We start from the raw sequence: 121,896 nt of genomic DNA on the forward strand, positions 1-121,896 counted from the left end.
AAAGTGATTTTAAAGGCATTTTAGAGCACTGGGGGAGAAAGCCCTGAAGACCAGCAGTGCATGTGGGGGGGGGGGGGGGGGGGGGGAGTTCTTTGTGATAGAAAGTGGGTTGCAGTGGGAGAGGCAATGGTGGCGGGGTATTCACTGCACGGCATTTTTTATTAATTGCCAAATAATGCTGCTGAGATGCATCAAAGAGACAGCTATATCACAAGCTCTGTCCCTACATGCATTAATTGAGACATGCGATGTAGTCAATTATCACATTAAAAGTTGGGCTGATGTTATCACAGCACATCCGCATCCTCTGATGCAGATGATGAAAAATCGTTCTTTAAGAGTTGTATTTTCAAGGATCAATTACGTTTTTGAAAGTTAGAGCTCTCTAACAGAACATGAAAAAGTATTCCAGAATGTCAGTGTACCCAGAAGAAGTCTTGCAAGCAGGGCCGCCAATAGGGGGGGTGCTGTGAGTTCAGCTGTCCCGGGCCCTGGCCTCTGGAAGGGCCCGGGAAGCTCCTTTTGCCCACTGCAAACACCCCCCCAATTGCTTCCGCTGCGCTCAGTGCGCTGAAAAAAAACCGGTCCCTGAGCGCAGGCTTAGTCAACCCAAGACGCCGGAGGATAATTAAAATGCTGCAAGACTTTTGAGCCAATCAGAGCTCACGTACCGGCAGCCAATCAGAGCAGCTGCCGGAACGTGAGCTCTGATTGTCTCACCAGCTGGTGCTGCATTTTAATTGGCCGCCGGCATCCTGAGTTGAAGAAGCCTGCACTCTGGGACCCCCGGGCTGCGGGACCCCCGGGCTGCGGGTTTGTCAAGTTAGGAGGGGGGAGGCTCGGGGCCCAGAATTCCTGATGGCAGGCCTGCTTGCAAGCAGCAACGGGAAGTGCTGGTGAAGGATAATAGAGCTACAGTACACTTGCCAACTTTTAAAAACTCATTTCAGTGAGATTATCGTTGGAAGTGGAATTTTGTAAAGCGCACCATTGTGGGGGCGTGTCATTCTCCACCCAATGGACGTGTCTAGTTCCATATATGGAGAGATTGTGAAAAGAGATTGTGAAAGTGTCATATAGATGCGTGGGTGTGTAATTTAAATTAGACTTATATTCAACTGTAGATGAGCCCCATAGCAATTAGTAAGAGTTACTATACTGGAAGTGCTGGAAATTGGTGCTGATGATTCAATGTAAATGTACTGTATGTCTCTCATTCCTTTTTTCCCCAAAAAATGTAACAGTGTAATGTGAGCTAGGAGAAATGAGGGAGATTGCTGGACTAATGAGGGAGAGAGGGAGATTTCTGCTATTTCAGGGAGTCTCCTGCAGAATGCAGGAGAGTAGGTACTTATGCAGTACATGACAAAGGAAACAAAGGCGGAATAATTGGCAAGTACAGTACTTTCCATTTGTGAGCATTAGAACAGAAACCAGAATTTCCAGTCAGCTGTGTACACAAGCACACATAAACACAACTCATACTTATACGTAAACACACACTCTATTGAAAATCATTTGTATACAATATACTGCAATAACTGTAATTAGCTTTTCATGGTGCAAGAGAGGAAGTAGTAAATATACAAATAGTACATACCCATCGCTTGCCATTTGCAAGATGATTGACAGCAACAACGTTTTCTGGGATGCTGACAACAGCAGCGACCACGATCTCCCCATGGCCATCGCAGCACTGAGTCTTGGCTTATGTGGCCACTGCAAATGGGGTGGGGGGTAATCCATTCGATGGTGAGTGATTGCGAATGGATTTTCCACTCTATGTGTGGCTGCAATCGCATTCGCAGCTGTGCAATTGGACGGGAGTACACAGGTTGCATAGCGGCGGCTTACCGATCAGGTCTCAATCGGGCCCTTAGTCCATACTCTGAGGTGTGAAGGCAAATGTGATACCTCTTTTCCACCAATCAGACAACAGGTTATTGCCTAGGTATTCCGAGTTGTCCTTTGCTGTAAAAGGGTCTAAGAAAACTTACCTTGGTCAATTCACCCATGAATTCAACCCTGATAACTACCACGGTTAAACTCAAGAAGGACCCAAGTTATGGTCTACTGAATACTGTAACATTAACCCCTTCACGACATTTGACGTATATATACGTCATGGCCGGGAAGTACTTCCCGACCGTTGACGTATATATACGTCATGGCTTAAAACTGTCACTGCGTCTAGAGACGCAGTGACAGAGGGACGATGTCTGCTGTCCCTGACAGCAGACATGTCCGTGCATGCCCAGGGGGGGCGGCGATGCCGCCCCCCCGTCGGCGATCGCTGTGATTGGCTGTTCATTGTGAACAGCCATTCACAGCGTTTTCTGTGTCACCGGCGAATAACGTTCGCCGGTGACACGGGATCGGAGGTGATTGGTGCTGTAAAGTACAGCACCAATCACCGCGGGGTGTAAGGGTGACACTGGTGTCACCCCACCTCACCCCTCCCGCCCCCAAAGGCCGTGATTGGTTCGTCGGACCGACGGACCAATCACAGCCATGGAGGGGGGTTTAAACTAACGGTGACTGCACTGCAGACGCCATTCCGGTCTGGAATAGCGTGCAGTGCGGTCACCGTGCCCAGCTGCCGCCTATACTGACCAGAACCCATCCAAAATACTTACCTGATCATTGATATTGCTTATGCTTGTGACATCTTGTGACATCCTGTGACATCTTGTGCTGCTGCGATTTATTAGATAGAGAGAGAGTTAGAGAGAGAGAGATAGAGAGAGATAGAGAGAGATAGAGAGGCCTAGTGCTATATTTTGTGCTGCTGCAGTGTGATAGAGCTATAGATAGAGAGAGATAGAGAGAGATAGAGAGAGATAGAGAGAGAGAGATAGAGAGAGAGATAGTGACAGATTGTGCTATATATTTTTTATATAACTGAAAGAGATAGAGAGAGATAGAGAGAGATAGAGAGGCCTAGTGCTATATTTTGTGCTGCTGCAGTGTGATAGAGCTATAGATAGATAGAGAGAGATAGAGAGAGAGAGATAGAGAGATAGTGACAGATTGTGCTATATATTTTTATATAACTGACTGCTGCCCCCCCCTTTTGTGCTGATCAGTATAAATTAACTGATCAGCAACTTTTTGGGGGCGCAGGTTTTTTTAATATATAGATATACCTGTCAGTGCTGCTGCTGCAGTGTCATAGAGTGATAGATAGTGAGAGATAGAGAGATAGAGAGAGATAGTGACAGAGAGTGATAGAGAGTGCTAAATTTTGTGTCTGCTGCCCCCGCCTTTTGTGCTGATCACTATATCTGAGGTGATCAGCAACTTTTTGGGGGTACAGAGGTTTTTTTTTTTATATATACCTGTCAGTACCACCAAAGGTTGTGCACCTGCTGCCCCTCACTGGTAATCAGTGTCGCATCACTGATCACCTTTTTTTATTTTTTTGTGAGTGCTGTGGGGTCTTTTTTACATTTTTTTTTTTACACACACTGTGATTTTGTGTGTGTCCTGTGGCCACTGTGCGCTGATCAGTGACGTACATCACTGATCAGCTTTTTCGGCACAGGGTTGATCTATTTTTTTTTTTTTTTGGATCAAATTCCTGTTGCCTTTGAGCGCTGTTCAGTGACGGACGTTACTGACCAACATCTGTGCTCAATTTTTGGCGCAGGACCTTTTTTTTTTTTTAACCCCTTCCATTTTTTTTTTTTTTTAACCCCTTCCATTTTTTTTTTAACCCCTTCCATTTTTTTTTTAACCCCTTCCATTTTTTTTTTTTGAACCCTTCCATTTTTTTTTTTTGTATTTTTTTTTTTTGTATTTTTTTTTTTCTGCACTACACACTACATACCCCCCGGGTTGAAATAAAGTTTGTACCCCCCCCTACACTATACACGTGTTGAAACATTTCACTACCAGTAACACAAAAATATAAATGGCATCCCAAATGTCATCCCATATGTCGTCCCAGTCATCCAGGAGAATGTATTCGGTGGAGGAGGCATATGCCATGCTTGCCTCTGACTCTGACACAGCCAGTGAGGCAAGCGGGGAATTTGAAGGATTTGTCTTAAGCTCCTCTTCCTCCTCTGATGATGAGGGACCCCCTCAAAGACGCCCCCGTAGAGCAGCTGAGACCCCCCCCCCCCCAATAATTGATCTCGTATGGACCCCACCACCAGACAATTTTGAGCCCCAGGTTCCTGAGTTTTTGGCCATCCCAGGAATCCAATTTGATTCAACAGGTCTCAGAGAAATTGACTTTTTCAAATTATTTTTCTCTGATGATTTTATAAATTTAATGGTGGACCAAACTAATTTATATGCCCAGCAGTTTATTGCTCAAAACCCCACGTCATCATTTGCTAGGTGGACCCCTGTAGATGCAGTAGAGATGATGACGTTTTGGGGTCTGGTGTTACATATGGGCATAGTAAAAAAGCCACAAATTAGGCAATATTGGAGTACAGATGTTCTGTACAGCACCCCATTTCACCGTATGGCCATGCCCCGGGCTCGTTTTGAGGCAATCCATAAATTTATACATTACACCGATAATGCACAGTGCCCACCCAGAGATGATCCCACCTTTGACAGGCTATTCAAAGTCAGGCCGGTCATTGATCATTTCAGTGCCAAATTTGCAGAGCTATACATCCCTGATAAATGTATTAGTATCGACGAGTCCCTTATACATTTTAAAGGAAGGGTTAAATTCCGCCAGTACCTTCCCAGTAAGAGGGCAAGGTATGGCATAAAAATGTATAAGCTGTGTGAAAGCACCACAGGGTACACCCACAAGTTTAGGGTATATGAAGGGAAGGATTCAAGAATTGAACCACCAGAATGCCCCCCCTCCCTCGTAGGTGTTAGTGGAAAAATTGTCTGGGATTTAATGCACCCCTTCCTGGATAAGGGTTATCACCTCTATGTGGATAACTTTTACACCAGCATCCCCCTGTTTAAGGCCCTTGGTTCAAGAGGTACAGCAGCTTGCGGTACTGTGCGCAAGAACCAAAGAGGCCTCCCCAAAACGCACATTGCCCAAGTAATGAGAAGGGGTGAAAGCAGGGGAATATGCACCGAAAATATGTTGTTGGTCAAATATAAGGACAAGAGGGATGTCCTTATACTGACAACAATTCATGGAGACAGTACCACCTCCATCCCTGTACGAGGTACCAGTACCCACACCTCAAAACCAAATTGTATCCTAGATTACAATAAGTACATGGGCGGAGTGGATCTTTCAGATCAGGTACTGAAGCCGTACAGTGCCCTGCGGAAAACAAATATCTGGTACAAGAAGCTGGCCGTGTATATCATCCAGATGGCACTGTATAACGCTTACGTGCTATTCCGTTCTACCGGCCAGAGGGGGACATTTATGCACTTTCAAGAGGAAGTCATAAAGAGCCTAACATTTGGGAATCAGCAGGCAGAGGGCCCCAGTACTTCTAGTACTGGCCCCCGTATTGTACCAGGGCAGCATTTTCCCAACGAAATCCCCTCCACTGCAAGAAAGGGCAGGACACAAAAAAGGTGCAAAGTTTGCTATAAAAAGGGAATAAGAAAGGAAACTATTTTCCACTGTGAAACTTGCCCCGACAAACCCGGCCTATGTATAAAGGAGTGTTTCAAAATATACCACACATCTATGGATTATTAGGTTCATCATTTCACCGTGCTTCGGGGGTCTTGCTAATGCCACATAGCACCCACCATTCATTCCACCAGAATCTGAGCTGCAAAAACCAAAAATCACTCCTTCCCTTCTGAGTCCTGCCATGCACCCAACTGGTATTTTTTGGTCACATGTGAGGCATTGCCGTACTCTGGAGAAATTGGGGCACAGATTTTGGGGTGCTTTGTCTCCATCATTCCTTGTGAAAATGAAAAATTTTGAGCCAGAAGTACATTTTTGTGTAAAAAAATGTATTTTTTTCATTTTCACTGCCCAGTTGTACCAAAATTGATGAAACCCCTGGGGGTTTGAAATGTACACTATACCCCTAGATGAATTCCCTGAGGGGTGTAGTTTGCAAAATGGGGTCACTTGTGGGGGGGTTCCACTGTATTGGTAATGCAACATAGCACCCACCATTCATTCCACCAAAATCTGTGCTGCAAAATCCAAAAATCACTCCTTCCCTTCTGAGTCCTGCCATGCACCCAACTGGTATTTTTTGGTCACATGTGAGGCATTGCCGTACTCTGGAGAAATGGGGGCACAGATTTTGGGGTGCTTTGTCTCCTTCATTCCTTGTGAAAATGAAAAATTTTGAGCCAGAAGTACATTTTTGTGTAAAAAAATGTATTTTTTTCATTTTCACTGCCCAGTTGTACCAAAATTGATGAAACCCCTGGGGGTTTGAAATGTACACTATACCCCTAGATGAATTCCCTGAGGGGTGTAGTTTGCAAAATGGGGTCACTTGTGGGGGGGTTCCACTGTATTGGTAATGCAACATAGCACCCACCATTCATTCCACCAAAATCTGTGCTGCAAAATCCAAAAATCACTCCTTCCCTTCTGAGTCCTGCCATGCACCCAACTGGTATTTTTTGGTCACATGTGAGGCATTGCCGTACTCGGGAGAAATTGGGGCACAGATTTTGGGGTGCTTTGTCTCCTTCATTCCTTGTGAAAATGAAAAATTTTGAGCCAGAACTGCATGTTTGTGTAAAAAAATGTAATTTTCCATTTTCACATCCCAGTTGTACCAAAATTGGTGAAACCCCTGGGGGTTTGAAATGTACACTATACCCCTAGATGAATTCCCTGAGGGGTGTACTTTGCAAAATGGGGTGACTTGTGGGGGGGTTCCACTGTATTGGTGCTTTGGGAGTCTTGCTAATGCAACATAGCACCCACCATTCATTCCACCAAAATCTTTGCTGCAAAATCCAAAAATCACTCCTTCCCTTCTGAGTCCTGCCATGCACCCAACTGGTATTTTTTGGTCACATGTGAGGCATTGCCGTACTCGGGAGAAATTGGGGCACAGATTTTGGGGTGCTTTGTCTCCTTCATTCCTTGTGAAAATGAAAAATTTTGAGCCAGAACTGCATGTTTGTGTAAAAAAATGTAATTTTCCATTTTCACATCCCAGTTGTACCAAAATTGGTGAAACCCCTGGGGGTTTGAAATGTACACTATACCCCTAGATGAATTCCCTGAGGGGTGTACTTTGCAAAATGGGGTGACTTGTGGGGGGGTTCCACTGTATTGGTGCTTTGGGAGTCTTGCTAATGCAACATAGCACCCACCATTCATTCCACCAAAATCTTTGCTGCAAAATCCAAAAATCACTCCTTCCCTTCTGAGTCCTGCCATGCACCCAACTGGTATTTTTTGGTCACATGTGAGGCATTGCCGTACTCGGGAGAAATTGGGGCACAGATTTTGGGGTGCTTTGTCTCCTTCATTCCTTGTGAAAATGAAAAATTTTGAGCCAGAACTGCATGTTTGTGTAAAAAAATGTAATTTTCCATTTTCACATCCCAGTTGTACCAAAATTGGTGAAACCCCTGGGGGTTTGAAATGTACACTATACCCCTAGATGAATTCCCTGAGGGGTGTACTTTGCAAAATGGGGTGACTTGTGGGGGGGTTCCACTGTATTGGTGCTTTGGGAGTCTTGCTAATGCAACATAGCACCCACCATTCATTCCACCAAAATCTTTGCTGCAAAATCCAAAAATCACTCCTTCCCTTCTGAGTCCTGCCATGCACCCAACTGGTATTTTTTGGTCACATGTGAGGCATTGCCGTACTCGGGAGAAATTGGGGCACAGATTTTGGGGTGCTTTGTCTCCTTCATTCCTTGTGAAAATGAAAAAATTTGAGCCAGAACTGCATGTTTGTGTAAAAAAATGTAATTTTCCATTTTCACATCCCAGTTGTACCAAAATTGGTGAAACCCCTGGGGGTTTGAAATGTACACTATACCCCTAGATGAATTCCCTGAGGGGTGTACTTTGCAAAATGGGGTGACTTGTGGGGGGGTTCCACTGTATTGGTGCTTTGGGAGTCTTGCTAATGCAACATAGCACCCACCATTCATTCCACCAAAATCTTTGCTGCAAAATCCAAAAATCACTCCTTCCCTTCTGAGTCCTGCCATGCACCCAACTGGTATTTTTTGGTCACATGTGAGGCATTGCCGTACTCGGGAGAAATTGGGGCACAGATTTTGGGGTGCTTTGTCTCCTTCATTCCTTGTGAAAATGAAAAATTTTGAGCCAGAACTGCATGTTTGTGTAAAAAAATGTAATTTTCCATTTTCACATCCCAGTTGTACCAAAATTGGTGAAACCCCTGGGGGTTTGAAATGTACACTATACCCCTAGATGAATTCCCTGAGGGGTGTACTTTGCAAAATGGGGTGACTTGTGGGGGGGTTCCACTGTATTGGTGCAACATAGCACCCACCATTCATTCCACCAGAATCTGTGCTGCAAAATCCAAAAATCACTCCTTCCCTTCTGAGTCCTGCCATGCACCCAACTGGTATTTTTTGGTCACATGTGAGGCATTGCCGTACTCGGGAGAAATTGGGGCACAGATTTTGGGGTGCTTTGTCTCCTTCATTCCTTGTGAAAATGAAAAATTTTGAGCCAGAACTGCATGTTTGTGTAAAAAAATGTAATTTTCCATTTTCACATCCCAGTTGTACCAAAATTGGTGAAACCCCTGGGGGTTTGAAATGTACACTATACCCCTAGATGAATTCCCTGAGGGGTGTACTTTGCAAAATGGGGTGACTTGTGGGGGGGTTCCACTGTATTGGTGCTTTGGGAGTCTTGCTAATGCAACATAGCACCCACCATTCATTCCACCAAAATCTTTGCTGCAAAATCCAAAAATCACTCCTTCCCTTCTGAGTCCTGCCATGCACCCAACTGGTATTTTTTGGTCACATGTGAGGCATTGCCGTACTCGGGAGAAATTGGGGCACAGATTTTGGGGTGCTTTGTCTCCTTCATTCCTTGTGAAAATGAAAAATTTTGAGCCAGAACTGCATGTTTGTGTAAAAAAATGTAATTTTCCATTTTCACATCCCAGTTGTACCAAAATTGGTGAAACCCCTGGGGGTTTGAAATGTACACTATACCCCTAGATGAATTCCCTGAGGGGTGTAGATTGCAAAATGGGGTGACTTGTGGGGGAGGTTCCTAACTTTTAGCACTTATGGTGCCTAGAAACCTACATGGTGCCTAAAAAAAAATCTCATAAAAAGGAGGCTCCAAAATCAAGTAGGTGCTCCTTCTATTATGAAGCCTGTGGTTTGGTCAACGTGCACACTAGGGCCACATATAGGATATTTTTGAAAACAAAAGAATTGGGGGAATCAATTTTTAGTCACATTTCTCTAGTAAAATCTACTGTATTCGTTAAAAAAATGTATTAAAATTGAAACTCTGCAAAAAAAAAGAAATTTTGAAATTTCACCTACACTTTGTTTTAATTCCTGTGAAACACCTAAAGGGTTAACAAACTTCCAAAATGCTGTTTTGAATACTGTGAGGGGTGCAGTTTTTGAAATGGCATCATTTATGGGGGTGTCTCACATACAAGTCCCTCAAAGTCACATCAGAACTGAACTGGTCCCTAAAAAAATCAGTGTTTGAAATTTTCATGAAAATTTGAGAATTTGCTATTCATATTGTAAGCCTCCTAGTGTCCAAAAAAATTAAAAGGAAGTTGAAATAATGATGGAAACATAAAGTAGACATATGGTCTATGTTAGTTATTAACTATTTTGAGTGGTATGATTATTTGTCTCACAAGCAGAAAATTTAACATTTTGCAAATTGCTAAATTTTCCATTTTTTCACGATATTTTGGTATTTTTCACAAAAAAACACAGACTGTATCGACGAAAATTTACCACTAACTTGAAGTACAATGTGTCACTAGAAAACAATCTCAAAATCACTGGGATAAGTAAAAGCAAAAAAAAGTTATCCCCACTTAAGTGAGACATGTCAGATTTGAAAAAAAGGGCTCTGTCATGAAGGCACAAACTGGCTCTGTCATGAAGGGGTTAAACGTTTAGAGAAAGCCAGGTTACTGGCACTTGGAGATTCCAGTATGCAATCTCCAAGCATATGGCCACTGGGGAAGGAAGTGGAGCAGGTGAAGGGGAGGGACAAGGTAACGCATGGTGCTCAATTAGTATCCTAGGGAGGGCTGTCACTAAAGTCTTTAACCAGTGGCATAGCCAGTAGTAGTTCCTGATTTGGCAGTCTGACTATGGCTGGTGATTGTAATTTGAATCACCTAGACTGTGTTATGGGCCCTACACACGGAGAGATTTGTGCCAGAGATTCATAATGGGAGATTCGGCATGAGAGATTTCAAATCTCTCACCTAGGGCTGTGTGCGAGCCTCCCGCTGCTGCTCGGATCTGGTTAATATGCAGGAGGCTGGTGGGCGGGCACACCCCCCCTAGCCTGCGAATGGATTTTACTGTGTAACAAAAATTTGCATGACCTGCGGCGAATCACACTTGTGAACAGGTCCCCTATGGATTACTTCGGACCCCGGACCCGGTAAGTATCAGTATGTATGGGCTTTGGATGTAATAAAGCTTTATTTTTCTTGTGTGTCAGTGTGTGTTTATTTGACTATTTTTACTACTGTGGAACTACAAGTACCAGCAGGGCCTTTGATGCTACTGTGGAACTACAAGTCCCAGCATGCGGGGGAGGCTTGCTGGGACTCATAGTTCCACAGTATTAGACAATAGTATCTTCTATTTATTTTACACTGAATCAGCCCAGTGACCACCGCTCCTGGGTCACCGGGGACAGCACCAGGCTTCAGCCTGGTCAGGTAAGTCCTGGAGGGGGCCTTTATTGGGGGGGTCCCCACTCCTCCAGGGCCCCTGGCCAGGCTGACTGGTCAGTAGAGTGAATGTTTTGGCCGCGGGAACTTATATAATAAGTGACCCCAGCTGTGACATAACCCTGCTGGCTGGTTGGGCCTGGTTCTTAAAATACGGGGGACCCCTAGTCATTTTGTCCCCCCGTATTTTGGGAACCAACCCCGGCCCTGGAGCCTGGGGCTGGTTTTTAAAAATCGGGGAACCCCGATTTGGTTGGTTTCCTGATTTTTTAATACCAGCCCGACTCTTTCAGCCTGGTGCTGGTTACGGCTGTGGGGGGACCCCACGCCATTTCTTTCATTTATTTAACCATTTTTTTTACACTCTGCAGCCTGCACGGATCTGACTGATCTGTGCAGACTACCTATAGGAATTCGTTTTAGTGGCTGTAGTATATACAGCCGCTAATACGAATAGTTACGCCATTGGAGGGTTACAAAGCAGTCGTATTTGACTGCTTTGTAAATTCCCTCCGGAACATGACTTTGCATACGGCTGAAACAGCTGTATGCAGTCATGTTTATTCGTATTAAGAATACAAATACGATTTTTTGTATTCATATTCTTAGTAAATTTCCCCCAAAGAGTCTGGGATTTATCACCGGCCAATCAGCTCCTACCTGTCATTTTTCAAACCAAGTCTGTAACTTCAGGGGGTTAGGAGCTGATTGGCCGGTGATAAAAACCTTTATCACTTCACCGAGCTTTATAAATATGCCCCTCAGTGATCAAAAATAGGTATCATGGCAACAGACTGTGCTGAAATCAGATTGCGAAGGGTGCAAGAACGCATCCTTTCCAAGCAATTAAATTGATAACTATCTTGACATTATATATGCATATCTCCCAACTTTTCCATGGCAAGAATGCGCCCAAAAAGGGGGCATGGCTTATGCAAATTAGGACGCAGCATATGCACATTACTTGACGTGTATTCCGCATCCCCTCCCGGGGCTCGCCACGTTTCAAGCTCGGTGACTCGCTGCGCTTGCCACATTTTATAAAAGCAGCTCCACGCCGACGTGGATAGTGGGAGCAGTGCCGAATTTCCCATTAGCCACGTGAGGCACATGCCTAGGGGCGGCACATGTTTGGGGGCGGCACCTGGATACATGTGATAGTTCCTGTCAGCCTGAAATGTACTAGTAAATGCAAAATATCCACTGTACGGTACCATAATCCATCCAGAATAGAGTGTAAATGAATAGGACATGCAGATACTGCCCCTGTAAGTTGTACTATTTAGTAAATATGTATACATAATACATTTTTTTTTACAGTTGTTGGCTTTTTTATTATTATATTAAATGGGCAATCATTAAATGAGGGCTTATTACTAATCAATAAAAATAATACAATTAGGCAGGGGGGTGGCCATTATTGTTGTGCCTACGGGCGCCCTCACCCCTAAATCCACCCTTGCACAGTGGGAGTATGAACAGGTCGGGAGGGCTGACGTGGATAGTGGTGGTGTGCTAAATCGCATTGCAGATCTAATCTTATGCAAATCGTATGCAAATCTTATGCGATATTACATGCGATTTGCATACGATTTGGGCTGCGATCATGGGCACCGTGATAATACACAAGTACCATATATATATATATATACGTCAATTTTTCTTCCAGTACCCAGCCGGGTGTTCTGTCAGAAAGAAGAGGCGGCACTCGTCGGGCTTTAAATACGGTGTTATATTGGTACAAGTAAAAAATTCATTACACCAGATTAAGACGACGTTTCAAGACCCATATTGGTCTTTTCATCAGGTCTCAGTGCAAGTGGTACAGTGCAGAATCACTGTAGTGAGTACTGGAAGAAAAATTGACGTTTGTATATCTTTTTATTTGGAAGGCACCCCGGCATTTGCTTTGTATATACACTTTGTATATGTGTATATATATATATATATATATATATATATATATATATATATATATATATATATATGGTACTTGTGTATTATCACGGCGCCCATGATCGCAGATCGAATCGTAGGCAAATCGCATGTAATATCGCATACGATTTGCATACAATTCGATCTGCAATCATGGGCGCCGTGATAATACACAAGTACCATATATATATATATATATATATATATATATATATATATATATATATATACAGTATATATATATATACACATATACAAAGTAATACCCGCACTCGCACTTACCGGTAGTCAGCCTAAGGGGTGCCCAATGGTCACACCGCAGTGTGCCAATTATGGTCCAAGTATCCACCGAGGGAAATGAGCACTCGCCTCAAAGATTTGTCTAAAAAACTTTTACATTTATTGCAAACAAAAACATTTTTAGATTTTTTTTTTAAACATACCAAGTGAAGCTGTCAGTTTTACAAACTGTCCCGTCGTTTCGATCCCAATCCGGGATCTTTTTCAAGAGGCAATATCAGCTAGAAAGTGAAAAAAAGCCAGCAATCCTGAGGTCCTTCTGCCACAGCACACAGAGACCTACTGGGAAGTAGGGATGTGCACCGGCCACTTTTCGGGTTTTGGGTTCTGATTACCTTGAGGTTTTGGGTTCTATTGGGTTTTGGCAAAACACCTCCTAAATGTTTTGTGTTTGGATTTTTGGGGTTTTGGGTTCTGATTTTTTTGTTAAAAAAGCATAAAAATTGCTAAAATCGCAGAATTTGGGAAAATTGCAGAATACAGGTTGTTCGGCTTTTTTGGTTTTGGAGTTGCGATCGAAACCAAAAAAGCCAAACAACCTGTACCAAGGCATTTCTTACAAGCAGGTCATCAAACCACCACACTACGCTGTCACCTCATAGATTGGACCCCGCCACCGCCCAGAGGTGGAGATCGAGCACTTCTCCTAAAAAGGGCAGAGAGCAGATCGATTTACGAACTGGACACCCTCTCCCCTAAGGGAATGAATGAAAAAAACCCGCTCTCAAACTTCTTGAGATGAGATCTAGAATGTGACCAATACTGAACAAACTACCAGAAAACTAAGAATACCGGAGAACAGGGGAATAAGCTAATAATAGTTACCTATTTATATCCCCACTGACTGGCACTTTTTTGCATCATATTCTCAACCAGTTCCATCCTCTCGAAGGCAATCAGGACAAATATGTGTAGACAGCACACTTGGGCGATGAATTAGACCATTACTTGGACTATACATAAGTCCAGAAGGTCTGAGCCAAGAGTATGCTTTTTCATATCTATAGACCGCCTTACCGTCTACCTGGAGGTCAGACCTGTATTGGACAGATGTCTTAATAGCATGAGGGCTATCAGGGCTATCAGGACTAATATGTGCAGACAGCACACTTGAGCCATGAATTAGACCATATCCTAGACTGTACATAAGTCCAGAGGGTCTGAGCCAAGAGTATGCTTATGTATATAAAACCGTGATATCGTCTACCGGGAGGTCATACTTCGAATGAACTCTTAATTCCACAGTTAGATCTAATTAAAAAAGGATTTACCTTTGACATATAGATTGGGAGTATATATTTACATACCAATCTGTAGAAACATTTTTGCGATTTGTTCAATTTGTCTAGATTTAAAATAGTTTGCACATGTAGATAGTATGGTACACTTTTTATGAAAATGTTGTTGTAAAAAATGTTTCATATGTACACACATACATCTTTTTGTGTAGATAATGTCTATGCAGCATATCCGTAGATAACACACCAATCTCGTGGTTAGATGGTGTGTGAAATCTCTTGTCCCGGTCTTGCACACACAAGAAGTATAGTATAACCTGTTCTAAAGTAACATTGAATATCACTCGCACGATGCCACATGCTAATTGGGGTATAATGATACAGTGTAATCGTGGGAACACCCCTCACACACTAATTTACGATAGACTCCACACGCTTAGATACACACATCTAGAAGCATTAGCTCCGATCCCATTTCACATAATTTTCATAGATTTTTTACATATTCTCACATCTCTCTCACTCTAGCACACGCAAATCCCGCACAATTGACATTAGAAACATCTAGCGGCACACTGTATCTCCCCAATCTCTCACACACTATTAAGCGCGGGTAAACATAAATAATGTGACATTGAGAGCGAGTAGGTATATTAATGAATGGAGCACGCACTGCAAACATGAACCCCGGCCAGTGCTCTAAGAGACGGCATTGACTTGAAGCACTGAGCACAGCAGTAAGCGTCATGCGTTCCTCTAGCCGTCTTGCTGGGCGGCGCATGCGTTCCACGGCCAGGAAGTAACTCAGGCTCTGACGGCTATGTGATAGACGGATCCGGGGACATGTGACCTAGCAGTGGGAGGCTCCTGAGTCTAATTGGCAATCATTGTGTGCATATAAACCCGGGACAGGGCGGCTTACCAGTAGGTCTCTGTGCGCTGTGGCAGAAGGACCTCAGGATTGCTGGCTTTTTTTCACTTTCTAGCTGATATTGCCCCTAGTGACATTCCCTTGAAAAAGATCCAGGATTGGGATCGAAACATCGGGACAGTTTGTAAAACTGATAGCTTCATTTGGTATGTTTAAAACTTTTTTTCTAAAAAAAATTTTGTTTGCAATAAATGTAAAAGTTTTTTAGACAAAACTTTGAGACGAGTGCTCATTTCCCTCAGTGGATACTTGGACTATATATACAGTATATATATATATATATATCAATCACACAGACACAAGGTCTAGGGGTGAGTTTTCGGTCTTTAATGACCGTTTTCAAGCATTATATATAATAAAGTGGTAGGTGGGGGGCACCAGCTTTCATATTGCCTCCGGGCGCCTGGGACGAACTTACGCCACTGATGTATTGTCAAGCGCTGCGGAACCCTTGTGGCACCAAATAAATAAGAGATTATAAAAAAATGTCACTGGACGATATCAGCGGGCATTATCATTCAGTATATACGCACAATATCAGCCGCGGCTAGGTCGGCTAGTGTCATACTTGCCTAACTGACCCTCTCCATGCGGGAGAAAATGCTCTGCTCCTGGACTTCCCTGGTAATGTATGATTGCCATCACCTGTGGTGAATCATATATTACCAGGGAAGTCCAGAAACAGAGCATTTTCTATCGTATGGAGAGGGTCAGTATGGCTAGTGTGTATGGCAGTGGTAGCCAACCCTAGCCCTCGAGAGCTACCAACAGTTCACTTTTTCCAGACAACCTAGCTGCTGCACAGCTGCACTCATTAATCACTGACACACAGATGGAGCTAATTAGCCATACTTACTTACTTACTTACTTCTCCGGCAGATGGGCTAGGCGGCCAATAGAATCATTCTGAGGAGAGGCGCAGAAGATGAAACATCTCTGCGCCTCTCCAATCCGTGAGCGGGTACCAGCCGGGAGCAGCGCGTCTGCCGGAGAAGATGCCGAGGTCGTCGCCGGGGACCAGGTGAGTAGGATTTCCTTCCTTAGGTACCCCTTTTGGACTACTTCGGATCCTGGACCCCGGAGACATCAGCCCTGGAGGCCAGGACCCCGGACCAGCCCCGGAGCCAGGACCAAGGCCCCGGAACCGGACTCTTCTGCCCTGGAGCCCAGGACCCCGGACCAGCCCCGGAACCAGGACCAAGGCCACGGAACCGGACTCTTCTGGCCTGGAGCCCAGGACCCCGGACCAGCCCCGGAACCAGGACCAAGGCCCCGGAACCGGACTCTTCTGCCCTGGAGCCCAGGACCCCGGACCCAGGATCCAGGGACCGACCTACGGGCTCAAGGTAGGTAAGTATCAGTATGTGTGTGTTATGTATGTATTAAACTTTTATTTTTCAGGGTGTCAGTGTGTTTTATTTAACTATTTTTTGTACTGTAGAACTACATGTGCCAGCAGGCCCTTTAATGCCCCGCATGCTGGGACTTGTGGTTCTCCAAGTCCCAGCATGCTGGGTAGGCTTGCTGGGACTCATAGTTCTACAGTAGAAGACAATAGTTTTTATTCTTTTTTTACACTTTGCATCAGCCCGATGCCCACCGCCCAGGGGCATCGGGGACAGCCCCGGACTTTCAGCATGGGCAGGTAAGTCCTGGAGGGGGGGGGGACCCCTTCATTGTGGGGGTCCCCACTTCCCCAGGACCCCTGCCCATGCTGACCAGCCACGGGGATAATGCTTTGGCCACGGGACCTTATATAATAAGTGTCCCCCGGCTGTGGCATTACCCTGCTGGCTGGTTGGGTCTGGTGCTGGTTCTTAAAATACGGGGGACCCCTAGTCATTTTGTCCCCTGTATTTTGGGAACCAGCGCTGGACCTTGAGCCTGGTGCTGGTTTCATTAAATCAAGGGAACCCCTATTTGTTTGTCCCTCTGATTTTATGATACCAGCATCGTCTTTTTGAGCCCGGGGCTGGTTATGCTTAGGAGGGGGACCGCACGCCGGTTTTTTTTTTCAACACAGCGCACAGTACTGAAAATGTGCCGATTTTCATGACTGAAAATCGCACATTTTCAGGACTTAAAAATCGCCCGAAATCGCACTTTTTTGCCGCAAATTCGCATCTCATTAAATATGCGAATTCGCGGAAAAAAATTCGATTTGTAAAGGTGCGATTTGGTGCGATTTTTTTTTTGTCTAAAAAATCGCACCCTATTACATTTCGCCCCAGGTGTATATAAGTGCAGTGATTACTGCCCCTCCCCCCCCCCCAAAAAAAAAAAAAAAACAGGGAGGACCATGCACATATACCCCCCATACCCACAGTCACCGCCCAGCATTACACCTCATATATACACACCTGGGTACACCTTCTACATTCTCATGCCTGACACATATACCCCCATACCCACAGTCACCACCCAGCATTACACCTCATACATACACACCTGGGCACACCTTATACAGCCTCATGTCCGGCACATATACCCCCCATACCCACAGTCACCGCCCAGCATTACACCTCATATATACACAACTGGGCACACCTTATACATCGTCATGTCCGGCACATATACCCTCCATACCCACAGTCACCGACCAGCATTACACCTCATACATACACACCTGGGCACACCTTATACATCCTCATGCCCGGCACATATGCCCCAATACCCACAGTCACCTGCCAGCATTACACCTCATGCATACACACCTGGGCACACCTTATACATCCTCATACCTGGCACATATACCCCCATTCCCACAGTCACCTCCCAGCATTACACCTCATGCATACACACCTGGGCACACCTTATACAGCCTCATGTCTGGCACATATACCCCCCATACCCACAGTCACCGCCCAGCATTACACCTCATGCATACACACCTGGGCACACCTTCTACATTCTCATGCCCGGCACATATACCCCAATACCCACAGTCACCGACCAGCATTAAACCTCATGCATACACACCTGGGCACACCTTATACATCCTCATGCCCGGCACATATACCCCCATACCCACAGTCACCGCCCAGCATTACACCTCATATATACACACCTGGGCACACCTTCTACATTCTCATGCCTGGCACATATACCCCCATACCCACAGTCACCGACCAGCATTACACCTCATGCATACACACCTGGGCACACCTTATACATCCTCATGCCCGGCACATATACCCCCCATACCCACAGTCACCGACCAGCATTACACCACATACATACACACCTGGGCACACCTTATACATCCTCATACCCGGCACATATGCCCCCATACCCACGGTCACCTCCCAGCATTACACCTCATACATACACACCTGGGCACACCTTATACATCCTCATGCCCGGCACATATGCCCCCATACCCACGGTCACCTTCCAGTATACACCTCATACATACACACCTGGGCACAAGTTATACATCCTCATGCCCGGCACATATACCCCCATACCCACAGTCACCGACCAGCATTACACCTCATGCATACACACCTGGGCACACCTTATACATCCTCATGCCCGGCACATATACCCCCATACCCACAGTCACCTCCCAGCATTACACCTCATGCATACACACCTGGGCACACCTTATACATCCTCATTCCCGGCACATACAGTATACCCCCATACCCACAGTCACCGACCAGCATTACACCTCATGTATACACACCTGGGCACACCTTATACATCCTCATGCCCGGCACATATACCCCCAAACCCACAGTCACCACCCAGCATTACACCTCATACATACACACCTGGGCACACCTTATACATCCTCATACCTGGCACACATACCCCCATACCCACAGTCACCTCCCAGCATTACACCACATACATACACACCTGGGCACACCTTATACATCCTCATACCTGGCACATATACCCCCCCATACCCACAGTCACCACCCAGCATTACACCTCATACATACACACCTGGGCACACCTTATACATCCTCATACCTGGCACATATACCCCCCATACCCACAGTCACCTCCCAGCATTACACCACATACATACACACCTGGGCACACCTTATACATCCTCATACCTGGCACATATACCCCCCATACCCACAGTCACCACCCAGCATTACACCTTATACATCCTCATACCTGGCACATATACCCCCCATACCCAGTCACCACCCAGCATTACACCTCATACATACACACCTGGGCGCACCTTATACATCCTCATACCTGGCACATATACCCCCCATACCCACAGTCACCACCCAGCATTAAACCTCATATATACACACCAGGGCACACCTTATACACCCTCATGCCTGGCATATATACCCCCATACTCACAGTCACCTCCCACCAAAAATAAAAACCAGGCTTAGTGGGTGGGAGAGAGAGGTTGTAGACTGTTATACTTACCGCTGGTCGCTGCTCCCGGCTCCCGCTGTCACTCACAGTCCCGCTGCCACGCACAGTTGCTGCTCCTCTCTGTCCACGCTGCCATCCTACTCCGTGCGCTTCCCGGCTTCCGCTCACTCTGCTGCTGCTGCCGGATACCCACACAGCCCCGCGCGGTACCCGGCATGCTCAATGACACTAGGGCCCCGCCCCCGAGACATGACGCTCGCGCATGCGCAGTGCATTTTGGGGGGGGGGAATGGAACAAAAACCAGGAGGAACGGATGGACTTGTGGGAGAGCGGGAGGTGGAGTGAAAAATCGGGAGGCTCCCGCTAAATGCGGGAGGGTAGGCAAGTATGCATAATATATCACATGCAGCTTCAACCCATATTACACCCATTACATATACACAGCACCCCCCTCCCCCATATTACACCCTGTACAGTACACACAGCACATTGCACAAAACACTATAGTATACTGTACATCAGGGTTGCCTACTTTTGAAAAATCATTTCAGGGAGAAAAGTAAAAGGTAGGGGGCGGGCCTTGCGTCGCCAGGGGGCGAGCCTTGCGTCGCCAGGGGGCGGGCCTTGCGTCGCCAGGGGGCGGGCCTTGCGTCGCCAGGGGACGGGCCTTGCAATATTTTGTTAAGCATGCAGCCAAATTTTTTTGTAGCACAGTGGATGGGCAGAAACCTGGCAGATTGGACAGGGCTGGGGCAGCGAGAAGCTGTACAGCACTTGCAGAATATGCCATCAATCTGCATGAATGAAATCAAGTGCTGTACAGCTTCTCGCTGCCCCAGCCCTGTCCAATCTGCCAGTTTTATGCCCATCCACTAAAATGATTTTAGTGGATGGGTAGAAGCCTGGCAGATTGGACAGGGCTGGGGCAGCGTGCTGTACAGCACTTGATTACATTTTTCTGTAGCACAGTATCAGATGGGTGGTAGCCTGGCAGATTGATGGCCGGGGCAGCAAGAGGCTGGACGGGTCATCACATGTTGCACTTGCACTGTGCACTTGGAAGGTGATGACCACTGAGGCAATGAATGAGGTAGGACAGGTGTAGGGGGAGGAGGGGGCCTTAGCAGTAAAATATGGAGAGAGAACAGGTCACAGATCATACTTATTGCTCGGACCAGTAACCTGTCTCCCGCAGCAGACGTTTTCTCCTGCAGCCATCGCTCCCCTGTCCTCTCTGCGGCTCTGTGTGGCTCAGCCGCATCTCTCCCTGGATGGCTACTGCGCATGTGCAAGATAACAGCGATGACGGCGCCAACGTGATGATGCTGCGTCATTGCGTTGGCGGCGTCATTGTGGTTATCTCGCGCATGCGCAGTAGACATTGTGGCAGGGGGACGCGATGCTCCGGGAGAAAGGGGGCTCTACCCGGGAGTCCGTGAGATTACCCACAATTCCGGGAGTCTCACGGACATTCCGGGAGAGTCGGCAACACTGCTGTACATGCAGATTCCCCCATATTACACATATTTACATATACACAGCACCCCCTCCCTCATATTACACCCTGCACAGAACACACGGCACATTGTACAAAACACCATAGTATATCACATGCAGCTTCCCCCCATATTACACCCATTTACATATACACAGCAGCACCCCCCCCCCCCCCATATTACACCCTGTGCACAAAGCATAATGTACACAACACCATAATACATTGCACACAGCTAATACATGCAGCACATTGCACACAACATATTAAATTATACATAGCAGCCCCATATTACACCCAGTACACATACATAATACATACCCTCCAACATCTGTAGGGCAAAAATCGTTACAAATCCGAAAAGGGGGCGTGGTCCATGACCTTTCCGAATGTGTACCGGGCATTTTTACATTTATATAAATACTATATCTATGAGAAATATGTGCAGGTTTTTGTAATTTATTTAACACAACTATTGCAGTGGAGTAAAAAGTAAATAAATATGGGCAGTGAGTGGGAAGGTAGATGGGATAAATATGGGGAATAATAGTGCAGCCGATAGTCTCAGTCTCTTGGAGCTGTTTAAGGGTACACTGGCGTCCCAGGCCCTTATGCTCAAGCTCCAAATTGATTGCATTGATTGCATACTTCCTCCCCCCAACACTTAAATTTTTGCCGGTACAGACCGCTAAAAAGCGGTACTGTACCGGCAGAATCGGTACAGTTGGAGGGTATGATAATACACCAGCCCCCATTTCCTCAGTGCACACAGCACTCTCCTGGCTGTGTTGTTGCTCATGTCAGGGACTTGCAGGGAACCAGCCATGTGGTGAGGGAGGGAGGCGGAGAGGCAGGAAGAGCTGGTCTGTGTAACACGGAGCTGAGTGTGGGGGCGGGCCCAGCCTCAGGGAAGCCCCGACTGCAGTGCCAGATGACCTGATGCACAGACTTCCGGTCTGTATGCACAGGAGCTGGTCACCGCTACCCATAACACTGCGGTGGCCGGCTGTGACTCCCCCCCACAGGCCCCACCCCCCGCCAGTACGGACGCGCGCATGCGCAGTCCGAATTTCCAGAAAATAATCCCAGAAACCGGGAGGTATGAGGGGCTTTGCGGGGCAGCGGGAGGGTCAAGCAAAAAGCGGGACCCTCCCGCTGAATGCGGGAGGGTTGGCAAGTATGTAATTAGCTCACTTGTGATTCTGTGAGGAGACCTGCAAAACATGCACTGTTGGTAGCTCTCGAGGACTAGGGTTGGCTACCCCAGGTGTATGGGGTATTAACACAAGCACCGTCACCAATGGCCACACTTTCCTTATTTGGTTGTGTAATGAAATAGTAAATGTGCTTCACCTACAATAAAAAAAATGTAATGACTGTATTATTATTTTAATAATATTGCTAGATATTTGCACAAAGAAATCAGTCTTATTTAAATATTTTTATTTTGCAATTGACGAATTATACAATTATACGAAGTCAAGAAGTACTGGAGCATTACGAAGAAAAATTGCATTGTATAATATATAGTATATATAAAGAATAGTATAGTATAAAGAAATCAGTCTTATGCACAGTATGCCCAGTCTTAATGACTACTATGAGTAATGGCCTGTAGAAGGAGAACAGCAACACACAGATAAGGAAAACTAGCTCTTCCACTTTAATAGCAGCAGCAGACCTGCAGCCACTTCCTATTTGCACATTCTTGTAACGAGTGATCACAAGGTTTGGTGGGTGTTGTACAGTAACTGCTTTGCCTTGTGCAGCAGCTCTCAGACAGTAACTAAGTTCAAGCAGAGGGAAGTTACAGCTGGAGATCGCCTACATTCCCCCAATTCCCAACATACAACATTCTGGTAAGTCTGAATATCAGCTGCTATGTGTGGGGGAGTCTCCTTTCTATCTGGAGTGAACATGTTATGTGTAGTAGTACATTGGGGAAGCAGACTTCAGTGTGTCTGGCAGGAAGTGTGCGATTGTGTCGTCTGTAGATAAAGCAAAGGAGCATTACACGTGTATCTGTAGTGCACCTATTTGTTAGTAGTTTTACCAGTATGCCGTATTATGGGCAGAAAGAAAACAAAACTAAAAACAACTATTCTAACTTCGTTTCCATGAGAATGATTTGATAAGCCCCACCCTTCTCTGTTTCATCACAACACTGGTGTTCAGTGACAGCAATTCATGACTAAACTTCCGATATACTTGTCCCATATGACTATGGCAATATCAATAGATCAAAAAAAAAAATGTGTGTCATAAGCAGGTCTATTTATCAGTCATGCAGTATATAATAATGGGAGGGAGGATCCTTTGGAGTTGTCTTTTTTTTTTAAGTGTTAAGCCCTATACACTTTTAATGAACTCTTAAGGCCCCATACAATTGTCCGAATTGGGCCCGATTTCACCCGATTCCGACGGATCAGGCTCAAATTGGATGTGTCTGGCATCTAATCCAATGCGCTGTTCCGTGTGTATCAGATCGGTCCCGGAGATCATATGTGCTGCTTGTATGATCTCTGGGTCGGAACCTTTCCTCGGCGGCAGGGCTCAGGGATCGCATTCCATACATCGCTTGCAGAAGTGCCACATGCAATCCAGATGATCGGGAGGGTCCCGTGCGGCTGGAGGGGGATTGTATGCGACATCTCCAAGGGGAGAAGTTGCATATTGTATGGACACCCTAAGGTATGGCCCCAGCTTGCATATTTCCCATAGCTGGTTCTACCACTTGCCTATATACAATGAATTAATTAAATAATGTTCTTCATTTAGAGAGGTTTTTATAAAAATCTCAGAGCGAGATAATATTGTGAGAGATAAAGTATCAGCCAATCAGGTCTTATATTGGCTGACTGATTTTTACTTTGTCTCTCAAAATTCTATCTTTTCTCAAAGCTTTTACAAATACCCCTCTTAATGCCCTTAAATACCACATGATACTCCCAACCAGATGCTTGCATAGAGAGGCAGGTGTCAGCAACATCTTACTGTGGCTTTGAATCCACCATGATGTCACAGTGCCGCACCACACTTCCAGCCTGACACAGAGGAGCAGATACAGCCCCAACCTTCTTATTTATCTGGGTGTGGTATAGGGTTCCAACAGTCAGGAGCCCGACAGTCATTAGCCTGATGTCGGGATCCCGACAGTCTTTAGGCCGACGTTGGAATCCCGACTGGCCGAACTCAGACAGCATGGTGAGTGCAACAAAGCCCCCTGCGGGCTCGCTGCGCTTGCCGCGCTGCGGGCGCGGTGGCTTGCTACGCTCGCCACCTATTCTATTCTCCCTCTATGGAGGTCATGGACCCCCATGAGGGAGAATAGTGGTCGTCGTGAACCAGTCTGTGTTTTAACAGTCGGGATCCCGACGTCGGGTAAATGACTGTCGGGAACCCGTCCGGCACCCATTTATCTATGTACAGTTTTTTATATAGCACAGCAGATTCCATTGCGCTTTAGAATTGTAGACCGTGATAATTAGAACACACTGCGTAACAACAGACAGACTTGGAGGTAAGTGGGCCCTGCTGCAAGCTTACAGTCTATAGCAGGGGTGCATGTTTTCCAGGCAACCTGTGGATCTATAGTAGGAATGAATGCAGCAGGTTTGAAAATGTGACCTTTAGTATTGACTACAGCTGTGCACCAGCTAGGTGATCTGGAAAACATGGACCGTTGGTAGATCTCGAGGACCGATTTGGCCACCCCTGGTCTATAGGGACATAGGAGGGAAACACAAGGACAGGCACCAGTAATAGCATAGCAGTCCCACCAAGTTGCAATTCAGAATGGAAACTATATAATACATAAGTGCCTCTGAGGGTTATTTTGGCGGTACCTAAACTGCTGTGCTTAATGATATGTAAAATACAGATAGAACCAGGTAGGACAGGCACTGTGGTCAGTGCAGGCCGGAGCGGGCAGGCACTGCAGTCAGTGCAGGCCGGGGCCGACGCACAGCACATGCACTCCTGTACATAAAATGGTTGCTGCAATACAGACACACACACACTCACACACAAATCTCTGCTGGGGTTGCTGGGCCTGATGATCTGCTTCTTCCCTCCCTGCCTGATCCAATTACCAGGAAGCAAAATCTAGAGGCCAGTAAGTAATACATGTGGTAAGAGTGGGTGTGGTATATTTCACCGATAGTCGGGATTCCGACAGTCATTACTCAGACGTCGGAATCCCGACTGAGCGGTATGGAGAGCACAATGAAGCCCCTTGCCTCGCTGTGGGCACGGTGGCGAGCTGTGCTCACCACCTAGTTTGTTCTCCCTCTATGGGGGTCGTGGACCCCCACGAGGGAGCAGTCGGGATTCCGACGTCGGAGTAATGACTGTCGGAATCCCGACTGTCGGGGAGCTGTCCGGCACCTGTAAGAGTATGGCAAATCAATACAATGGAATTATCTCATTGTCCACTTTCAGATGATGATCTATCCACATTGTGGTATAGTGAAATGCGGTTGTATTCCTGTACCACTGATTACATGTCTTACTTCCCCATAAGATGTGCTTGAGTAATAAATAACAATTTGTGCAGCAATCAGTTTTACACTTTGCATCATTGTATAAAACACATTGGGTTCCAAGGACTATACTTCCTTACACTTCTTTTGACATATTCTAGGTTTCCGCCATGGCACAGTCTGGTCCAGGGGGAGAATTTCGTCCAGTGGAGCTGGGTGCAAACGATTCTTCACATTCAGAAGCTGAGCAGGGCGTAGGGGAGAAAGGAGGACGGCAGGAAAAGGGGCAGCCGCAGAATTCCGAATCTTCTTCTAAGCAACAATATCTCCAGCGGAAGTTCTTTGTTGCCAGGGTAAAACTGATCTGTCAAATATATCACACTCGCTGAGGCATTCGCATGGGCAGGGGAGGAAGGGGGGCAGCATCAGGGTTTTATGAAAACGCTGGGCGCTCCCCTGGCGTTGGCAATGTGACATTGCCTGCTCAGGGGGGTGGCTGATGACATCAGTGCACGCCCTGTATTTAGCAATCAGCGTCGGAAATAAAGTCAGAATGATTTATCTTCCCTTCGTCATGCTACAGAGGGGATGCATGGGGGGGGGGGGGGGTTCAGCAGGGTGGCGGGGTGGTGCTGGCCTGTTTGCTAGGCTGTTAGAATATGCGGCCTAGCGAACGGGTCTGAATCAGGCCCTATGTGCGCTGCAGGTGAGGCAGATGTAATGTGTGCTGAGATAATTAGATTTGGGTGAGATATGTTCCAACTCAAATTTAATTTGCAGTGTAAAAATAAAGCAGCCAGTATTTACTCTGCACAGAAACAATGTACTGAACAACCCACCCAGGTCTAATGGGACCTACAAACATAGCGATTAAGGAGTATTTTCTAAGCGATCTCATTAGATCATCGCTCAGTGTGTATGGGCATAGTGATGGTCCTGACAGATCGCTCAGCGCACATCGCTGTGCAGCGATATGTGCTGAGCACACTGAGCGATCTAGCATCACTCTCATCGCTACACGTGTAGGCCCCTTTACTCTCTCTGCACATGTTACATCTGCCCCACCTGCAGTGCACATGGTGTTGTCCATTTGCGAACAAAGTGTGTAGTTCAGGTCTGAATTATGCCCATAGTGTGTGTAAGCTAGGCCTATTTTTGTTTTTCATTCACTAATCAAACTTATTTGTGCAATACTGTATGTGTCAGCTTTTGTACATTTCTAAATATATCTGGGTTATCTTTTGCTACACAGCTAGTATTAGAACAATAGATAGCTGAATCAAGAACAGTGATATCCTGGTTAAAGGTATCGTCAAGATTCTTCACATGATAAGGCTGTGTGTCCTGCTGTGCTACAAGTTTGTGCAGCAGGGTGGGTATACTAATTACGCTTATACAGTACATGTGTGTCCTTTTATGACACTGCTGGAGGATTGATGCTTTACTGCTTAGCATGAAAGAAACAGTACTCTGCTTGTATAGCAGAGTGAACTCCAAGTGTCAGTCACAAGACCTTTCCCTGCATCCAGTTTACATCTTTCATGCCTTTTCCAGAGACGTTTGTCAGGACAACATTAGCTACAGAGTGACATTGGCGGGTTTGAAGAAATCAGCAATGAAAGGTTATATTTGCACAAGAGGCTACAAAATGATGCTACCCATAGCTGCTATTCAGGAGTATGTTAGACACCTTCTAAATCAAATATAGATACGGGGGAAAAAAAGGGAAAACAGCATAGGGGAATATAGACCACATCAGGGGGCTTAAACATATAATAAAAATGGAGTTTAATTATTAAAGCAATGTAATATTTTATAGAATAATCAATGATACTCAAGTATAATTACATGTAATAAATAGACCTGATCGTAGTACAAATTTCTTCTCAAAATGGGCAAAACCATGTGCACTGCAGGTGGGGCAGAGATAACCTGTATAGAGAGAGTTAGATATGGGTGAGTTATTTTGTTTCTGTGCAGGGTAAATACTGGCTGCATTTTTTTTACACTGTAATTTAGATTTCAGTTTCAACACACCCCACCCAAATCTAACTCTCTCTGCACATGTTACATCTGCCCCACCTGCAGCGTGCATGGTTTTGCCCATTTTGAGAACAAATTTGTACTGCAATCAGATCTGAATAAGGGCCAATGTCTAAATCTCATAGTTAGCTATATAGAGCCCATAGCCTCGTCTACTAGAGGGGATTAGGTAGACACATTGGGCATGATTCAGAGATGGGCAAAATGATATAACACAGAGCGCATGATCGTGGGTACACACGATAGATGGTATGCCGATACATTAATAATGTGAACCAGCCTCAGTGTTTGTCTACATCTTTGCATTTTCATTTGCATTGTGTTCCAGACAGAATGTACTTTGAGGGAAATGTCAACTAAAATACTGCAGGCATAGGTTTTTGCCTGTGCTCCATTGATTATTGCTTTATGATTAATTGATGATTAGACCTGCAGCATTGCTACTGTATGTGGTTTTCCTCTACTTCTTGTTTAGAATGTACGGCTGGGAATGTTCTGAAAGCACTTAAAAGAGCCATTAATGTTTACATTATTATTATTTATCTTTATTCACATAGTGGCAACCTTTTCCAAAGCACTGTAAAGGATGTGTGTTCATGCTTCTCAGTCAGTTCCTGCCTCAGTGTTGCCTGCAATTCAAGTACTGCACACAAATGCATAGTCACAATGATCAATTTGGTTAGAAGCCATTAACCTAATCATGGTTTTGATTGTGCTTCTATATATCATACCTCCCAACTTTCATTGGTGGTTTAGCGATACCAGCTGCGCACCCAAAATGTTGGGGGTGTGGCCGTTTTTCTGCTAATGCCCCTTTTTATTTAATGAGAAATAACTTAAATATATTAATATAGTTGATGAGGTTGAAAATAGACATTGTATTTGATCTCCTATGGTGTAAATGACCCGGATGAGGTTACTACCTATCTGAAATATAAACCAAAATCCCTGATGTCCCAAAAGGGTTGACCAATTCATTTCTGAGTCCACTATAGTACATAGTAATTAATGATTATAATGTGGATACTTTTTTTTTTGCAAAAAACTTGAACGTAATAATTGAGTCCACATCACAACCTTCTCTGGCAGAGTATTCCATATCTTAACTGCCCTTATTGTAAAGAAACCCTTCCCTAGGTGAAAAACTTCCTGTCCTCTAACCTTAGAGGGTGACTGTGTGTCCTGTGTACAGTCCTGTTAGTAAACAGATCACCTGATAGTTCTCTGTATTGACCCTTTTATGTATTTGTATATATTAATCATATCTCCTCTTAGATGCTCATTTTTAAACATACCAAACCAGGCTAGCCTTTCATCATAACCCAATGACTCTAAACCCTTAATCAATTTTGTTGTTCTTCTCTGAACCTTTTTAAATTCCAAGATGTCTTTTTTTTATGGACTGGTGCCCAGAACTGTACACTGTATTCCATATGAGGCTGTACCAATTATTTTTACAGTTCAGTGATTACACTGTCATACCTAGCCTCTATGCCCCTTTTTATGCATGCTAATACAGTACCTTATTGGCCTTGGCTGCTACTCCTTAACATAGAGCACTGCAGCTAAGTCTACTGTCGATGAGTACCTAGAAATGCTTTTCCATTAACAATTTCCCTATATTTTCCTCATTTAAATTACAGATTGCCTACTTGTTTCAAGACCAAAATGCATAACCTTACATTTATGAATAAACATCATCTTGCATTTTGCTGCCCATTCCTCCAGTTTATTTAAGTCACTCTGTAGAGAGGCCACATCCTGATCTGATTTTATTACCTTACATAGTTCAAACATACAGATAATAAATCATAATATGTCCCTTAAGGTGGGGTAGAGGAGGTATTTGTGCTATTTTTCATGCATATGAATGATCAGTAGATGGCAGTATTCAATTAGACATCCAGTATCATGCAGAAAAAGAGTAAGATGTTTTCTATTGGACGATTAATAAAACAATAGAGCGTACCCCACTCACATAAAGTAGCAAGAGGGATGTGCTTATAAAGGTGTCTTTAGTGGTCAGTGTACCAAAACTCACACTGCACTACAGGGATAAATGCATATAAAGGTATCTTTAAATATACAGCCTGATGCGTACTCCACACTCACACGTTAAGGGTGATGTCATTTCCCATTAAGGTATCTTTACGTAATATGGTTCTGCGTACAAATCACTCACTTCTTTACAGGTGCAGGCACTCGCATCAAGATATCTTTACTTTTCTGGATCTTAAGTGATCGTAGGAACCAAACAGGGTGAAGAGATACTTCTATTTATTTATCTATTAAAAAGGCAACAGTAATAGTCCACAGAACATCAATAATCCAAATAAAAAACCAGCATACAAAAATATCCACAAGAAAACACACAAAAATAAACCAAAAAGCTTGAAAGAGTTTAAAAAAACATAAAAAGCAGAGCTTAAATATGTGAAGGCTACTTATACCTCTCAAGATGTCTTGATAAAGGTCCTTGTGACCGAAACATGTTCTTTAGGACTATTGCTATTGCCTTTTTGATAGATAAATAGAAGTATCTATTCACACTATTTGGTTCCTACGATCACTTAAGATCCAGAAAAGTAAAGATACATTGATGCGAGTGCCTGCACCTGTAGTGAGTGATTGATCATTCATATGCATGAAAAATATCAAGAGGATTGAAACTACCTCCTCTACCCCACCTTAAGGGACGTGTTATTATTTATTGTCTGTATGTTTAAACGGTACTTGTTTCCTAGCAGGGCGCCCACTAAGCTATTTGCTTAGTGGGCTATTCTGCGTAGTGAAATCGCATCGCACATCACATCGCATGGCTTTTTGTGCCTTGCGATGTGTGCGATGCGATCTCAGTAGTTAATTTAGTTAATTTATTCCCTGCACCCTGAGTGAAATCGCATCGCACATCGCTTGAGATGTGAGATGAGATGATGTGAGATGAGATGTGAGATGCGATCTCAGTAGTTCATATGGTAAAACACCTAAAACAGCACCACTCTCCCCGTCACCCCAAAGCGTGGCGAGCGGCGGCGGAACGCGTCCTCCGACCTTTTCATACCCCCACTATCCACGTCGGTGTGGAGTAGATTTTCTATAGTGTGGCGAGCGCAGCGATCCACTGAACCCGAAGCGTGGCGAGCGTACGCGGATTACTTTACATGTATTCAGTGTCCGCTCGCCACACTATATTTATTTATTTATTTACAGCTTCTTATATAGCGCAGCAGATTCCGTTGCACTTTACAATAGTAGACAGTGATAAGACAAACTGGGCAACAACAGACAGACTTGGAGGTAGGAGGGCCTTGCTGTAAGCTTACAATCTATCTATATAAATCTATATAAATTCAACTCCACGCCGGCGTGGATAGTGGGGGTATGAAAAGGTCGGAGGACGCGTTCTGCTGCGCTCGCCACGCTTCGGGGTGAAGTGAAGAGTGGTGGTGTTTTAGGTGTTTTACCAAATGAACTTACTGAGATCGCATATCTCACATCTCATCTCACATCTCATCTCACATCTCACACCACAAAAAAGGGCCATGCGATGCGATTTCACTCAGGGTGCAGTAAATAAATTAACTAAATTAACTATTGAGCGTACGTAGGAAATCTAGGTGCCCTGCTAGGAAACAAGTACTGTTTAAACATCTACTGTGTTGACCTGGTTTAAATTCCCACTTGCTTTTTCATAGAAGCGAATTACATTAGTGTAACATGACCTATGGCTCACAAATCCATGCTGGTTCCCACTAATAATCTTATTGCACACCAAGTACTCTTGAATGCTATCCTTTAATATACCCTAAAGAAATCTGTAATTTCCTGGGTTTGTTTTACTTCCATTTTTAAATAATGGCACTACATCTGCAATTCGCCAGACCCTTGGTACCAAGGCTGATGAAATTGAATCTCCGAAAATTACGTATAAAAGCCTGGCTATTTGTAAGCTCAACGTCATTATTGTAACATAGTTGATGAGGTTGAAAAAAAGACATTAGTCCATGTTCAACTTCTAAAATAATTATTTTACAATTTTCTATCGTTCGTGGTCAAGGTTCACAGTTCAAAATGTCAAAATGTTTGTTTTAGTTCAAATGTGCGTTGTATTAATTTTTACTGTGATTTATAGGAAAACAAGGGATGCACTTAGTTATACCTCAGTGTTGTCACATCACTGGTGTTTTTTAGAATCAGGTATGGACCCCCTAGGGCTAGCTATAAGTGCTGGTTAGTAAACAAAGCTAGATGGCCTTATTATGCTTGTCCTCATGTAGACCAGGCTGACAGGATTATGCAGCAGGTTAAACAGGAGAGATCAGGATAATAGGAGATAGCAATAGTTTGGAGGGGAATCTGGAACAGACTGTAAAGATAAACTCATGTCAGGTGCAGGTAGCACAGCTATGTTAGTAAAGAGTGGCAGTCTGCAGGTTATGTTGGAATTGAGTGCTGTATACAATAGAAGTCGGCTGCAGGTGATGTTGGAACTGAGGGTCTGATTCGGATTTGGGAATAAAGTAACAAAGAGCAAGTAGCTGTTCCCCCTGGGTAACAACATGCCTACTCTGCATGTGGGGCACATTTATTATGTACAGAGCATTTAAGATTTGAGAAGATTGTGTCCAAACTGTTATCAGAATTGCTGTGTAAACATAAGCATTTGTGAACTACATGCAAAAGCAGACAGTACTTACTCTGCATCATACTTGCCTACCCTCCGGGAAGCTGCAGGAGGCTCCAGATTTTGGGTAGTCCCCCATGGGATACGGTCATTGGGTCTACAGCAAGTTGGTCGACATGGTTCCAGGTCGACATGGTTCTAGGTCAACAGGTCATTAGGTCGACACAAGCATTGGGTTGACAGTTTCTAGGTCGACAGTCAAAAGGTCGACATGGGGTTTTTCACAGTTTTTTTAGCCGACATGTGCCAACAGGCGGTATTTCATTCCCTTCCATCCACTAGGGCATGGGTCTTCAAACTGATGGCCCTCCAGATGTTGTAAAACTACAAATCCCAGCATGCCTTGCCACAGTTTTAACACTCCCTTATAGCAAAACTGTGGCAAGGCATGCTGGGATTTGTAGTTTCACAACATCTGAAGGGCCGCAGTTTGAAGACCCATGCACTAGGGCATTGTGAGCGAAGCTGTGCACTGTAAACTGTGTCCATGTCGACACTGTTGACATTCGGGTAAAAAACCAGTGGAAAACCTCATGTTGACTTTTTGACTGTCGACCTAGACACTGTCGACCTAATGCTTGTTTCGACCTATTGACCTGTCAAACTTGTACCATGTCGACCTTTCCCCATGTCAACCCAATGGTGTCGACCTAATGACTGTCGACCAATTTGCTGTAGACCAAATGATCCCAACCCTCCCCCGCAGCCCAGGAAGAGTAGGTGGCTCTCCCTTGTATGTCACTCACTGGAAATCACAGGAGCCACTGGAAGATGGCAGGGCTAAATGGCCAAATCACATTTAGCTCCACCCCCTCACAGCAGACCTGCAAATAGCGGATTTTCATTATTTTGGGACGGGGCCTAATGAAAACCCCTTTTGGTGCTGTCAACTGATGTACCCTGCAGTTTCTCTTCTCCTGGCTTTTTTTCTGTAATAGGCATGTGGACCCCATTGTGTGACAACTGTGTATGAGTAGTGACCAGTAATGGTAAACTGGAAAAAGATATTTGATGTTGGTTTGTGGATAGGCGGCAGAATCAAGGTCGACCCCAAAAGGTTGATATGTGAAAACGGTCAACATGAAGTTGTCACTTTTTTGGTGTCAATTTCTACATCTGAACATATGGACTCCTAAGTAGTGCAGTGTTCCCACTTTGATTCCCTTCAGTTTGTTCCTCTGGCTGCTTTGAATCCGGTAGATAGAGTTGGTCCTGTATCTTTTGCTGATACAGCATTGTCAAGTCTGTCTCTAAAGGCCTCCATACACAATACAATTCACCAGCAATTTTGTCTCTTTTCTTGCGATTGCAGCGATCAATCGCAGGGAAAGAGTCCAAATTGCAGGTGAATGACAGCAGATCCAATGGGATGTGTGGTTCCGTGCTCATCGCATCGGAGCCTGCAAATCGCACTGGCTGCAACTTGATTTGTGAGAGTAACAAGCTTACAGTTGGCCTGTTATAAGTAAATGCTAAAGTCACTGCTCATTTTTACTCTATAATACTGTAATAAACATACCGTACCTCCCAACTGTCCTCCTTTCTGCAGGACAGTCTCCATTGGTTCTTTTCAGCTGTCCCACCACGGACCGCTTTGTCCCATGGTGGTGGGGAATTTGGGGTGCACCCTGTCAATATATGCTGTGCAGATGTGCACAGTGTCTATTCACAGGAGTGAGGGGGCAGGGGGCATGGGTAAAAACTGGGCATGTCTCCACAATGATGGAAACGGGAGTCTGTAACTTGCTCCTAGTGAAGTCATGACACTTTTGCTTAGGCCAAGCCCCCATTTGGGCACCCACACTGGAGTCCCTACTTCGGTGCTCACAATCCTTGTGGGCCATAAATAAAATGTTCTATACATACAATAGAATAGTGTCTACTCCAGGGGTTCCCAAACTTTTTAGAATCATGGCACCCCAGAGTATCAGAAAGTTTTTCACAGCACCCCAGTTATGTTGTAATGGTCAGGATTCACACAACTTGCCTATAAATAACTTAAATTTTATCATGGACCACCAATTTAGGGCACCCCTGCAAGTCTCCCAAGGCACCCCAGGGTGCCACGGCACACAGTTTGGGAACCACTGGTCTACTCTGTGTTGTTACCAAATGCTACATTCACATTTAATATTTAAATACAGGCACTGATACAAAAATAATGTATCAGTTAACTCCAAATAAACATAAGCAACATTGTTTTTCCCTTTTAAAATGAAAAGAGAATTTCTGAATATATTACAATTAAGTAAAGCAAATAGATGTCTGTCACTTATAGTCTGTCCAAAATAAATACAATCAACCATTTAGAGCAGATTCTGTTTGTTGTCATCATCAGTATGTATGTTACAGACTTCCTCCTGACATATGTGTTTGAATTTTTTGTCTAAATCTACCTAGGTAGCATTCACAGAACATAATTGCCTATCGCTATTCTGCCTATCTACATCTATGGAGACCTAGGGGGAGATGTGCTAGGCCTTAAAGAGTGATTAATGTGTAAGGATACAGGGGGGATGCTCTAACATTCAGGCCCCCTTACCGCCGCACATCACCGTCTACCGCTAACATAATTATTGCATATGCTCTAAAATATGCGATAATTATGGCAATGGACAGCTCTTGCGTTAAGAGCTGTCTTTTGTGGTGAGCCGGCAGGTCCTGGCGGCTCCCCCCTCCCTCCCTTAACCGGCTAATTTTGCTGCTGCTGCAGGGGGGTTGGGCTCTCCTCCTCCCTGCACCCGGAAGATGATTTTCAGTGCAGGGAGGAGGAGGTCACAGGTCCGGGCAGCACAGCACGGTGCTGCCCAGACACAGGTGAGGGGGGGGTCAGTGCGAGTGGTTGGTGCGGGTCGGCGTGGGTCCTGTTAAGAAGCCCATAGGCTTCTATGTGGTATCGCCAGCTTTTGCCCGCCGTGCAGGTTTTGCTGCATATCAAAATGCGGTAAAAACCCTGATAACAGGGTTTTTACTGCATTTCTGTTTTACAGAATCTCCCCCAAAGTATCAGGCAATCATCTCTTGTTGTATTACAGGCTGTGTTTTGAAAAATTAGTTTAGGAGCTGATTGGTTGATACTTTGAGGCCCATTTATCAATGAGTTTTAGGTATTTAAAACTTGTTGCGGTACTTGTGTATTATCACGGCACCCACTAAGCAAATAGCTTAGTGGGCTATTCTGCGTAGGAAAAGCGCATTGCATCGCATCATGTATCGTCTATAGTGCTGTGCGATGCATTGCGATATCCATGTTAACTTCACAGGAGTGGTTATACAAGGAAATATCGCATAGGATCGTATGGCACCAAATGCGATGTGATGCAATATTTCATTGTACAAACACCCATGCCATGAGATGTGATGGGTGCTTAGTATGACATGTGATGCAAGCACCTCTGCTATTGTTTTGCGTCACCCCCAGTATCCAAGTGAGCCCGAAGTGTGGCGAGCGGACGCCTAACACGTCCTCCCGACCTTTTCATACCCCCACTATCCACGTCGGCGTGGAGTTGATTTTATATAGTGTGGTGAGCGGACGCAGAATACATGTAAAGTAATCCGTGTCCACTCGCTGCGCTCAACACGCTTTGGGCTCGCCACACTATATAATATCAACTCCACGCCGACGTGGATAGTCGGGGTATGAAAAGGCCGGGAGGGCACGTTACACATAAAACACTACAGAAACCCTATTAAGTACTGAAATGCATCGATGCGATTTCACTACGGTGCCGTACGTATGTTAAGTGGGCGCCGTGATAATACACAAGTACCCCTGTTGCATATTATTATTATTATTATTGTTGTTAACAGTTTCTTATATAGCGCATACATATTTTGCAGGGCTTTACAGAGAATATTTTGAACATTCACATCAGTCCCTGCCCCAGTGGAGCTTACAATCTATATTCCCTACCACATGTACACAGACATTCTAGGGTTAATTTTGTTAGGAGCCAATTAACCTACCAGTATATTTCTGGAATGTGGGAGGAAACCGGAGTACCCGGAGGAAACCCACTCAAGTACGGGGAGAATATACAAACTCAACACAGTTAGGGCCATGGTGGGAATCGAACCCATGACCTCAGTGCTGTGAGGCAGTAATGCTAACCATTACCCCATCCGTACTGCCCTTAACTGTAATTAACTGTAATTAACTGTAATTTTTTAAATTATATTTAGGAGAAGATCGACTGGAGCACCATTTATCATATGCAACAAGTTTTAAACAGTGTTCCCCATTATATCTCCACTGCCACTCCCCAAACTTAGTAAATGTGATCCTAAATCTTAAATACATTTGTGCACTTACATATATCATGCATGTTTGCAACAGTACATCAGCGATTAAGGATCATACACACTGGGCGTTTTTGCCGAGCGTGTATGGATAACGATTTTGGGGAATATCACTGGGCTGAAAAATGCTCCGTGCATACACACTGAGAGTAATACCGGCAGATAAGCGGCCGGGGCAGCAATGATACGGGAGCACGCACCACCACTCAACGCAGATCCGTAGACACTGGGCGGTATTCAATGAGGCTGATTCGCCAGGTTTTTATGGTGATTTTGTGCTGTAAGGCGAATTTCTGACTAAAACGGTGAATCACCCTATTCAATGACCAGATGGCGAATACATTTCAAGGTTTTTTTCGCCATGATTCACCGAGTAGCAATCGCTATCTTTTTATGCTCTCCTGCTCTTCCATTGATAATAGGTGTCCCCCAACATTTTATTCTTGGCCCTCTTCTTCTCTATCTCTACATGTCCTCCCTGGGTGAGCTTATTTGCTCACTTAACTTCCACTACCACCTCTATGCTGATAATACTAAAATCTACCGATCCTCTCCTGATCTCTCTCCCTCTATCCTCACTCATATCTCCAACTGTCTCTCTGCTGTCTACTCTTGGATGACCCAGCACTTTTTTAGACTTAAAATATTAAAGACTAAGCTGACCTCTTCCCACCCTCCTGCATAAAACCTGACAATCTCTCAACCTAACCTGTCTAAGCTCACTTCTTCGCCTTCTGTGTCACCCCAGTCTGTCTAACCCTCCCCTTTAGAATGTAAGCTCTCACGAGCAGGGCCCTCTCTCCTTATGTGCCTTTCTTAGAATATATAAACCTTTGCCACCCTGATAATTGCTTCAGTGTCCTGTCCCCTGGTGCACCTATCCATATTAACCATGTACTTGTCCGAAACTGTCTTGTACTGTAATTTGTTATGTGTTTTTGATTATAACTATGCTCTGTAAAGCGCTGCGGAATCTGTGTGCGCTATATAAGAAACTGTTAATAAATAATAAATAAATGGTGAAGTGGAAGGTGAACTTTTAAAATAAAGTGGTTTGTTTTTTACAATTGGTGTAAAAAAATCTGGAATTTCATTCTGAGGAGGGGCATGCTATTTTTATTCATGTGGTGTAAGCACATGAATATATATTTAATTTTAAAAAATATATATATTTTTTTTTTACACAGACCAGCCAGCAGGGGGCCGGAGCCGAGCCGCTCATTAGATATTCATATATTCACTTCACCCGATCATTACATATTCATGATCGGGTGTAGTGAATATACCCGGTCCCATGCTGGCACCCCCGGGGGCAGCCTGTGCTGCCTGGCTCCCGGGGAGCCCACCTCCCCCCCACATACGTTCTGGGGCAGGCAGGGAGACTTCCATCTCCCTGCCTGCCACCGTCCTCAGGCTCCCTGCGGCGTTCGTCGCAGGAGCTCATATTCGCCGGTCAGGGGCAGCGAGCCCCTGACTCGTTGAATACCGGAGCCGGCGAGGCTCCGGAACGCGGCGACCAGTGGCGAATGTGCAGTGAATCCTAAACAGGATTCGATGCACATCACCGGTATTCACATTGAATACCGCCCACTGTGCGACTTTCAAGCTGAAAGCCACTTAAACTAGTAAACTAAGCAGATTTCAGCTAAAAGTAGCCCAGTGTGTATGGGCTCTTAGATCAGGGATGGGGAACGTTTGGCCATCCAGCTGTTGTTGAACTACACATCCCAACATGCCCTGCTTCAGTTTTGCTATTTGGCCATGCTAAAACTGTTACAGGGCATGCTGGTATGTGTAGTTCAACAACAACTGGAGGACCAAAGGTTCCCCATCCCTGCCTTACAAACACCCACCCAATGGCAACATGCAAATGAATTAAGAATGTTGTCTACTATGTTACTTACTGTATGATTTCTATGTTTGTTTAAAGGCAATTACTGTTGTAATACTTGACATAAGTGACATGTCACATTTATTTATTAAGAGTTTCTTATATAGCGCACACATATTCTGCAGCGCTTTACAGAGAATATTTGACCATTCACATCAGTCCCTGCTCCAGTGGAGCTTACTTATATTCCCTACCACATACAGACAGACATTCTAGGGTTAATTTTTGTTGGAAGCCAATTAACTTACCAGTATATTTTTGGATTGTGGGAGAAAACTGGAGTACCCGGAGGAAACCCACGCAAGTACGGGGAGAATATACAAACTCTGCACAGTTAGAACCATGGTGGGAATCGAACCCATGACCTCAGCGCTGTGAGGCAGTAATGCTAACCATTACACTGTCTGTGCTGTGTTTACAATTGATAAGAACTTGGTAAGAGGTTTCTTTATTTTTAATTGTTTTTTTTTTCCTTTCCTAGCCAGGAGCATTTGACCAGGCTGTTCAAGATTTGACAAACCAGTTATTACTGAAGGAGAAGGAAACTGTTAGCAGTGCCTGGCTGCTAGTAGAGTGAGTATGGCACAGTAATATGGCTAGGACAATGCTTACTGTATATTTCCCCTTGTAATATGTCATGTAGCTCTTGAGTAACAACAACATAGAAGTGCTTTCCGACCTGCTCCAGGGTATTGAAGTAAGTTTTTATGTCATAGAGATTGCATACACTGTTTTATGCCAAATCTGTTTTGGCACTGAAATCCTGTTTTGTGTTTGTTTCTATTAAACAAACCCCAGTAGGGTTCTGTTGAAGAAACAGGATGACAAAAACATTGAACCACCAAAGCTGACACCTTAGTCTACAACAGAGATCCGTTTTGTAATTAAGCACTGAGCAGGTGGCAGGCAACAGCTTGCTAAAAGATGCATTGTACATAACATATTCAGGGAAATGTTTTATTTCTATGACAGGCGCTGGGATTATTTCAATAAAAGCTTATTTTATTGCTACATTGATGTACACACCTAGATCCTCTCATCAGATTGTTACAATCCACCTGTTGTGGCTAATAAATTGGAAAGTGGTAACATTTTGGTCAAGCCCTTTCTGAATATAAACACTCTCCATATAGTACAGGTTGAGTATCCCTTATCCAACATGCTCGGGACCAGAAGAATTTTGGATAACGGATTATTCCGTAATTCAGAATATTTTTATATTTGAATGAGGTATCTTGTATTTATGTTGTACAAACACATGAAATACACACAAATATATTTTATTTGTGCATGAAACAAGGTTTCAAAACATGAAACAAAATGTGTGTACAATTTCAGATACTGAATTTGAATGCCAAATTTGCAAATATTTAGTGCAAGTTACATATCATGTCCCCAGTGGTGCCAATTATATATAATGTCCCCAGTAGTGCCAACTACATGTAATGTCCCCAGTAGTGCCAATTACATATAATGTCCCCAGTAGTGCCAGTTACATATCATGTCCCCAGTGGTGCCAATTACATATAATGTCCCCAGTAGTGCCAACTACATACAATGTCCCCAGTAGTGCCAATTACATATAATGTCCCCAGCAGTGCCAGTTACATATCATGTCCCCAGTGGTGCCAGTTACATATCATGTCCCCAGTGTTGTCAATTACATATAATGTCCCCAGTAGTGCCAACTACATATAATGTCCCCAGTAGGGCCAATTACATATAATGTCCCCAGTAGTGCCAGTTACATATCATGTCCCTAGTGGTGCCAATTACATATCATGTCCCCAGTAATGCCAGTTACATAGCATGTCCCCAGTGGTGCCAATTACACATAATGTCCCCAGTAGTGCCAACTACATATAATGTCCCCAGTAGTGCCAATGACATATAATGTCCCCAGTAGTGCCAGTTACATATCATGTCTTCAGTGGTGCAAATTACATATCATGTCCCCAGTAGTGCCAGTTACATATCATGTCCCCAGTGGTGCCAATTACATATAATGTCCCCAGTGGTGCCAACTACATATACTGTCCCCAGTAGTGCCAATTACATATAATGTTCCCAGTAGTGCCAGTTACATATTATGTCCCCAGTAGTGCCAGTTACATATCATGTCCCCAGTAGTGCCAGTTACATATAATGTCCCCAGTAGTGCCAATTACATATAGTGTCCCCAGTAGTGCCAACTACATATCATGTCCCCAGTAGTGCCAATTACATATAATGTCTCCAGTAGTGCCAGTTACATATCATGTCCCCAGTGGTACCAATTACATATCATGTCCCCAGTGGTACCAATTACATATCATGTCCCCAGTAGTGCCAATGACATATCATGTCCCCAGTAGTGCCAATTACATATAATGTCCCCAGTAGTGCCAATTACATATCATGTCCTCAGTAGCGCCAATTACATATTATGTCCTCAGTAGTGCCAGTTACATATAATGTCCCCATTAGTGCCAGTTACATATCATGTCCCCAGTAGTGCCAATGACATATCATGTCCCCAGTAGTGCCAATTACATATAATGTCCCCAGTAGTGCCAATTACATATCATGTCCTCAGTAGCGCCAATTACATATTATGTCCTCAGTAGTGCCAGTTACATATAATGTCCCCATTAGTGCCAGTTACATATCATATCCTGAGTAGTGCCAGTTACATATGTCCCCAGTAGTGCTTTTAATACTTGTTTCCTAGCACAGCGCCTCTGATTTTAATCGAAGTGCGATGCGATTTTTAATTGAACAAGCATTGTACATTGGGTGCTTACAATGTTAAATGCACCCCCATTGTCAACACCACCCCCACTATCAATGCCAACCCGAAGCGTGGCGAGCGCAGCGAGCCCGCGAGAGGCGGTGGTGCGCTTTTCATACCCCACTATTCACGTCGGCGTGGAGTTGATTTTAGAAAGTGTGTCGAGCGAAGCATGCCGTTTGCTGGCATGCTATGCGATATTTCGTTGTACAAGCACTCCTGTTAATTTAACGGGAAGATCGCATCGCACACCACTAAATACGGTATGCGATGGGTGCCGTGCTAGGAAACAAGTACCATGCTTTTAGCAAGAAATTTTTTAACATTTCTGGAATGTATGGTTTTCAAAATAATTTGGATAAGGAATACCCAACCTGTGATAGTAATAGGCTGCTCATTTGCCCTGTAAATATACGTGTATTATTGTGATATGCAGAGGGACTTGTGTTATGCATATCACAGAGCCAGCTCATTTAAAGTGATGGGCTAAATAAGAAACTAGGGGGTGTTATTTGTAACGTGGCAAAAAAAAAAAATAAAAAAAAATATATATATAGATTATATATATATATATATATATATATATATATATATAAATTTTTCAGCCTACTGTACATATATAAAATCCTGATTTCTCAACAGTTAAGCAGAGTGTATGACTGGGTTATTTATGGCCCAGGAGGCGTCACCACCAAATGATGAATGTTAAATATGTCCTGAGTTCAAACTCTGTGAGGGTAATACCAGGGACCAAACACTGGGCCTTTTATACAGTGGAATCAATTTGGACCGGCCTTCAGGGGTAAGTGTCGTACTTTAAGAGGATGATGGTGTGTCGGAAGGGACTACAAAGATAGTCTGTAATGACAGCTCATAGCCAACATGGAATGTCCATCAAGAAAATGCTCTTGAATTAATTTTTCTAATGGAATCTGTCACCTAATTCTCCCCCACCCCTTATTAGGTAGAGCCAAGCAGGGCCTAATGGGCCTGGAGCTGAAAATGTTCAGTAGTCTATTGTGAGAAGTGGAGGAAGTGAGGCCAATGCCATATAGGAATGTAGAATCCATACACTAAAATACTCTGTGTCTCCTTAAACATATAAAAGTACCAAAATTGCATAAATGCAATTGTAATTGATTTATGACAAACCATGTGGCCAGCTGGTGTCTGTCTGTGGATCATAATGCTGCCAATATGATGGGCCTATTTTTATGTGGGGGCCTGGAGCTGCAGCTCCATCTGCCCCATTGGTACTCTAACCCTGGAGCAGGGCCAGTGGTTGGGTTTTTGGCACCCTCCTGAACACTAATGCTTTTCTGTTAGAATAACTGCACATGGGAAGGTGGAGGCTGAACTAGTTCCGCCTCACGATTACAGGTGGAGGAACTCAGTTCCACTGTAGCCCCCCACCCCTGCACCCCCCCATTTCAACCCCCTTAATAAAAAAAACTCCAAGGATTATAAATTTAGCTTTAGTAGGATATCACATTTTATTGTAGTAATACATTTTGGGCCTGATCTCTGCACACAAGCAAAACCGGTCCTCAAGATCTACCATCAGTCCATGTTTTCCAAATCACCTAGCTGGTGCACAGCTGTAGTCATTACTAAAGGTGCCCATACACGTTACAATTATTGTGTACAATATCGCATCTCATCATATCTCGGTTTTGCGATGACATGAGATCTCGTACAAAAGGTATGTGATGCACATACTTTTTGTACTAGATCTCATCTCATCGCAAAACCGAGATATGATATTGTATACAATATTGTATACAATAATTGTAACGTGTATGGGCACCGTTTGTCACATTTTCAAACATGTGCATTCATTCCTTCTATAGATCCATAGGTTGCCTAAGAAACATGAACTGTTGGTATATCTAGAGGATAGGTTTGGCCAACCCCTGTTTTAGTGTGTGTCTGTGTACATGGATCCAAGGGTGGGCACATGGGCAGGTGCCCCCTGTCGTTTCTGACAAATTTTTAAACGAAGTAGCACCAAATTTAGTGTCGGAAAACAGGGAAGTCTTATTCTAATCTGACAGCGCCTGTCTTCTTTTGTCTGCCGCCATATTTAATTTATTGTTCCAATGCTGCCAGGGATCGGAGCTCTTCCCAGAATGCCAGTACAGGTACAATGTAATTGTGTACCACATTATGGGAGCGGACGCAGGGGACAGAAGCTATTGCAGCGAGCTATACTACATGTACCTGCCCAAATAACCCATCCACCCACAAGCACCGGTGTCAATTCTGGCTGCCTCCTGTCTGTCTGAGCCCACGGCCCTGAGGCGCCCCATCACCCAGGTGGACCCATAACCTGGCCTCAGCACAGAAAGGTCAGCTGTCCACGGGCAGCTTTCTGTATGTCTCTCTTTCTCTTTCCCCCACCATCCATCCCACCTGTCTCTTTCCCTCTCCTCTCTCCACCTTTTCTCTCTCTCTCTCTCTCTCTCTCTCTCTCTCTCCCCCATTCTCTCTCTCTTTATATCTTAACAACTAGCATTTGTCCTGTGAGACCACATCCCTCTATTGACCACCCCCCATCCCTTCTCCTGCCATGGTGCCCCCATGTCATTTTTTTTCTGGCTCTGCCCCTGTATGTCTGACATATTCAGAGTCATATGATACTCCGCTGGATCTGCCTTTCTGTGAAATCGGACATTTCAGAGCATCATTAATACAACCGCATGTAAACTGCCTGTCCTGTGCACGTGTCATGGGCCTGTATCAAATTAAGCAGTGCAATCCCGTGAGGCTGTTCTGTCGCATAGGCTGCAAATTTCAACAGAAGCTGAATGCAAGACAAGTCACAGGGCACCTTGCATGCCAGGAAGGAATGTAGCAACAGTGTATGAGGACACATCTGTATGGAAATGACTGAGATCTGTCCAACTCAGGATTAGCAGTAGCTAAACACAAATGTGTATACTCGTTACAGCAGAGGCACAGTTTGTGGACGTTTGGCAGCTGCAGCCCATATATATATATATATATATATATATGTATATATATATACAAAGAAGATCAGGGTGCGCTAAGGTAAATTACACAACTTTCTCATTAAAACATAAATATTTAATAAAAAGCCTCTGATAAGGCTTAGAATAAATCAAATCAAAAAGAGTTACACAGCCATTTCATAGAATAATTTAACAATCCACAGTATGGAACAGGCCCAACGCGTTTCGTCACCCACGTGACTTCATCAGGGGCGCTTTGGATGTTGATTGAAATAAGGTGCGATAGCACTGCAAATGATAAACATAAATTCAACATAATGCATAAAACAGCAGAATGCATATAAAAAATACGTATTTCTACACAAAGATGAGGTAATCGAAAAAGATGAAGAGGACAAAGGAGGAGCAGAACAATTGATAGTTCAAAATTATCTTGATACAAATATATATATATATTTTTTTTTCCTTTTTTTTTTTTTTTTTTCTTTTTTTTTTTTTTAAACAGTATACAGATATTTTCCACCGTGTCTAAAAAAAACACATTTTTAACAAATATAAGGATTCCATGTGTGCATTTAACATCCACCGAAAAGATCCTTATATAGACATTGAAGAAAAAGAGTACCTTCTAGGGGTGTATCCAATTGGTCAAACCATAGATATTGTATTCAAGCAAGACCCATACAGATATATATCTGAATAAAGGGACATACATGATAGTAAGGTACTTATTCATCATCTGTTACTGCATCAGAAAAATGCACATCACATATAATAAAATTGGGGTATAAAAATTGTACCTTCTTGGAGCGTCTCTAAATGACCAAATAAATAGCTGTGTACTTCAGCTAAAGTTGCACAGATGTAAATCTAAATGGAGAGACATATATGGTGGCCGAGTCAGACAATATCAACTTATATTTAACCACCACCAACACCTAATGATAGTTAGGGGTATTTTTCAAAGGACTTACATATCGCCAAATATCGGAACAAAAAATGCAATAGTCCAGGCGTATGTCACCAAGGATCACGTTTCTCACACCTTTTATATCGGTGTTAACATCAAGGACCAATGAGCAGCTTCAAAAAAATCTAGTAATATAAAAAGTTTTTTTCCCCCATTAGGAATACATACAATGAGGCATAAATGCCCAATATGAGACCATAATAAAAAACAGGAGTTCAAACTTCCCAAAAAAGGGAGGGCATAAGGTTAAGTACTTACATAAGGCTGGGAGGCCAGAAGTTCACTCTAGTGGATCCAAATGCAGAATGACTGCTGGTGTGGAAAAAGGGCTATATAAGGACCCAGGGAGAAAACATCACTTCCTGTATAAATTAATCCCAGGTGTCCCCAATGAAAGTAAGCCTGTGTGTTAAAACACAATTGCCAAGACCTTTAATGAGACCCTAAGGCTCAGATAACAGGACAAGAGAATCCAATATTAGAATAGCATTGTGTGCTGATAAAAAAAAAAAAAAAAAAAAAAAAAAATAAATAAATAAATAAATAAATTAAAAAAAAAAATAAATTAAAAAAGAAAAAATAATAATAATAAAAAAAAAAAAAAAATGAAAAAATAAATAAATAAATAAATAAATAAAAATAATAAATATATAATAAAAAAAAAAAAAAAGAAACGTCAGGCAGCTCCGCTATGCGTTCCAAATCGGCGCCATTTTGCCTGACATGGAACGCACACGCTGCGCCGGATATGACTGGCCGCTAAGCTCCTGTATTGAATATAAACTGGTGAGCGTGAATGTGCTGTGATAGGTCGCTGGTCCGCCAATGACTTAGTAATGAAAACTGTGATCTAATAAATCCGGAAGTAGCATGCGTTTCAAAGCAGCGCCATTTTCCTAAGTTGACACGCAATAGCGCTGTGTTTAAGAAGCTCCGCTTCTCATACCTGAAAAACTAGAAATGTATATGGTGGTCCTTATATACGCTAATGCTAAGACCCTCATAGCTAGTGAAACCCTATTAAGGGAAAAATATATCTATAAACTAATATATATAAATGCGTTCCAAATGGCTGCCATTTTTAATGTCATTGGAACGCAAAACACCCTAAGATTGCCAATGTGCTGAATCCCCAATAAAACGGACTGGATCCATAATACCAATAAAGTTGTTTCATATTACTTTAATTAAACTAACCTTACGTTTAGTGCTTTTATGTGATAAATATAGTGTACTGATAGGGGTTTCAGTTATACTTAATATGGTGTCTCTATGTGCTCCGAAAGTGCACAGTAGGAATGTAACTGCAATGCTTAGTTATAAAGCGTGATGTACATTCAGTCATAGTGAATCTATATTATAGAGATTATATTTAATTTAGTGTATCTAGTTTATTTATAAATGTACCTAGTGATACAGTGAAGGACTATTAGACTATTCTTTATAGGGATCCAGTCCCTAGAGTCTCAAAAAAAAAAAAAAAAAAAAAAAAAAGCCCACACCTTGGGGGGAGGGGGGGGGGGGGGGGGCGGGGGAAGGGATCGAAAAAATACTATTATTACAACTCCCGTTAGTTCATTACCGTCTCATTTACATCTAGATGATTTTACCATAGATAGCGATTATAATACAACATTAGTATGTACACTTGGTGTGAATTATATGAAAAAAGAAAAGAAAAAGAGGAAAAAAACATTGAAGGTGGGATCAGAGGAAAGCCACTATATCAACGCCTTCATTGAGACCCTTTGGCGTAAGAGAATTAAGGGAATAAATCCAAAAGCTTTCCTTTTTAATCAGCTCTTGGCCCCTATTTCCTCCTCTAGGATTGATCGGGACACGTTCCAAAATGGTGAATTTGAAATTGTCCTTGGTTACCAAAGAGTTATGTTTCTCGAGGAAGTGTCTGGGCCTGTTCCATACTGTGGATTGTTAAATTATTTTATGAAATGGCTGTGTAACTCTTTTTGATTTGATTTATTCTAAGCCTTATCAGAGGCTTTTTATTAAATATTTATGTTTTAATGAGAAAGTTGTGTAATTTACCTTAGCGCACCCTGATCTTCTTTATATTTCTGTCCGTCCCGGGTCTCAGCTAACAGGGATCCTTCAGAGGTGCAGCTTTGGGCTAATAGGGCGCGGTGTTGGGTACCCCTTGCCTTTCTTATATATATATATATAGATATATATATATATATCTATATATATATCTATATATATATATAGACGCAATCAGATGGCGGCACTCAAGAGACTTTAGCAACGTAAATAAATGATGTACTAGACTCAGCAGAGTTCAAGTCAACGTTTCGAGAATTTAATCTCTTTAATCTATGCTGGTGTCTTGAAAAAGAGATTAAATTCTCGAAACGTTGACTTGAACTCTGCTGAGTCTAGTACATCATTTATTTACGTTGCTAAAGTCTCTTGAGTGCCGCCATCTGATTGCGTCTATGTTTCCCATTCACTTGGGATAAGTGAGCACCGTGAGCAGCTGCTTTTTTTCCCCCTGCTAGTGCCGGACCGTGTGTTATATATATATATATATAGATATATATATATATATCTATATATATATCCTAATCAGTTCCATAATGTCTGCCTCATTCCCTTATCCAACCTCTTTTTTTGATAAAAAGAACACATGTTGCTATCCTTTAATATTAGTAATGGTGTAATTACACATAACTAGGCTGAGTTTTCTTACATGGATATAAATTCATCAGTCTGGCTGTACTGTATGTATTACATCTAACTCAGGGTTGCCGACCCTCCCGGAATTTCCGGGAGTCTCCCGAAAATCGGGTACCCCCTCCCGGCCCCCGGAAGGGTGGGCAACCCTCCCGGATTCAGGGGGGACCCCTGCTGACCCCCGGATTGCGGCATTAAAATGCCGCAATCCTCGGGTCTCAGAGGAGGGGGCGGAGCTAAAACGGCACATTCGCGTCATTTTAGCCCCGCCCCCTCCACGGAGATCCGTGAATTAGCTGCTTTACCAGCATGGGGGCGGGGCTTAGTGATGTCACTAGCAAGCCCCGCCCCCCTGAGTGGCTGCTGAATCTCTCCTCTCCGGGCTTCTCCCGGAGAGGAGAATCTTAAAGTCGGCAACCCTGATCTAACTATAATAATATTTATTACACACATAATTATTTTGTGCAGTGCTGTGCCAGTGATGATCATACTGAGCTATAGAAGCAGGGCAGTTTTCCAATTAACCGTAATCTTACAGTACTTAATGCCGTATTGCAGTTCCCTGCTTAGTACAGTATTGTCTGAATGTGTGTCTAAGCTGACCCAAGGGAGATGCTGCTGTTTATATCAAACAAACAATTCCTTTATTAGATGCTGCTGGCACTAGATGAGGAGACATTTCTCACTGGTGCTTTATAAAGGATACACTAACTAGAACGCAACAGCTTGACCGGATTCTCTGCCCTTTGGTCATTGTATCTAGTCCCTGACATCAGTACACACCAGGAATTAAATAAAGTACTTGGTAAATTCTGCTTTCAATTCATTAATACATCATTCATTCATACTAAAGGCTTCTCTTTGAGTATAGTGCTGGCTCTTGCATCTATGCTCGTAAGCAGAGGGGGTGCAAGTAACACACAATGAGTATGATTCAGTGAACCTTGATGTTCTGTTTTTATTTTGTATAAATCAGACAATACTTTTCTTTTGAAAAAATGCACTTTAAAGGAATGACGCATAAGACATAACATATGTCATTGCAAACCTTTCTTCCCATGGTAACTGTGGCTTGGGTCAATAGATTTGCTGTACTTTACACTCATCAAGGAAATGCATTTGAAACCACGCATTCTAAATATACTGTATATCCTTTTAAAGGCCTGGCACATGTTCCTGTAATATTGCATAATAACACCACTCAGTGATGGCTTGTGAACAAAGAGCTATGCACACGTATATATATATATATATATGTAGTTCCGTGAGCAGTAAGGGCTGATGCTGAATAACATGCATGTCCGCTGCATTTACATTAGCATTGTGGGTACAGCCAAAGGGCCGGACTCAGATGTGGACGGAGGTCAACATCTACCGATACTTTGCGTATGAACAGGACCTGCACTGTCCCACAAGAGAGGACACCGTCTCTGTCATCATACATACCTCTTAACATTTGGTCGAGATGAGGAGGGACACATGCGTGCACCGCAGGTGTGTGCCTGAAAAAAGGATTGTGGCCATGTGACCAGGGGGCGTGGCCTAAGATTGCCATACTCCAGCGAGGCCAAGCCCCCATTTTTCCTGTTATGGGGGCATGGCCAGCTCTCTGAAATCTGTTTGCCATGCCCCCATTCCTTCTGTCTCAGTGAATAGACGCTGTGCGGGTAGCAGGGGGGACTCCCAACTGCCACCCCCAGCCCAAACGTAAGACACTGCCAGCCCTTGGTGGGATGCGGGACAGACCCAAAAAAACAGGATTGGCCCGTGAAAATCAGGACAGTTTGGAGGTATGATCATACTGACAGTTATTGCCAATCTATTGCTGTTTGGGGCATGGAGGGTCTGCAAGTTAAGAGGAGGGAAAAGGTCAGAGATCTTCATGGTTAAAAGGAGATTTTCTTGCCTCTAAAGGCATTCTAAGACATTTCTTATCCATAATTCCCCCCCCCCCCACGGTTAGCATTTATTGGTGCTTACACATATTGCCCCAGTTGTGCCGTTTACATAAATAATGCCATACGCCAAGTACTACCACCCGCAATGTGTGGAGTCCCTGACGTCTATAAATCATCTCTGATTCTGCTAAACAAACTAAGTAAAGTATAACTCACTCTCATTAGAGCGGCTCCTGGGGATGCTATCGCTGTCCGCCGCCTTGTGCATGTGCGTATGAGACTCCCACGCACCCCATTCCCCTCGAAGCACTGCAGCCCTATCCCCACTCCCTGCCTTCTCCTCGCTCTGCCCGCTCCATGCCCATCTTCCTGAAGCAGAAAAATGGGGCAGGGAAGCATCCTGTCCCTACTGCCCAGCTGAGTGGGACGAGTGAGACGCTCATACGTCCCCGCCATCCACCATACCGCCAGCTCCACCAGAAACATAGCCAAGGCGATCTGGCGGCATGGCTGAGAGGGGATCCATCTGTAGTTAAAATACTGTATAGCAAAAATATAAAGTAGGGAATTGTTAGCAGTGTTATGGGAGAAGGAATAATATACAAAGAAATATGTAGATACAAGTGCTGTGCCTTCACACCGGAATAAGGATTATTGAAACAAATAAGTATATCCTGTTAATGGTATGCTACTGTCTCCCCTTGCGTCACCAAATTACAGCAAGTAGTCAGTCATTCAGATCAATAAATAGATGTTCTCATCTTAGTAAAACATGTATTATGTCATTTAACAAGACCTCATTGTTTATAGCATACAAAGATATTCCCTGGCCTTGAATAAGATTTTCAGTTTCCATCTGCTGGCATAATTGGTCTACATACCGTTCTTATCTAATATGAGTAACTCATGCTGAATATAAGTGGTGAGAGGCGTAACTCTGGGAGGCAATGGAGTCATCTGCTGCCGGGCTCCTGCTCCCAAGGGGGCACCTCTCCTCTCCTATACTCTTGTATATGTTTCTTATATAGTGTGAATAAATCATGCTTTGAAAGCACATTAAATTAAACCTAACCTTTGTAACATAATCATTTCACATAGTTCTTGTCTTAATTTGAACAACACAAAATGGAGTCATGTTAGTTAAATGGCTCCCAACCAATGTTCCCTCTAATTTTACGAAGGCTTTGTGCAGAAAAAGATATTGGCTGTGCAACTTTGGAAGGAAATGTACATTTTTGTGCGTCACATAACGTATACAGGCCTAGGTTTCGAGTTCTGTTGAGTTAATAAAGCAATTTGAATGTTTACAGACTTCACACACCACACATATAGACTATAGCAGTGATTTTCAACCTTATTAAACTCGTGGCACACTAAAACAAGATTTTAACCTTTGTGCGCTCAGTTGTAATGTCTGTGCGCGGGCTCGGCGAGTTATGTGCGCGCGCACACGCGCACAGCTTAGAGGGAACACTGCTCCCAACGTTATCATTTCCTAGGATCATACTAGCCTATGTCTACATCTAGGCTTTATTCACATTACACCATCTTACTGTATCCCTTTTTTTCTTTATGGGGATAATTGTTTTTTAGGATGTGTGTTTTTTGATTTCACATTCTAAATACTGTATTTCTTTGTTTACACCACTCAGTCATAATATTGAAACCACTGAAAGATGACGTTAATAACCTTGATTATTATCCCATTACAATGGCACCTGTCAAGGGATGGCATATATTAAGCAGCAAGTGAACAATCAGTTCTTGCAGTTGATGCTTTACAAGGCAGAAAACTAGATTAGCATAAGGATCTAAGTGCCATTGCCATAAACTAACTGTAATGTCCAAACGAATGGATCAGAGCATCTCCAGTATGCAGTGGTTCCTACCTACCAAAAGTGGTCCAAGAAAGGACATCCGATGAACCAGCGATACGGTCAATAAAAATTGTTCAAAAAGTGATTGCTGGAATTATGGAGACAATGTGTTTTGTTTTTCCTGCGGGGCCAATGTGAATGTTTGATTTTGGCAGGACAGTCAATACACCGGTTGCCTTAAAGATACACACCTCCTTTTGCTGCCAAATCACTCCCATTTTTAGTGTGTACATACACACATCAAGTACAATGGTGAAGTTCAGTTAGAACTTGGGGTCGAGTTATGAGGGATCCTGACTGCAGCAGGTAGGATCCCCAAGTGACCTAAATGTCCGTCGGGGACCCGCATCGTTTCGGAATCTGATCAAAAAACAAAACATGCCCAAAGTACAGTACATACAATCTACATTCAATCGGTCGGAATCACCTCAAAATTTACAGGATTGGGGCCAAATCACTCTGGTGTGTACCCAGCATAAAGATGCAGGCAGTGGCGTAACGAAAACTTTTGCTCCCCCCTGCCGGGACAATTTTGCCGCCCCCCCCCGGACAATTTTGCCGCTGCCCCCCGTTAAAAGACCCCCCTGGGGAGCTGGCAGGGGGGTCCGTGCGGCGCGGAGGTACCTGTATTCAGGGAGAGCCTGAAGGTCCCTGCGCCTGCGGCGCTGAGTATGATGTTGCCGGGGTCCCTGCAGTGAAGTGGAAATAACGCGCTATCTCGGAGATATCGCGTTATTTCCACTTCACTGCAGGGACCCTGGCGGCGGCAACATCATACTCAGCACCGCAGGCGCAGGGACCTCCAGGCTCTCCCTGAATACAGGTACCTCCGCGCCGCACGGACCCCCCTGCCAGCTCCCCGCTGCTCCCACAAGCAGTGGGGAGCTGGCGGAGAAAAAATAGCGCCCGCAGACCCCCGGCGCCTCCCAAACCGCGGGGGGCTGCGGCCTTATAGTTACGCCACTGGATGCAGGAGGTGCTGTGGATGGGGGAACGGTGCAAGAGGGCTTGGTTAGGCTGTGAGAGGGAGTCAGGCTGTGGGAGTTTAGGGTTGATGTAGTTAGATGGTGGGAGGAAAAGTTATTTATAATAGTGCACCTACAAATAACATTATTTGCAATACTTGTGATTTACTTGTGATATTCCTTGGGGATAACTGGCCTAACTTCATCTAATTTCATTTTGGCTAGGCATTTTTCCACTCTACTAGTATGATTGGATCCTCTCAGGAGAGGACTAGCATTCAAGGCATAACATTATGTTCTGTCCAGGTCTATTGCAACATTATGTCAGTTCAATAAAACTGGAGTTTTTTTTATAGCCATCATTTGTGTTCTGACAGACAGTGTTTTATAGAGAATGTTGTGATGTCTGTGGGCCTGCTCCGTGTACAGTGATATCTATACTCATTTAATAGACTGGTTTTGTGTGGGTTTTTTGTGCCTAGTTGAAAAGCTGCTTGCATCATACATTTCCCTCTTATTTTAACATTCTCTAGGGCTGTCAGAATCATTCTAAATGAAGACAGCTACTCACAGAAACTTGTGAGGCTTTACAGTTTTGTTCATAATCCAGATGGGAGATATTTTTTAACAAGATTTCAGAATGAATAATCACCATAATGTCAAATTAAAAAGCTGGCGTGCAATTACTTTCACTCTGTTTACTTTCGAGAATTTTCTGCCACCTTGAGGACAAATTCCAAAATGCATATAGAAAGTGTTAACCTTTTTGTTACAGAATTCAATCTGTCTAATTCCATTCCTAGTTGATATTGTTCACATTTGTCATGCATAATGGTTCTTTACTACTTTAAGTGATCTGACGTGTTTTATTGTAACGTTCATTTGCAGAATTGACCACTGGAACAATGAAAAGGAACGTGTCGTACTACTGGCAAACAAAAGCCTTTTTATTTGTAAATATGACTTCATCATGTTATGCAGTCAACAGATCCAGAAAGTCCCTCTAAATTTCATAGACCGGGTATGCCGTGGTCCATTCACATTTCCAGAGAAGTCTGTAGACAAGTAAGTTTAATTATTTACTTTCATATGCTTAATGTCAGGAGAAAACCATAAACAAATAAAGCTACTTCATTGAAGAAGAAATCGTCGGATGTCATAAAGTATTATTTGGACAGTTCCGGTGTAGTGTGGGTCAAACTTACAGTACACCAGTCATTTCAGTGCTGTTAAAAGGGGATACCTGTCAATGAAGTTACAGATGTACAGAACTGCATACGAAATGTTAAGCTACAGTGAAAACAGTACAGTAAGTAGTATTTTTTAATTGGCTGATACAGCCGTGGTAGCAAAATGAATATAGGTTGCATTGAATTTTAATCAGCAAAAGCTGCTTGTGTGTACTATTCACACTGTTTTGCAAAAATGATGCATTGCAATGGAAAAAGCTGCACGCAAAAGACGCTCGGCCATACTGAGTCACACCATGGCATGGCACATCTAGAAAGGCTGCTTAATGCTGAAAGAGGTTAGATGTATGTAGGCACATCTGTAATACAAATACTAAACAGACCTTGAAATGTAAATAAATCTAACTTTACTATGCAGTTTTTAGTTACAGCTCTGCTACACCTTTAAATTAAAGTAAATCACACATATATGGTACAATTATATTCAGCAGACCTTGCTGATTAGATTGGACTGGTGCAAGAAAATATGGAGATAAAATTTATTATAGAAGGCTAAAAATGTGTGTGTGTGTGTTCCTCGATGTAGAAGTAGTTACCACGGTGCCTTACCTAGAGCACTGGACCGTGCTCAGCAAAGAGACATGGTGGTTGGATGGCAGTCTGTAGACTTGAATTGCATCAATGTTTCAGTTTTATTTGAAAAACTTTCTGGAGAAACATGCAAATCATACAGTACATACTTTTTATACCCAACGTGTGTGATACAACACCCTCGTGCAGCCGGGCGCCCAGACTCGGTGATGACGTCATGCACGGCACCGCACGCAATGGCAAGCCCAGCGACCAAACTGTGACAAAAGGGATGTCCACCACCAAAAAGAGCAAAAAAAGCAGTAACAAAGTGTGTGGGACAATAGCGGTCCATGAGAAATGAGAGCATACAGAGGAATCATAAGTATGCACAGAGCAATACATGCCGCCCATGACCCACTAATGCCAATGGGGAAAAAGGAAGGCCATAATGTACGTAGAGGCACACAGGAGTAAGAGTCATGTATACATAATTGAAATGACATAATACAGTATATATATATCTATATATATATATTTCTCATGCAGAAGGCGGCACTCAAATCAATAATACTCAAAGGGTCCAACCGGTAAGGTTGACGTTTCGAAGCCTTTATTGTAATCGCTTCTTCATCAGGACATATGTCCTGATGAAGAAGCGATAACAATAAAGGCTTTGAAACGTCGACCTTACCGGTTGGACCCTTTGAGTATTATTGATTTGAGTGCCGCCTTCTGCATGAGAAGTATATTCCCATGGGTTAACCGGCTCAGTTGCCTTCTGCACAAGCTGACAGCTTGTAACGTATATTCCTCTGTAAACAGCAGCGGCACTCTGAGACTTGATGAAGGTGAAAAGGTGTAGTTTATGTCTACATGTTTCGGGGCAACTCCCTCGTCTTCAGGAGACGGGGGAGTTGCCCCGAAACATGTAGACAATAAACTACACAGAGTGCCGCTGCTGTTTAAATAGGAATATATATATATGCTTTCCCTGAACTGACGACGGGGCCCCCGAGCTCCGAAACGTTTTCTATGCACATGGATTAAACATCCTCCACGTTCACCAGCCTTTGAAGTCTCTGAGTGCCGCTTATTTTCTCTCTCTCTCTCTCTCTCTCTCTATAAATATATATATAGATATAATGTATTTGTAAAAAGACGCACTCACCGGACTTCTTTTTTCATGCTTTGTGGATTTAATATACATACCACAGCAACAGTTCACATAACAGTGGGTGGATGGACCATCCACCCACTGTTATGTGAACTGTTGCTGTGGTATGTATATTAAATCCACAAAGCATGAAAAAAGAAGTCCGGTGAGTGCGTCTTTTTACAAATACATTGGATTTGTGGGAACACCCATTTGGGTATACCCTCTGGATTGAGACACCCCGGCAGGTGAAGTTGTGGAGGAGTGTGCTGCCCTATTCTTGGCAAATATATATAGATATATATATATCTATATATATATATAGTGGGGAACGAAGGTGCGGCACTCACGACCAATATTTCAGTAAGCACGATTAGGCCAGTTGTATAGTCAACGTTTCAAAATTTTTAATTTTGTCATCAGGATAAAAGACATATGATAACACCAACCTTATAAAGACGTACACCACGTGCAACTCTCTCAGGAGTGAGCGGGACCTTACACCCGCCCCTCCGTCCAGAGAGTACAAATGACGCCATCTCCTCGAGACGCGCCATCAATGACATAACCCATCACCAAGGAAACACAAAGATGCACAGGAAACGAGTCATGATCTGCATGTAAACACAATGAAAAGAGCAGTTTAACACATCTTAATGACGATCTACATAATGATCAATAACATAACATTCAGCATCTAAATACTCCCAGTGGAAACTGCTCATTAAGACCCCGCGGGTAAATTGTGTCTAACTGATGTATCCACCATAATTATTTTTGTAACAGGGCTCGTGCCCTGTCTCCACCCCTCTTGGATGGGAGAATGCAGTCAATGGCACGGTATCGCAGACTGGACAGGGGATGTTTTTTGACGGCAAAGTGCCTCGCGACAGGCTGCTCACTTTTGCTGGTCTCTATTGCACTGCGGATGGAACACTGGTGCATAGCTAGACGTTCCTTCATTTTCCTCTCAGTTTTGCCCACGTAGTATAAACTACATGGGCATATAATGACGTAAACAATAAAAGAGGAGTTACAAGTAAAGTGATGATTAATGTTAAACACTTTCCCTGTATGTGGGTGATTAAAAGTGTTACCCGTCAGTAAAAATTGACAGGTCACGCATGTGCATTTAAAATTACCAGTGCGTTGTTCACCCAGCCAGGTTTTTTTTTAGGGGGCATGGGATGGTAGCTAATATTGGTTTTGACCAATAATTGTTTAAGGTTTTGGCCTCTAGTGAAACAGGGCATTGCTCTCTGTCCTGCAAAAGGCAGGTTTTTGTCACTTTCCAGAATTGGCCAATTCCTTTTGACAGTGGCCATGGTGGAATTGGATGTCACATTGAAGCGTGTCACTAAGGGGATGACATTCTCAAGTGTTTTTTTGGATTTAATGCCAAAAAGTAATTCATCTCTATCTAGACGGAGTACCTTTTCTTTACAGGTCAGCAATTCCTGTTTATTGTACCCACGATGGCAAAGTTTCTCTATAAATTCATTTATTTGACGATTACAGACCCCAATGTCACTATTAATTCTTCTGTACCTTACCATCTGGGAATATGGAAGGCTTTTAATCAATTTCATTGGATGGCAGCTCTGTGGTTGCAAAATAGTATTGCGGTCCGTGTTTTTTATATAAACACTGGTTACCAGCCTATTTTCGTGTCGATTAATGTCGACATCCAGGAAATGAGCTTTTTCGGAATTAATTTCAAAAGTAAATTTGATGGGACTGTCTGAGGTGTTATGAGTATCTATCAGTAGTTTAAGTGATGAAGGGTCACCTTGCCATAATACAAATAAATCATCGATGAATCTCTTAAATAATAAACAGTTACTGGAAAAAATTTGTTGAGAAAAAAATACATCTGATTCAATAGAAAACATAAAAATATTTGCATATGACGGAGCGACAGAAGAACCCATTGCGCATCCGCGCAGCTGTAAATAATAATCATTGTTATATAAGAAAAAATTGTTCTGTAACAAAAAATCCATGCACAAAACAATAAATTCAATTTTGTTGGGTTCAAAATTAATCTGCTGGTTAAGAAACTTACTGAGAGCGACAAGTCCTGTAGAGTGTGGAATCACGGTGTAAAGGTTCGTAACTTCAATGGTTGCCAAGTGTACATCATTGGCAGTTTGTATGAATGGTTGTAAGTCCTTCAGAAAGGCTGAAAAGATGGCTGTCCTTTAATCAGCGGTTGTAGCCAATCATCAATCAGGGTAGCAAGAGGTTGCAGAAGTGACCCTTGAGCCGCAACGATGGGACGTCCAGGCGGAGGGCTAATGCCCTTATGGACATTTGGCAGCATGTAAAATATAGGTACTTTGGGCGCTTCTGGTAGTAGTATGGATTTGATGGACTCCGTGATGATTGATTGGTCCACACCAAGTTGTAACAGATCACGTAGTTGGTTTTTGCACGCTTACACGCTTGCATAGGATTAACGTTCAGATACAAAGTGATCCTTTCACTACAGCCACACCAGTGGTGTGGCTGTAGTGAAAGGATCACTTTGTATCTCTTGCTGATGTTTTGACAAAGATCCATGTTGGGATCGAAACGTTAACAACATGCCTTACTTCCATTTAACTTCAAAAAATTTTCATCTCAACGGTGAGTGCCCTCTGCTTTACTTCTGTTATCTATTGGATTCTATCCATTGGAGTGAGCACCACAGTGACGGCTAAAGTGGTAATAGGTGCGGACTTTCTGTGGATATATATATATATATATATATATTTTGCGTTGCAACTTTGAACTTTAAAACGTTGTCTACCTGACTCCTTTTGTTAAGTCCTGAGTGCCGCCGGGTGGCGGACGGGGTCCCGACGTCGGGATCCCGACTGTCAAAACACTGACAGCTGTCACCCTTAGGGACAGCAACCCCCCTCATCCGTTCCTTTCATCTGTTACCTTCAGGCTGTTGCAGCCTAATTCTAAACATGGCATTTCCTTTTGATATGGGCTCATACAAGACTTGACACTCCCCACTAAATCTAACGCCCAAAGGAAATGGGAAACTGAATTAGGTCTGGATCTAACTGTTACACAATGGAGCAAAATATTCCTCTCATCATACACTATGACCAAATGCTTAAACCATACCGAAATACATATCAAATTGCTACATAGACTTTACTTAATGCCAGACAGGTTGCATACATTCTGGCCCTCATGCTCTAAATTCTGCTGGCGTCTATGCGGGGAGGTGGGAAACCTATTTCATATGTTCTGAACGTGCCCAGTACTGACCAAATACTGGTCAGAGGTTTTTGATCTACTCAGTGCCGTTCTGGTCTTCAGGTCACCCCATCCCCCTCTTTGGCTCTACTTAATGTCATCCCTGTTTCCGTCCCTAGCCACAAACGTTATGTTTTGGGCCATATTTTAATAGCTGCACGCACAGCCCTGGCACAACTGTGGAAACATGCAGGCCCCTTCCCCCCCCCCCCCCCCCCGATCCTGAAAGTGATTCATAAAACCCATTATCACTTCATCATGGGAACAGAATTCATATCTTACACCTGCTCTGCATCCTCACCAATAGTCCAATGGGCTTATTGGCACACATATGTTACCGAGGGCGAAGGAGCTCAGTATTTCCCCGACCCGAGTAAGCCCACTACAATTTAGTCTCAACGAGAAAGAAACTGCCTCCCCAACATCTATCAATACCCCTGAAGATACCTAATCCGAGCTGTTTAAATTGTAATAATCCCGCTCAGTTGATGCTTATACTGCTTGATATGATTATTTACAGTTTTTGTATACTGCTGGACCCTGTGTGACCTCCATTTTCCCTAGGTTTTGTTTCCCTACTTTTTCTTCTGTACCCCAAGGGGCTTTGTTGTGCTCGCCATGCTGTCTGGATCCCGACGTCGGGCTAATGACTGTCGGACCCCTGTACTACACCCGTTCTGCATGCCCTGCAATCACATAGGTCAATACGGCGATGCAGGAACAGTATGTACTGTAACTGCAGTTCTCTAAGATGATTACATCAGGCTCCAGTCACATATATTTCCCACATATATGTATCCGCTGCTGTATTAGGTAACTGGTTTTCTATTGGGATTATTGTTATTTATATAGTGCCAGCATAATTTGTTGTGCTTTAAAATTGGGAAAAAAAACAGTAACAAACTGGGTAATAACACATATTAACAGGTAAGAGGGCCCTGCTCACAAGTTTATCAGCTACAGGGATCAGCATACATAAGAAACGCACAGTTCTCCTCATTCTGCGAGGGGGCTGGGCCAGGTCCTCAGGGGTGGTGGTCAGGAGGTGGCTTCTGCTGACAAGTCAATAGAATACACTTCAGATACTTGGGTAAAACCTATAATTACTCTAGGATATATTCTATATCTGGCTGATTTGGCTAAAAGATTATTTGTAACCTGTTTTCCAGCTGACCCAACGTAGCATCTGGCTCTGCATGAAGCAGTTTGGTTGTCCTGGTGCCCTCTGTACAGAGAAATTTCAGTTTCTATTCATAAATTTATCTTGTTCAAAATCTGCACTGATCTTTTCTAAATTTATTACATTTTCAAAATGTCCATCTATGGATAGATCATTTCAAAATGGAATCCCCCAGGTGATTAACAGCACGGAAGGGGAAGCATCAAAATACATTCAATGGGGAAGGGGAGCGGGACACACACACACACTGCGGGTGCAGTGGGTCTGCATACGCTTTGCAGATAGGCTTCTTTAGGACCTAAATAAGCCTATCTGCGAAGCGTACGTATACCCACTGCACCTGCAGTGTGTGTGTCCCCCGCTCCCCTTCCCCATTGAATGTATTTTGATTGTGTTTAGTTTAAAACTGTTGCGTTGCCTCCGGACAAGGGTCGTTACTGGGTCCGACGAGTCACAGTAGCGGTAGTAGTGGCGCCTATGACCGCAACTCCCTGACTCTAAGGTGGATGAAAAAACGGCAGGTGGAATACGTACCCACCCGGGTCTCCCTCCGTCATCCAGCAGTACCGCATCTGACGGCTGTTCTACCCGAGCGGTTGGCGGGCTGTGTGTTGGTACTTCAGTCCACACATGGTATGCCTTCCGGCTTGGTGGACCCAACCAGTCAGTGCAGGTACACGTCCAGTGTCGTACCACTCAGGCTCCGTGATGGTAGATACTGCCCAGCACTGTATGCTGCATTAGAAACTGACCCAGAGTGTCGGTTGGACCAAGAGCGGTGCAACTAGCTAAGAGTATCCATTTTTTATTAAAGTGTCACTCTCCACTAACATATGTTACTAAGCACCTTCATTCATCAACGATTGGTTCATTAATTCAATAAACGGCTATGTCCGTCAGCCAACAGTAAATAAAGAATATTGGGGAGGAGAATACAGTGGGGACCTGCTGCGTGAGGATTCAGTATCCTTTTTAACAAACACTGTCTGTGTCTTTATGTGTATTTTATTTTATGTCGATATTTCGCAACTTTTTAAGCAGCAATAAATAAAACTTATGTCTTAATAAAAAACCCTCTCCAGTGCACCACACAGCGACACCCTTTCCCATTGAATTGTCTCTAACTGTGTCCGTGGTAGCACCCCCTCGTCTAGCAATTACTCTGACATACAGTATATAACTATAGAGTGTCATTTGTTACAAATGAGGGGCCACCATTAGCTATAAATATCTATTACTCTCCAGTGCGACTGGCACCAAACCCCCCCCCCCCTTTTTGTTAGCTTCGTAATGGCATTCGCCCCGACTGACTTTTATCAACATGGATTGGCAGCCTAGAGCAGTGTCAGACATAGTGTACATCCAAGGTTCCCCACTCTGGGCACATATTGCCCCAGCCTGCACACTCTACCACTACCTGGCCAGCAGCAGCAGGGCAAAGCAGTGCTTTGACTCGTGGGTGGAAAGGGGGCGGGGCCTAAAATATGCACCATCACTAGATTTTAGGTAAAATATGCAATAACCAGTGAGAATGGGCAAAATATGCATATGCAAATGTATATGCAAATGCATATAATCCTGTCTCTACTTATTAATATCTGGCTGTTTATTCAATACAGGTAAGACCCCTCTCTCATGTAGTGGGGTTATATTTAATTGTGTGTAGTCATAGAGGTATCCATTCAATTGCGCCTGTATCCATTAAGACATTCTATTGCCGGAATGGATTTGGCACCCATTATTCAATCCGGCGGGCAAATCTGGATGTCGGATGTGGCCACTGATTGACACTCACCCGGCCGGCGCTCGGACCGGTGAGTGCGGCAGCAGGAGACAGCATGAGGCAGCGGGGACCCAAGACGGAACCTGGGTGGGGCCGGGTGAGCTGCTCTCACCCGCCCTGGTGGCGGGTAGGAACAGGAGTTGGCGGCAGAGTGATGGAGGGTGCGGGGGCAGGGTGAGGCTGCAGCAGACAGGAGGACAGCGCTGTGTAAGCTGCTGCTGCTGCTTACCCAGCGCCGTCCTCCCTGCCTAGATCCAGCAACCATTTGGTTTTGGCTGTGTTTCCGTCAAAAGTAGGTGAATTTGCGGCTATTCTGTTAATCCACCTGAAACATTTCGACATGCCAGAAAAAAGCAGCTAGCATTTAATAGATCAGAAACCCTTCCGATCTATTTATGTCGAAAACTGCCATTGAATATCCCCCATAATAACAATGCCTTTGCCTGATTACAGGGCAGAAAGGTCTGGACTTGTCTGGGAAGTGCACAAGGTAATCTGGCACCACTGGCTGGTAGTGTCTTAATGTTTAAACTGGTTTGTTAAAGCATACCTTCCAACTGTCCCGATTTTCGCAGAACAGTCACAATTCCTAGTGACTATCCCACCGCAACAAGCAGTATCCCGTGAGGGGCAGTTGTGAGTCCCTCCTGTCATCTGCTGCTGTGTTTAGCAAAGCAGTGGGGAATATTTAGAGAGTCAGAGGGGCAGGGGGCATGGCCAGCAGCTCCCAGATCAGTGACCATGCTCCAGTGATGCAAAATAGGGGCATACTTTGTGTCCTGGTGTATAAAAAGTTAGGGGGTATGGTTAAAGTTACAGTGTTAGCATATATTTGTACATAACATGTATAATTCTCTGCCAAAAATGTAAAGATGACTACTGTGAGCTTCTGCTTAGCGGTTTAGCCAACGCTACAACTTTTTGCTAAATATTGGCTCCAGGATTTCCACATCCGCAATCTGGACCCGCAGCCTGCTCTGGCTGTGCAGAATCTAAGCAAGTAGTAGAGGCTCTCCCATTTAATGAAAAATAGCTTCTTGGGCCTAAGCTTGAGAAATTAATCTCCCAAACTATCAGGGGTATGCTAAGATTGCTGCTGTCGGCCACACCTGTTCCATGTAGGACTTACTCTGAACCCTACATTTGGTCCTTTCGTATGCGTATAAAATTCAGAGGGTGTGCCAGAGGTGGTTCCTACATGGGTAGAGGTAAAGCATGGCCCACAGTGGTCTCAATTTATCAGAGCCTGCTAGTATGCTGCCTGACTGGTGTCCCTCTCACTTGTAGGATCCCAGGGTGGGAGCTTGTCTGTGGGACTTCAAGGATGTTTAGGGGTCAATTGGTCCGGTCACCTGGATAAGAGACATACACTCAGGGCTAAAAAAGAGGTTTCCAGACAACAACCACCTCATCGGCCTGCCGGTTTCAGAAGACAGGCTTGTGTGGTCTTGCAAGTGGCAATCAACAGACTGGTGACAGCAAGCCTACTGGTGATCGCATTCTGTCATGGTTTTGAAGATGGGAGAATTCTTGTTATCAATGGATATCAGGGAAGCCTACCTTTATATTAAAGTCTGGCCTCCTCACCTGGTGTTTTTTTCAGATTCGCCATACGGGATTCACATTACCAGTTCCAGGCCCTGCCTTTTGGACTGACCTCAGTTCTGAGAGTGTTCATAAATGTGATGGGGGATTATGATGGTCTAACTTCATGACTGGGGGTCCTTACGTGGATTATCTCCTCCCAAGGGCTCAGTCCAGGGTGCAGCTACTACAGAACACGTTTGGAACATAAACTTTCCAAAATCACACACACTCAGAGGATTCCGTTTCTAGGGATGATCCTCGATACAGTCTTGCAAAGGATTCTCCTTTCTCTGGACAAAGCCCAGTCCATTCAGGAGTTGGTGAGATTTGTTTCTACAGCATCGCAAGGTGTCGGTACGACTCTGCATCCACTTTATGTGGATGCATTCTCATTTTATGCCTCTGCATCCACTGTTAACTGCCATCAGTCCACCACCCACAGCCAAGGGGCGGCAGGGACTTCCCCAGGCTTCAGCCTGGGCTGGGGTTTCCCTGGAAGAGAGGAGGCCCTTTATTGTGATGGTCCCCACTCCCCCAGAAACTTGGCTTGGGGTGACCATGCTTTGGCTGGGGGACCTTATGTAAAAAGTGTCCCCCAGCTGTGGCATGACACCACTGGCTGTTCTGAGCCTGGTGCTATTTTCCGAAATACAGGGGACCCCTACTCCTTTTGCCATGTGAATCACTCCCAAAGTGACAGTTATGAGCTGGCTGACTGGTACATTATCTCCATCCACTTTATCTCTACCCAAGGCTTAGTAAATAGACAGTAGTCTCTTGCACAAGTAATTTATCTTATAGTGTAAAATTAATCATGAGGGATAAGTAATACTCCTATTCCACCAAAATCCCAGTTCATACCCAGGATTTTTGACCGAGGATTTTGGCAGGTCTCCGCGTACATGTCCCCATTTCCATGTTCTGAAACATAAAATTGTATCGAAACAGCTGGCTATTGCAGGGCCCTTTTGTTGATATCATGTATCAAACAGAGTCAATGGTACTTGTGTAGTTTCACGGCGGTATTACGTAGTCGGTGTAGTATCCCTTTCAACATCGCAGCCAGCGTAGTCAAAGTAGTCTGAGTCCCTGTCAGCATCAGCTTTGTGTCCCCGCAGCTGGCGTAGTCAGCACAGTCAGCTTGTGTCTGCGACTGTGTGTATGTTCGCGCCTAACCGGAGCTCACACAGTTAGAGTAGTCAGTCAGCGTTGTGTCAGCACTTACTACATTGTGTGTGAACCATTCACCATTTTTAACCTGCCTGACATGACAGATGTGAATGTGTTCCTGAAACACCCCCACTATCCACATCAGCCCGAAGGGTGGTGAGCACAGCTTGCCCCGCAACGGGACGCGGTACGCATCCTCCCAACCTGTTCATACCCCCACTATCCACGTTGGCGTGGAGTTGATTATATAAAGTGTGGCGAGCGCAAGCGTAAAATGAGCCCAGCGAGAAGACGCGGATTAGCAATAACCTGAATCACTCCCACAAATATGGCACCACAGAAGGCTGCATCGGAGCTGTGCAGCTCAACCAAACTTAATGTCTCCCCTTGTCTCCCTCTGTCCTTGTCCTCGTTCATCACCCCCTCGAGTGTGATGACCCTGCCAAGTGTGGTAACCAAGCACAGCAGAGAAGCCCTTCTGAAATGGAGCTCACCCCTGGAGCATACCACCCGTATGGGCCTGATGGAGGGGGAGGTGGGCAGATCGGCAGCCCTCACAGTCCACACTGCCCTTACTGCCCTGTGCAGAAAGGATGCAGCAAAGTCGAATGGCAGTTTGAGTGGACCAGTGACCATGGAGAACCATTCACAGAGGTAGCAGAAAAGTAAACCCCCAGGGCAGTGTGGCAGTGGTCCCAGACCAAGCCGCAGCCCATCAGCTCCCCAGCACTGCCAGCAGAGGCCAACCTGGATTAAGACGCAGTGTGTACCTGCCCTGCAAATGGAGGAGAGGCTGTCGAGCCGGTGCCTTAGTGAGTTGGAAGCGGCGGGGGCACTGGTCTGCACTCCCCGTGATCCTGCTCTCAAACATGTGCTCCCTGGCAAACAAGTTTGATGAGCTGTCCCTCCTCATGGGATGCGCAAGGTTGAGCATTGCAGGATCATCTGTCCTATGCTTCGCAGAGACATGGCTGGATGACCACATTGCTGACCCCCCGGTGTCCCTGCCAGTATTTGATCTCTACAGAGCTGATCGCTGTAAGGTTCTCTCAGGGAAAACAAAGGGTGGCGGCATCTGCTTCTACATCAATGATAGATTGTGCACCAATGTCACGATCCTAGGCAAATCATGCAGCCCTCACCTGGATATCCTATGTATCAACTGCAAACCCTTCTATTCCTCCCGAGAATTTACTTTGATTGTCCTAATGGGAGTGTACAACCCCCCCTCCCTTGCCTGCGCAAAAGAAAGCCCTGCACCACATGGCCACCAGCATATCTGACATGGAGCAAAAACACCCGGACTCTCTGTTCAAAGTGCTGGGTGACTTCAACAGAACTAACCTAAGCCAGGAGCTGCCCAGGTTCAAAGAACAAGTCACGTGCCCCACCAGGGAAGGGCATACCCTTGACCACTGCTACACCACCCTTAAGTCTGCCTTCCGGTCAATCCCCTGTGCTGCACTCGGACTATCTGACCACTGCCTCGTCCACCTACTCCCTACCTATACGCAGAAGTTAGGGGGCTAAGCCTGTCATCAAGACAGTTAAGAAATGGACTAATGAGGCTAAGCTGAAACTCCAGTCGGACTGGGGAGTCTTTGAAGCCTTGGCAACTGACCTGAATGACCTGACTGACACTGTCACATCCTATATTAGCTACTGTGAGGACATGTGCATACCCACCAAGGCCTTCTGCTTCTTCAGCAACAACAACAAGCCTTGGTTCAACGCCCAACTCAGACAACTCCGCCGAGCCAAAGAGGAGGCCTACAGCAGCGGTGACAGAGCACAATACAACCGAGCCAGAAACTCCCTAACTAAAGAAATCAGGCTAGCAAAAAAGTGGTTCTCTGACAAGCTGACAAATGACCTGTCCACTAATGACCCTGTATCTGTGTGGAAAGGAATGGAATTTATAACCATCTGCAAGTAAACACCCAAACCCACCACCAGGTACCGAGAAATAGCTGATGAGCTGAACAACTACTATTGCAGGTTTGAAACTGTGAACCAAATCATACCCTCTGTGCTGCCCCAAATGTCGACAGCCAACTCCAGTCATTTCAGGTCACCCAAGTAGAGGTGGAGGAGATGTTCAAGAGGGCCAAACCAATGAAAGCACAAGGTCCTGATGGGGTGTCACTATCTTTCCTTAGAGTATGTGCGGGTCAACGGTACTTATGTATTAGCTGGGCTCCCATGTTAAATGCACCCCATTTTTTCATTCCCCTACTATCCAACTACGCATGGAGTTGATTTTATATAGTGTGGCGAGCGCAGCGAGCCACCGTGCCCGAAGCGCGGCGAGCGGACGTGGTCTCATAAGAAAAACGGGAGCCCAGATATTACATAAGTACCGGTCAACTTGCCCCAGATTCACCAGGATCTTCAACAAATCACTGGAGCTACGCAAGGTTCCCTCCTGCCTCAAAAGCTTCACAATTGTTCCGGTCCCCAAGAAATCCACTATTACAAATCTGAACGACTACCGTCTGATAATGCTGACGTCTGTGATCATGAAAACATTTGCGCGCCTGGTACTGAACCACCTGAAAGCTGTGACTGGCCACCAGGTAGACCCCCTCCAGGTCACCTACTAATCTAATCGATGCGTTGAGGATGCTGTCATCCTGGGCCTGCACTAAATTCTGCAGCACCTGGATATGCCTGGTACCTATGCAAGGGTCCTGTTTGTCGACTTTAGCTCGGCTTTCAACACAATCATCCCCAACATCCTCCACTCCAAACTACTTTGCCTAGGAGTCCCTGAAGCTACGTGTTCTTGGATTGTGGACTTTCTGACTGATAGAAAACAAGTTGTGAAAGCGGGGAAATTCACCTCCCAAGTGCAGTCCAGGGCTGTGTACTCTCACACCTGCTCTTCTCCCTGTACACCAAAGACTGCACCTCAGAGGCACAATCAGTAAAGATAATCAAATTCGCTGATGACACTACAGTCATTGGTCTTATCAAGGACGGGGACGAATTGGCCTACAGACAAGAAGTGGACCGACTGGCCCGGTGGTGCAGCAGCAAACATCTAGAGCTCAACCCACTCAAAACCGTTGAGAAGGTAGTGGACTTTAGGAAGAAGGCTGTTGCCGTTCCTCCGCTAACAATTGCTGACAGTGTGGTGTCGCTAGTGGACTCCTTCAAGTTCCTAGGAACCACAATCTCCCGGGACCTTAAATGGGGGACCAACACTTATACTGTTGTTGGAAAAGCGCAGCAAAGGCTATTCTTGCTTAGGCAGCTGAGGAAGTTCAACATCCCACAGAAGCTTCTGCTCCTCTTCTACTCTACGCAATTGTGGAGTCTGTACTGTGTTCCTCAATACTGGTCTGGTACGGCTCCACCACCGAGAGAGACAAATGCAGACTCCAAAGGTAGTCAGAACTGCAGAGAAGATAATCGGGACGGACCTTCCCTCTGTCCAGGACTTGTACCTGTTCATTGCAAAAAAGCTGGCAACAAAGATAGTCAAGGACCAACTACATCCTGGCCATTGCTTATTTAACCTGCTGTCATCAAGCAGACTCTACAGGGCTATTCCCACCAGATCCAACAGAAGCCTAAAAAGTTTCTTCCCTCAAGCGGTTCACCTGTTGACACATGAACTCAGGAACACCTCACTGTCTTGTGGCGCCATAACAATTTACACATAATCTAAAACGGTGTCCCCTCAGAATAACTTTCTGTATGACTGTACATGTTCCCCCATTATATTGTTTATTGTTTATACTGTACGCTGTTTACTTGTTACCCACCTGGCTGCTGCACAGCAAACCGAAAAAAAATCCTAGTATACACAAGTATACCTGGCCAATAACGCGGAATCTGATTACTTGACATGTATTCGGTGTCCCTTTGCGGTGCTCGCCGCGCTTCAGGCTAATTTTTACGCTGCACTCACCATGCTTCGGGCTCGGTTGCTCACTGTACTTGCCACACTTTAGAATATCAACACCACGCCAACGTGCATAGTGGGGGGTATGAACAAGTCGGGAGGACGTGTACCGTGGTGTGGATAGTGGGGGTGTTCTAAATGTCCTTACCGCGTGCGCTCGCCACACTTCTGGCTGACGTGGACCCCCCTTTTTGCAGGAGATGCACATGCTACCAAACCCCTCCTGCGTCTCAGGCAGATGGAGCACCGCTCCGTCGGCACCCGCATGATCGCCTCTCTGCCAGCACTGCCAGCACAGGGGGATCTGGAGGTTACCGGCGCTCACTAGGCTTGCCAGGGCTGCAGGGGCCAGAGCTGCAGCTCGTAGGGACAGTACGGTGACTACGCTGCCTGACAGGGACACTACGCTGACTACGCAGGGCTGCCACTGGGACACTATGCTAACTACGTTGGGCTACACTGACAGCGTAGCGTCGCTTGTCACCGTGAAACTACACAAGTACAGAGTCAATTAATCTGTGCAACACAAGTGGCAATCAAAAGCAAAAGAAATACATATATGATTACCTGCTTTCTGTTTATTTACCAGCAGAGGGCAATAAAGCTCTAAATATGTAAAATGTTCTCTTACTGTATCTCTAGGTCTGTCATTGATTCAAGTGTGCAAATATAATCCAACACAGAGACTCAGATGACTGGTGTATAGAAATACTGTGGATTAGTTGCTCAGTATCATTTATGTAATAATATGGGTGACTTGTACTAAACATTCTTCGAGTACAAACATAGGGGCTCCATTTTTGATGGTGGGGGGGTCTGCACATGTGCATTCACGTATATGTGCATGTGCAGACCGTTTGCACGGGCAGGAGAGGGGTGGGAGAAGGGGAATGCCCAATGTTTTATGGGCGTCCCCAGGAAAATGCTGGGCGTTCCCCGGCAAATTAAGTCAGTTTAGACCGACTTTTATTTCCGAAGGGGAGATAAATCATTCCATGGTCGGAAACCATTGAATGATTTCTCTCCCCTTTGGCCGAATGTGAGGGGATGTGTTCCGTGGTGTGGATAGTGGGGGTGTGTTCCGTGGTGTGGATAGTACACATCGCCACTTATGCTACCGAGGGGATGTGGGTGGGCGAATGTTTGGTGGGGTTGCGCTGACCTGTTCGCTAGGCTGCTAGAATACGCAGAGTTTGTATATTCTCCCCATGCATATGTGGGTTTCCTCTGGGTGCCTCGATTTCCTCCCACAATCCAAAAATATACTGGTAGGTTAATTGGCTCCCAACAAATTAACCCTAGAATGTCTGTGTGTGTTTGTGTGTCTGTGTGTGCATGTGGTAGGGAATAAATAATTTATGCTCCACTGGGGCAGGGACTGATGTAAATGTTCCAATATTCTTTCTGTAAAGGACTGCAGAATATGTGTGGGATATATAACAAACTGGTAATAAATATATAATAAGTTGCTTCTGCTGTTTGTGTGAGCAATAATATAAACTACAGTATATCACTCATTTAGTACTTCTGAGTGATATCGTTTATAATATTGCTCAGTGTGTACTCTTAATATAATTAACAACATTGTAAAGCGGTGGGGGCAGGGACTGATGTGAATGGCCAAATATTCTCTGTAAAGCGCTGCCGAATATGTGTGCGCCTTATCAATAGCTGATAATACATAAATGGAAATGTAATGCTTTACCAAAGAATGGAAGCAGTACCTTTAAACTGTGGTCCATTTGCAGAATACCTGAAAATAGGCACTGGCTGGGCCACTGGGTATTTCACCCCACTGAGTTGTAGCCTTGCCCAATATCATAAGAGAGCCGGGCCATTGATGATGGCACCTTTCACGTGCAGGGCAGTTACAAGGCCTTTGTAGCAGCAGCAATGATTCTACTTTATGGAATCAGTGCAATGGTGGATAAGCCCATTTGCAGACCCTCTCTGCACAAAGCAGCCAGGTCCAGAAGAAAACAACAAGGAGGAAGTGGATACAAGGAGTCGCAGCCTCCCTCGGCTAGGTGACGGGGAAACAATCACTGTGGTAGTATAACAAATGATTCATTTAGTTGTCTATATCACAACAACTGACCAGTCCTCCTTCCTCATGTCGACCTTTATGCAAATTCGACCTTAAGTCATGTCGACCTTGGCCCATGTCGACCTTAAATCAGGTCGACCTTCCTGCCAGTCGACCTAGTGGGGTCGACCTAATGACTGTAGACCTAAGTTCATTCTGATCGATGTACCGATTCCATTTGAAAGGTCATAACATGCTCCGAAGTGTCGTGTTATACAGTATGTATAATATGTAATGCCAAGCTCACCGGTATAAACTGATTGATGATAATTATTTGATGCAGTAATAGTATATTATACTTTATGTATATGGGGCTTTAATATCTCCTCTGAAACATCACTAAAGAAATCTGGGACAGACTGTTGTGGGGCATAAATGGGTCATCTGTTATGGTGGTCTTGTAGCTGGCAACTTTGAAGTCAGCCTATCTTATTTTCCAAACATGTATCCTTGAGCTAAGATGGGAGAGGCAGAGTGCACTGCAGGCTAGAGGTAATCTCAAATTAAATATTCACTTGGCTCTTCCAAGTTACTGTAATTGTACAGCCAAAAGTAGGATAACTTCAGGCAACCTGTTGTTAGGGCTGAGTTTTTTTCTTCTTTTTTTATGGGGCGTGGGGTCTGAGGGATGAGCTTTTATCTGGTAATTATATCTTGTTGTTATACTGTGCCACTGGCTCAGTACAACCCCCTGAGGAAGATAATTACGATGAAGCTTGTGAATGAATACATACATCTATGTCGGTTATGGAGGCTCAGCATGTCCCTGCGTGTCCTACATTCCTGGAGAAATCTTAGTGCTGTTTATTATGATCCCTGCACTTTTTGATGGCACTGGGAGTTTTCATAACTGAGCACTGAAGATTTTCTTGTAATATTCAGGGGGATATTTACTGAGATGGGAGTTCTGTTTCACATGGGATGTTGCTCTAGACATCCAATCAGAATCTACTTCTTATTTATTTAGCAGCATCTAAAAGATAATAGATAGTATCTGATTGATTGCCCATAGCAACATCCCATCTGAAATAGATCTCCCATCTTATGGTGTGTACACACGGTGAGATTCCCTTGCTATTCGACTTAAGATTCGAGTGCTATACAATCTTTGCTATCTCTGTACTTTTTACATACAATTTGCACTATATAGTCATTGCTGCCCTGTCTATCTGGGTTTCGATTTGTGCTGTCACGGGAGCGCGCATCGGGATCGCAAGGTAAAAAACCTGTGCGATCTGCATGCGATCTGCTTACGATCTGCTTGGGATCTGCATGCAATTTGGACTATATAGTCAAAATCTCATGCTGGATTGTAGTGTGTGTGCACAGCATTAGTTATATTTCCCCCTCAGTGTCCTGTACCATTGATCACTAAGTGGTATAATCTGTCTATGATTTTAGAATCATTATTTTCAAATTAGCAGCTAATACTTGCACCCCATAGAAATACACCAGAATGCTGATCAGAAGGCAGGTCTGAAAACCTGCTGCTGTTCCATTCTCTATTAACAGCCAACATCAACTGCTTCACATTTCATGCGTTTTACTAAATACTTTGGTGACATTTGTATTGTCTAATAAAGGCAAAAGGTTTTTTTTTTTTTACTGCAGGTTGTAATGTGAAATATAATGCCTGGTTGCTATGGACACCACCTTTCTCTTTGCATCCATTTTCCAACTTTTTGTATCTTTTGTTATATAAAAGGAATAACCTGCAGACTCCCTTAAATTGATAGAATGCACTGTGGGCTAAATTGATAACTCCTATACTGTACGTTGCATCAGGTTCTTAGGGCTATTGGATTTAAAGGGAGAATTCAGCACAACCATCTGTAAATTCCCAGCCATTCTAGACAGTCTGAAATAGCGGACCAGACTGAGTCAGTGTGACAGTTTTCAGCCGCAATGATGCCATGCAGATACAACTTTTTAAAAAGTTGAATCTGCATTGTTGAATCAGCCGGTAGATTATCGAACCCACTGCCATTCCGACTGTTGGAATGTTTCCGATAGTCGGAAGTTTGAAGACCGGCTGTCGAATTGGCCGGTATTTGTGCCTGTCAGATTTGTCCCCCCCCCCCAGGGAAATGCTAAAAGATTTTAACATGTATAGTTTGGAGCAGAGAAAAGAAAGTGGGGACCTGATAGAAACTTTTAAGTATATCAAGGGTTATAACAAGGTACAGGAGTGAGACATTCTTTCTCAGAAGAGAAGTATTAGAATACAATCACGTGTCCTGAAACTGGAGGGAGGAAGGTTCAGGGTAAATTTGAGGGAAAAAGGCTTCACCTACAGTAAAGGGTAGTGGATAAGTAGAATCGGGATGCAGTTTAAATCCCAACGGTCGGGATCCTGGCGTTCAAAATCCCGACGCCGGAATCCCGAACGCCGAAATCCCAACACTTTCTCCCCCCGTGGGTGTCCACGACACCCTCGGAGGGAGAATAAATTAGTGTGCCGAGCGTAGCGAGGCACCGGGCCCGCTGCGTGGCGAATTTTGAACGCCGGGATCCCGACCACCGGCTTTTCATGCCGAATCCGTAGAATCGCCTCCGATCAGAGCTGGTAGACACTAATACAGTAGAACAACTTTTGCTTGCCAAAAATATCAGGCTATCCTTACAAAGAAGTAAATATCAAATAAAGTTTGAGGTAACAATATAGTTAAAAAAGAGGCAGTCTACATGTCTCTTTGCATATACTCCTATTGAGGTCTTGCAGTAATTATTCCATGTATGTGACTTTTCATTTGTCTCCTGAAATCACTTTTAACTGCTAATCTGAATTATGGCAATTGCAGAACCAGTGTTGTATTGTTAAGGATGTTTCTAGCCTTTGCATAACCTGTTTGAAGCTGTTGTCAGTGAGGCCTAATTTATTAGGGTATATATTTTTGGCTAGTGTTTATTTAAAACAAGCTAATTGATGTCCTTTGATTAGCTGGTCATGTGCCCTCAGCTGTAGCCTCTTCTAATCAGACTTGGTATATATCTTTACTTATTAGGCAGTCCTCTGCCTGGGCAGTCCTCTAAGTTAGAAATCTACTAAGTGAGAAATTACAAAGTGATATTACTTTTAAAGAACAGTTAAAAAAACAGTTGAAAAACATTGAACAACATCAAGCAAGGTAATTACTATACACATTATTACATCATGCTTACCAAACTGCTACTTCTCATTTCATTACATGGAATTTTCACCAAACTTCACTCATCCTATCATCTCCCTGACACTCACCACTCTGTGCACATTGCCTCTTCTATTATTCACTCCCCTCTTCTAAACACTCATGAGCTCTTTACTTACTTCTCTACTTGTACTTTCACATCCACATCCCACCACCAATACAAAAAAACACAAACATCCACCTTTATCTATCTCTCCTTTCTAATCTTATTAGCTGGTGACATATCACCAAACCCAGGCCCGAACCACCTGTCCCACTCAGAGTTTACTGGTTGTATGCCTAGAAATTCGGCTAACCTCATTAATATCACTTGCCTCCCACAACACTCCAAACAACTTAAATGTGCCCTATTGAATGCACGCTCTGTTTGCAATAAATTAACATCCATCCATGACCTCTTTATCTCTCACAAATTCAACCTGCTGGCAGTTACAGAAACCTGGCTCACACAATCAGACACGGCCTCGCCTGCAGCACTGTCACATGGTGGTTTCCACTTCACTCACACCACCAGGCCTGGTAACTGTAAAGGAGGTGGGGTTGGTATATTACTGTCACAAGACTTCACATACTCAGTTCTACCATCTGCTCCTTCACTCACATTTACATCATTTGAAGTTCACTCTATTAGGGTTTTTTCCCCTTTCTCTCTGCGTGTTGCTGCTATCTATCGCCCACCTGGGCTTCCCAAAACTCAATTTCTAGAAGATTTCTGGCTCCCCCATTTCTTATCCTCTGACATCTCCACTGTCATCCTGGGTGACTTTAATATTGCTATTGACAGTCCACCATCTTTGCATGCTTCCAAACTCCTCTCTCTAACCTCCTCTCTCGGCCTCTCCCAGTGGTCTGACGACTCTACTCACGAGGAAGGCCACTGCCTTGACCTTGTTTTCACCAGGCTGTGCTCAGTCTCTGATTTTACTAACACTCCCTTCCCTCTCTCTGATCACAATCTCATTACCCTCTCACTCTCTTCCATTACCCCAAGCTCACTGACACTGAAATCATGCAAGCCTACTCTAACCCGCAGAAATACTAATGCAATTAATTTTCCACAACTTACCACCTCCCTGCAACAACAGCTCTCACTAATTTCTACATTTACCTCTCCTGACTCTGCTGTTTCCCACCTCTACCAGACTCTTGAAACAGCCCTTGATGACGTGGCTCCAGCTACCCATTACACCCCGCGTAGGATTAGATGCCAACCGTGGCACACCAAAACTACAAGACAACTACGAAATCATTCACGTAAAGTAGAACGCCAATGGCGCAAATCTCGTAGTACGACTGATTTCCTCGCATATAAAACTAGCTACTACTCCTACAGCAATGCTTTGGACACTGCCAAACAAACATACTACCAATCTCTCATCTCTTCTCATGCCACCAACCCTAAGCGACTTTTTAACACCTTTAAGTCTCTTCTGTACCCTTCCCCTCCTCCCCCACCGGCTACCATCAGTGCACAAGAACTTGCCTCCTACTTTAAGGACAAGATTGATAACATCCGAGATGAAATGGTATGCTCTTACACAACCTCTCACCCTCTTTCTTTACCACCTGAACCCTCTGGCACTTTTTCTTCATTTGAGCCCACAAATGAAAAGGAAGTATCTGCACTCTTCTTATCCTCTTACTCTACTACCTCTCCTCTCGATCCTATACCTGCGCAAGTCATTAAAAATCTATCTCCTGTGATTATTCCAACCTTAACTAAAATCTGCAATCTCTCTCTTACTACTGGTACTTTTCCTTCTCTGCTCAAACATGCAGTGATAACTCCTATTCTAAAAAAACAGAATTCTGACCCTAACTCTCTCTCTAACTATCGTCCTATATCTCAGCTCCCATGCCTCTCCAAGCTACTGGAGAGACTTGTCTACTCTCGCCTCACTAACTTTCTTAACTCTAACACCCTATTAGACCCACTTCAGTCAGGTTTTCGCTCTCAACACTCCACTGAGACAGCACTGACTAAAGTGGTGAATGATCTGGTAACGGCTAAATCTAAAGGCCATTACTCACTACTTATTCTTCTTGATCTTTCTGCTGCATTTGACACCGTTGATCACTCTCTTCTCTTACAAACACTACACTCCCTAGGTCTTAATGATACAGCCCTTTCCTGGTTCACATCTTACCTATCTGATCGCTCTTTCAGTGTTCGCTTCTCTAACTCTACTTCCTCTTCATTACCTCTGTCAGTCGGAGTTCCGCAAGGTTCAGTCTTAGGTCCTCTGCTCTTCTCAATCTATACCTCCTCTCTTGGCAAACTAATCAGCTCTTTCGGATTTCAGTATCACTTGTATGCTGATGATACTCAAATCTATCTATCAACCCCAGAGTTGTCACCAGTGGTTTTGGGTCGAGTTTCTGATTGTCTCTCTGCCATCTTATCTTGGATGTCTTGTCGACAACTCAAACTCAATATTTCCAAAACGGAATTACTTATATTCCCGCCAACTAAGAACAGTTACCATCCTGACATCTCCATCGCTGTTGACAACTCGATAATCTACCCTACCCCACAAGCTCGTTGCTTAGGGGTCATTCTCGACTCTGAACTGTCCTTTCTTCCCCACATTCAATCTGTCTCCAAATCATGTTACATGCATCTAAAAAACATATCCAAAATACGACCCTATCTCACACAAGACACTACCAAATCTCTTATCAATGCACTCATTATATCCCGCATTGATTATTGCAATAGTCTCCTAACTGGTCTTCCCAAGAACAGACTCTCACCACTGCAATCAATTTTAAATGCTGCTGCTAGGCTGATCTTCCTTGCAAGACGCTCATCGTCTGCTGATCCGCTCTGCCAGTCCCTCCATTGGTTGCCTGTATATTACCGTATTCAATATAAAACACTTCTACTTGCTTATAAAGCTATTAACCATACTGCACCAGCATATATCTCTGCACTTATCACAAAATATCTCCCATCTCGACCACTACGCTCTACACGAGATCTGCGTCTCTCTTCTGCACGGATCACTAGCTCCCATTCATTATTACAGGACTTTTATCAGGCTGCTCCCATCCTATGGAATGCCCTTCCACGCACATTAAGACTCTCCACCAGTCTCCAAACTTTCAAGCGTTCCCTGAAAACTCACCTCTTCAGGCAAGTCTATCATATTTAAGTTCTACATGCATAACCCTCCGAGGCACTTATGTATTATATAGCTTCCCTTCTGGACTTGTAGCTGCTATGCTATTACTGGTGCCTGTCCTTATGTTTCCCCCCTATATCCCTATAGATTGTAAGCTTGCAGCAAGGCCCTCCTACCTCCAAGTCTGTCTGTTGTTACCCAGTTTGTCTTATCACTGTCTACTATTGTAAAGCGCAACGGAATCTGCTGCGCTATATAAGAAACTGTAAATAAATAAATAAATAAATAAATAAATGTTCTAAGTTGTCCTCTCTCCTGGCAAATTCTATGTTTCAAATGCAGCAGAAGGCACCTGTAGGAGATAGATGCCTCCTGCATGCAACTGTATGATCCGAGAGCTGCATCTGATTCACAGTGTTTGCAGAGTGCATTCAGTCTGTGATAGCTGGCGAGTACTCAGACTGGCCATAGAATCCAGTCATCTGGGTTCCATGAAGACTGCATCCAACAATGCAGACCCTGGACCCACCCTACTTACAAAACAGCATTGACATGATCCCTGTATTAAAGAATGGCATACCTCCCAACATCTGTGTCTCCGTAATTGGGACACTTGCATTGCGTGCCTGAAACGGGGCGTGGCCTATGGAAATTGGGTGTGGTCTCATGGGATGTCATGACCCCCAGGCCACACCCCAGTTTTCTGCCCCTCTCCATCGCTGTCTCCGTCTATTCCCTTCAGGCTTGGGGGACTCCCAACTGCCCCCACACTGGTGGCCCCGGGCAGGACGAGGGAACGTCCCCAAAAACCATGACTATCAAGCGAAAGTGGGACAGTTGGGAGGTATGGAATGGTGCCAGTTGCCCCTTTTAAACCAAATTCTGCAGCACCAGTCATGCTGAGGCTGAGAGCGATATCTCAAGAACCATTCTGCGCATGTGCAAAGCAGACCTTGCACCTGCGCAGACTCCTAAATATCAGATTTGTATGTAATCCATTGTTGCATTTCTGTGGGTCCATCGCCACACACTGGTCCATGAGATCCACTCTTGCCATGTATGTGTTATACTTATCTGTACTAGATCATCCTGATTTCTGAAGAACATTTAAAGGGGGAAATTTATTAAGATGTGTATTCTACTTCCCATGTGATGTTGCTATGGGCAACCAATCAGAATCCACTTATTTATTTAGCACCCTCTAGAAAATAGTAGACAGGATCTGATTGGTTGCCCATAGCAACATCACATGGGAAGTAGAATACACATCTTAGTACATTTCCCCCACTGTGTCTGCCACTACTACAACAGATGCTTCTAAAATTACAATTTAAATAAGTCAAGAAATCATTTTATGCTATTAGCTGTCAAAACTGGCATATATGGCTACTATATGAGATGAGGAAAATACTTACAGAATAAGATCTGCATTTTACAAAAGCACTGCCAGTGAGAAGGGGAGGGAAGCGGGTCTTAGATATCCAGATCTGATGGAGGGGCCATGGTCTGTTGATTACCCCCTTACCTGTCAGCAGCAGCAGCAACGTTGTTCTCTAGTCAGCACAGGCTGCTATGTGCTGGAAGGCCTGTGGTGGTGCAGGGCTGCTGCTGCCCCTTAGCATCAGTCTCTTCTACCGGTGCTGGGAGGGGTAGGGGGGGGGGCGATCACACTAATTGTGTCCCCATCTGTATATGCCTCTGGCTGAAGAGCATGACACTGTGCCCCCTCCCCCCCCCCCCCCCCCACTAAAAATAATAAATAAATCTGTGCTAAATTTGCATACATGGCTACGCCTCCTGCAATTAGGCCACAATTACCCGAGCCTGTTACAGCTCTCTACACCCCTTAAAATTCTATGAATTGCTCAGTGCTGGTGTACTTTATTCATACAGATGGAGCCGGGCTCCCTCTTGCTGGCGAATCGCCAGACTGTCTCCGCTGGCGATCTGCCAGCAGCTAGGCGCTCCATCTGACTGAGACGCTCGTGCATCTCACACGCACGCGTGTCTCAGTTTCCGGGCGGCGGGGCGACGGGAACCTGTCCGTCTCCGCTTCAGGGAGACGTACAGGGTTAGGGGGGGTTGCGGGGAGGCGGCAGGGACCCGGGGGAAGCGCCGTCGGAAAGGGGACGCGCGCGCATCTTGTGCGCGTGCATCCCCTTTCGCAGATACAGATGGCGGCTGGCGGGGGATGGCGGCTGGCGATTCTGCCGCCATCCCCTGCAAAGACCAGCCCGGCTCCATCTGTACATTTGTTTTTGTAGGAATTAAGAACTGCCACTAGGTTGCATAGCTTCTAATTTTTAACAGCTGTCCACAATGGTGGCTACTATGCATGAAAGGGATCATGCTGGGTACACACTAGCCTGATGTTTGTGCCTAGTGTCATCAGCAGCAATGGGACCAGACAGGGGGCCGGCATTGGCCAAGTGCCTACACACTTACCGATGGCAGCAACAGCAATGGAGCGACAGCATCGAATTCTGGAGCATAGGCGTTGCTAGTGATATCTTCCACCATATCTTTTCCAATTGTAAAACGCAACGGAATATGCTGCGCTATATAAAAAAAACTGTAAATAATAATAATGACATTGCAGCAATAGTACTGTATAGTGTGCCAAAAGACATGAATTGTACCAGACGCGCACTGTTTGGAAAGAAGAAATGTACTTGCTCTGGCATAAAAAGGTTGTAATTTGCAATTATAATTAGCATGTTATTGCAAAACTACAGTATCTAATATGGATATAGTACAGCCATATTCCTATTTTAGGAGGAGCCCTGCTGGTAAAGATTGCACTTAGAACCCCAGGGCTGTAAAGTAGAAAGTTAAAAAAAAAAGTTGAAATTCTGATGTTTGTATCTTGTAGAGGTGAACTGAAGACCAAAGTTTGCTGGTGCCACTGTAGTTTGTATAGGTCTTTAATCAATATTCTGCTCTTCAGAGAATCTGGGTGACATTTAATGAGATACGAAAACAGTTTTTTGGCGAATTTTTTTCGGCAAAAAGGCCAAAATTGCACCTTTTTCTGAAATCACATATTTAATGAGATGCGAAAAGCGGCAAAAAATGTTAATTTTGCCGCAAATTCGCACGTTCTGAAGGTGCGATTTTTAGTAATGCCGGAAGTCGCATCCAGATGTTTTCCCATTATAAAGTATACAAATCGCATATTTAATGAGATGGGAAAATGTTACTAAAATTCGCCACACATGCAGACCAGGTTCTGACAGGCGAATTTACCAGAACCATGCACAGATTGAGATCTGTGCATGGTCCTGTCTTAAAAAATGTGTAAAAGTAAAAAAAAAATTAAAAAAATTGCGTGAGGTCCGCCTTCCTGAGCATAACCAGCCCCCGGGCTCATTGAGCCGGACCTTGTTCGAACAATACGGGGGACAAAAAATCTGGGGGTCCCCCGTATTTTAAAACCAGCACCGGGTTACAACTGCCCGCGGTGTCATGCCACAGCCGGGGGACACTTTTTATATAAGCTCCCCCAGCCGTACTATGAGCACTGTGGCTGGTCAGCCTTAGACGGGGTACCTGGGGAGTGGGGACCCCCCACAATAAAGGGGTCCCCCCCCAGGCTTCACAGGTCCAGGGCTGAAGCCCGGGGCTGTCACTGGTGTCCCTGATAGGGTTAAATCATTCATACATAACATTGCTTTATACAGGTGAACTACACTGCCCACTGGGACTTGTAGTCCATTTGTAAAAAGAATGTTAAAATAAAACACACACACACACACACAGAAAAGTAGAACTTTATTACACACATACCTCAATTTTACACCAATATACTTACCGAACCATGGAGACGCTTTCAGCCAATCAGTGCTGAGCTATGCGCAGAGCCAGATTAAGGTCTAAATGGGCCTGGAGCTGAAAATGATCAAGGGCCTATTATGCGCAATAATAGGGGTTGCGGCCAGCACCTAATAATGTAGGTGGCGTGACCAGTGTTCTGTTTGGGTGGTCTGCTCATGGGTGTGTCTCTATTTGTGTAAATACTTTCAACTAATTATATATGTGTGGAAAAGGCAGGGGGCTGGCATAAGAAAAATGCAGGGAGATATATTGGCGGGTGCACTCCAAAGGTGCACCCGCAGGACGCCGATGTCCTAAAATACTTGCGGTGTGAGGTGGCACTCCAGTCATAAAAAAATACTGAAAACCGAAACTTGGTAGACAATATGTCAGCACCTTTTATGTGGTAACCTAAGTTTACCACACCATATACCCCTTATAAAAATCATGCAACACAATAGTAACCCCTGTACTTGCTGTACTGTACTTGCTTCTTACACATTATGCCACATGGAATGAGACAAAATTCACACCGATTGAGCAAAAATTCACACTATGGCACACAGATTGAGTCAAAATTTACGTTATGCCACACAGATTAAGACAAAATTCACATTTTGCCACATGGATTGAGCCAAAATACACACTATACCAGGCATGTCCAAACAGTGGCCCTCCAGCTGTTGTGAAACTACACGTCCCAGCAAGCCTTGACATAGTTTTAGCATTCCCTAATTGCAAAACTGTGGCAATGCATGATGGGACTTGTAGTTTCACAGCTGGAGGGCCATAGTTTGGACATGCCTGCACTATACCAAACAGATTGAGCAATAATGCACAATATGCTTCATAAATAGGGGCATTGCACGCCAAAGGCGCACATTAAAAATTTACACCATAATGCCCATTACATGTTAAGCCTCACACCATAATCTCCATTACATATTATGCCAAACACCAAAATGCCTATTAAAAATTATGCTACATAAGTGTTGCTTACCTACATGTTCATTGCCAGGAGTTCCATGCTCATTGCTAGGGGTTCCATGCTCATTGCCAGGGGTTCCATGCTCGTTGCCATGTGGGAATTTCATGCTCATTGCCAAGGGGGAATACATGCTCGCAGTAACTGGGGGACAGTCGCCGCCGGGCAGAAATGACAGCCATTAACAGCCGGGCAGAGAGCAGGGGGCTGCCCGGCTGTATTCAGAGCACTGCATGTCCCGGCTATTTGAAATAATACCCCTTTCATACCAGAAAATGCAGGGAATATGGTCCCAGGATCATACAGGGATATTCTCGGACTGGCCCCTTTTACACCAACCTAGTCCCTGCATTTTCTGGTGTGAGGGGGAGAGAAAACCACCCCCGCCCCCCTTTAAACAACCAGCTATATCTTCAGAACCAACTGACCCATTTACATGTAGCCTTCGAATGATTTTGGTCACGTGAAACTGGGCCATTTGGTATCAGAGAAATCTGTCCTCAAACAACATGAAACAACAGCCATGAAATTACATTTCAGAAATGAAAAAAAAAAAATTGTTTTACCTGCAATATCTCTAGAACCAATGAACCCATATGGACCAGGTATCAGATTGAAGGCCCAGCGATTTGGGTTCGACTGAGATCAGATGGGGGAACTGGCAGCCGTTGGAACCGGGTGGAGGTCGGAATCCCATGTTATCCTATGGGGAAAACGTTCCAGGTTTGCCTGGCGGTATCTCCGGTTCCCGGGGGGCTAGCGACGCGGGGCTGGTCTCGTTGGAAAGCCCTGACCCTCAGCTACAAAATGGGCCTATTTGGAGAGTGGGCCTGGAGCTATAGCTCCATCAGGCCCATTGTTAATCCGGCTCTGGCTATGCGTCTCCATGGAGACGCATCAAGCCAACTACGCTAATAGCCTCTATAGCGCTGGGACAGCGCTATAGAAGCTGTTAGCAGCACCGGAGGAAGCCGACTCACCCCGCTGTCAGTGCAGGGTGAGCTGACACTGGAGGAGGGAGGGCAGCGCTGAACCCTGGTTCGGTAAGTATATTGGTGTTAAATTAAGGTGTGTGTGTGTGTGTAATAAAGTTCTACTTTACTGTGTGTGTATTTTTTATTTTAACATTCTTTTTACAGGTGGACTACAAATGGGACTTTGCCATGTGGTTTGCCAAGTCCCAGCAAGGCGTGGGAGGCCTGCTGGTGCTTGTAGTTCACCTGTATAAAGCAATGTTAAGTATGAATGATTTAACCCTATCAGACCGGCGTCCAAAGCCCAGGGACGGGAGTGACAGCCCTGGACGGGCGAAGCCTGGGTGGGGGACCCCTTTATTGGGGGGGGGGGGTCCCCACTTACCCAGGTACCCCGTCTAAGGCTGACCAGCCATGGTGCTCATGGTACGGCCGGGGGACCTTATGTAAATGTGTTCCCCCGGCTATGGCATGACACCACGGGCTGTTGGAGCCCGGTGCTGGTTTCAAAATATTTTTTGTCCCCCATATTTTTGGAACCATGACCGGTACAAGAGTCCGGTCATGGTCCTACGCTTTTTGTCCCCCGTATTTTTGGAACCAGGTTCAGCTCAATGAGCCCAGGGCTGGTTATGCTCAGGAGGGGGGACCTCATGCCATTTTTTTAACACAAAATCGCACATTTCCTCAAAGTCGCACATTTTCATGACTAAAATCGCATATTTTCACAACTAAAAATCGCACTTTATCGCACCTTTTGGCCCGGATTTTGCATCCCATATATGCAATATGCATATTCCAGGAAAAAAATGCTATTTTGAAAAGTGCAATAAGGTGCGATTTTGGAAAGTAACTAAAATTTGCATCCTATTAAATGTCACCCTCTCTTTCTTTTAACTACTGTGCAAAAGTACCTACCTCAGTAAATCCCTGCTTTCTACCATTCCCCTAATCAAATCACAATGCTGACCCCAACCCAAAGGTCTGCCCTAACTTACTATTAATGTCCAATTAGTAGGCATTTTTGCCTGTATCTTGACTACCATATCCTCTCCTTAAATAAATTGCACTGCTGTTATTATGGTCATACTCTGTCAATAGAATAACCCCGTCCACTTTGAATTTGGGCACATGGGTATGCAAAAAATTAAGAATGACTACAACAATAATTTCACCGATGTCAAAAACACGTTAGAAAGGAAACTAGTCCCTAATACATCTGCGAGTCAGAAAAGACAATAGCGAGCGGTCTAGCTCCTAACTGAAATATCTGTAGAACTCTGATTGCTTAAAAAACATGTTCTCTATTGGTGCTAAGTAGAGATGTGCGGCGGCCACTTTTTCGGGTTTTGGTTTTGGATCTGGATCTCCCTTAGTGTTTTGGATCTGGATTGGTTTTGTCAAAACCATCCTTGTGGGTTTTGGTTTTGGTTCTGGATTTTTATGAAAAAATGCTAAAAATGGCTAAAATAACAGAATTTGGGCCTGTTTTTGCCCCTAAAGTATTTTTAACCTCAATAACATTAGTTTCCACTCATTTCTAGTCAATTTTGATCACTTCACAGCTTACAAAATTGTTTTCATTTACTGTAGTTGGGCCAAAAGGGTATACCGAGGTAGCTGGATGACTAAGCTAAGCGACAGCAGTCGGCATCACATACATGTGGACCTTACACTTCCAACCTGGCAGAGCGGCACTGCAGGGGCAGACAGGGTGGCAGTTTAATAAACTATCCCAAAAAAAGAGAAATGCTCCAAACAGCAAATACAAAGAGGTATCGGCCTTGTCATGACTGGTGGTAGCAGCTTCAGCACTCCCACTATTTCCTCCTCCATCATCCTCCAAAAATGTGTTTTTATTTTATTTATTACTTTTATTTATTTTTCTTACTTTACACTGGACACAGAATGTCACACTGGACACAGCCCCTTGGACACTGGACACTGCCCCTGGACACAGCCCCTGGACACTGCCCCTGGACACTGGACACAGCCTGTCACCCTGGACACAGCCCCTGGACAATGGACACAGCTCCTGTACACTGGACACAGCCGTCACACTGGACACAGCCCCTGGGCAATGGACACAGCCGTCACACTGGACACAGCCTTTGGACACCGCCCCTGGACACAGCTCCTGTACACTGGACAATGGATATATGTCACACTGGACACTGGATATATGCCGTCACACAATGGTTAGATGTCACACTGGACACTGGATATATGTCGTCACACTGGACACAGGATATATGTCGTCACACTGGACACAGGATATATGTCGTCACACTGGACACAGGATATATGTCGTCACACTGGACACTGGATATATGTCGTCACAGTGGACACAGGATATATGTCGTCACACTGGACACAGGATATATGTCGTCACACTGGACACTGGATATATGTCGTCACACTGGACACTGGATATATGTCGTCACACTAGACACTGGATATATGTTGTCACACTGGACAATGGATATATGTCACGCTGGACACAGGAAATATGCCGGCACACATTACATGTCACACTGGACACAGGATATATGTTGTGACACTGGACACAGGATATATTGTCGTCACACTGGCCACTGGATATATGTCGTCACACTGGACACAGGATATATGTCGTCACACTGGACACAGGATATATGTTGTAACACTGGACACTGGATATATGTCGTCACACTGGATATATGTCGTCACACTGGACAATGGATATATGTCACGCTGGACACAGGATATATGCCGGCACACATTACATGTCACACTGGAAACAGGATATATGTTGTGACTTGTGACACTGGACACAGGATATATTGTCGTCACACTGGACACTGGATAGATGTCGTCACACTGGACACAGGATATATGTCGTCACACTGGACACAGGATATGTCGTCACACAGGACAGGACACAGGATATATGTCGTGAGTGACTCGTGACACTGGACAATGGATAAGATATAGGCCATCACACTGGACACAGCCCCTTGTATTACTGCAGCCCCTGTACACAGTGTACTACTCAGCAGCACTGCAGCCCCTGCTTGTGAGCACTGCAGCACTGAGTTAGTTAGTTAAATCACAAAAAACACAGGGTTCAGGGCTAAATAAATCACAATACAGGGCTTAGGGCTAAATAAATCACAACAGGGCACGGGCCACAGGACAGCCCCTGGACAGTGGACACTGCAGCCCCTGCGTGTGAGCACTGCAGCACCTAGTTAGTTAAATCACACTTCAGGGCTCAGGCCTATAAACAGTCACTGACTCTCAAGTCTACAACACAGGGCAGTGAGGGCACAGGGCAGGTCACGGAGCACAGCACAGGGCAGTGAGGGCACAGGGCAGGTCACGGAGCACAGCACAGGGCAGTGAGGGCACAGGGCAGGTCACGGAGCACAGCACAGGGCAGGTCACGGAGCACAGCACAGGGCAGTGAGGGCACAGGGCAGGTCACGGAGCACAGCACAGGGCAGGTCACGGAGCACAGCACAGCACGGAGCACATGGCACGGAGCACAGCACAGGGCAGTGAGGGCACAGGGCAGGTCACGGAGCACAGCACGGAGCACATGGCACAGAGCACAGCACGGAGCACACGGAGCTTCCCAACCACCCTCTTCCCTCTCCAAGATTGGAGTGAAGATGGCGGGGCGCGCGTGCGTCTTTTATAAGATCCCGCTCCCGTGAGAATCCGACAGCGCGATGATGACGTTCGGCCTCGTTATTGGTCCAGAATTCAGGCGGGAACTCCCGAGCCGGCTCGGATCTGGCCCGGATCCCCGATATTCGGATCTCGGGGATCCGGACCCGCTCATCTCTAGTGCTAAGGCATTTATCTACCAATCAGAGCATGGAACTAAAAAGACCCCTTTCACAGGTGGTCTCTTTAATAACTGTGGTTTATTTAGAGTAGATATAGCAGGGAGTTCAGTTCAATGCGATGGACAAGATGGGCCATTCCAGAACCGACATTGCATATTTGCGCCCATCCGAACATCACCCGATAACTGGGGAAAAATGAGCTTTGAATTAAATGTCCCCCCTCAACATGGATTAACTTACCTTAAATGGAGTTATTAAGGGGGTGTCTACATTTTATAATGCTACAAGAAGATTTCACATACCTGCCACCTAGAAGCATGGCGATATTTTATTGAGGGGGTAAATGGTGTAACACGGATCTGCTGTTCATTCAGATGTTTTTACGACATAGTAGGTGTAGAAAAGCGGCAAAGGCAAACACTGCTTAGGTTTTTGTTTTCATACTGTACCTAGATTTCGTTTTATTCAAAAATAAATGACATACTACAGTTATATGTGTGGAAGTTCCAGACTTGCCACAGGGATATAGGAGGGGAGTTGGCAACTTCAAGGAGGTGACGTCTTGAAAGGGACATAAAGAAAAGCTTTGTACGGGAGACGATCTGTATACAGTATATGTTTGGAACAATAGATTATGAAGCTTTTCTAAGTGTTTGCTTTAATAACAACAACAAATAGGAATAAGTATAAAAATAAATAGAGGTAATAAAGTTAAAGTATTGGCTGTGATCTTGGCGTGCTTCTACATGCTAATTTTATGGCACTATTCCAATACTTTAACTGTACCAGAACATAGAGTTTTTTGGTTAGGTTTAAGCAAAGTGAATGTACTTGTATATAACAGTGTTGACCTGCGGTCTTCCGGTAGTCTTCTAATAGCAACTCTATATCAATGTCATTAATTGACATTCCGACCATGTGAACATTTTGAATATTGATTTAGAATAACACACAGCTTAGTATCTGATGCTGATTCTCTTTTTGTTAGTGGCCATTAGTTTGTCTAATTATTGTATCCTCATGTGTTATATGCTCAATTCTCATCTGTCACTATCGTGCTGTTATAACATCGTCAGATGCGGAAGGATTATGGTTTGCGAGCTAGTGCTCTTACGCTTATATGCAAATCTAATATCATGATACAGTATTACCGTAACAGTATAATCAGATGCAGAATGATCATGAGAATTACAGTATTGCTCACTCACACAGGGGAGCGTTGGAGCTCATTCACATAACGGCAAGGTATAGTTTTACCACTTACTGAAAAAACAGGGCACATAAAGCAGGCTTTTGGGGCTACCAAATTCTGAGGCAATATTATACAGTGAGTATACAGTATGTGAACAAAGTTGTATGTGACTGTTGTACAGGCGTATTATATGATGGGGGCATATGTAATTGTGCACTGGATTTACGGACCATGCAGCCAATTTTGAATCACCATATGTATGCCTAATACCCGCAGTATTCAATTTAAAATGATGGTTGCCAATTTGTTTGTGGGAATGATTCTGCTCTCCGCATAAGCTGCACAGCTCGCAGCTTACCGATGCTGCCCTGCCGAGTACCAGCCCCAGAACCCCCCCGCGTGCCACCGATTCCCCAGGCAACCACGCAGTGGGATTTGTTACAAAGACACATCCCCTCGCAGTCTCCACTGCAGGAGAAATCATTCAATGGTCGCCGACCATCGAATGATTTCTCCTGCCTTTGCAAATAAAATTGGGACTCGTGTCGGGACGAAGACAGGACTGGCGTCTGGCGCCCGCCCCGGCTAAAATTGTCCCGTCCCTGTAGCCATGGAAACACCCAGCTTGAAATGCTGAGCATTCCCATGTGTGACCCCCTTGTCCGCCACCATCTGCACACAGCCTGCCCCGATCACTGCGAACGGCACGAGGACTATGCAAGTCACCGTACCTGTTTTTGGAAAAGGGGAGCTGCACATGCGCATGAAAGACTATATGTACCAAATGGGTATCTCAGACGCTTCTGATCTCTAGGGATTTTTGCACCCAGCAGTCTCCTGTGTGAACAGTAAATGATGTAAAAGTACTGTAAACTTCTTTTTTTAATTAAAAAACTCAAATAATTAGTTAAGCCATGTATACATAACTAATTCTGCAGGTTCTTCTTCTTCTTCTCCTTTGGACATGTTTCTCATACTGTACAAGAACTGCAGCATGAGCAGAAGTGGGAGCCCAATAGTCTGTGCCATATAGATTTAATGACAAGGTGGACACAGTAGGTATAACTAAAATCTTTGTGAGTGGAATGTGTACACTGGATCCTACTCCTAATCGGATCACATTTCCACATGTCATTTGCAATTCATATTTTTCCCAACCTTGCTTTAAGGGATATGTCTGCTGTCAAATGAGTGGCTTCCACAACACTATTAGGCATAACTTTTTTTCTTTTTCCCTCTCCTTAATAATAGCCAGAATGCAATATACTCTCAGGGGTGTCGCACTCATAACTAAGAATAATGAATTGAGAAAATGCTATAGAACTTCTTTAATGGAAGCTTAGCTTGATCTATAAACCGTATAGAATACAGTTTACATAAATAAAACTATATAGTTCAATAGCTGCTCCCGAAGTCTACCGGCCTATTGAGCTGTATTGATCTGCATATTAGATAAGCTGGGATTTTATTTTCTGTTGGAGCCCTATTATTAATGTTCTTCCTAGTATTTTGCACTAGGAGGCACCCTTGTTTTCTTTGATATCTTTCCAGGATATCACTGTGGTCATATAAGGTTGGCTGCCATTCCGTATTTGTGGATCTACACTAGGCACTTTAGACCTTATTCAGGTCCAGAGTGAACGTCTGTTTGCTGGGTGCACACACCCAACACAGCGGGTGGGGGACGAGAGGGGGGCGTGGGGCGCCGGGCAGCCCTATTAGCATATGGGAATGCCCAGCATTTCATGGGCATTCCCATGAGAATGCTGGGCATTCTCATGCTAATGAGGCCAGGACACGGTGGGGGGGGGGGGGGGGGAGAAGCTGACATCACCGGATATCAGCTGCCCGCCTGGTTCCTCCCCAGCGTGCACACATATGTAAGGTTGCTCAGAGCTACCTTACATATTTGGCAGCCACCCATTTGCAAGTTGGAGTTTGGTTGATTTGGAAGGGTGCGAATTTGCATCCGAGCGAATCAACCAGAATAACCCCCTTTATATCCGGACACTTTGGATTGTATTAATGTTTGGACACACAAACACACACACACAAACACAATTTACACATGTTCACTTAATAAACCACAGACTTTTCAGTACTTTAACACCAGTTGGGACTTGGGGTGGTAGCCAGGACTCAGGATGCTGACAGATGTGCATGGCCTGGAAGTGACACCAGCTTCATAGTTGTGGGCATGTGTCTCTTTACAGAACCCCACTCATTGTTTTTCCCACTATGATTCTATGCATCTATCCAAGCAATACCTCACTACAGTAACTAGGGCTGTGCAAGATGGATTTTTACCCAGGGCATAAGACTGCAGTAGGCACAGGATAATGAATACTTTAGGTTGGCATCTAGGTTCAGTCAGTATTCCTCCTTGTGACAGGTGCATTTAAGTTTATGGCTCGGAGTTCAAGGTTCTAAGATCAGCCAATAGCGTGGTTTATTATGGTTCAAGAATGGGAAAACGTATCTATCTACATGGCTTTATGGTTGGTTTTTAACAATCGGTTCTAAGGGATTTGGGGCCCTTTATTTACTAGATACATAAAATAATAAATATTTTATTTACATTATATAGCATTTTTTCTCCCTTGATATGCTTTATAGGCATCAAGAATAAAGTGCACAGTACAAAAGATTAAAGGCATGAAAACAAAGCTTACTGTATATTGCCTCATTCAGGTCTGGTCAGCAAAAGGGTCCTGCGACATAGGACGCAGTGTGTCAGTGATTGACAGTCTGTTGCCATCTGTAGGTTGGGGGTGCTTCCGTTTTTGAAAAAGGAGGCGTGTTACTGCCATTCAGGGGTGGAGAAGAGGTCAGAAATGTTAATTGTGGGACAGTTATATTTCCTGCCTCTGCGAAGGACGGCTTGTGCGGTAAGTGTAATGCAGCATTAGTGCAGATTTTGTAGGTTATAATTCCCATGGGTTATATCTTCCACCCAATAAAGGTACCAGGATAGGCAGCCATGTTGGCCGCGTTTGTTCTGCTATGATCAAGCCATGTTTTTTTTAAATGTGGGAGGTTTTACTTTTGAAGCAGGACTGTAGGTTATCACTGGATATTATAGATCTGAATATTTATCATTAACAGTTTCTTGTATTGAGCACACATTTTCCGCAGCACTTTACAGAGAATATTTGAACATTCACATTAGTCCCTGCGATAGTGGAGCTTACCATCTATATTCCCTACCACATGTACATGCACACACAGACATTCTAGGGTTAATGTTTTGTTGGAGGCTAATTAACCTACCAGTATATTTTTGGACTTTGGGAGAAAACCGGAATACCCGGAGAAAATCCACGCAAGCACGGGGAGAATATACAAACTCGCACCGTTAAGACCATGGTGGGAATCAAACCCATGACCTCAGCCCTGTGAGGCAGTAATGCTTACAATTACACCGTCCATATATGTAACTTATTAGAATTTTAACTACCGGAAAACAAAATGTTGAACAAATTATTTTAATTTGTACATAAATAAATGTCATTAAATTCTTGAAACAGAAATTAGTTTTTGTGGCTTTTTATGGTTTTATTGTCACTTGTGGTTAGCCACACAATTTGGGGACAATACTGTTAACATGTGTGAATGAGTTAAAAGCGACAACCTTTCTGTCATTACATTGTTGCTCTAGTTCCCTGATCATTTACTTTTTAAGTGTCTGGGTGTAAACTATTTTTCTTTGGTTATTCACTTTATTTAGCAACAATGATTTTATTGTCATTTTCCATTGTGTTTGTTGTGCTAAGATCATCCTATATAGCATATGTTTTCATTTTGCAATTTGCCGTTAAATTATAGCATCCACACAATGGCTTTTGTGTATATGTGTGTTTGTTTGTGTATCATGCTTTCTAACCAAAATATTATTTTGTGGTCTAATGCTTGTGATCACTGTACTTTGCCTCTGGGTTTTTGCTCCTCACTAGAGACAGTTTTGAAACCCTAATACCCAGTGGCATCACTATACAAAGATACATAAGACATTAAGGAATTTATAGAAAATAAAGAATTATTGCTATTTGTATATGGATAATTACTGTGTAACAGACAGAAGTTGATTTGATATACAATAAAGCACCGTTTTAAAATTAATTAGTGCTGTATAGATGTAAAATAAGAACGCAGTCAGGATCCTGGTGGATCATGACGATAAGCCAATGTAATACTGCTGGGTACACACCAGAACAACTTGGGCTCAATTCCTTCAATTTTGAGGCATCTAACGACTGATTGTATGTAAAAAAGAGCAGAATTGTGTTGCTTTCAATGCGATTCCAATCTGCAGCCCCGTCGTCGTTTGGTCACTTTGGAGATTTTACCTACTGCACTTAAGATTCATCATCTACATTAGATCATGGGCAGATAGTGTACTCCAATCCAATCGTGCGACCATCCTACAATTTCAGGAAATCATTTCACGATCGTCGCACAATCATGGTCCTTCTGGTGTGTACCCTACAAATAATAAGCCTTGTACATACGGGGGGCAAAATTAGCTTTGAGTGCTAATCTATCTAGGCTAGGCAGATTGCTCAGCACACATCACTGGCTAGACCGCCAATTCACCCATAGCTGAGCAATTTGTGCTAATTAGTGCTTACTTTAGCGCATCTTGATCTTGACTGCATGTGCTAAAGATCTGAAAGGGACCACGCATTGCTATAGTTAAAGGGCACATGAAGTGATTAGTGGAGCAATCCGTGCTCAATTTCTAAGTGATCTCTCTAGTCTAGATCACTTAGAGAAAAGACTAAAATTGTCCCGTGTGTATGCCCTATAAGCCTGAGAAGATAAAATATTAACATAAAGTGGCTGGTGATAATGCAGCTGCCAATGAGCTCCTAACTGCCATGGTACAGGCTGGTTTCGGCAGTTGAGAGCTGGCTGTCTGGTTAACACCAGGCTTAATAAATCTGCCCCTCTATCCTTAAGCAACCCCCCAGGTCCTATCACCCTAGACAGCTGCCTTAATCTGCCAGCTATTCACATAGCTCTCCAGTGCTTCCATTTGCATAGTTTAAAGTCCCTAAACATGTGCACACAGTTAACCATAACCCATATTACAATGGGCAGGTGTGGTATGAAGAGCTGAAGGCAATAACATAAACATGGATGTGTGGTAGATGGGTCAATGTTGACATTCAGAAATGTCAATAGGTTCATAATGTTGACATTTAGCATGTTGACATACAATTTTGGTTGTTTTAGTTTAACCCAAACCTAACACAAACAAGAACACAAAAATGTACACATTTGCGAGTGTCAGTCACTGACCATCGAATGATTTCTCTCCCCTTCGGTAATAAAAATCAGTCTATACTGAGTTTTATTTCCGTTGCTGTTTGTCAAAGACAGGGTGGGCGCTGTTGTCATGTGACGTCCATAAAAACGGTGGTCCATAAAACGTTGGGTGCTGCCTTGCTGCTGCTCCCTGCAAACCCGTGGCCCTCCCCTCAGCAAATGACCTGGCGAGTGTGTAACAAACCAAAGCTGTTCACTGCCAGGTTTGTACATACGCACACCCCGACCATCGGGGCTGGGGCCTAATTCGGATTTCATTGAGCGATCCTGAATCGGCCCCAAAGTGCATTCTGTCAAGATAGCCTGTGCTAGTTGTAGTAATCTCTAACGAGCAGGGCCCTCTTCCCTCGTGGGATTTTCCTTCTCTTACTTCAGCCATCTTTTATGGCGCAATATCCGCAGTTTGCTGTCACGCTGATACTTAGCCCAGTGTCCTCTGCTGATGCAGTTATGGTTCTGTACCCTGTCATTTTCCTCTATTGTAGTCAACTGTAAGTCACTGTTTTAGTTATTCATTTATGTAATTGGTTGCTGTGGATCCCTGTGGCAACATAGAAATACAGGATAATAATAGAGTTTTAATCTGGTAGACTGCAATAATACACTGGAGCTAGGTGCCAGAAGCACAACTGCAGCAGGCTGCTATATGAACTGAGTGCTGTATCACAAAGGTTAGCTGCAGAAGTCCTAACAACAAGTTGCTAGGAATAGATTGAAAGCAGGTTGACTCAGATAGTGAAACTGTATGCTTCAATAGAAGGAGGCTCCAAGAACTTTGAAAATTGTTTCATGTAGCCAGGGCTGCCATCAGGGGGTGTTGTGGGTACAGCTGTCCCAGGCCCAGACTTTCTGACAGAGAGGGAAGGGCATGGGTCACTTATTCTGCCCGTCGCACCCCCCTCAATCTGCCTCCGCTGTGCTGCCTGCAATGAATGAATCCCACTGCACCCGGAGCGCAGGATTTTTGACCTCTGGATGATTGATGATGACGGCAAATTAAATGAAGGGAGGGGGGGTCCCAGACTACCTGTAGCACAGAGCCGTGTAGTTAGTTTTGTGCTGTGGCATATAAATCGGAATATAGTGTATTTATATAGTGCTGCCTAGGGGTAATGCCAGAGGCATAACTAGAACTTTGTGGGCCCCATAGCAAAATCTTGAAAGCCCCCCTCCCCCGCCACCCCCCTTTCCCCCGGGCGGAGGAATTTTTTATCTTTAACCATTCCTTCTGCAGGCCAGGTTGGGCCATCACCTCCTCCCATTATTGTGCCAACCTCTACATTCACCCTCTCTCCCTCCCCCGTATATCCTTTATTATTCCAATATATTACCCACCATTCCGATCCCCCTCCCCATAGTTTTTAATGTAGCTGCCGCTGCTTCATCTTGTGAGCCCTGGCTGTCAGTATGTTTGAGCATGTATGTCACTTACTGGGTGAGAGGACAGGACGGAGGACAGAGGTGAAGCCGCTTCCTGTGCAGTCTCTGAATCTACAGTACCTGCGGCGTCGGCTGTGCACGGCTGATGGACTGTTCAAGCACTTCAATTTGCGTCCGTCAGTCGCGCACAGCCAGCGCAGCAGCTATTGTAGATTCAGAGACTGCACAGGAAGCGGCTTCACCTCCATCCTACGTTCTCTCACCCAGTAAGTGACATGCTGTTCTCACTATACTATAGAGGGTGCAGGGGATTGCTTTGGGGTCCCACAACCCGCCGGGCCCCATAGTAACTGCATCCCCTGCACCCTCTATAGTTACGCCACAATGCAGTATATAAGGTAGATATAGGCCCTTATTCTGATCGGTGCGTACTTTCCCGAATTCTTTCGGATCGTGTTTTTTAGCCGTCTGCGCATGCGTGGGGAACGCTATGCGCATGTGCCACGTATGGTCTCCGTACTTGTTCTCACTAATACCGTACAGAAATGTGCACCGCAATCATTCTGCCAATATGGGTGTGTTATGGGCGTCATGCGGGATGACACAGGGGCGTAGTTTCAAAGTGGGCTAAACTGGGCGGAAACATGGGCGGACACGGGGGAGTACACATATTTGGGTAGGCGTGCATTCGGACAGCACGCCGAATGCACGCGAACAAAAAGGGTAGAAATGTGAGGTGTCCAAAAGTCTAGTATTGCTTTGCGGACACCACTCGGTCATGCGCTAGGAAATCGGAACGCCTAATCAGGACGGACGCAACACAACCAATGTCAGCTGAACCCAATACAATCACCTACTTTACTCATTACTTGTTAATGACACGCTTCTCACTGCTACAATTGGAAGCATTGCAGCTTAAAGGGAACATTACATGCTGCACTTGTCACACACGCCTGATGCGCCAAATGTTGGCGGAAATGGACCGCATCATTGATGCCGAAAATTAATTTTGTTGGTTTGAAACTTGTTTGTGAATAAATATTTATTTAAAGTTCAAAGTTGTCAGTGTTTTTTTCTAACATGCTAAAGTATATGTGTAACTTGTTTAAAATCTTTAAAATAAGCAAAATGTACATAGAGTATATAGATGTATGTTAGGGTCACATGCTGTAAGGGTTAATGTGTGTCATGAATGTAGTAGGAATGTGGGTCAGTATAGAAGAGCATTTAATTGATTGAAATTGATAACAATCCCTTTTTCTGGAGGTTGCCTAATTGCCTAAGTGGGTCATGTGATCGCTGTGTGTACTCAGTAAAAAAGTGTGGGATTGAGCGTAAATACTCCGCATCGGGGCGTACGGACAGCTTCCCGTACGTTCTGACGCGGTAAGACCGTGCTTGTGCGGGAAGACCGTGCAAGAATCTGTACGTTTCCACCGCACACGCACGGTTTGTATGTCGTCCGTACACACGCCCTGTTCTTAAAGAGTGAGTCCGTCCGAATGCGGAGGACACGTGGGCGTTTCTACGGACGATGCCCGCACCCCGCCACACAGCGTGGCATGCGGACCGCACCGTAAGAATTCGGGAAAGTATGCACCGATCAGAATAAGGGCCATAGTGCAGTGATGATCTGTGCAGCAAGGCTGGGAGAGGGGTGCTAGGTCAAAGTCGACGGTAGTGGGGACCAAAATCTTGCCTAGGGCCTAGGGCCGGCACTGCAGTAACATATTTGAGGCAGGCTGCTAAGATATTACTTACTCAAGTCAGTAGTTAAAAGTCAAATAGGTTGAACTTAATGGACTAACTTCTTTTTCCAATCTTAATTACTATGTTACTATGTAATGTAGGGTGTAGAGGGGTCAATAATGTAGTGGTGGGTATATAAATGATGTTGTGTAGTAAACAATACGATTCCCAAATACTTAGCACACTATTATTGAAATAAGACACAAAATGAAGGGAAAAAAAGGCAACAATAAAACAAAGGGCAGAAGTCGGTTTCTAGTGACCAGTGCCACGTAGCCCTCCCTGCACTGTACAGTGACGCAACTGATTTCTGTAAGCCACATGACATCAGAACGAGTTGCAAAAGTGCCGCCTGTCAACAACCTTGCCCTGAAGGAAACAGCAGCACTCGTCACACACCCTGTGCCTCAGTGCACACTAGGGCCTTCATATAATTCAGCTCCAGGACCATGAGGACCTTAATCTGGCACTGTGCATGATGCACTTTCCTCCCCTCCAAAGGAAAGCGGCGGAGGAGGAGACAGACAGCAGGGGGACACCGGTGTATCTGTCACTATAAGGGGCATATGTGTATCTGGTACCGCACTATTGGGGGAATATGTGTATCATGCCTTCATTTTCATTGGCCACACCCTTTTGTTGGCGCGTGCACACTACCACTAAGTGTTTTTTTTAGACTTGCACCACTGGCTGGGGGGCATTGTTTATCTGACACTGCTGGGGGCATTGTGTATCGGGTATTACTGCGGGTATTTGGGGCATTGTGCAACTGGCACTGCTGGTGACATGTGTACACAGATGGAGCCGGGCTCCCTCTTGCTGGCGAATCGCCAGACTGTCTCCGCTGGTGATCCGCCAGCAGCCCGGCACTCCATTTGACTGAGACGCGTGTGCGTCTCACGCACACGCGCGTCTCAGTTTCCGGGCGGCGGGGCGACGGGAACCCTGTCTGTCTCCGCTTCAGGGAGACAGACAGGGTTGGGGGGGGGGGGTGCGGGGAGGCGGTGGGGACCCCGGGTGACCGCCAACAAGCCGGCGGGGACCCAGGGGAAGCGCCATCGGAAGGGGACGCGCACGTACCTCGTGCGCGCGCGTCCCCTTTCGCAGATACAGATGGCGGCTGGCGGGGGATTGCGGCTGGTGATTCTGCCGCCATCCCCGGCAAAGACAAGCCCGGCTCCATCTGTATATGGCATTACTGGTGGCATTATGTGTATATATGGCACTGCTGGGGGCATTGTGTATATATGGCACCGCTGAGAGCATTATGTTTTAATAAAAAAGTTTATGCAACAATTGATTCTGCACCCCTTTGGTAGCTCCACCCACATCACTGCCCACTTTTGCCGCACCCACCATTCCTGAACCTATTTTCCTACAAAAATAGCACTGATTGAAATACACACTAAATAGATTAATGAATCACCACCTTGCAGTCTGATGGACAAATCTGGGTTTAACAGATGCTAAGACGCTTCCTATTGCAATGAGTACCGCCCAACTGCAAAATGTCTGGTGTGGGAAGAATAAAGGTCAGTGGTGTTTTTATTGGTTTGACATAGGCCCCCTTGTTCAGGTGAAGGGTCGTCTTTATGTTACAGTGAACAGTAACCTCTGGAAAGGTTAGGAAATTGTGTGCTTCCTAATTTGTGGTAGGCCTTTTCCTGTTTTAGAAGGAAAATGTACCCATGCACAAAAAGAGGTCCTTCCAAAAACTGTATTGTAGAAGTTTGTGCGGAAAAATCTGACCTGACCTACACAGAGCACGGACATCAATCCTACTAAAGTGTTTGGATGAATTGGAACCTCGACTGCGAGCCAGGCTTTCTTTTTTGGCCAACAACCAATGCTTTTGTTGCAGGATGTGAATCCCATAGCCATGCTTTAACATCTGGTAGAAAGCCTTCCTAGAAGAGCGGTTATAGCAGCAAATGGGATGCAAATGACGTTGAGCCTCCAAATGACAATCTCCCATACAATTTTTTTCCTGAAATGTGGTAAAATGTAGCAGATGTATCTGATAGGGGAACAGCTTCATCACAGCAATTCATAGAAACTGAAATGCTGTGTTCTCTGCCTGTCACTTACCAGTACAATGATAATGTTTTCATAGGCATACCAAGAAATCTAGATCTTTTAATTGAATGTGCTATCATTACTTATGATTATTCATTTGCATATATTCAACCTCAGAATAAAAATGAAGCCTGTGCAATTAGTATGTAATTTCAATATAACGGTAATAATTCGTTTTTTTTTTTATATATATACACAAACAAAATCAACAAACCTTGTTTCCATGACTCTTCATTAAATGTTCTATTTAGGATTTGCACAAGTACATGAAATTAAAATTACAAAGTAAATGAGCCCTTTGTTGATCACACAGAGGTGGCAATTATATTCAAACCTTTAATTCACCTATTTCAATTAAAATTTTCTAGTTGACTTAACTAGATTCATGTCTTTTTGCATATTGTGCTACTTTGTCCTAAGAAAACATGTTTCATAATAGGTGAGCACTCAACTGCAAATATCCTGTGTGTGTATGTATGTATATATATATATATACGAAGTCCTCGTGACGAAACGCGTAGGGGCGTTGCCTGGCGTCGGTCTGAACTCCGTGTTGGAGAGAGTGGTGAGAGCACTCGTATCCTGCTATCCTGCTTTTCTGCTGCCTGTCAGCTTTGATTCATGCTGTTTATCACCCGCGGTTGTGCCTAACCGTCTGTTGCGGTACGTGATGCCATTTTAAAGTGTACCTGTCGGATATTTTATTGTGCTGAAAAATAAAAAAGATAAAGCACTATTTGGAGCGCTCCTCTTTTCTTCTCTTAGAAAATCCACTACCTGAGAATCCAGGTGCCCGCAAGGGTAATTTGAGGAAGCTGCCGGTCTCACTAGACCTGAAGTGCTGTGAAATCCTGCTTGGAAGAAGCTAATTTATTCCTGCTACTTAAAAGAAAAAGGACTTGCGCGCTAATTGGACTTTTTATATATATATATATATATATATATATATATATATATATATATATATAACATTTGTGAAGTAATAGGCACTTACTAGCACTGAGAATGTGCAAAAGCAAAAACTTTTATTTCAGAGGCTCATCAGGACATCAAAAAAGTCGACGTTTCGGCACTCGCAGGGGCCTTTGTGAAGACATCAACATGGATACAACAGCAAGCAGGGTGTCGCTATCGCCCAGCAATTAATATCTAGAATGCTGGATAAATCTATAATAGTCGAAAGTTTCCCCCGGCTGTGGCATTACCCTGTTGGCTGTTTGGGCCTGGTGCTGGTTGCCAAAATAGGGGAACCCCTACTCATTTTGTCCCCCATATTTTGGGAACCAGGACCGGCCCTTAAACCTGATGCTGGTTTTTGAAATCCTGTGGATCCCTTTATGTTTTTTGTCCCCTGAATTTCTAAAACCAGGACTGGTTCTTTGAGCCTTGGGTTGGTTATGCTCAGGATGGGGGACCCCACGCCATTTTTTTCTAAATTTTACTTTTACACATTTGTTGGGACAGAACCATGCACATATCGCACTGGTCTGTGCATGATTCTCTCACACTCGCCTGCAAGAACTTGGTCTATTTGTTTTGCAATTTTTGGTAATGTTTACCAAAATTCGCACCTTATTACATTTTGCGAGTTGTATACTTTATAATGGTTAAACATCAATGCAAATTGAAATGTGAGAAAAAATCAACTGGTCAAAATGTGCGATTTATCGCATTTTGCATCCTATTACATGTGCGATTTTCGGAAAACCTGCAAATTCGCCCTTTTTTTTTACTAAGAATGGCAAAAGCCGAAATATCTCATCCTAATACGTGTCACCCTAGGTATTTTTTATACAATGTTATAAGAATTACAACTCTGTTGTAGTGACATTATACCAAATCAATATTTCTCTGGTTTAATGACTGAATTTGAGCACTGACATAGGATGCCACCTTTCCAACAAGGCCAGTCACTGCTAGACCTGCCCCAACCAATTGTACTGTTATTCTGACTGCAAATTTGGTAGAGGAGGCTGTGAGCTTGTTTTTCATGGTTTGGCATTTTTCAATTAATCCCAGTAAGGAGAATCAGAATGGTACAGCTTACAGTTATATTTTAAAGAATTGTGTACTTACAATTTGTGGCAAACAGTTTGGAGAAGGTTTTTTTTTTTTTCAGCATGACAATGCCTCCTCTGAAATGCCAACTGCTAACCTAGCTTTGACGTTTAAAGTCCGTATCTTGTCTCCTAAATCCCTCACCTCACTGAACATCTTTTGGCTTTATTGATGAGAATCCCATTTTCCATTAAAGTCTTCTTAGCCCTCAACCTAACCCACTACTCTATGATTCTTGCCCACTATCACTACTCTTCGTGTCACCCATTTGTCTACATTTCCCCTTTAGACTGTAAGCTCTCTCCCCACATGTGTTTTTCTTATCTTCATCTCTTCCCCACTTCCTACAATGGCTCCCTTCCCTCAGGTTTTACCCCACTGCTGCTTATTTGCATATTATGACTGCTGATTCAATAATGTTTATAAACATGTAATGGGACATACACATGGGGTGATTCAAGCCCCACTTCTAATCAATCGAGTCAGCTTAGAATTGATCGCTTCATTTGTATGCCCCATAGCGATGACTGCACATCACCATAGCCCATAGAGATAAACAGTGCATGTGCTGTCTATCCTGCTAGATCGCAAAACACTGCTTAGCACAGATTGCTCCGCACACATTGCGGGTCCATCGCCTGTGTGCCGAGATGTGTGCTAGGCGTTCTGTGCTTAAGCACCTCGCTCAGTATGGAAGCTCAGGCACCCTGCATGTACGGGGCTTTAGACACTTTTTTTTTGTTTTGTTGCTATTGTTTATTTTTTTGTACTTTGCAAGGTGCTGCAGGCCCCTTGTGGTTCCATGTAAATATAGGATAACGACCGGACACAGGCAGACATACAGTAAGTGGCAGTTTCTGCAAATCTGCCTCCCTACTGCTATAAGTTTTCAGTGTGAACTCATGCTATATACTGTAGCATTTGGTACAGTTATGTCACAGCGTACATTAGATTTCAATGCTTTTTTGGGGGGTGGATTGTAAATTTGGAAATTTAAATGTTTTGGAAAATAATGGAAATTTTGATGTGACTTGATCTAAACATTAATGCGCTGAATGGCTTCTAATTAACCTTTATTTTTCGTTTGAGAGTTTCTAAAGAAACAGGCACGGCAGATCAGAAATTAGCGAGGGATCTCTGAATTACTGGAGGTATTCCCATCATGATGGATATTTACACCACTGTATGCTTGCTTGCTCCTGTTCATCTATCAGAGTTTAAAGCTGCTGTTTGTGTTGCATGGTAGCTAAGAGGGATGTAAGTTAAAGCCTTCCACATGAGATCATGTTCCAAAGGCCACTATTGAGATTTCAAGCAACAAATTCCTGGCAGTTTCTAATGACCATGCCTTGATGGCACAGCGCCAAGAATGCTCCAATTTTCTTTAGGGTGTGGTATGAGTATTAATGCCCTGCGTAGCCTGATGACAGGGCTCATCGTCTATGGGATTGGTGGGCATTTCCTTACATTCCTCATAGTGCAAACAAATACCAACATCTTCTTGCCCTATCAATTTATTTTGACCAATGTTTGAACCTTAGCGATACGCTCTATTATTATCTCCCTCAGTTAATGTTACAGAGAGATGCTGGCTACGTGAGTTGATAGCGATTAACTGTAAGACAATTTGAATAGCAAGTCATTCTGTAATTATCAGTACCAATATCCAAGACATTATACGCAAATCAATCCTTGATGTGCTCTTATTCAGTATTTGTTGTGTATGAGAAGTCTTTGCATGTGGCGTAATTGCCATGTCAGCATGTATTATGGTGTCAGAAGACGGCTGTAGTGGTTTGGCAGATGATTAGATGAAATAGAAGAGGCCAGGAAATGTGTTCTGTGTCTCATGGTGCAGTTAGCCTGGATGAGCTTGCTTAGTAATGCCTGGCTGCTATGCTGAGCATGCAGATACCTGAACAGGAGCAGCGTCACTCCTTATCTGCTGACTCACTGCTTTATTGCAGAGGGGGAGAGAAGGGGAACAGCGCCATTAGTCAGCCTGAAGGACCAGCGAACTAGCATGGACATTCTCTTCATTATTCCCTGTAATTCAGTTCAAGTATTTATAGTGCAATATTGAAATGAGAGACGTAATATTAAATAGATGAAAAATGTTAGCATTTTTTCTGTGTAAATCACAACACATAGTTTTTTCATCCATATTCACCTTCATAGATGAAGAATGGTATCCTAGTAGCCCCAATAACGCCATCTGCGATTGCAGGCGAAGTTATCACAATTATTGCAGGTATGTGTGCATACATTTTTCAACCGATCCTATTAAAAAAAACATGAAACCGGATGACCGGCGATGTGTTGCCCGTTGAAAAAACACGTGAAATAGGGTAAATTAGCCTGCACCCCCAAATATGGCAAAGTATGATAACAGTGCAGAAGAATATTAGAGGGCGTAATCAAAATATTTTGGGGACTGTTAAATGCCACAATATGCATGTTTTTTAAAAACACTCCCAAAAAAAAAAAAAAAACCATAAAAATCTAACTTTTTGTGTAAATGCTCAAAGAAAATTTGTGGCTGATTACTCCCTCCTGCAAGCCTTAAAACAATTGCTCCACTCCTAAAACACTGTTTTATTCCTGTCCCAAACCTTGTATGCCCCTTTGTATCATCTCATTATTGGCTAATTAAAAACTTTGAAATGACAACAGTTTTACCCCAAAACAGGCATTTGTACTCAACTTTTCATCTGCTCAGAGTAGGTGAAAAGAAATCTGCGATAAACACTATGGAGAACTAATACATGTAGGCAGTTGGATTCGGTATGGAATCCCGGCGGTGAAAATCCCGACGCCAGAATCCCGACTGCTGAAATCCCAACAAGGGGGGTACGTGGATCGCCCCCCCCCCCCCTTGCGGGCTCGCTGCGCTCGCCACGCAGCGGGCCTGGTGCCTCGCTATGCTCGGCATGCTAATTTATTATCCCTCTATGGGTGTCGTGGACACCCACGGAGGGAAAAGGTTTTGGGATTTCGGCAGTTGGGAATTTGACCACCGGGATTCTGACCGCCGGGAAATTGACCGCATCCCAGGCAGTTGGATACCTGTAATATAGTGGGCTGGGGGAAAAAAAGCCATGTTTTTACACTTTTGCCAATAAAATTGGTTATTACAGCTATACGGATGGCAATACCATACATTATGATACATTATATGCCAGGTTTTTGACTGGCATACCTATACTCAACCAGGTCATACTGTAAGCACAGGGGGTTTCATTTAATTAATACACTAAAAAACTATTCTACAAAATGTAAATCTCTTCTACAAATAAAATAAGCTAATATATCAGTATGCCCACAGAAAATGATGTACATCTACAATAAAGATCGTATTCTGTCAGCTTCAGGGGTCCAATCAGTTAGTCCAACCAGTGTCGGAGTATAGTCTGGTCAGCGACATTTTCGATTTCTCACTTTTTTACTCATACATCACAGAATGTGTACTGATCTGCTTCTGTTGATAAATGCCGCTGTGCATATGATCAGCTGCAGGATGTATCGCATGCAATGAATGGTATTGAGAGAGATTAGGGTGAGAGAGATGGAAGGGGTCCAGGTGCAATATGAATGGTACATATTGGAGTTTTGTAGCAAGTTACTGTAGGTACATTTTGCGATTAGTTATGCTGAGGTGCTGACATCTTTTTGGGGATGATTTTTTCATTCTTCAGATTATGGGATACTGTATGTGCAAGTCTTTTAAGTATTCCAGGTTGTTCATAAATAGCCTAAGAATTACAATGCTAACTCTGGAAGCTGCCCCTTTAGTTTTGAGCTTGGGAGTAGAGAGGTACAAAGTGTTGTAGTATGAGTGACAAGGGTTACTACTGTATATAGGGAAGCTTACTGTATGTGAAAGGTAAATAAGTCGTGTATGCTCATTCTACTGAGTTACGACTGTATGGCTGGAATTGGTTTTCTTTTTGCTGACAAGCTAAGGAAATCATGCCATGTTTGCTAATGACCATTTTCCAAGTAATAAAAGAGATGCAAGCTGGATAAAGGCCATGCTCTTAGTGCAATGTAACATGTTAAGACTGGTTTAATAATGACACAGTCACTGCGGAATTTAGTGAGATTTTTATTTTAATACTTTACTAAATTGAAAAAATAATAATAATGGAAGCTGCAGTGTCTACACACCCTAGTTAAATCTCCGATCTTGCATTTTTACTTTAACATCTGTCATTAATTAAGCAGAAACGGTTTAACTAGAGTTGATAAAACACCAGGTATGTACAAGAACTCTAGCAATCCCAATATTCAGACATGTTATGTTATTCTGCCAATCATTTTATAAAAATGTGATGGCAGTAAGCCGGGTACGTACCTCTGCAATCCAAACTTATAAGGCAATGGTGTGAGTAAGCTGGGGGTGGTACAGTATGGCTTGTAAGGGGCTTAATTCTGCCCTGTTCCGATGGCCCTGTGCAAATGCCTTCAGCGAGTATCACACTAGTCGAGGCATTTGCACAGGTAGGAGAGGGAGGAGGGCTGGTAGGGGTAACTGAAGGGGAACGCCCTGCATATTATGGGCATCCCCACATGACACATTTCACATGACATCAGCCCCCAACCTGTCTTCGGCGGATAGCGGCGGAAATAAAAATTGTTGGTTGGTGACCATCGAATGATTTTTCTCCCCTTCAGCTGCATGTGTTCGGGTACATCCCCTTGCATGGTACTGAGGGGATTCGCAGGGAGGGTGTACGTTCGCCCAGCGGGCGGTGTTAAGATGCTCATTAAACTGTAAACAACCGCTGCTTAGCGAGCGGTACTGAATCAGGCACCCTGTTTCAATATCTCAACCAGAGTGCTGATACATACGTGCACAAACCACGTACACCTAAACAATCATACTTGGAACCTTCCATCCCAGTATACCAAAATATCAAAAGAAAGTGTTTGTACCATTCTACTCCCGTTCCCGATTCTATCCTGCACCCGCAGCAGATGTACACAATGCAGGGAAGGGGCGCGATCATTAGACTAAAACAAGCCTCAATTCAAGCTACTGTACTGTATCAGGAGGAAGAAAGAGGAGCAAAAATCAGAGTTGCTGGGCCAAGGATTGGCATCTTCTCCCACGTGCCTCTGATCCAGGAGACACGTGAGAACAACCCTGATGATTTCATGTATGGATGACCCATAGATTCTGGTCACCCGTGAGTATGTAGCAACCCACATGGCCTGTTTAATTTATGCAAGTCCACAGAGAACGCCCTGATTTCTGTGTCGTAAGAATTGTTGAAGGTTAATACACACTGCTCTTTTGGCCCATACCAGCGCCTGTCTGTCCTCCTAGGGGACATTCCAGTTCTCCAATTTCTAACAAGTGCTTGAAAATTAAATCTTAAAGTTTATAAAACATTACATGCCATTAAAACATGATGTATAAGTCAATTTATTAAGATTAGTAACCAGCAATTAGGTGTATAGTAAAAAATGTACAGCACATACAGATGGAACCTCCCTCATTGTTGTATTTTCTCCGCTTCAACAGAGGTTTCGTTGTGCCTCAGTTGGAGCATGTGCGTTGGGGTGCGTTGAGGCACGACAACATACATAGCCTGCAGTACACATCTCCACCACTGGGTGCCTAATTCTCCACTAATCTAGTACTTTAAAGTGAATTCGTGGCATATGGATATATTGTACAAAACAGTACAAGCGGTTGCAAATGGCCAGTGACAATTGTAACATTATTGTATACCTGGCATGTCCAAACTGTGGCCCTCCAGCTGTTGTAAAACTACACATTCCAGCATGCCTTGCCATAGTTTTAGAATTCCCTAATAAGGAAACTGTGGCAAGGCATGATGGGACTTGTAGTTTCATAACAGCTGGATAGCCATAGTTTGGACATGCCTGCAGTGTATACTGTAACTCAGACAGAGAAAGCAGCAAATAAACCAATGTTCTAGTGTGTGTTCGTCCAAGTCCCATACACAAACCATTAAATAAAAATAGTGTATACAAACGCAAACCAACATATTACAGCAATGGTCCCGTAGCTGATACAGCATAAACAGATCTGATGGCAAGGGATTACTGCTTACATTGACACATTGACACTATCATCAGGTGTGGTAGGCCAGTGGATCAGTGTGCCACACTTCATGCTCAGAGACCTGGGTTTGATTCCCTAATTAAGAATGTTTTTTTTTCTCTGTTTTTTTTCTACATTTAATATTACATTACAGCTTAAATATAAGTAGTGAGGACTCAATCAACAGCTGTGAGTGAAATGTGAAGAAAAGAGGGCTTTGGCAACAGGAGGGAAGAGGGCCCTGCTCTGAGGAGCTTACAATCTGGTAACCTACACTTACTGTATGTGCCTTCCCCCAACCAAAGCGACTGTAGTATCAGCCCTTCATTTACTTACACTTATTTAAGGTTACACATTGAGCGCTCTAGTTGTGCACATATTATAATATATGTCATTTTGCTGATTATAGAGAGCAGAAGATCAGCACATTGGGTTGCACAGCGCAACTGGCACAAGATATGCAGATGTGTAGTCTCTACACTGCAGTATTCAGCTTCCACTGTAGAATGATCAATCCTGAGAGTACAGTTCTACAGTACATTGTATATTTGTTTATTTATAACTGATATCCAGGTGGGAGGATGATGCTCATTTCATCCTGCTCTGCGATTGATGTAACACTGGGAACTCTTGTGGCCACATTTTGTCAGGTAAATGTGAAAATATGGGTACTCTTTACCTAGCACGGCGCCCACGATCTTGATCGTGGGCATCGTGAGGTAAAAAATCGCGTCGGTCGCGTCGTATGCGGGCTAAAGATGCCCGGACGCGACGCGATGTCCACAATTTCCCATTGAAAACCATGTTAAACATGGACATCGTGTCGGTCGCGTCGCGGCCGGCCATAAATGTGCACACGATGGCCGCGACGCGATGCCCACGATTTGCCATAGGAATCAATGTTAAAAGGCCCGATGGACACGATTTTCATGTTAAATGGCTGAATGGACCCGATTTGAGCATAGGAAACAATGTTAAATGGGCCTTAGAGCCCAAATACTTACCCTGAACTCTGAAATGGCCACCCCAATTGTTTACGCCACCCCACGATCAACGTGAACCCGAAGCGTGGCGAGCGCAGCGAGCCCGCGAGGGGCGTCGGTACGCGTCCTCCGACCTTTTCATACCCCCACTATCCACGTCGGCGTGGAGTTGAGAATAGAATAGTGTGGCGAGCGCAGCGAGCCACCGAGCCCGAAGCGTGGCGAGCGCAGCGAGCCCCGCGAGGGGACGCGGATACCTTCACAGTTATACGCGTCCCCTCGCGGGCTTCACAGGTGTCCATGGCGACGCGGACACCTGTGAAGCCCGCGAGGGGACGCGTTTACCTGTGAAGGTATACGCGTCCCCTCGCGGGGCTCGCTGCGCTCGCCACGCTTCGGGCTCGGTGGCTCGCTGCGCTCGCCACACTATTCTATTCTCAACTCCACGCCGACGTGGATAGTGGGGGTATGAAAAGGTCGGAGGACGCGTACCGCCGCCCCTCGCGGGCTCGCTGCGCTCGCCACGCTTCGGGTTGACGTTGATCGTGGGGTGGCGTAAACAATTGGGGGGGCCATTTCAGAGTTCAGGGTAAGTATTTGGGCTCTAAGGCCCATTTAACATTGTTTGCTATGGTAAAATCGGGTCCATTCAGCCATTTAACATGAAAATCGTGTCCATCGGGCCTTTTAACATTGATTCCTATGGCAAATCGTGGGCATCGCGTCGCGGTCATCGTGTGCACATTTCTGGCCGGCCGCGACGCGACCGACGCGATTTCCATGTTTAACATGGTTTTCAATGGGAAATCGCGGGCATCGCGTCGGTCGCGTCGCGGCCAGACATAAATGTACCCGCGATGCCCGCGATGGGCGCCGTGTTAGGTAAAGAGTACCAAAATATGTAACAGACAAATGCAGAATCAGATGACCATGTTATAGAATGGTTTTCCAATTTCTCTCCCCTTATGGGATGTTGTCCATAGCAACCAATCAAATTCTGTGACGTATTTATTTAGCACCTTCTGGAAGATAATAAAATTTAATTAGTTACAACATCCCATTTTCAATAGATCTCCCATCTTAGTAAATCTACCGACCCCTATGGGAAGGTTTATCATGATTTCTTACATACAGTATTGGCATATTCCAGTGTCATACAGGATGACTTACCTTCCAGTTGTGCTCTTCTGATACAGAGATATCCTGTTGGTGAAATGACGTAAAGGTTTATGACCTGGGAGTCCTAATGCATGCCAGCCATAGGGATTTGTAGCACATACAGTAGGCTTCTGTAAGCAATACCACCTATGGATGGCGTTGCCTATCGGACACCAGCTCTGTAATGTTACACTTTCTAGCACTTAATGCATACGGGCCCATTCATGCCTCATAGAACCCATGGGGGCTGCTATGCCACTGGTGGCAAGCAACAGATGTTTTTTCAATCATATGGGAATCTATATGTAGTAAAGCTGAGGTTTTTGGCATTTTTAGGATTATGATGTTGATGATATTTTCGGCATTGGAATTCTCTCATCAAAACTCACTTCATTTTACCGGAAATCATTTTTATGTTTAGACAGCCAGAAATGAGTTCACTTGTAAGAAAAATAACTTACATTATGACTAAATATCCAGATATTCCATTTCTAAACGTCGAACCCTGATGTATGTCCACAGAGAAGAGAGTGTGACCTTCCTCTAGCAATAGTGCCAATCTGTGACATTTGGAGGCCATATAATGAAAACGCCGTAAGGAGCACTAAAGTCTGATTTACAGGATTAGCTGTGCGGTGTGTTACAAGCCTGTGGCAGGTCCTAGAAAGAATTCTTCATCCTGACAGTGATAGCCTGCAGGATTAGGTCTTGGGCCAATGCCTGATTAGTGTAGTAACTGTATGCCCTTATCGTCACAGCATCATCGTATAGTTATACTATGGGAGCCCACTGACCAATTGTGTATAGAAACTGTATCATTTTGTCTTCTAACTGGACCAGCACTACCCTAATATGGGTCTCAAAACAAAGCTATGTATTGTTGGTGCATACAAAATGTTAGACTATGATCGCTAGGTCGGAATATTGTGTTCTTCCGCTTATATTTTAGTAACAGTAATCTGAGTTGTGCTGGTCAATTTTAAATTGTGTTTTTTCAACTGTGCCTTTTAATTTGGTACCACAAACCCAATTCACTTTTTAAGTAAATGCAGAGATGTGATAGACGTCATAATATATTAATCCTGTTTGTTCATAGGTATTACCCTTAGAAGGATTACCGAGAGAATATGCATATAGTAGCACTCTTGTACGTATTACCTAATATTAGACTTCAAGTGTTTTCCTATATTGGATTAATTTGAAGATAAAGCATTTTGCCCCAGGTTCGTGTATTTTGGCATTAATGATTGAGATGGGTGCCAGATCTATATCCCTAAGGCTACTCCATCCACTTAATAACTCATTTTCATGCTGGCCAAAGCTAACAAACAGTTAATGTAGGAGAGGTGAGGTCTGAGGAGCATGCTGGTTAAAAGCCAGGTGAGCAAAGAGCAGATAAAGGAGCACCTGCCTGGAGGTTTGTAAGAGCCTGAGGGTATGGATAGACTCGAGACACTGTGCAATCTTATTGTCTGACACCGTGCCAGCGTCTTTTATTCTTGTCATGGAAAATATTTCATTTGAGGTCATTCAGTCAGCAAAACAGCATTTAATACCCTCTGTGATGCCAGCTCTTTTACGTTTTTTTTTTTGTAATGTAAACAAAGGGTCACATTTCTTAAGGTGGAGTCTTATATATATTTTATTTTATTGTAGAGTGAGCCAGGTAACTTTTCAAATACTGGGCAGCTTAATGCAGCCGTTTACTCCTGTGTCTTTTTATCTGCGTGCATTCTTTCCTGTCCACACCCAACATTTACAGCAGAACCCTCCTCGTAAATCTTTTTCTTCTCCTTCGGGCTATGTTTTATTTCCCTGTTTCTGATGGAAGCTTAAGAAAAAAATTCAGCTGTATATTTGTATACTGTTGTTGATCTAAAATGTCTTTCGTTGCGTATAAATGACTAATTATACACTGTGGATGCAATTAAATACCCCACAGTACCCCAACGTTTAGACCTATAGGCAAAACATATAGGGCAGGATGTATCAAATTCCTCCTTTTTTTTCACCCAGATATCGCATTTACTACGCCGCGTTCATGGCTGTGTCCGCTTGCTGTCCTTGCAAATGTATTATCTATTATACTTGTGGCATCCTCAGCTGCTCCTGCAATCCACCTATTGGTTTTGGCTGATTGTTTACTGCGCATGCGCATCCATTTTATATGCTGTCATGGACAGTAGGCTTCTCTTCAGGGACGCCGACACATGCGCTATGGGGAACATGTTTCTACAGGCAAACTGTAGTACAGTAAGTCCTGCTGCTGCATCATTTTTATTTTAAAGATATGTGCAGGTTATAGCGCTGCCTTCCCGGTCTCTCCTATCATTTTAAATAGAGCAAAATATATAAATTTGCCATGTATATATGGCGAAATAAACTCCCCCACTGCTGCTCTTAGTACATCAGAACCCGCGATCTCTTCAGTCACATCAATAGAAATGAAATACCGCTACGGAAGTCTTGTGGTATTTCAGGCTGCAGGGGGGGGGGGGGGGTGAGATTACTTTAAAAAAAAAATGTATTTGTACATAGACGATGAGGATGCCGCCGCAGAAGAGAGGTAACAGCGCGGCCGACCAGATTAGTACATCCCGCCCTTAGTCAGATCTTTTCTTTGTCTCCTTTGCACCTTAAATCCTGTTATAGTTGGAATCAAGTAATTGATGTAAATAAAACACTTCGGGAGAGATGATGAACAGTGACAGGAGGAGAATGGTTGGTAGTCTCAACCAGCTTACTGCTGTCTTCCTCAAGGCAGCCTTGAGGAAGACAGCAGTAAGCTGTTGAAACGCTTTGGCAGAGGAGTGACTGATATTTTATACCTGGGTTGTGGCCGTGTCCACTCCAGGCCACCTCTCAGGTACTTGTTTTTACTTGTTTATTTTTTATCTGTGATGTCCAATTAAACTTTTTATATGAGCCTAAGACATCCCTATTTTTATTTATACACACCACCCTATGTGTGAGGTGACTGGTCCAAACCAAACATCACTAAAGAAACCTCGATAAGAACATCATTGCTGGCTGTGCTGTGAGTACCGCACGCCACATTTTATACCAGGATCCCCTGCACATGGTGTTTTAATATAAAGAAACCTTTATGAACACGGTGTAATATGATCCCTTATACACTAAGGGTGGGCTGGATTGATGAGCAGGAAAGAAACCTTGATGAGAGGTGAAAAATTTATATTTCAGTAAGTACGGTACGCAGTCCATCTTTGATTTAGGATTGAGCACAATTAGTGAACCCATAAAGATACCTTTATGTGTGGGATCTCACGTTCTATTCTGTGAGTTTGGTACGATCCGATTATATCCTTCCCTATAGAGCATTGGTCTTATGATTTGAAGATATCTTATACACGCTATCTTTTTTTCATACTCAACTACTATCGATTATTTGGAGTCAAGCGCCATCAGTATTGTTCCACAAATACAGTATTCTTCGAAGGAGATATCTTCAGCGACTCTCCATCAATATTGAGGCAGCAAGGACTTCCACATTGCGCCTTGGGACTTTCTATTTTTTGATGTTAATAGGATCGACCCTCTAAGTAGGAGGACTCCCTCGTACTATGCTGATAGGCCCTATGTGAAGTTGCCAACATCTGTCTCTCTTATATTCTATGGCTTATAGAAATCAGGGGATGCATTGCAGTCACCAATCATCTGTATTTAAGGCTTATTTTTTATTTCTGCTCTACTAATTCCATCCAGGACTAAATGTTTTGCTTCTTCAAGACTTAACATTTGGTAGGGCATATTTTTAAGATATATACTCTATTTTCAACAGTGTCCTTCTAACTGGATATCTGGTGAAAGTATTGCTTTCCAAACAACTGGTTCATTGGTTCTCTTTAGTTCTTCTCACAAGTTTCTGAAACTTTTTACAAATTACTGGTGGTGTAAATGTTGATTTCCTGTGAATTTGTATGGGTTATGGTGGTTTATAATGCGTTTTGAGTAAAAAAAAAAAAAAAAAAAAGTTACACGACCAGTTACAGGATATTCATCTTTTCTCTGTATTAGACAGACACGTAGACAAGCCCTCTAACATTTCACGGTGGTGACGCGCCCTTCATCAGATGTTTGTTATCAGACTGGCTAACATGGTTTCTACCTCAATCCCTTATTTAACTTTATTGCCAATGGAATGCTTTGTAACATAACACATGCCTGTACTTCAGGACAGATGGTTAAATACTGAAGAGTGTGGCGGTAAGTAAATGTGTACAATAGCGTACTTGCACACAAAGCTGCTGACTCTCCATTGTGTGTATTGTTTTAATGGACTACTGCCAAGAGTTTCCATTAACCGCACATACCGAGTTTTCACTAAGCTGGGGTTTTGTTACCAGATGCAAAGAAAACATTCTAATGTTGAAATAAAACTGGTGTGTTATAGTGAGGGAATGGCATGCGTTGCAATTCATCATTTTTTTCCAGCACGATATCTAATCTTTTAAAGAGGATTAAAAGCGAAAATTATTAGGTTTCAAATCACATATATACAATTATTTAACTATAGTTAATATATGCCAATATCTTGATATATAGAATATGTCTGGATGAGGTAATTGAAGAATCTGTTATTCTTCCTTTTGAAGCAACTTTATTGACTTTTGGTAACAATTTGGGGCGGTTGTAACCACAACAGGCTCTTGCAATGGACATCACTCATCTTTTCTGTTTTCCTTCCATGGTTCTGAATGAGTGTAAATGACATAAGGATTATGTTTGTGTACCCAATTAAAGTTATTCAACTGTGTAGATTCATATATGTTTAATTTGAAAGGGAAGTTCTGATGGCAAAACTGGTGCGACGTGCAGAAAACTGATCCTGGTGATGGTCTGGTCTGGGTATGTCACATATTAAGTAACTGCTTCGCAGCTCTTGCTTCGGGTATGGGTCATTGGGTTGACCCAATTTAGATTGACATGCATTGGGTTGACCACTGAAGGCCTTAGGTCGACACCTGAAATAGGTGAGCAAGGTCGACAGGGTTGGAAGATCAACACAAGCATTAGGTGGACAAAGGCAAAACATTAGTTTTTAACTTGTTGTCCTGAATTTCGACATAGTCGACATGGTCACCGTCAAAGTGTACTGTGTCCCCTCGCATGGCTTGATGCGCTCGCCAAGTTTCGAGCACGGTGCTTGCATATGCTCAGCACACTCTTCTATTCTTCCTCTAGGTCCAAGTGGATGGTAGGGCATGAAATACCGCCTTTGTTGACCCAATGCATGTCGACCTTAATAGGGTCAACCTAATGACCATATCTGTATCATATTATACAGTGTCATGTTGTTGCCTATGCGCAATCTAGATGGACCACAAGCCATCGCTGACTGCACCAATAATTGGAATGACCACTAAAGTCTAGCTACACTATCTATTCATTCTCTCTATTCGTTGTGGCGATAAAAAGATCCAAATTCTTTACTGCAGATTTAACTTTAATAAATGTCATATTACAGTACTGTATGTTTCAAAGCAAAATACTGTTCCTCAATAAGTCATTTCTTTTATACAGCAATATTAAAGGATAACTGTTTTGTCGTTGCAGGAGGGATGGAGAAGGTTTGCGAATCCATTGGGACAAATTACGTGAAGCCTCCTTTATCTCCCGCTGGAACCCTTTGTCTAGTGACCTGCCCTACACTACTTTCATTGATCACCCAGTGGGAACCTGCTGTGAAAACTTATCTGCTATCAGCCAGGTGATAAACAATACTTTAGACATGGTGACACATTGTATAGGGCAACATTGGCTTCTACGCACACACATCTACTAAGCTCTAATTCTTTGTAATTCTGCCCAGCCCAGCAATCCACTTGTCCATCCTGCCAGCACAATGTTATTCTGACAGCAATATATTTATACAAATGAATGGATAATGAGCACAGTGAGCTCAGAGGGATTCTAGACAAGGGAATATAGCTCTTAGCTAAATCATGTAGCATCTTTAATGTAGGTGAATCTGCACAAAACAGAGGGGTCTTATAGGCCCTACACACGTAGCGATGTGTGTAGTGCGACCTAGCTATGCTACGTCAGACACTGCTGCGGTGCTGTTGCTAAGCACACAATGCTGACAGCCCACACACACAGTGCGAGCTGTCAGCTCTGTGTGCTGAGCGCGCTGACAGCACCACTGTTCTCTGGTGGAGAACACTGGCAACCAGCGAGATTGATGGACACTGCCCATCAATCTCAGACAGCGACATGTGGGGATGCGCATTGCTGTCGCTATAGCCCCTACACACACACACACAGATGTGTAGGGGCATTTTCTAAGCGACTTTGCCAAACTCAGCCTTTAATATCGGCATGTGTGTAGGCACTATAACTCTTCTCCTGTCACCCTGTACTGAGCACAGCAATAATGTGTGGTCCATAGTATGTGGAAATGATTGCTCAGTCATCATATCAGAGAAAGAATCTGGAAAGGGGCAATCAGTGGGCCTGGATTAGTCTGATGTACTGTATTACATACCCTGCACTTTGGGGCAGACTATAGCTTGTTACATGCTATATACAGTATGCATTATGCATCCTTAATGTGCTGGTGATGATCACTGTAAAAGCAAAGATTTGAAAAACCCCCTCCAGAAATTCTGTATTTGCCTCTATGCAAGATATTATCACATGGTTAGATCATGAGAATTGTCGTATGACTAAGGAAATGTATCTGCCTTACTTATACATGCAGGCAGATATACTAGATACAGTTTCATCCTCAGCAGAGTATGCAAAGCAGGGAGCCACTGGGATGGAGAGGTGCTCTTCCCGCTCTGCTACTCTGCTGCTACCCGCTATTGGTGCTGGCTGCCGCTGTGCCTATCACACTGAGACAACATTCCCATGTGAAATCATCAGTGATCACGCACCTCCCAACTGTCCCGCATCTGTCACTGCTCTCCTCAGCAGAGCAGTCTGAATAGATGCGGTGACTAATGCCCCTTTCCCACTGCAGCTCTTAAACGGTAATTTGCCGTTTTTTTAGCCTTTTTAAACGGGTAGAGCTGCAGTGGGAAAGCTCCAGGTTGCTTTACGGTTAAAAATACCGTTTTTTTTTAAACGGGTAAAAAGCAGAGTTTTACCCGTTTAAAAGCCATTTTTTTGGCATTGGGAAAGGGGTACCCCTTTTACCCGTTAAAAAAAAAAAACGGCATGGCCCCCCCCCCCCACTGCCGTAACCAGCACCAGGCTGAAAGAGCCGGGGCTGGTATTAAAAAATCAGGAAACCCGACAAATAGGGCTTCGCTGATTTTTTAAAACCAGCCCCAGGCTCCAGGTCCGGGGCTGGTTCCCAAAATACGGGGGACAAAATGACTAGGGGTCCCCCGTATTTTAAGAACCAGCCCCAGGCCAAACCAGCCAGCAGGGTAATGCCACAGCCGGGGGACACTTATGATATAAGGGAGGCTAGCTGGGACTCATAGTTCCACAGTAAAAGACAATAGTTTTTATTCTATTTTTTAACACCATTCCATCAGCCCGATGCCCACCGCCCAGGGGCATCGGGGACAGCACCAGGCTTCAGCCTGGTCAGGTAAGTCCTGGAGGGGGGGGGCCTTCATTGGGGGGGTCCCCACTCCCCCAGGGCCCCTGGCCAGGCTGACTGGTCAGTAGGGATGAATGCTTTGGCCGCAGGAACTTATATCATAAGTGTCCCCCGGCTGTGGCATTACCCTGCTGGCTGGTTTGGCCTGGGGCTGGTTCTTAAAATATTGGGGACCCCTAGTCATTTTGTCCCCCGTATTTTGGGAACCAGCCCCGGACCTGGAGCCTGGGGCTGGTTTTAAAAAATCAGCGAAGCCCTATTTGTCGGGTTTCCTGATTTTTTAATACCAGCCCCGGCTCTTTCAGCCTGGTGCTGGTTACAGCAGTGGGGGGGACCCCACGTCGTTTTTTTTTCTAAACCCCCCCCCCCTCCATCTTTAATATCATTTTAAATTGGTCTTTAAACGGGTAAGTGGGAATGGGACAAAAACGGCTTTTAAACGGTAATTTACCGTTTAAAAGCTGCAGTGGGAAAGGGGCTTTATGGCTCTTACACGTTTAAAGACCCGTTTAAAAAAAACTGGTCTTTACCCGTGTAGGCAATGGGAAAGCAGCATAAGTGACCGAGGGTATGACCCGCAGCTCTCAGAGCTCTGGCCATGCGCCCACAGCGGCCAGAATGTGGGTGCTGCCTCGCAGATGACCACAATCACAGGCCGAGCCTGCAAATGCCTACGGCGCTTGCAGGCATCCCACAGTGAAGCTCTGCAAAGTTGGGCAGTAGGTTGATCAGGGCCTGAAAAGAGCTACATGGGACTGAGGGAACAGGGCTGCTACTGTATATGTCAGAGAGGAACAGTTTAGTGCATCTGAGTGAGTGAATGGGGGCGGGATGTATTAAAATACATCACCTCCCCTCGCCATGCCCCCGCTGCGATGCTAGCACATATGTACTAACATAAGCGGCTAGCATTGCAGTGTGGTGATGGAGGCCCCTGTGATACCTGTGATGTGGTCTCTGTCACCTTCTGGGCTCTGCGGCGGTCCCCAGCGTCTCCTCCTCCCCCCTGCAGCTGGAAGGACATCCCTATGACATGCTGCTGGGGGAGGAGGAGCAGCATGGAGGACGGGGAGGGGGGTAGAAGACTGCGTTGGATAGCGGGCGCGATAAAAGCCCATAGGTGACAATACCCTGCCCTGCGGTGACGCAGCGGCCGGGGATTAGTACATTTGAAAATGCAGTTTTACCACATTTTCGTCAATAATACATCCCGCCCTGAGAGAGAGAGGGTTTATGTGTAGCATATGTTGATATTTTTTGATCATAAGCCTTTAAAAAATTAATGATAATGTAGATCATCTTGAGTCAATCTCACACCACTTGAGTGTGGTATAGCTCACAGACAATGTCTAGTTTGACAGTCAATAAAAAAAATGGTCATGGACAAGGTCAACACTGGAAAAAGGTCAACACAAGTAAAAGGTTGAGAAAATCATGTGGACACTTCAGCACATGGAACCCTAATTAGTGTACCACATCCCCTCACATGGCTCGCTCCGTTTGTCATCCTTCGTGCCAGGTGCCTCGCTTCAATTGGCTCAATTTGACGTTTAAAAAATAAATGTTAATGTTGACCTGTAGGTTGCGTCTACTTTTTGACATGTCTACCTATTGACTGTCGACCTATACGTTGTCTGAGAGCCAACCGGATACCAGTCTAAAGAGTTTTTGAATACATACTTACTATAGCTTCTTACATAAAGATTTATAACCACATGCTAGCAAGTCACCCCCACAGTCAGTGACTGGTAGGCTGATCGCAAGAACAGTAAATCTCTTAGGTTTCTAGGTAGGTGTAAGTAAGGTCTATATAAGCTGTTTCCGATGAAGTCACATATACAGTATACAGTATGGCAGTGTTGCTCTTATGACAGGTGCTGTGTGGAATTCAGGGATGTGGGCAGTAAAACTGTGTTTGGAGTGTGCGCCCACTGCTCTCTGTAGGAGGGTGACATTTTTTCCTGAAACATGAACTCCAGAACATTTGCAAATAGAAACAAGCGCATATTTTCATTCAGGTCTTTTTCGGGTGAATGCATCATACTACACCATTAATGAACTTTGTAAATAGATAAGCTATTTTGACTTATACAGCGTATTTCACAAATATTTTTACTTACGTTTACTTTGCAAAATAAAGCGGCCTATGCAAATGTACATGATAATATTTCCTCTAGAGGGCACTGTGTACAGTATAGTGAAAGGAAAACTGGTTAAAATACTCATTGGGATACAAATATGCAGTAATAATTCAGAATATTCAGTCATGTTAAAAAACGAATGAAGTATGTAATTGTCCACACACGTGATGTTTATATTTTAAGATCCTGCAGCAGGCTTTATTTTTTTTTTTTATTTTGTTCTTATCCAGCAAGAATATATTACTTTAAACCAGGAGTTTCCAACCACAGACCTTTAGACATATTACATACCTCCCAACTTTCAGGTCATCTGAGGAGGGACACTTTTGCGCACTCAAAGTTTTACACTGTGGGGGCATGGCCCTGAGGCTCTGGGAGCCTCTTGCCAAGCTCCCAGCCCCTCTGGATGCAGGGGATAGATGCTGAGCGCATGCGCACAGCGTCTATTTTCCACTTGGAAAAAGCCAGCCCCAGCTTTCAGTGCAGACAGCCAGCCAGCCCATCCTCGTGACAAGTGTGTGAGAGGCATGGCTGGGAGGCACGCAGCATCATGCATCATAGGGGGCGGGGCCAAACCCGACTATTGGCTGCCAGAGGATGTTTGCCCTCTAGTAGCAGCTACATAGCTGCTAGGGGGCGAACTGCCTACAATTCTGCAGCCGCCAGTGTGTCCCATGTGTGTGGTCTGTGGTGCGCACATGTGCGCTACATCTCTGTGCCTCAGGGAGTGACAATCGGTGAGCGTGCAGCTATGCGCTCACTGCACAGGCTCAGCCCAGGCAGGAGGCACAATGATTACGGGCGGGATAGGTTGCCGCGGGAGGTATAAACAGTGATTATCTCCCGCGGCAACCTCCCCCACCCGCGGGACACTGCGGGCCGCTGGTGGGACGCCGGGACAGGCCCTGATAATCAGGACTGTCCCGGCAATATCGGGACGGTTGGGAGGTATGATATTACCAACCCTTTAAATGCCAACATCTCTGGAGATGCAAAATATCTGCTACAGATGCCAGCATCACTCACATTGTTATATAATTCAAATATAATATTCTTTTGCACAATATTTTTTATTTCTTCTATAAAGTAAACATTACATTCTCTGCTCAAGCATGGCTATAACTGCAGCTTGGACTGTTAGGGGTACATTTATGAAGATGTGTGGTCTACGTAATTAAAGATGTGATGTTGCCCATACAACCAATCAGAATGTACTTATTTCTTTTGTACTGTACCAATCTAGAAGATAGCAACATTGCTTCTTCAATAGAACTTTCATCTTAGTAAATTGACCCCTTAGTGTACCTCGAGGACCGAGGTTGGGAATTGACATTGTTTACGGTCTCATTCATTTGCATGCACACAATTTACAGTGCTGAATTCATAAGACAGGAGTTGCAACATTGAATATTAGTATTGCCATATTTAACTATGTATGTGTACTACAGTACAGTAACTTACAAATATTACCATTGTCCCATTTTGTCCACAGATTTCAGGCTTTGCTGACCAGCTAATAAAAGCTGTGCAAGATGCGCACAGGGAAACCCCGGTGCCAGGACGAGCCAATGGAGCCTTAATTTTAAATCAGCCTCTCTTAATTGAGACATATGTTGGAATAATGTCATTTATTGGAAACCGTAACAAGCTTGGCTACTCACTTGCAAGGGGCAGTGTTGGATTTTAAGTCATCTTCAATTTATAAATGTTTTCTATTCTGCACACTTTATTTAAAAGAAGATACACAATATGGCAGGAATGTATTTTGTTATGTTTTTAATATCAGCATGTTCATACTAGGACCAGTGCAGTTCAGACAACATACTTTAGCATTTGGTTGATACAGAATATGGATGACAGGCTGAATACTGCTGGGACACTACTGATGAATGTACACGTCAGTGTCTCTTACACAATATAACAAGCATGTGTGGATATTTCAGGCAATGTTACATAAAGTACAAAGGACAAGCCATAAGTAATACTCTCTATTGCAGTATATATCTAATACATATTTTTATATGTTCTTTGTACCAGTTGAGACTACAAGATCTTTAGTAAGCACATTCATTCTGTTTTGACGATTAATAAAGCAAACTATCTCTTTACTGTTTAGTTATGTGTGTTATGTCTCCCTCACTGATTCTGAGTTGCACCCAAAAGCGCATGCAGCAGGTTCTATTGGAGGTGGCCAGCTGAAGGTTTATACCAGGGGTGTCAAACTCAAATTCATCGGGGGCCGCATCAGCAGTTTGGTCACCCTCAAAGGGCCGGTTGTATCTGTAGGTCCCCCTGTATAATTATAATGCCATGACACCACAAGCTGCTCCCCCTGTATAATATAAAATGAATGCCATGACACCACAGGCTGCTCCCCCTGTATAATAATAATAATGCCATGACACCACAGACTGCTCCCCCTGTATAAAATAATAAAAGTAATGCCATGACACATAAATGATTATACAGGAGGAGCAGCCTGTGGTGGCATGGCATTATTATTATTATACACGGGGACACCTCAGGAAACAGCAGATATATATATATTTTTTATTGTGAGTGTGATCCTCATCCTCACTTACTGTTTCTCCGTCTGTCCTGCAGCTGCTGCGGCTTCCAGCTTTTCTTCACTGCTTGCTGCGGCCACACTGTCCCCGACTCCCGCTCCAGCTTCCCTGCCTGCTCCTACTTCTCTACAGACGCATGGGCGGGCGGCGTCATCGTCATGACGTCCCCACCCAGTGTCTGTCACTGCCGGGCATCAGAGGGAACAGGCGGCCGGGCCCTCCTTCACGTAGCCGTGGAGGCCAGCGGCCATGTTTCTGTAGCCGCATACATATGTGCCTACAGGAACATGGCCGCCAACAGTGGAGGAACAGGTAAGGCGGCGGCGGCGGACGTGGACGCAGCCCACAGCACTCCTGTTTTAGACACACTGCCCCTGCGTGCTATCTCCTCGCGCGGGCCACATGACGATGTCTGGCGGGCCGGATTTGGCCCGCGGGCCTTGTGTTTGACACCCGTGGTTTATACAAATGGCAGAAAAGTTGACATACTTGTGTGCACTGTAATACCAACTGGTGTGTCCTTATACCCACAACACAAAAAAGTAACCATTCCTATGGCAGGTGGATTTTTTTTCCCGTCCCTCCACATCCTCTGATGCCATCATTTTCTGTGACAACCATTTCCACACTAAGGGCCCAATTCAGATCTGCTCGATAGGCTGTGTATCTTCGCTGCCTACGGAGCAGGTTAACGCCGCCCCGCTGAACACCCCTCCCATGCCTGCCGGATCCCCTTGGTACAGTGCGAGCGGATGTGTATGCTTACACATGCATTCACATGCGCCTGCAAAGATGGTTACTCACCATCAAATGATTTTTCCTCTGTTCGCCAGGTCTTTTAAGTTGAATGCTGATAGCCAATTTGGACGCTGACCTCATGTGGCACCCCTGGATGGATACGGCACACATGGCGGCAGACGGAATTATACGGCAGACATGACAACATTCCAGTAGTAAAAAAAATAATTTTTTTTATTCTTTTAATTAAAAAAAAGAGCAGCATACCTGGAACTATACGGCAGACTTACCAGGTTTCCCCCAAAAATAAGACCTCCTCGAAAATAAGCCGTAAGCGGCTGCTGTACACGGAGGGAGCAGTGGCGCAGGCGGAAAACAATAAGAAAAAGAACTGAAAAGTGCTGTATTGTTGGTGAGGAGCAGGACTCGGGGGCATGT

At 44.3% G+C, this 121,896-nt stretch overlaps 1 protein-coding gene and 1 long non-coding RNA gene across 4 annotated transcripts; one reads left to right on the top strand and one right to left on the bottom strand.

Annotated features, from left to right (window-relative positions):
- Positions 1–22,790: 22,790 nt before the first annotated feature.
- Positions 22,791–120,261, top strand: TPRG1 (tumor protein p63 regulated 1). The gene is made up of 6 exons (XM_083177535.1): positions 22,791–22,946; positions 25,730–25,921; positions 38,970–39,061; positions 53,520–53,696; positions 114,011–114,164; positions 119,646–120,261. Exons 2-6 carry the CDS (start codon positions 25,739–25,741, stop codon positions 119,838–119,840), a joined length of 801 nt encoding a protein of 266 aa, XP_083033661.1. The 5' UTR covers positions 22,791–22,946; positions 25,730–25,738; the 3' UTR covers positions 119,841–120,261.
- Positions 44,305–45,706, bottom strand: LOC146062660 (uncharacterized). Of its 3 annotated transcripts, XR_014471453.1 has the most exons (5): positions 45,459–45,706; positions 45,205–45,325; positions 45,031–45,100; positions 44,856–44,925; positions 44,306–44,518 (listed from the first exon to the last, which is right to left on the bottom strand). It is a non-coding gene; the product is annotated as an uncharacterized LOC146062660 (long non-coding RNA). The 3 variants fall into 3 exon arrangements; XR_014471452.1 differs by having other exon boundaries at positions 44,305–44,518; positions 45,031–45,325; XR_014471451.1 differs by having other exon boundaries at positions 44,305–44,518; positions 44,856–45,325.
- Positions 120,262–121,896: the final 1,635 nt, after the last annotated feature.

This window comes from Crinia signifera, chromosome 3 (assembly GCF_055691185.1).
Source record: "Crinia signifera chromosome 3, ASM5569118v1, whole genome shotgun sequence".
Lineage (NCBI taxonomy): Eukaryota > Metazoa > Chordata > Amphibia > Anura > Myobatrachidae > Crinia > Crinia signifera.

Coding starts and splice junctions, on each gene's coding strand:
- TPRG1 (XM_083177535.1), top strand. CDS start 25,739: ATGGCACAGTCTGGTCCAGGGGGAGAATTTCGTCCAGTGGAGCTGGGT. Junction 25,922..38,969: donor GGAAGTTCTTTGTTGCCAGG/GTAAAACTGATC, acceptor TTCCTTTCCTAG/CCAGGAGCATTTGACCAGGC. Junction 53,697..114,010: donor CCAGAGAAGTCTGTAGACAA/GTAAGTTTAATT, acceptor TTGTCGTTGCAG/GAGGGATGGAGAAGGTTTGC.